The sequence below is a fragment of the Brassica napus genome, chromosome C2 (assembly GCF_020379485.1).
Source record: "Brassica napus cultivar Da-Ae chromosome C2, Da-Ae, whole genome shotgun sequence".
In the NCBI taxonomy this organism is placed as follows: Eukaryota; Viridiplantae; Streptophyta; class Magnoliopsida; order Brassicales; family Brassicaceae; genus Brassica; species Brassica napus.
In genome coordinates, this window is record NC_063445.1 from 9,085,670 (window position 1) to 9,205,246 (window position 119,577).

At 33.1% G+C, this 119,577-nt stretch overlaps 12 protein-coding genes, 1 non-coding gene and 2 pseudogenes across 24 annotated transcripts; 5 read left to right on the top strand and 10 right to left on the bottom strand.

Annotated features, from left to right (window-relative positions):
- Nucleotides 1-4,281: 4,281 nt before the first annotated feature.
- Nucleotides 4,282-6,030, top strand: LOC106429197 (putative 4-hydroxy-4-methyl-2-oxoglutarate aldolase 3). 3 transcript variants are annotated; one of them, XM_013869936.3, is made up of 2 exons: nucleotides 4,282-4,523; nucleotides 5,351-6,030. In XM_013869936.3, exon 2 carries the CDS (start codon nucleotides 5,368-5,370, stop codon nucleotides 5,866-5,868), a length of 501 nt encoding a protein of 166 aa, XP_013725390.1. In that variant the 5' UTR covers nucleotides 4,282-4,523; nucleotides 5,351-5,367; the 3' UTR covers nucleotides 5,869-6,030. The 3 variants fall into 3 exon arrangements, with proteins under 3 accessions (XP_013725390.1, XP_013725391.1, XP_022551666.1); XM_013869937.3 differs by having other exon boundaries at nucleotides 4,315-4,522; nucleotides 5,348-6,030; XM_022695945.2 differs by lacking the exon at nucleotides 4,282-4,523 and adding an exon at nucleotides 4,758-5,080.
- A 7,819-nt stretch (nucleotides 6,031-13,849) lies between these two features.
- On the top strand, nucleotides 13,850-17,889 carry LOC106429165. 3 transcript variants are annotated; one of them, XM_013869902.3, is made up of 3 exons: nucleotides 13,850-13,969; nucleotides 14,859-15,066; nucleotides 15,501-17,889. In XM_013869902.3, the coding sequence occupies exons 2-3, from the start codon at nucleotides 14,945-14,947 to the stop codon at nucleotides 17,464-17,466; spliced, it is 2,088 nt and encodes a 695-aa protein (XP_013725356.1). In that variant the 5' UTR covers nucleotides 13,850-13,969; nucleotides 14,859-14,944; the 3' UTR covers nucleotides 17,467-17,889. The 3 variants fall into 3 exon arrangements, with proteins under 3 accessions (XP_013725356.1, XP_013725357.1, XP_048603093.1); XM_013869903.3 differs by having other exon boundaries at nucleotides 13,893-14,086; XM_048747136.1 differs by lacking the exon at nucleotides 13,850-13,969 and adding an exon at nucleotides 14,192-14,275.
- A 29,802-nt stretch (nucleotides 17,890-47,691) lies between these two features.
- Nucleotides 47,692-52,244, top strand: LOC106429192. 4 transcript variants are annotated; one of them, XM_022695946.2, is made up of 5 exons: nucleotides 47,843-47,913; nucleotides 48,021-48,047; nucleotides 48,781-49,014; nucleotides 49,206-50,226; nucleotides 50,313-52,244. In XM_022695946.2, the coding sequence occupies exons 3-5, from the start codon at nucleotides 48,887-48,889 to the stop codon at nucleotides 52,005-52,007; spliced, it is 2,844 nt and encodes a 947-aa protein (XP_022551667.2). In that variant the 5' UTR covers nucleotides 47,843-47,913; nucleotides 48,021-48,047; nucleotides 48,781-48,886; the 3' UTR covers nucleotides 52,008-52,244. The 4 variants fall into 4 exon arrangements, with proteins under 4 accessions (XP_013725381.2, XP_013725383.2, XP_013725382.2 ...); XM_013869927.3 differs by lacking the exon at nucleotides 48,021-48,047 and having other exon boundaries at nucleotides 47,692-47,913; nucleotides 48,784-49,014; XM_013869929.3 differs by lacking the exon at nucleotides 48,021-48,047 and having other exon boundaries at nucleotides 47,692-47,913; nucleotides 48,784-49,014; nucleotides 50,316-52,244.
- Nucleotides 52,245-53,654: 1,410 nt separating this feature from the next.
- Nucleotides 53,655-55,490, bottom strand: LOC106429172 (zinc finger protein ZAT4). Its single transcript, XM_022695947.2, has one exon. It carries the CDS (start codon nucleotides 55,194-55,196, stop codon nucleotides 53,967-53,969), a length of 1,230 nt encoding a protein of 409 aa, XP_022551668.1. The 5' UTR covers nucleotides 55,197-55,490; the 3' UTR covers nucleotides 53,655-53,966.
- A 2,728-nt stretch (nucleotides 55,491-58,218) lies between these two features.
- Nucleotides 58,219-61,081, bottom strand: LOC106429194 (uncharacterized WD repeat-containing protein C2A9.03-like). 3 transcript variants are annotated; one of them, XM_013869931.3, is made up of 11 exons: nucleotides 60,935-61,081; nucleotides 60,504-60,548; nucleotides 60,304-60,419; nucleotides 60,043-60,207; nucleotides 59,881-59,967; nucleotides 59,634-59,768; nucleotides 59,429-59,539; nucleotides 59,255-59,346; nucleotides 59,054-59,159; nucleotides 58,873-58,959; nucleotides 58,219-58,787 (listed from the first exon to the last, which is right to left on the bottom strand). In XM_013869931.3, the coding sequence occupies exons 2-11, from the start codon at nucleotides 60,514-60,516 to the stop codon at nucleotides 58,374-58,376; spliced, it is 1,326 nt and encodes a 441-aa protein (XP_013725385.1). In that variant the 5' UTR covers nucleotides 60,517-60,548; nucleotides 60,935-61,081; the 3' UTR covers nucleotides 58,219-58,373. The 3 variants fall into 3 exon arrangements, with proteins under 3 accessions (XP_013725385.1, XP_048603094.1, XP_013725384.1); XM_048747137.1 differs by having other exon boundaries at nucleotides 59,881-60,207; XM_013869930.3 differs by lacking the exons at nucleotides 60,504-60,548; nucleotides 60,935-61,081 and having other exon boundaries at nucleotides 60,304-60,444.
- A 497-nt stretch (nucleotides 61,082-61,578) lies between these two features.
- On the top strand, nucleotides 61,579-65,279 carry LOC106429195 (actin-related protein 8). Its single transcript, XM_013869933.3, has 12 exons — nucleotides 61,579-62,002; nucleotides 62,213-62,298; nucleotides 62,370-62,440; nucleotides 62,553-62,620; nucleotides 62,719-62,780; nucleotides 62,859-62,956; nucleotides 63,214-63,295; nucleotides 63,510-63,652; nucleotides 63,876-64,024; nucleotides 64,322-64,455; nucleotides 64,622-64,740; nucleotides 64,942-65,279. The coding sequence occupies exons 1-12, from the start codon at nucleotides 61,677-61,679 to the stop codon at nucleotides 65,011-65,013; spliced, it is 1,410 nt and encodes a 469-aa protein (XP_013725387.1). The 5' UTR covers nucleotides 61,579-61,676; the 3' UTR covers nucleotides 65,014-65,279.
- A 5-nt stretch (nucleotides 65,280-65,284) lies between these two features.
- LOC106429146 (GPI-anchored protein LLG1-like) lies at nucleotides 65,285-66,481 on the bottom strand. The gene is made up of 3 exons (XM_013869887.3): nucleotides 66,242-66,481; nucleotides 66,082-66,141; nucleotides 65,285-65,796 (listed from the first exon to the last, which is right to left on the bottom strand). Exons 1-3 carry the CDS (start codon nucleotides 66,327-66,329, stop codon nucleotides 65,417-65,419), a joined length of 528 nt encoding a protein of 175 aa, XP_013725341.1. The 5' UTR covers nucleotides 66,330-66,481; the 3' UTR covers nucleotides 65,285-65,416.
- A 1,541-nt stretch (nucleotides 66,482-68,022) lies between these two features.
- Nucleotides 68,023-68,853, bottom strand: LOC106429179 (ubiquitin-conjugating enzyme E2-17 kDa-like). Its single transcript, XM_048748692.1, has 3 exons — nucleotides 68,767-68,853; nucleotides 68,538-68,655; nucleotides 68,023-68,135 (listed from the first exon to the last, which is right to left on the bottom strand). The coding sequence occupies exons 1-3, from the start codon at nucleotides 68,851-68,853 to the stop codon at nucleotides 68,023-68,025; spliced, it is 318 nt and encodes a 105-aa protein (XP_048604649.1).
- Nucleotides 68,854-69,304: 451 nt separating this feature from the next.
- On the bottom strand, nucleotides 69,305-71,161 carry LOC106429143 (ubiquitin-conjugating enzyme E2-17 kDa). Of its 3 annotated transcripts, none has more exons than XM_013869881.3 (5): nucleotides 71,019-71,161; nucleotides 70,615-70,704; nucleotides 70,301-70,428; nucleotides 70,098-70,202; nucleotides 69,305-69,742 (listed from the first exon to the last, which is right to left on the bottom strand). In XM_013869881.3, the coding sequence occupies exons 3-5, from the start codon at nucleotides 70,409-70,411 to the stop codon at nucleotides 69,599-69,601; spliced, it is 360 nt and encodes a 119-aa protein (XP_013725335.1). In that variant the 5' UTR covers nucleotides 70,412-70,428; nucleotides 70,615-70,704; nucleotides 71,019-71,161; the 3' UTR covers nucleotides 69,305-69,598. The 3 variants fall into 3 exon arrangements, with proteins under 3 accessions (XP_013725335.1, XP_013725336.1, XP_013725337.1); XM_013869882.3 differs by having other exon boundaries at nucleotides 70,502-70,704; nucleotides 71,019-71,136; XM_013869883.3 differs by having other exon boundaries at nucleotides 70,615-70,701; nucleotides 71,019-71,125.
- Nucleotides 71,162-72,378: 1,217 nt separating this feature from the next.
- On the bottom strand, nucleotides 72,379-74,136 carry LOC111203026 (annotated as a pseudogene).
- Nucleotides 74,137-76,650: 2,514 nt separating this feature from the next.
- Nucleotides 76,651-82,259, bottom strand: LOC106429181 (transcription factor MYB80). The gene is made up of 3 exons (XM_013869919.3): nucleotides 81,747-82,259; nucleotides 81,437-81,566; nucleotides 76,651-77,547 (listed from the first exon to the last, which is right to left on the bottom strand). The coding sequence occupies exons 1-3, from the start codon at nucleotides 81,877-81,879 to the stop codon at nucleotides 76,836-76,838; spliced, it is 975 nt and encodes a 324-aa protein (XP_013725373.1). The 5' UTR covers nucleotides 81,880-82,259; the 3' UTR covers nucleotides 76,651-76,835.
- A 507-nt stretch (nucleotides 82,260-82,766) lies between these two features.
- Nucleotides 82,767-83,465, bottom strand: LOC106429171 (major oleosin NAP-II-like). Its single transcript, XM_013869909.3, has one exon. It carries the CDS (start codon nucleotides 83,434-83,436, stop codon nucleotides 83,044-83,046), a length of 393 nt encoding a protein of 130 aa, XP_013725363.3. The 5' UTR covers nucleotides 83,437-83,465; the 3' UTR covers nucleotides 82,767-83,043.
- Nucleotides 83,466-92,504: 9,039 nt separating this feature from the next.
- Nucleotides 92,505-94,306, top strand: LOC106379260 (nicotianamine synthase 2). Its single transcript, XM_013819267.3, has one exon. It carries the CDS (start codon nucleotides 93,158-93,160, stop codon nucleotides 94,118-94,120), a length of 963 nt encoding a protein of 320 aa, XP_013674721.1. The 5' UTR covers nucleotides 92,505-93,157; the 3' UTR covers nucleotides 94,121-94,306.
- Nucleotides 94,307-100,829: 6,523 nt separating this feature from the next.
- LOC106408417 lies at nucleotides 100,830-101,434 on the bottom strand (annotated as a pseudogene).
- Nucleotides 101,435-102,566: 1,132 nt separating this feature from the next.
- On the bottom strand, nucleotides 102,567-103,652 carry BNAC02G12530D. The gene is made up of 2 exons (XR_007319981.1): nucleotides 103,502-103,652; nucleotides 102,567-103,351 (listed from the first exon to the last, which is right to left on the bottom strand). It is a non-coding gene; the product is annotated as an uncharacterized protein At4g26485 (transcript).
- Between the last annotated feature and the right edge of the window lie 15,925 nt (nucleotides 103,653-119,577).

Sequence of the window (119,577 nt, forward strand, 5' to 3'; positions counted from 1 at the left end):
GGGTGGAAAGGACGTGGCCATGGCCACTATAACACATTTGGCCGTGGGAATCACTATGGCAGAGGCCGTGGGTATCAACCCACTATGGCAGAGGCCGTGGGTATCAACCCAATTTGAGTCATGGTCAAGGCAGTGGCCGTGGTATATCTTTTAAACCACAAACCTCGACCAAATCAGTGTGTCATAGATGTGGAATGGGGAACCATTGGGCTAAGATATGAAGAACTCCCAAAGAGAGTCTGAAAGGGAAGAATCCTGAAACCCACTTGGTCTATAAAGATGGTGAAAATAATTTCGAACATGATCAAGATGATCTTATGGAATATGAGACTTATTATTGCCTAAAAGAATCAAGTTGATCATCTGATTTCGACATCAAACTTGTGTGATTGCTTTGCTTGTATGTTTTCTCTGATTTTTATCTCCTTGAATTTATTTCTATTACATTGTCTGCTTAGATTAAATGAATGAATGATTTTTCTATATGAGTACACTGAAAAACGCCAATATAAGTACTAAAGCATGTATCGTCAGTCTGAAAGAAGACTATGGCTAGGCTAATATATTATTACCTAAGGGTATGCATCTAGAAATCAGTGATGCCTTATATTCACCCAGCTCTAAGAGCAAGAGCAGCCTATTGAGTTTTAAAGATATAAGAATGAATGGTTTCCATATTGAAACAATGAGCGAAGAAAACAAAGAGTTCCTTCAGATATATGTATAAAATCGTCCAAGGCCATAATAAGTCCTAAAGACTTTACCTGCATTCTCTACTGACCTAGACTATGCATAGATCAGTATGATAGAGGCTAAAAGCCAGCGAAAATATACACTTTATGGCACGACCGGATTGGCCATCCTGGTCCAAATATGATGCGAAAATTGATATTCAAAAGGCACACATTAAGAGATAAGAAGAGTTATCCCAAAGAATCTCACGTGTGTAGCATGTACACAAGAGAAACTCATTAGGCCATCACCAGTAAAACGGCTATGAGCCCCTTTTTCATAATAAAGACTATATGTCTAGATAATACTGGTGAATATAGGTCCCAAGCGTTTAAATGATTATGGTATGTCTATGGGGGTAAGTGTGGACAATTATGTGATACATGTCCATACCAAGAACGGCTTGGCCGAAATATTTTAAAACGCAAATAGCTGATTGATAGACCATAACTTATGAGGTCAAAACTCCCATTCACAGCTTGGACCACACGAAATTTACATGCACCTAAGTTAATACGCATCAGGCCATTTAGTGAGCATAGATATCCCATATCACAATTATTAACGGGTCAAGAGCCAGACATACCCCATCATAAGACATTTGGATGTGTTATCTATGTACTAATTGCTCCACCACAGAGAACTAAGATGGGACCTCAAAAGAAGGATGGGGATATATGTTGGATATGATTCTCCCATAATAATAAAGTACTTTGAGCCAACTATGGGTGATTATATTTGAGGCCAGGTACACGGATTATTTTAAGACCAGGAGGAGAAAAATAATAAAGCTGGTAAAAGAATGGTAAAAGAAATAAAATGGAATAAACCATCAATGTCTTGGCAAGATCCTCGGACTAAAGAATGTGAAATAGACGTCCAAAGATTATACATTTACAAAGCTAGCTAATCAACTACCAGACACATTTACTGATCCGAAAAAGAATGACTAATTCATATATAAACCAGCTTGTAAAGAACCAACGAATTTGATGTCCAAGAAGAGACACAGTCAAGTTGCTACAGTGTCTAGACAACGTATGAAACGTGGTAGACCAATAGGTTCCAAAAGATAAGAATCCTCGGAAACAAAAGAAAGGTGCAGAGAATGATAATCAAAATCCAAATCCGAGGTTACTAAGGAAACCATCCCAGACATGGAGATAAGGCCGGCCGGCTCTAAGGTACAGGTACCAAACAATGTAGCTTGGGACACCAAGCTGCAAAGTATTAAAGGTCCTGATAATAATGAATCTCAATCGATTATATCATGTCTGGAACATAATGGAACCAATAAGGAATGTTGACATAAGATGATTTATTTGCATACAAGGTAGCACTTGAATTTATGAATATAAGCGAGGATCATGAACCCACGTCAATATAAGAGTGCGCACTCGTAGAACAGATTGGATTGAATGGAAACGTGGGGTTAAATAGTTTAAAGAAGAATGGCGTATTTGACCATATGATTAAGACGCCATATGATGTTAAAACCAGTGGATATAAATGTGTCTTGTGAGGAATAGAAATCGTGAGATATGAAGCTGATGTTGCACAAAGATTCTCACAAAGACCAGTAATAGATTATGAGGAGACATACTCCCATGTGGTGGATGCAACTACTTTTAGATTTCTCATAAGTCTGGCTATATAAGAGAGAAAATTAGACTTGCAGCAAATTGATGTAGTGACTGCATATTTTTATGGTCCACTGGATAATGAAAGTACTAGAGGGTATTGAGCTGAAAGAACAGCAAGTTCTCGAGAACAATATTGATAATCATCAAAGTATATGATCTGAATATCCTAGGAACCTCTGGATACAATTTCACAAACAGTTGAATATTTCAAGAAAGAGTTTGAGATGAAAGATCTTGGAAAACAAAGTTTTGTTTGGGATTACAGCTTGAGTACATTAACAATGAAATCCTTGTGCATCAAATAGTATATAGAGAAAAAGGTACTCAAGAGATTTAATATGGACCAGTCTCACCCATTATCTAGTACATGGGCGTGAGATCACTTGTTTTGGACACTGATCCATTCAGTCCAAAGGTGGACGATAAAGAAATCCATTTAGTCCTGAGATGGACGATGCAGAAGTCTTGTTTTTGATACTGATCTGTTTGGTCCATAAGAAGGACGATGGAGAAGCCTTTAATTTTGGTTTATTTAATACTAACCAGTCCAAAGAGGGGTTATTTGGTTTTGTTGATTTGTTTTTCAGACAGGTTATGTTTTACGCATGGTGGTACACGCATATCACAGCAACATCATCCAAGATTTCGTGTGTGTATTTTAGGTCGATGACTCAATATGTTCGATCAGATTGTGGCATGGCCGATGGTAAAAAAAAACCAACTATCATGTTCGAGGACGAAGCATATTCTGTCCAAGATCTTCATAACTCACGGATTGCAGAAAATTGGAGAGGTCCAAGGGACTTTCAGTAATGTCCAAATCAGGGGGAGTAATGTGTGTTGTACTTTTTTTCTTTCACCATGGTTTTGTCCTAATTGGGTTTTCCTGGTAAGGTTTTAATGAGGCAACATTAAAGCATTACAAGCTCTAATGGTTATGCCATCCAAGGAGAGTGTTATGAACCAGATTGTGGATGGCTCTTAACCAAGAGATTATACCATCAGCGGCCCAAGAAAGAGAGAGTCGGCCAGCTTTTCCTTTTCCTTATGTCTTTTTTCCTAGTTGGATTATGATTTGTACTCTTTCCATTTATCTATGACGGTGTAATCTCCTATATAAGGAGCCTCTATGTTATGAATAAAGATAGATTTTTCTATTACTTTCACAACGAAGCTGACATAGTTTCATTGTAACCAAATAGTAGGCCTGAGATTTTTCGGCCTAAACGTTAGGTTCTTATGCGATAAATGATTTTTTGACCTAAAATATTTTTAAAAATAGAATCATCAAACAAATTATGTAACAAAAAAAAGTTTGTTTAAGAGTCAAAAATATTAATTTGATCATGAATATAAATTTTATTTTTTATACGATATTTTTTAAATAACTTTTGTATAAATTTACTATACGCAAGGCGCAAGTCTTATCCTAATTATTGTATTATCCCCACCACACACATTTTTAGGCTCACCAACACTTTTATTTTAATTATGTGTACAAGACAAAGAAAAATACAATCTATTTGTTTTCTGTTTTGAAAACTGAAAATTTTGTGAGTAATGAAAACTGTAAAATGGAACTTTTATTTTTTAATATTTTTACTTTTATTTTTAAATGAAAAAGGTATATTATTGAATTTATCCTCGCTGTTTTCTAGAATTTACAATCTATTACTAAACTATTTACCAGCTGAATTTTTTTTTTCCTTTTCACCTCAAATCATTTCTTCAATTTTCATCTTCTTCATCTTATAATATTTCTGAAAATATGATTGATCAAAAAAAGGAGAAGAAAAATAGCGATCTAACGAAAATGGATTATTAGGCCCCCATTAAAATCATTTTTTTATATAAAATATATGAGATTGACCCAACGAACTTCGTTATGACAATCGGAACAAAAAGTCAATTTATTGAAAAATGTCCATGACCCGACCCGATTGAAAATAGCCGCACCGACAAGTTCACGATAAAGACCCAAGTGGCTCTGCGGGCACAAGCTTCTATGAGGATTTTCAGTGAACCAGATAGCCTGACACGAGTAAGCTGACGTTATCCTTTGCTTGTATTATATACATCGTCGTTAAAGAATCACTGATCCGTAGCAGAAAGTCGAAAGCTTTGGACCTCTTTCTCTCTCTCTCTCTGGTAATTTTTTTTACTTCTTCTTCTTCTTCTTCTTCTCCCTTCGCTTGTTTAAGTGAGTTTTCAAGTAAAGATCGTTTGGATTTTGCTCTTGTATAGTGAAATCTAATTATATTCCTGCCGTATATGTTAACTTGGAGCTTTGTCCTTCCGACAAAAACAGAAACAGTTCTTTTTTTTGTCCAAAAACAGAAACAGTTCATGTTTTTTTTTTAAACAGTTCATGTTATAAGATCCAAACGGGTTTGACATTTTAGATTTCATTGTTTACTTTCCTAAGTGAAGTTATCTACATATCTTCTACTTTTAGTATCTAGTTACATAGCTTCTGGCTCACCTCGTAAACAATCCGCAAAGCATGTGTTATTAACCTAGATTAGACTTACGAGTCAAGCAAACTGTCATCAGTTCATGAAATGCAATTAATTCTAGAAGTCTCAGTTGTTAGTAGTCTTCAGAGCATCGTACTTCTTTAATTGTTTGCAGTTGGAGTCTTGATGTTTGCAATTAGAATCTTGCTCTGTTTTCTTGAGCATGAGGATTTGATATGCCCCTTCCAGGTCTGCCTTTAATACCACTTATGTGCAAAAAGTTTCGCATACTTTGTTTATAAACCATTTATTCTGATTATTGAACGCTTCTCTTGAACTTGTATGATTGTTTGTGGTTAATTATTGTCATATGTTTTCTAGTAACAAAATGATACCTTTGAATCATTTGAATTGTTCATGTTGAAAAAGGAATATCCCTTGTCTAGGCTTTATTTGTTCTGTTATTGTCTCATTCTTCTTTCAGTTACTAACTCTATCCCCTTGTGTTTCCAAATGCAGAACACACACAATCTCCCATGGCTGCATTTCCAACAGCAGAAGCGTGTGACAGCAACGCAGAGCTAATAGCAAACGGAGACCTACGCGCTCTCCACCCAATCTTCAACATCTACGGCCAAAGAAGATGCTTCTCAGGACCAATCGTGACACTCAAGGTATTTGAAGACAATGTCCTTGTCAGAAACCAACTAGAGACCAAAGGAGAAGGTCAAGTCTTAGTTATAGACGGTGGTGGAAGCAAGAGATGCGCGCTTGTTGGAGGAAACCTCGGACAGTTAGCTCAGAACAACGGGTGGGCAGGGATTGTGGTGAATGGATGCGTTAGAGATGTGGATGAGATCAATGACTGTGATGTCGGGGTTAGGGCATTGGGTTCTAACCCACTGAAGTCTAGTAAGAAAGGTCATGGTGAGAAGAATGTGCCGGTTTATATTGGAGGAACTTTGATTAGAGATGGAGAGTGGCTTTATGCTGATAGTGATGGTATCTTGATCTCCAAGACCGAACTCTCCGTTTGATTCAGAATGTTTTCATGATAGTGCTAAGAGAAAGAGAGTACTACTACAGCGGTTTCTTGGGACATGCTGGTTTATTTCAAATTTTTAATAATCGGTTTCATATTCTTAAAATTAAATCGTGTAACGCGCTTTGTGAACTTTGTAATACTGAAGATTTTTTTTTTTAAAATAATTTCTTATATTCGAAACGAGCTGAAACCTTCATTTATTTTGATACTTCTCTGTTTTTTGTATTTCTTTAATTTTGAAAAGACGTGAATCATGTCGTGGAAATGGTAAAGGAAAAGTTTATACAGAGGATCATTGGTTCGATAGTTTTTTTCTGATGTCTTGAAAATGATAAAACATGCTTTTAGACTAATAAAAAAGATTTGAAATATTTTTTTTCTGGACCATTTATCTTTACGAGACGGAGGGAACATATTCATAAAACTTATACTACCTACGTTTCCGAAAGTAAGATTTTGTAGAGATTTCACGCTTATTAAGAACATAATAAATGTTTACAGTTTAATTTATTATATATTTTTCTATAAATTTTCTAATTACTATCTACCAATTAAGTCTAATCAATTCAAATTTTTGTAATTAATGTTTCTCAAAAATATACAAAAATATTTTAAAATATAAAAAATCTATCTTTGTGAAACAAGAATAAAATCTAAAAAATCTTAATTTCGGGAACGGAGAGAGTATTTAGTAAAAATTAAGAGCTACACTCTAACGGAGCAAAAAATGTTGATTTAGAAAATTATGAATCTAGAGACAAAATAATGAAAATAAATTTACTTAGGCTGTGAGGGAAAAAGAAACGAAAAGATGAAGCTTATTGGTTCAGATTATATGATTTAGATTAACTGTATAAATCATTGTACTGGTTTTTGCTTATAGTGAGTTAGACAAACAGGTATGAATTAGACCGTGCCATTTGAATTTTAATCTAAAATTTGTAGAAATTTTGATATTTTGAAATTTCAATAGAAAATGGAATTTGAATGAATACATATCGTGGTGGACAACGACATTGTTGGAACTAAAAATCTTTTCCATTACCTAACCAAAATAAGATCAGATTTATTTGTCACGTTAATTTCGGTTTACTCATTTTTTTTCTCGACCAACACAAGTTGTACGGAATATTGGATGGAAAAACAACATATAAAATCGGTGTTTCCCAAGGCCAAGAGCCATGTAAATAGTAGTTATTTCAATATATGAAATTATGAATATACTAATACATTCAAGGCTAAGGCAAAAAAAAATTATTTATATTCGAATTTATATTCCGTCACAATAAATAAAAAAGGTGTATTTATGTTTTTTCACTATAAATAAAAGCAACATAAAAATTAGACAGACCACGGCACAAAAGTACCGTTTTTTTTCCGCAGCAAATGACTATTTTATTAATTCAAACTTGAGATGGTCTGAGAATAGAACAAAACAACGGTGCCGTTTAATTTGACTTTAATTTGACGTCTACGGACATTTCATATTTTCCTCTTGTATTGTTCTTTTCTCATTTACATGGTATCTATAATAGTCTATCGTCATATTAAATATATTTACTTTAAGCTAATTTTGTATCTATTGAATATTCAAAATGAAACGCTAACTATGTTTTACTGTTTGCTAAAAAACGTTACTCTATTGTCGTATCACACATGCATGTCGATGATGATAATTAGGTTTTTATTTTACAAGTTGAATGTTTAAATTTTAGGGAAATTGGAATAAATATAAGAAAAATAAAGCGTAGAGTTCAATATATATGTACATTCATGCGGGTATTTTACAATTTATAAATGTATTTTTGATATTACCATAAACATTTCAAATATCTGATTTACATTTTAATGTTATATATTGTGTAATTCTATAATCTTATTATTAAAATTTTTTATTCGACATTATTAATATATAACTATTTTTATATTTTTTGATTATTATTACATACTAATATATTCGAATTCATAATTCATAATATGACTTCAAAATAAAGTTTATCTAAACTATTACAATATATACTATTCTTGATATCTATTTAGTGAAAGATCAAATATATTCTTATTCAGTTACCAACTATTATGCCACTTTTTCATGATTATCATTGCCTCCTTATCAACCATAATTTTTCCGGTTACCTCTTATTCTGTAATCACAATTATCTCTTCCGTAAACACCATCAACTTCTCTATAACTACATTCATAACCGGAGTACTATCACTGTAGTCACCACGATCACCACCTAATTCGTAACCTCCGCTACATCTCTCGTTTCCACCATCACCAAATTTTCTGCAACTATCACAATCTAATGTGGTGATTGAAAATTTTGTGTCTATATTATTTGCTAATTCTAGACATACATAATTTGATAATTTTGTTAATATATACTAAGATGGAAGAGTTATGTTCACATGAACTAGTTATAATTTTGTTTTTACGTTGTTTGATAATATATTAGATACATATGATTGCCGGAAGAAACCTTATAGATGTCAAGTTAATAGACACAAATACATTTTCTAATATATAATTTTATTTGATAACTTGATGCTATTTACTTTGGTCCATTCCATTTATATTTTTAGAGTTTTTTTCATGACATTGTATTTTTTCCAAAACCACATTCATTATGTTGACAACTACCACGACCACCACTATAGCTATAGGAACCTTTGCTACAAGACCATCACTTATTTTGTACTTTTTCCATTTACCAGACGAAAAGCTATAAACCTCTATTTAAATGATAAAAATAAAAAATGAAAAGGCTGTTGTTTCATCTACTCTGTTGCATTCTATTTAATTGTATTTGATTTAGTTCTTCTTCCATAACATTGTCCATTTTTCCAAAATCATAGTCGCTATATCCGTCACCACCAACATCACCACTACACCATGTTAAATTATTCACCGTTTCTTTTGTATATACGACTTCCGCTTCTTCTGTAACACCACTACTATAGTAACCACGGTAGTCACCACCATCGCCATTGCGATAACCACTGCGATGATCACCACTGTCGTTTCTTTTCGTAACCACTCTCATTCTACCACATTAGTTTCCACTGTTGTTGTGGTCATTAGCACCACCATATATTTCTCTATCGCTATTTATTCTTTTCTAAAATTATCAGTCAGGTTAAAAAGAGACTAAACCAAGAAAAAAATAAATGCTATGACACTTTTTTGGCCAACAAATGTTCTTTTTTACGTCGAAAAGTCATTCTATTACTCAAATTTGAAGTGGTCTGGATAACCAAACCGGAATAGAACAACCAACAAAATGTAATTCCCTATGGAAAAATATAGCAGTCTTAGCTAAAAAGTCTAAAATTTGATTGCGCGCTCGTAGAACATAAATGATGTTATTGACACCTTTTTTATTATAAACTAGGCATGACACTTTACGCGCGGATTATCCGTCTATTTTTCTAATTTTCATTTCAAAATTATGTTGTATATATATATATATTTTTTAGTTGTAATGTATATGTAATTCAGGGTGGAACGGAATGATCAATTGATAAAAGAGAAGGTATGTAGATGACTTGATTTTTTTTGTGTGGATGAAGCTATATGTGGAATTGTGAAGCATTTTTATTGATCAATGCTGATGATATGTCTATTAGGTTTAGCAGTGAAGATATATTACAAGGAAATGTTGAATTGTATATTGAAATCTGAAGTTTAAATTTAGATATTTAGCTTTATTATACTCTCATCGTTTCATATTAAGTATCATTTTAGTTTTTTTTAATTTAGTTTCATTATAAATGTTGTTTTATATTTTCAAGAAAAATATTAAATGTTTTTTTTTCCAGTTTTTACCTTTACTTTTAGATCATTGATTAATAAAATCAAACAAAATAATGTATTAGATAGGGGTAGAAGGGAAATTTTAGTTATTTTCTTAGTTCGTGTGCAAAAACTTTAAATGAAACTTATAATGAAAAAGATGGAGTATTATATTTATTTTAGGTTATTATTTGGTGGTTGTATATATATATATCCGTATAAGATTATATGTTCTTAGATAATTGTGTCATATATGTTCTAATGTTTAATTCATATTTGTTTTAGGGGTTTTTCGGTGCTTCTTGCTGATTTGTACTAATATTGCTATTTTATTTTAGTCATGATATATATTTTGATGAGATTTTATAAATCTAAAATGACATTGCAACCATAGGTATTTATAGTGTAGAAAGTATATTGAGATAAATTTAATTTTAATAGTTCTCTTACATCTATTTTTCTTTTATTTATTTTAAATGTTTTTGTTTTTAGTTGGCAAGAAAAAAATAAATATGTTATTTTGATTCATAATTTTTTAAAGAACAGATAACTATTCTTCAAAGTAGTTTCATTCATGTTCTTCAAAATGGGTTCAATCTATACTATTTGCGAATTAATTTTTCGCATTCGAACTCTCATGTTAAAAGTTTGATTGGTTAATGTCGTTGTTAACCTTAATAAATTTTATTTATAATTTATTATATGATTTAAAACGAACTTTATATTAATAATTTTAGATTTATATGTTATATTAGATTATTTATTATAAATTAATATGATAAAATATCTAAATAAAAAATATTATTAAAAAGATAATTCTTATATATATATTGTGTTGTTATCTGAAAATAATATTTTTTGAATGTAAAAGTTAAAAATTAAAATTTTAAATAATTTTAAATTAAATATTTGTCAACAAAAAAAATTTTGTAAAGATATTTTCTATAATACTCTTCCAATATGTGAGTGTTGATAAGATTTTAACACAATATATATATTTTGATGAAAACTTTTGTCATATGCAAATAATTTAATATTTGATTTAAAATTTTTGTGAACCCAAATAATAATTTATCATGTTGGTTTTTGAATTATTAAAACATAAACTAATAAATATTCATAAACTGTATTTTTGTAACCCCCAACCGTTAATGGATGCATTGCCTAGTTTACCGAGAGTGTCTATCATTGGAATGGATACGCATCAAGCTCACCCGTCTAAACTGCAGTCATCACAATGTCTCCGACTAAAAGTAGAAGGTAATGAGACACTGCCGTCTCAGCTGCTTTCCTCCATTGCTCACACTAATCCTTCACTCTTGTTAGCTTAGCTTCCGTGTCTTTTGTGTTTGTTGTTTCTACTTTCTTCTCAATCTCACTTCTCAGGCTCTATCTATCCATCAAACTCCCTCACGTCTATTAAATCTGTATTAAGCTTCTTTAAATTGCCCATATTTTTCATTTTCTTGTGTCTTATTCATTACCCCTTTGTGCAAAATCTATGCTTCAACTTTCCTCATCTTAATAGCTTGTTTCTGCATACTCCAACCTCAGAATTCAATTGCCTTATCTCTTGCCACGCAAGAATTCATATGTTATTTCCAGAGTTTCCACTTCCACTGCTGATAATAAGTCATTTATGTTTATTCTTTCTTCCTCCAGCTATCTAACACGTTTCTCTAAGCGTTTAGAGTTTTGTATCACATAGTCAGTCTCAAAAATCATAACTTTCTTATGTATATATAGAACCAAAATTTTAGAGATTTTAGCCACATTACAACGTGATCGTGTGTAGAAGCTAACTTCAACCTCTACCAAGTTCTCTGTCCAAGAGCAACTAAAAAGGTAAGATATTTCAAAACTTTAAGTTGAAAACTTAGCCAGATACAATAGAGACAAACAGTAGTGCGTTACTGAAATTTAAACGTATATAATTATGGAGAAAAAGCTAAGACAGAGGTAAGTCAACTTCATGTGGTAGAGACATATAAAACCATGGGAAAGGAACACAAAGTAGACAGTTTCGCTTTTTTTTTACGAGGAAAGACATGAAATATGAGTTATGAGGAAGTTGATGTTTGACTAAAATCCTCATTTGTTTCGCCCTTTACGTTTCCACATAATGGCACCTCATCTTTTAGTGTTTTTCTTTCTCATCTTTTAGTTTTTATTCATTTTCTTAATTTCACTAATGATGTGACGATAAAAGGTAAATCTGTCTGCTAAGTGCGATAACTAAAAAATCACATAACAAAGAACAATCTTTAAGGTATCTCCTAGTTTATATTTTATAACAATTGTCGTCATGATTTACTTACTTATAGATCCAGCTATTGAGGTCACGCAAGATCAGTACTCTGTATAGATATTCTATCATTTCCAATCCTATATACTATCTACTGTAGAAAATAAATAAATGTTTCTGTCCTTTTTAGAACACAACCCAGCATCTGTCAAGCTTTTGAAGCATTGGATCCCTTTTTCTCAAGCTTCTGGTTTGCTCTCATTTTCAGATTTGGAAGCACACTGGACAACATATAGAGTCGTTGATTGTCATTTAGTTAGAATCAGAGCCAACTTTTTTATCTCTTTGAGTCAAAATTCTTGGAGTAGTTATATAATCTTGTTATGACTTGAGCGTCGGACAATCTTCTATGTTATCTTGAAAAATATTATGACCATTCGTTTGTTCTACATGTCATGTTGTTCCACCTTGCCACCTTGGTATACTTCGTTTATGCGCTTTGGGCCTACGGTCATAGCTAGCTCCCATATCATTTCTTGGCGATAGCCATCACCTTGATCATTTGTTCCTAAACGGTGTCGCCTGCTTCCTTTATAATCTGATAAACTTCCAAAGACCGTCCCAAAACTGATGTTAGTCAACCTACATCTTTAGCCATAATCTCATTTGCTCTCTAATAGTCAGAGTCATCGTCTTAAAAAAATTAGTGTTTTATTTTTTTTTTGAAAAATTCGAGTAGACCGTCTATTAGGCTTGAGCATTCGGGTATCTGATAGGGTTCGGATAGAATATTTTGGATTTCAGATATTTTGGATATAGGAAAATTGGTACCGTTCGGGTAATTATAAATATTGGTTCGGATCCGGTTCGATACTTGCTGGATTCAAATATTTTCGGATATATCCGAATGAACCAAAAAATCGGTTCTGGTTTGGATTGTCTTGATTTTATCCGATCATAACCGAAAAAAACTTGTTTCTGATCCGAGTTACCCGAACCATTTAGAATAAGACACAAATAAGAGAACTATGAAACCAAATAAAATAAATTTTAAATAAACTCCAAACAAACAACAAATCTAACATTCCCAAAAAAAAAACAATCCATCATTCCAACAAGCAAAGAAACTTAAAGAAAAGTTGAAGATTGAAACAAAATCCATGAGAAAATGCATAAAAAGAAGATCAACAATATCTGGTTTCTAATATCATCCTTTCTTCCATGTTGCTAAACACATTTCACCTACTTTATGTAACAGTAGTAAAATCACAGAAATTTTAAACATTGTCAAGGGGAATACATGTGAACCTATGTTTAATGCCTCAATGACATAAGAATGGAGTACTTTCGGTAGTTGTTCGGATCCCGGGTAACGTATGATCCGACCCGGTACCTGAAACATAAATAAAAGCATTCTCAATTGGATATTTCACCATATCTTGATCCGATCCAAAACCCGATATTGGATCGGTACCGATTCGGATCTTCGGATCCGGGAAATACGCCTAGACCTATAGTCTATGTCACCAAAACAATAATCTATCGTAAAATTTTAGTAACTTTAATGAAAAGTAGCATTATTAATTATAGATTGAATCCTTAGAGATAAGTACATATTTGTATAAATACAATGATAGAAACCACTAAATATAAGACACAATAATATAAATAAGATAAATAACAGCCTCTAGTGTTTCGTCCAGTTCAGGTTCAAAAGTGGAAGATTTTTTCTTTTTAATAGTTAGTAGGTCCAATGCATTTAAAATTCAAAACAGTTTAGGAATTCACACTGCACACTGCTCACTTACAGACAGCGACGAGGGAAAAAAAAATTTCCTTTTCCTATTTTAACATTTTTATTTTTACTTTGACAAAACATTTTATTATTTTTACTTTACCTTATTATATTAAATAATTCGTGTATTTATTACTTAGGGAACCTGATGCCACTTTGATTTGTTGGTGCGTGGTTCTTGTTCATCTCTTTCTCTCTCTAAGAAAATCTTTACTTCTGTCAAGATAACCATTTTTGAGATAATCAATCTTCTAAAGGTTTGTGTGTATTTTATTGATATTACTTTCTGTGTTTATTTGTTCATCTCTCTCCCTCTAAGAAAATCTTTTCTTCGGCCAAGAAAACCATTTTTGAGATAATCAAATCCTCTAAAGGTTTGTGTGTATCTTAATGATATTATTTTCTGTGTTTATTTCTTTTCACTTTTCTTCTATGTTTTTTGTATTGTATCAACGATTTACAACTTCTCCTTCTTACTTTCCTTTAAATCTTTCTTGATTTTCTTTCAAAGATCTAACCTTATATTCTTTAACAGGTTTGCATGTCTTTGTATATAAACCTCTGTAAGTTTTGGTATTGTATGATTCAAACAATCTTATGCTCATAGCATTATAGAAACCCTTTTGGTTTTTGTGTTGGTTCTTGGACTCTTAATTTTTCTTCCCAGATTCATTGTTAGATCTCATGTTTTAGTTATCTTTACATGTCTTTTCCATTCAAAAGTTTCTAGAAAAAAATCTCAATGATCTTTTGGTCTATGATAACAAGATGCTTGTTCAAATTCCTGTGTGGATTTTCTACTATCTTGATCTATCAGTCTCTTGTTATGTTATCTTGAGTTTCATCTGATTCCTTGCATACAATAACACTCAAACTGATGTCCTGGGAGAAAATTGAAAATTTCCAGAATAAAAAAATAACTCTTTGAACTGTTCATGCTTGTTATTTCCTTCACCAATATTTCAAAAAATTCACCCATTAATTCCTAATCTTCATTCTCTGTTTTCTGTCCTTCACATAAAATTATAATAATTTTCTTTTTCTAGTTAGATTATTCTCAAGTTTCTGGGTTTTACACTTTCCTCTTATGTGGTTTTCTACAAATTCAAAGAATTAAAAAAAAAACATTCCTTTTAACTCTTGCAGGTTTCATATGTTCTCACAAGTAACATTATAAGATCTGGTGTTATGTGGAATAGCAGGGAGGTGAATAGTAACACTGGAAGATTCAAATGTTCTTATCATCCACTGATGAAGGCTCTCCTAATAATCCATCATCTTCTTCCAGTTTCTTACATCTGACCAACTCTAGTCATGAGTTAGGTCAATCACATCTTTCCAGTTTCTCCATCAGGTAATCTTAAAGCTTCTTCCTCTTTTTTTTTTCTTAGATTTTGTTTAATGAAGAAGAAGTCAAAAAATAATTATTCACCATTGTTTTAGACCAATCTTAAGCTTTCTTGATGAGTCTGATCTTTTCTTCCCATCCATTCAATTTTTTAATGGGTCATATTCAAAACAATAAATTTTTTTTTTATCTTTCACCTTCTAGGATTTTGTGGAGCTTAAATGGTTTTGAGTGTTGACTATTTCTTTATTTTTCTCATATATTGGTTTTCTATGATCTTTTGGTCCATACCAAGTTGGTCTGAACGAGGCTGAGTATCATCATTGACACAAACTTTTCTTTGTTGTGTCTTGTCTCTCAGAAGTTTTTCTTCATAAAGTTTGTACGTTCTTTTGTCTGGTTGTTATACTGATAGAGAGTTGATAATTTGGTTTTTGCAGAGACTATGCATTTAGTTACCGGACCAAGAACATTCAGAAAAGCTGGCCTTTTTCCTCAACAAGTTTGCAACTTTGTTTGAAACATGGCGTAACTGATCCATTGCCACCAATGCAGCCTCTTGGCTCTGAAGCTAAGCCAAACGTAATCCCTGCTGAAGAGAGAAGCTGCAAGAGAAAGTTAAAAAAACTTGGCTCCAATCATGTATTAGCAGAGACTGAACAAGTCTTTTTGGCGAGTAGTTTGAAATGCAAAGTAGAAGTAGCTGTCGTCAACAAGAATCATAGATCAACAAAAGAAGCTGATGATTGTCTCTATGCACTTTCTGAATCCATGCCTTTGAGAACTTGTCCCATCTGCAAAACCTTCTCGTCTGCTTCCAACACCACTTTGAATGCACACATGGATCAGTGTCTGTCTGTTGACTCTGGCCAGCACCCAATGAGTAAGCCTAGGACTAAGCCACGGTTGAAAGTTAAAACGTTGGTTGATATTTACGCTACTGCAAAAGGGTGCACATTAGAAGATCTTGACAAGAGAAATGGAACAAAGTGGTCTGTGGTTTCGAGCTACTCTAGCCAGGTTGTCTCTGATAATACGCTCAAAGGGAAGAAGCGTGTTGGAAATGAAGACGATGCTGGCATTGGACCTGTTTACATCGATGCTAAGGGCCAAAAACTGCGGATTTTATCTGATTCACCAAGAAAGCATGTAGAAGATGTCAGTGAGAAGAAGCCTTCTAACGAATGTCAAGGGAAAAGACTTGGGGGAAAGAAACATTACAAGCATTGTAAAGTAGCTCCTCAAAGCAGAAAACTCACTGATCGTCAAGGCAATGCTTCTGAAGAATGTAGAGGCATGGAGAGATCAGAAACTCCAGGTCCAAGACAGCGGATCGTAACAAGAAGTTGTCTTTCAAGGAATGAAAATAAGAAAGGGAGGAGCATTTGTGATCAGGCATCTGAGAATGGGCATTCACTGTCAGGAGAGCCTCTTGTGTTAAGAGGTTCAAGTCATGCGAGTGTTGATTTATCCGAGACAGTTTCTAGCCCCTTGAGATGTTCAATGCATGTGGATAAGGTGTTTGCATCTTCTCCAAAGGGATTTTTGAAGTTAAAGAAAGCTCGGTTGGATCTCTCTGAGAATAAAGATGAAGATTCAGGGAGATGGGAGTCTGAAATGACTCAAGAACGTGAGCTGACACATTCTGATGATAATGAAGAAGCATATAAGGTGTTTCTAAGCTCGGATCCTTCAGTTAGTAGTGGTGAAGAGGATGATAATGAAGGCTGGGAAGTGACTGGTAATAACAAAGTAGATGATGATGATATGTTTTACAAAACGGATGGTGCAGATGCTGTGTTTGAAAGCTCATTCATGGAGGTTGATATCATTCCCATTCCAGGACCACCAGGTTCATTTCTACCGAGTCCTTGGGATATGGAAATTGATGCAACTGAAAATCATGTAAACTCTTCAGTTATCACAAGCCAGTTCCAATCTTCCCATGACCAGCTTGATCTCACTGACAGAAATTCGTCTGAATCACCTCTTTCAGCATTTTTAAACTTTGCAGCTCCTGAAACACAGACATTCAGAGACAATGAACAGTCATGCTGTTGCCAAAGGAAGGATAATGTTTTTGAAGATACAACATTTGGGAGACCAGCACCACAAATGAACCAGCAAGATTTGGATCTATTGAGTAAGTCTGTGTCCAAGACTCCTTCAGTTTCCAACCCGGTGTTGCGGCTAATGGGAAAGGATTTGATGGTTATTAACCAAAGAGAAGAGGCCTCACATGGAGATCCAAGTCTAATACCAACCTCACAGTTTCATGATCTCTCACAGTTTCATGATCTCTCTAAGACCAAACAAGTGTTTCCTCCTGTCCATCTTTTTCATGGTCCTTATGGTGCAAATAGTTTGCATTTGGACAGCACCACAAGCTCTCACAACATTCCATGAAAAATTATATCAAGACCTCTACTTATCTTTCCAAGCATCTACATTCCATGACAATTCTGTTCCTCTCCAGCAAACTTCATATGTTTGAAAGATTTTAAGAAGTTTTTTTATCAACCATTCAACCTCAAGATTTTGTGATGCTCTTATAATTAAAGATGTTGAGAAGAATGTCAAGAGGCTGCTCTGAAGAAAAGGTGATATAAAATCTCTATGAATCTACCTAGTACTACCTACATTCATTGGATACTCCACTAAGGTAAAGGAGACCCCACTTTTGTTCAAACTAGTTTATAAGGGGTGAAATATAAATTTGAAAGTTATCTTAATGTTATGTATACTGATTTTAAATAAAGTATGTATGAGTTAACATCATGAATCTTATTTCTATATAGATAGATATATTTATATATATGGTTGAAATCATGTGAGGTAGTCAAGATCATAGCCACCGTCATGACATACATTATGTATACGCAATTCATTTTCTTTATTATACACCTAATAAACTTCTGTTGAGTATAAAAAATGTCAACAAAAATTAGATGGAGAAATATTTTATGTACAACAACTAAAAAGCGAGTTGCTATTGGAAATTCATACCGGTTTATAATAGTTTATAAATCAACTTATGCATTTATATGCCTAGAATCTCATGTCAATACTGAAATAAACTTAGATCTTAGAGTTTCGAATATACTTGGTTATTCTGCAGCGGAAAGATAAACAAATCAAGTCGAGATTTAGAGCACTCCAAACGTTGTACCTCAACCGGTATCCACACGCACACAAACTAGATCGGAACGGGATGCTAGTGCCGTCGAGATCAAATCTCAAAACCTTGACAAACCTTTTGTCTTTTAGTATTAGGGTTTTATACGGTGGCTTCACCTTTTAAATAATAATCAATCCCCTAAAGCATATATATGCATACACGAGACACACCAACCCTAATAACAATTATTATGGGCAATGGGCTTTAAGCCTTACGTGTTATTCCAAATCCAATTTGGATTAAAGTATTATTATTTTATATTTATCTTATAAATATAAAACCACCAAAACCTTAATAATTTAATCTAATTAAACTCAATTATTCATCTAGTTTGTTTAGGTGTGTGATCCTATAGGATCATATAATATTAATAATGAATTCTCAATTCATAGATTATAAGCAATTTCTAGCAAAACATTATAACCACCTAATATTATATGATTGTCTAACTTTGACGTTACGATTTTAACAAGAGTAAGTCCAAATGATTTTAGTACATTCCCAACAATCTCCCACTTGTACTAGAATCATCTATTCTTATAACCCTTTTGTCTCTATATCTCGATCTCAGCATAAGACAAGAACTAGTGTCATCCTTATTAAGCTAGATCATGTTTATCGAACTTTGATTTATACTGATAAAAACAAACGACTGACATTCACCTCGTTTGAGCACGGCCATGCATTTCCCAGTATCAAATCTTCGATAGGCCAAGAGATATTTATCTCCCGTTATATGGGAGGGACAAATCCCATCTTGTTCCATCCATGCTCCTTACAAACTTCATAGAACACCTAATCAATGCCTTTATAATCACCAGCTTCGGCTGACGTTTGACAAGGTCAAAGTGAACTAATCCACAAGTAAAGAATCATGATGAACTCAGGTCTAAGGACTATACTCTATAGTCGTAATGAGAAACTCTTATGACACTCATATAACAATCTTGTAGAGTTCTCATAGCGGGTCAGTCCGATCATGTGTTCTCTAACACATATCCAGTGATTGGCTTCAATACCACATATTGAATGACTCCATGAAACTTAGTCATCAATCACCTCACATACTAGCCATTCATGGTTATTAATGTCTCACGTTAACAACCTTGACTAGGGACCTCAGTAATTTATAGCATCTTTCACTTATAGTTTCATGATCAAGTCACATACTTGATGACCTATAAGAATGTTATAAATTATTTTTGGAACATTTATTTAATCATCCAATAATCAAATAAATCTCAAACAATTTCATTAATTTGAAAACATAACCAATATATGTTAGTATGAACATTATATCATAAACATAAAGTCTCCCACTAAAATCAAGATCACATCTTAATATACTTAATACCTATGGCTGCAGTATGACTCTCATACTTAGGCCATGGAAGAGGCTTGGTCAATGGATCAACAACATATGCATCCATTGAGACTATGCTATGATGCTTTGCTTGGAACTCTTCCAACCCACCATTATCTATTAAGACGATTAAACCAACTTGTGATCAAAAATCATCTTTCTCAGTCTGAAAATTAGCATTTGTGTAACGACTTACAACAATCTCATCTATTCCTCCATAGACCAAGAATTTATCTTTAGTATTTCTCAAATACTTGAGGATATTCTTGACGATTGTCCAGTGACTTTCACATGGATCAGATTGGTATCGACTCGTCATGCTCAAAACATATGCAACATCTGGGCGAGTACAGATCATAGCATACATGATAGATCCTATAGAAGAAGCATATGGGATTTTACTCATGCGCTCTCGCTCATCTTGTATCGAAGGACATTGAATCTTGGTGAGAGTTATGCCATGAGACATTGGTAAGAAGCCTTTCATGGAATCGCGCATCTTGAATCTATGTAAGACCTTATCGATATAAACATCTTAACATAATCCAATAGTCTTATTTAATCTATCTCTATAGATCTTATTCCAATAATATATGCAGCTTCTCCCATGTCTTTCATTGAGAAACAACCTCCAAGCCAAGTCTTTACAGAATTAAGCATAGGATCGTCATTTCCAATGAGAAGTATGTCATCTACATACAACACTAAGAAGACAACTGCGCTCCCACTAGTCTTCTTGTAAACACAAGGTTCTTCTTCATTTCTAATGAAATCAAACTCTTTGATTACCTCATTAAAACGAAGATTCCAGCTCCGAGATGCTTGCTTCAAACCATAAATGGAACGTTGAATCTTGCATACTTTCCCAGCACTTCCAGGGACTGTGAAACCTTCAGGTTGTGTCATGTACACATCCTCTTCGAGATTTCCATTAAGGAAAACTGTTTTCACATCCATTTGCCAAATCTCATAATCATAATGAGCAGCAATTGCTAGGAGTATCCGAACAGACTTAAGCATTGCAACTGGTGAATAGGTTTCATCATATTCAATACCATGAATTTGTTTGTAACCTTTAGCCACCAATCTATCTTTGTATATCTGTATATTACCATCCATGTTAGTTTTCTTCTTGAAAAGCCATTCACACTCAATGGTTTTAACACCATCAGGTAAATCAACCAAAGTCCACACTTTGTTTACTGACATGGAGTCCATTTCGGATTTTGCGGCTTCTCGCCATTTATCGGAGTCTGGGCCCATCATAGCTTCCCCAAAGGACGTAGGTTCATCACTCTCTATTATCAATAGATCATGATGATCTGTCACCCAAACCCCATATCTAACAGGTTCGTGACGTGTCCTTTCGGACATACGTACCTCAGGTTCCACAGATGTAGATTCTACGACTCTTCGTAAATCTAATTGATCATCTTCCTGAGAGGATGAAACATTTTCTTGTGTTTCTCGAACTTCTTCGAGTTGTACTTTACTCCCACTGTTCTTCTTAAAAAGAAACTCTCTCTCAAGAAAAACACCACTACGAGCAACAAACACTTTCTTCTCAGTGGAGTTGTAAAAGTAATAACCTTTGGTTTCTTTGGGATAACCAACGAAGGAGCATTTATCAGATTTTGGTCCAAGCTTATCTGTAAACATATGTTTGACATAAGCATCAGAACCCTAATTTTTTCAGAAAAGACAAATTTGGAACATTTCTAGTCCACATCTTATATGGTGTCTTCTCAACTGATTTTGACGGACATCTATTTAGCGTAAACGCAGACATTTCTAGAGCATATCCCCAAAAGGATGGTGGAAGATCTGCATGACTCAATATAGACCGAACCATATCTAATAAAGTTCGATTCCTCCTTTCGGACACACCATTCCACTGTGGTGTTCCTGGAGGAGTGAGTTGTGAAACAATTCCACATTCTCTCAGATGATCATTAAATGATTGAATCAAATATTCTCCACCTCGATCAGATCGAAGGGCTTTTATTTTCTTGTCAAGCTGATTTTGTACTTCATTTTAAAATTCTTTGAACTTTTCAAAAGATTCAGACTTATGTTTCATTAGATAAACATAACCATATCTACTGAAGTCGTCAGTAAATGTAATGATGTACTGATAGTTTCCTCTAGCATTTATACTCATTGGTCCACATACATCAGTATGTATAAGTTCCAACAAGTCTTTGGCTCTTTCACCGTGTCCAGTAAAAGGAGCCTTAGCCATTTTACCCAACAAACAAGATTCACATTTTTCATATGATTCATAATCAAATGAGCTCAAAAGTCCATCACTATGAAGCTTTTGAATGTGTTTCTCATTTATATGGCCCAAATGACAATGCCAAAGAAAATTCTGATTCGTGTCGTTAGACTTGAATCTTTTGGTACTAATGTTATAGACAGACACGCTTTGGTCTAGAATATAAAGTTCATTCTCTAATGGACCGCTACCATAAAATATTTCATTACGATCAAAAGAACAACATTTGTTCTTAATCGAAAATTGAAATTCTTCCAAATCCAAACAAGGAATGGAAATAATATTCCTACTTATAGCAGGTACATAGTAGCAATTCTTAAGCTCTAAAACCAAGCCTGAAGGTAAGGCCAAGTGAAATGTTCCTACGGTTAATGCAGCAACTCTTGCTCCATTTCCCACACGTAGGTCCACTTGTCCCTTCTCCAAAATTCTACTGCTGCTTAGGCCATTCATATTCGTACAAATATGAGCACCGCAACCAGTATCCAATACCCAAAAAGTAGAACCAGAAGTAGTAACATTTACTTCTATAACATAAATACCCCTAGACGATGTATCAAAAGTCTTTTTCTTTTTCAGATCTTCCAAGAAGGGTTTAAACTTTTGCTTGACAACAATTCTTGGGTTTCGATACCATTGGAGGAAATTTGATCCATTCAATTTGTCCTTCTTAAAGGCATATTGAAATGAAAATGGGTCGTGAGAAGTTAACATTGCTGGAATAGAAAAATAACAAATATTAATATGATGTTCAAGAATTAGAAAAATCTCAACAGTTAAGAAAACTCATATTATATTCAAAACATTTCCCTCAAATGAATATAATAATCCAAGATCCACATTTCACTAAAATCCGAGTGAGCTTTGGCTCATCTCACAAATTTATAGCTATTTAGGTAAGCAACACTTTGCTAATTATATCCAATATAATTCTTGGTTGTCATACGACATCTTATGTCTTATCCAACCTATGTCTCAAAGCCCAAAACCATTTTGATATCTTAGTCAAGTAAACCAATCTTGTTTCACATGGTAACCGTTACCATCCACCTCTCTCATGTAATTGTAGACACCTTGCTTTGGCAAGCCCATCTTACAACGAAACGAGGCTTGATGGTTGATAAGATTGGATAGACATCAAAAGTACTTGATATTGATTGAGGAACAAATTTTAATTCAATTTTAGTTTATATTTAAAATTTATATCAAATATAAAAGATAAACACAACTAATACATATCTAATATGTAATTTAATTGAATTTTAAATAATTAAATTAAGTTTAATCTAATTAAAATAATTAATTATTTATATATTTGATTTTAGAATTTAATCTAATTAAATTCAATCAAACAACCAAACCAATTGGACTGACCGGTTGAACCAATATTGAATCAACCGGGTTTCATAATTTGCTAATGCGAATTATGTCAGTTCGCGAATCACATTCATGTATTACAATAACACGTGTTAACCTTTAACAACTAAATATGCATGAACACATTATAATATGTACACGTTAAGCGACAAACAACACATGCAGTTCACAGATCTCTAGCTGGTGTAATTCAAACACTAATCAACCATACGAACAATTATGGGTTACCAGTAAACAAATTGACCAAATCAATATTCTTACAAGACTCATTAATTTCACATGTACAAACTAAAGATATCTACGGGGTCAATTCAATACAATAGATTTCAAACAATTTCAAAATGAACCATTATAATCAGATCAATAAACAATTTAACAAGATCGATCGTTACAAAATTATTTATCTATAACAATATAAAACTAAACAAGATTCAATTTCAGTATTAAACAACTAGGTTCTGATACCATTGTTGGAAATTCATACCGGTTTATAACAGTTTATAAATCAACCTATGAATTTATATGCCTAAAATCTCATGTCAATACTGGAATAAACTTAGATCTTAGAGTTTCGAATATACTTAGTTATTCTGCAGCGGAAAGGTAAACAAATCTAGTCGAGATTTAGAGCACTCTAAACGTTGTGTCTCTACCTGTATCCATATGCACACAAACTAAATCGGAACGGGATGCTAGTGCCGTCGAGATCAAATTTCAAAACCTTGACAAACCTTTTGTCTTTTAGTATTAGGGTTTTATACGGTGGCTTCACCTTCTAAATAATAATCAATCCCCTAAAGCATATATATGCATGCACGAGACACGCCAACCCTAATAACAATTATTATGGGCAATGGGCTTTAAGCCTTACGTGTTATTCCAAATCCAATTTGGATTAAAGTATTATTATTTTATATTAATCTTATAAATATAAAACCACCAAAACCTTAATAGTTTAATCTAATTAAACTCAATTATTGATCTAGTTTGTTTAGGTGTGTGACCTTATAGAATCATATAATATGAATTCTCAATTCATAGATTATAAGCGGTTTCTAATAAAACATTATAACCACCTAATATTATATGATTATCTAACTTTGATGTTACGACTTTAACAAGAGTAAATACAAATGATTTTAGGACATTCTCAACCGTTGCATTTGGCCTTGATGAGCTGTTTTCTTGTTACAAGCAATTTTAAATAAAAATAGGGAGAATATATCAGTGAAAAATGAATCATATGTATATATGAGTACAACCACAACGGCTCTATAGCTTGCTACGCATTTTCAAATCATTTGCTCATTATCATATGCTTCTGATCACATATTACATGTGTGTATTATGTATTCACAGAATCACACATTTACAAATATATATTATATATGCATATATATATATTTATATATATATATATACAGTGGCGGAGGTAGAGAGGTGGGAAGGGGCCAGTTGCTCCACATGAATAATTGGAAAAACAAATATTTCCATTGATTTTTTGAATTTTTTTTTTGAATAAATGTTAAAATTCTTTCTAATGCTCCTCCCCGATGATTTATAAGTTCAAACTTAATATTGCCCATGGTGAACTTTCTGACAGGCTCCGCCACTGTACATACTAGGCAAGGAACCCGTGCGATATCACACGGGAACTTATTTTATAAAAAAATATGTTACATTTTATGTAATTGGTTTTAGAGAAATATTGTGTTACAAATTATCTTGCATACATCTATATTTTGTTTATAGATTGATTGTGATAAAATTACAAATACCAGTTAGTAAAGACACACACATTAGAATATTAATGCATGTTTTAAATTATTATCAGAAACTTTTTTATTAAAAAAAAATACCACTTTGTAGAAATTACACTTTTATATAAAATATCTTATTGTGCTATCAAAGAAGTTCGTATGTCATCAAAGTAAGCTAAATTGAGGAGAAAATACATATATTTTAATTTCTATAAACTTTAAAAATTTATAATATAAGTAAAATGAGAATAACCACAAACCATATCAATAAAAAAAATTCAAAATGAAAAGTAGTTTACATATATTGTTTTACTGAAAAATATTTTTGCCAAATACCTTGTTAGTAACTATATCTTATTTGTTTCAATTATTGTTATTCCAGCTAGATTATAACTAAAGTTATATGATTTATTTATATAGTAAAAATAAATTCTTGACCAACAAAATTTTCACTCGAAATTGACATTAGGACATTATCTCCAGCCTCATTGTCAATTTTATTTCATGTATACTATATTTAATATCATAGTTTTATTTAAATATCATTTTATGTATTCAGAATAACTTATAATATGTTCAACTAATTCGGTAGGCAATTTATTTAAAACCTCTGAAACATCTTTGTTAACATTATAAAGGACGATATATATAAACTAATTTCAATTATTTTTGCATGATATTTAAATATTTTTTGTTAACATTTAAAAAAAAATATATGGAGAGCTATTAAAATAATTTTTATATCAAGGATTGTCTTCAGAATACATATTTTAAATGTTTTTGCATAACTTATTGATAGTAATTTTTGTTACTAATAGTAATCCATTTAAAATATGCTCTCCAACAAAATTTTCACTCGAAATTTACATTAGGACATATTTATAGAGTATTTATATCTCAATACCACAATCTCCATATTTATAAGTGTTTGTTCAAAGATCTTTGAACAATAACATGTTACTAACATTGTCTTCAGAATACTTTTTTTTTTTGAAACACAACTATCTTCAGAATACTTATTAGGCTGAATACATATTTTAAATGTTTTTGCATAACTTACTGCGAGAGCTATTAATATTTTTTTGCATAACTTATTTTATTTAAAAAATATACCACTTTGTAGAAATTATACTTTTATAAAAATATCTTATTGTGCAAACAAAGAAGTTTGTGTGTAATCAAAGTAAACTAAAATGAGAAAAAAATATATACAAAAAATATGGAGAGCTATTAAAATATGATTTACAAAGTATTTAAATATATACACAATTTTTTTAAATAATGAAAAAAAACACAACTATTAAAACTAACAATGGTTAGCTAATTGTTACAATGGTTAACACCAAAAATTAAAATGATTCATCACCAAAGACTACAACTACCAACAACTACAATGGTTTATTACCAAAGTTGCAAACACTAAAAGTTGCAATGTTTCATTTGATCAGTTGTAGTTGTTCATATAGAAAATTGTAGTAATATACTTAGGGAGGTGTATTCAACTAAGAGTTTGAAATATTTATATTAAAATGACAAATCTACTGTTATTCAAACGTGGATTTAAAAAATACTTTAAAGTCGAGTGTTATTGAACTTATCATTTCATAAAACACTCTGAAATCAACTGTTATTGAACAAAATTTAAGTTATAGATTTTAGAGTACTTTAAGTGTTTCTAGAGTGTTTGAGGAGAGTTCCTTAGTTATAAAAATAAAAATCCAAATCTCATTGTTTTAGATGAGATTCTAGAGTGTTTTAACAAAAATCACACCAAATTCTCTAATTCCCGTACAATCATCTACAAACTCATTAAAATCCAAATCAATTCAAATTACAGATTCAATACACCCCCCTTAGACGGTCTTAAAGATTCACTTATTTATTTATTTTTTTTTTTGACAGCAAGAAATTTACAGACTCATGTTGACTCTGTAAACCATATTGGTAACTCCGCATCCATGTGAACGACAAAGGACAGTTGCTTGCGTGCACTACGTGCTAAGCTATCCGCCCGAAGGTTCGCCGTCCGAGGTACATGGACGATGTCTGAGTTGAGGAAGTTTCCTTTGAGGAGTTTGATATCTTCCAAGTAGCTTCCAAATGCTGGCCATTCTTCTGGTTCCGAAACCATCTTCACCAATTGAGAACAATCCGTTGCAAACGTAACCTGGACCTGTCTTAAATTCCTCATACATTTCATTGCCCAAATCAAAGCCTCTATCTCCGAATGCAGGGGAGAGAGGCATGCCCTTACATTCCTTGCCCCCAGTAGACCCTCGAACCCCGGTAAAGTACTATGCCAGCCTTGCCCTGACATTAATTCTTTATCCTTCCATGATCCATCAATAAAACACCATCGACCTGATGTCTCTAAAGGAGGAATGGTTTGTACCGAAAGCCCCCTCCTTGGTTCATTTCTCACTTGTGCGTCTGCCCAGAGTGATGATTCCACTTCAGCCAATTTAAGAGTATCCCGCGGATCAATATCCAAATTACTATAAACTTTGTTATTTCGGGCTTTCCATATATACCATAAAATCCATGCAAAATGGTGGTCATCCATTTGCGGTTGTACTCTCCAAAAAAGATGATCCATATTAACAAATAAAGAGCTGATAGGGAAGATATTATGCGGTGAAGGAATCTTGGATAGTGCCCACACTTGACGTGCAGGAGGACATTCAAAAATACATGATTTATTGATTCTTCCGGATCTCCACAACATATATCTCCTCTGATCCCTCGTGCCTTTAAATTTTTCATCACCGATATACATCCTGATACCATTTGCCACAAGAAATGCCGTATCTTTGGTGGACACCGCACTTTCCAGCAGAAAGCTTTAAGTATATCCACTGTGGGGCCATTAAAAACAGGAGGTTTTAACCTATCAGGGTAAATACGTTCAACCTGATAACCTGATTGGACCGAATATTTTCCATTATTAGTAAAATGCCATCCATCCTTATCCTCCATCTGAATCCTACTTAAAGGGATACTTTCAATAATTCTTACATCCTTCGGATCCACTAGAGCCCTGATTGCCTGTATATTCCATGAACGAGATTCCTGATTGATGAGGGAATCCACTGTGAGTTCCGGATAAAAGTTGTGAAATTTTTTATTTGCTGGTCTCGGGCGAGTGGCTGGGATCCAAGGATCATTCCATACAGAGATAGATGATCCTGTTCCCACCCTTTTAATTAGTCCTTTACAAACCAGAGATCTAGCAGAAGTAATACTCTTCCAGCCATATGACGGGGAGTAAGATCGGATCGGTTCCAGGGGTGAAGCATTCCTGTAATACCGTCCTTTGAAAACTCTTGAAAAAAGAGTATTTGGTTTCTCAATTAGCCTCCATAGTTGCTTACCAAGCATTGCTGTATTAAAATCCATAAGATCCTTAAAGCCCAAACCACCATTATCTTTGGTTTCACACACTTTATCCCATGATTTCCAATGCATACCTCTTGCACTACCCCCTGGACTCCACCAAAATTGTGCTACAGCACCCGTCAGCTTCTTAACTGTAGCTTTTGGTAACCTATACACAGACATCACATGGTTTGGTAAGGCCGTAATCACCGATTTAATAATCACCTCCTTTCCACCTTTTGTAAAAAAACGAAAGGTCCATCCATTAACCCTTTTATTCAACCGCTCTTGAACAAATCCAAACACTTGTACCTTAGAGCCACCCAGACTTTCCGGCAAGCCTAAATAAGATCCCATTCCCCCTAGATTTTGGATTCCCAAAATATCTCTCAACTCTTGCCGAGTAGCTTCCTCAATCTTGTGTCCAAATTGAATTGACGATTTCTGGAAATTAATCTGTTGCCCTGAAGCAGTCTCATAATCCTTTAGAATCCTAAGAATAGTTTGACACTCTTCCTTGTTTGCCTTACAGAAAAACAAACTATCATCTGCAAATAGTAGATGAGAAATTGCAGGACAAGCCCTTGCCACTTTCATCCCGGTTAAAAGTTTGACCCTTTCCGCCTTTTTAATATTCGAAATCAGAGCCTCCGTGCACATAATAAACAAATAAGGAGATAAAGGATCTCCTTGCCGTAGTCCTCTCTGAGGAATTATATGTCCCCGAGGCTGTCCATTTAGAAGAACTCTATACTGGACTGAGGAAACACACTCTCTCACTTAGGCTGTCTTAAAGATTCACTTAAATTTCCAACAATCTTTCTCTATTTAAGTTTAATTAGAATTAATAAATAACACATATATCAAACTCTTGCATAAAGTATTTGTTCTTTTTAACTTTTAATACTTATTTATTAAATAAAATTGTCTGAATAGGTCTACACATTTTATTAGAAACATGAATAAACGAAACTGAATTAGAAAAACACACCAAACATGAAATCTATTTGAAAACAATATATTTAATTTTAAAATATATAAATATTATAAAACAATTAAATTACCCATAACCCCGAATTACCTGAATATGTTTAAAATAATTTTTAAGATTTTTAAAGAACTCAATAAAACTAAGCAATTATTTAAATTCATGTTTATACATTTTTGATAATATCGTAAAAATCTATGCAATGTTTTAGAACAAAAAGATACATATCCCTTGATCAAAAGATAACTGATTAAAAATATGTGCATTTTTAGAATGAAAGAATACATTATTATGAAAAAACCATCCTTAGACATTTTGACAATCACTTACAAAAACAGTTCGGTTTCAAGATGAAAATGCACATCTTTAAATGTTTTTGGATTACTAAAGAAAAAAAAACATTTTTTAAATCGCATAAAAATCCTCAAAGTGTCACTTACTATCATTTTAAACCTTGAAGTTTTTTCACTAACACTTTTAACCTTCAAACTGACATTTGTATCACAAGAACCTCCAAAGTGAAAAAAATGACCAGTAGTATAGATAAAATGATGATGTGTTATTTTTTTTATTTTTAAAAAAAATATTTAATTAATAAAATAAACGAAAAACTAAATAAAATTCAGAATTTTTTTACTTTTTTTTTTAAATTTAAATAGAAGTAAATAAACATTCATATTTTAAAAAAGGTTCAAAAAAATAAATAAAGATTTACAAAAAAAATTTAAAAAATAAGACCAAATTAAAATACAGAAAACTAAAAAAATACATAAATTTCAAAAAAATAATTGAAAATTCAAAAGTTTGAAATAGTTGTTTTGCAATAGTTGTTTTGCCATTTTCAACGATGATGTCGGAAACTATCATTGGAGATATACCAAAAACCGTCATTGTTAATGCTTAAGTGAAAAACTACCATTGTTACTGTAAATGATGATATGATATTTTTTAAAAAAAATTTTTGCCATTTATAATGATAATATTTTGATTTTTAAATTTTAAAAAATTTAAATGTATGAAATTTTATTTATTTTTCTGTATTTCAATTTAATTTAATTTATTTATTGAATTTTAAGTTATTTTTTAATTTTATTCAATTTTATAAATATTTATTTAATTTTAAAAATCTTTATTTAATTTTAGGAACATTTAAAAAAATTTAATGATTAATTTCATGAGTTTTTATTAATTTTGTGATTATTATTTAATTTTTAGAATTTTATTTATTTTTGTTTATTTTATTAATTAGATAATTATTAAAGATTTACCTGTAATAAAATTACTAAAAGATTAAAAATGTAAAACAAGAAAATATAATAAAAATATATATCTTATCTAAGAAAAAACGTAACAATAAATCTTTAGATAATTTTTATTATATTTTATGGGTTTTTACATTTTCAATTTATACATATATACTGTTGATGTTAAAAACACATCAAACTCATATATTTACAAAAAAATTAAAAATGCTAATTCTGAAAATTTCAGTTACTAATTTTTAGTTAATATTATAAAATTTTGAATTTTATTTTATATTTAATAATAAAACACATCAACTATGTTTATTTAATGTAGAAACCCCTACACCAAAGATTTACCGGCAGTAATGGTAATTATGATCTGATAGTGTTTAATTAATTAAATAATGTTAGTCTGAGGGTTTTTTCATTAAATATTTAGTTTGTGGGTTTTTACCCAAAACAAACTTAGTTGATGGGTTTTAACGTTAAAATCCTTATATTAAAGACAACTTGTTTTGTGGAAGCCCCAATGGTCCAATGGTTTGACCAAATGTTCATTAATGCTTCTACACTATCATGTATATGTTTCAATTCCCGGAAAAGACGAATTACACAAAATATTGGAGAAAAGACTTACAAGAGATCATCAGCATTCAGCATGGTGCATGTAGAATTGTCGGCTGTAATATCATCTATGTAATGTTTCTCATAGTTTGTAGTAGCATAATTAACAAGTGTTAAAAAAAAAGACAACTTGTTTTAGAATATCTCCAAAAATACTCTCTATTTTGAAGTTTACAAAACTCTATATTTAAAGTTTTAAAGTGTTTTTCTCCAAAAGTAAAACTTCAAACTTAGTCCTTTTATTTATCATAATTAATGTAAATCTATATTTTTTAATAAATAACTAGCATATATATAAATTCTACAACAATATTAATTAGTAAAATCTACACTAAAATATAAAATTATAAATAGAAATACATAGTAAATATTAAACTATATACAACCAAAATACCACATTATTACCGTAATGCTCTATATCTTCGGTTACACAAAATTTGTTCGAACAATATTGTCATGAAAGTCTCTTTTTATTAAATGAAAAAATTTGAAAGACTAGTTGAAAATTTTGCATGTCAACATTTAAGAGCATTTGTATTTAATGAAAAAATCATGTATGCCTCATTGATAGATTTATGTTTTGTAAGACCGAATGTATATATGTAACATTACATATATGCATGAATTTTCTGGAAAAATTTATCAGATTTTAATTTTGTATATACTTCAATAAGGCGGCAACAAAATAACTGAATATTAGGTTGTTATTTTTTTTTTTTGTCAACTATTAGGTTGTTATCTAACTTCTGTTGAAAGAATTTGTGATCTTCAGTGTGAAAAGAGTAAAATATATTTTTTTTTAAATGTAAGAAATTAAAAAAAATGCTATTTAATTTTTAATAATTGAAAAATAGTAATCTTTATTTTAAGCAAAAATAGAGATAAATTGAATTATAAGCAAAAACCTTAAATTAATACATGATAATAGAGTATGCGTCAGAAACTATTATTTAACAATTTTATGCAAAGTTGAATAAACACCATCTATTTATTTTGTAGAAAAAACTTGCAACCCATATATAGATATATGCATCTAAACATATCTAAAATATTTTTATCAAAAAAAAAAAAGAGTATTTGCATCTCCTACCAAAGAAAAACTCAATAATTAGGTGAATCCCAAAACCTCTTATTTTCAACTGTTCGCATAAATCCAATGACCTTTCTACCTTTACCACCATTTTGCATCACTTATCCTATAATCTTTTTTGAAAGCTATTTTGTTTTTGGTGCACCAGCCGGGAAATTTATCTTATGATTTTGAAAAAATATTTTGTGATATTCCATCACATATAATTATCCTCCACACTATCTTTTAAAATCTTTTTGTTGTTAGAAACAAAATCTTTCGAGACGGACTACCGATGTTGTGATGTTATATTTTTTTCAAATTTCAAAATTTGCTTTCCAAATTCAAACTTAATTCACTTGTTTTTTTCCCCACTTATCTCTTACAGCTAAATCTGAAACTAAATAGACTCAAATGAAGAAATCAACCCACTTACTATCCCACAGAGAGGATCTTTTCGTTTGGCGAAAAACCTGTTGGGATTCGCGTTACTCCGTATCACAAACCGTCTGCTATCCGGCATATCCTTAACGCGCTGGAAGTTGATGAAATAGAAGCTTTGCGTACGTCTCCTGAGACAAGCTGGCTAGACCACAGGCAATAAAGAAACAAAACCATACCACATAACCCATCCCAATCAGATTCCACAAAACCCATTCTTATTTTTGTATTATGTCACGAGTCACGACATAATTGATTTTATTTCCTATATAAAACTTAGACGGATATTATTTTATTTGTCTTGTGTAAAATTTGTTCTAAACCATAACAATCACCATCAGAAATACAAATTTTTATATCTGGCTATAAATTCCTCGATAAATCTAAGTAATTAAATAGCTTGATAATTCTTCGTTCAAGGCCTGCTATAAATTCCTATATCAATAAAAGCAAATAATTAATTTTTCTATAGTATATATATTAAAATTTTGTGCTATAGAATATATACATGTTAGTCGGCTACATACATTAATAGATGGCCTATACAAGTCGACAAAAAAAAATATGGCCTATACAAAATTAAGCCGGTTATTATTCTATTTGTCTTGGATAAAATTTGCTCTAACCATATCAGTTACCATCGATAAAAATATATTAATTTTTCATGCAAATCTATTAAATGCTTTTAGCCGGCTAACATATATATTATAATCTCCTGCATTTCTCCCGTCTCTCACCTGCATCACATTCACACCCTATATGTGAATCGAAAAGCTAAACGATAAAAATAATGTAGTTATGTAGTTACACGTAGGTACAGTAGCGGCCCTGAGCACAAGCGGGGGAAGCACATGCTTGCGGCCTTGCGAATAATATACAAAATATCGGCTTTTTTGTTCAACGAATCTTCGGTAGTGTAGTTGGTTTATTGGCAGATTTGTTATGTCATAGGTGCAAGGTTCGAATAGCACCGGCCTCATTTTCTTCTATTTATTTTTCTCTCTTTAAAAGTTACTTAGTAACAGGCCCCAAAAAATATTTACTGCTTCCAGCCTACAAAATTACCGGGCCGGGCCTGCGTAGGTTCGGAAGTGGTCGACTTCCCTTGTAAAGCACGTGTTCATTACCTATAGTCCCTTTTTCCCAAATTGAAACTGTAACCCTACTTTTTCTCTATTTTCTTCTTCCTCCGATCCCCTTGAAGACCCTATATGACCTATCAACAATCCTACAACATAATCTCTTATGTTTCACACATGTTTCAAATTCTCTCATAAATCATTTCCCATTTATCTGTTTAAATATGTAATTTTTCTCTTGGTTGTTTATCAAAAAAATTTTTTCTCTTTTTTCAGTACGGAGATTATATTGGTTGTACACTTTTACCCTGATGGAGTTTATCTGGAAATGGTATCCAGAATAAAAAAAAAAAAACTTCTGCTAGCAACGAGAGATTTAGTAAGGTAAAATACACGACGAATAGTTTGTCAATTCCCAAAAACACTGTATTTGTTATAAATCAATTGATGGATGTTCATAACCGGTCCGGTCCATAACCGGTCCATACACTTAGAGAGAGAGACGGCCCAACCCTAGAGAGAGAGAGAGAGGCGGCCGTGACCTTAGGAGAGAGAGAGAGAGGCGGCTTATGCTTTGGAGAAAATGAAACTCTATTTCCTTTTCCTTGTAATTGTTATCTTTCCATTATTATGTATTATTAGTTTTCCTAATCCTAGTTGGTTTAGGTTTTGGATACTTTCCTTTCTCTATTACTTGTAATCTTTATATAAAGGAACCCATGTTATGATTAATAATACACAGAAACATTCAGTCTCTAAACCGTGTGTTTTATAGCACGTTATCAGCACGAGTCTCTAAACTCCCTAAGCAAATCAAAAACCCCTTAAACCCTAACCTAGCCGGCGACTTTAAACCTAAACCGACGAACCCTAATCTGCTCCAGCTCACGTTCCAGCTTGCATCCATCCGATCAGCTCCAGCCCTAAGGCGTTCCTGATCCTAGACGTCCTCAGCTTCCCGTTCGCATCAGAACAGCTCGCATCTGACGTCCAGCCAGCTCGCGTTCCCCGATCAGCCAGCTCGCGACCCGATAGGAAGCAACCTGCTCGTGTTCCCGATCAGACGCGTCCCATTCCCGATCAGACACGTCCCGTTCCAGCTCACGCTTCAGCACGCGTCCGTCCCAGCTCGTTCCAGCTCGCGTTCCAGCTTGTTCCAGCTCGCGTCCGTTCGAGTTTCTCTTGGTGGACCGGTTTCTACAATCTGTAAACAAAAGGTAACCCTAATTCTAAGAACATGAGAATTGAATTTGGATTGTTTGTAAAGATTGAAACCCTAAAAACTAATCTCTAAGATAAAACCCTAGGATAATAGATCAAACCCTAAAAGAGTAAATCAGAGCTCGAATAAATCCGATCCCCTAAACCCTAAATCGAGATTGATCCATTGATCAATTAAAATCATAACCTTAAAGGTCTTGAATCTCAAATCAAATCTCTTTGATCAAAGATCAAAGTTTCGAAATCCCTAAAGACTTAAATTTGAAAATCGGTTTTAATTTTGATTTGAAATTTAATTGTTTGTTTGATCACCTAGAAAATATTGATTAGGATTGTTTAAACCTGAATCTGAATTGCTTGACTTGGTTAAAACTCTAATGATCCAGTCTTTATCACTTTGAAATCGAATTAGATTGTGGCCATGTGGCCTTAATACATTCTAGAGTTAATTGTTCTAGATCATCATCTGTGGCCGTGTGGCCTTGTTGCATTCATATCTGAACCTGATCACTACTGATTGATTGCAATTGAACTTAGATTTAATTCTAGGGATGATATTGAATTTAACTAAATAGCTGTGTGGCTTGTTCTATTACTTGGCCGATTGGTTTGTTTGTTTGTTTTGATTGAATCATGAACTGATAGAAACCAACCGCTTTAGGATTGCAATTACATGTAAACTATATGCATTAACCCTAAATTGAATCTTGGCCGTGTGGCTTCTACTTGGCCGTGTGGCTTTTTCTTGGTCGTAAGGCATATACTTTGGCCATTAGGCTTTACTTAAATGTTTAAAACCCTAAATCTCGTTTTAAATTCCTAAAGGCCTTGAAACCTTAAATCTCATATTGCTTAAAATTTGAATGATTGATTTGAGGTTTAGGATTGATTACATATTGCATGAGAGTTAGGTTGCTAGATTACTCTGATTCTGAAACCCTAAAATCTAGCCGCATATTACCAACCTTGAAATTGGTAAACCCTAATTGATATGCAACTAAATGATAAGATTGAATGCATCTAAATTGATTATCCTTGTTTGCATTATATTCTGTTGTGGCCGTGTGATTTTGCTATGAACCATACCGAACGGCCGTGTGGCCTAACCATTCCGATGCATTGTTCATACTCGCGGCCTTGTGCCCTTGATCACATTGTTTGCATCATGTGATTGAAAGCCGTGTGGCTTAATGCATCATAGCTTGGTCGTGTGGCTTAATGCATCATAGCTTGGCCGTGTGGCCTAGAGAGACACCATATTTGAATGGTCGTGTGACCTTGCTTGCATATCTCATGAACCGATCTCTAGGATCGTTGTATCACATTACATGGCCGTGTGGCCTAAGCATCACATATAGACCTAGCATTCTCGACTTGTCTCGCACCATGGTCGAGTAGTAAATTGCTTTGATTAAGAGACTTATGAAATCATATGCACTGATTATTTGAATTGGTTGCATGAATTCTAAATCATGAATTGATTGATAATATGATTTCAGATGCCGAGATTTGAACCTTTGGATTATACCATTCTAAATCCCTCTGGAGAAAATTATCTAGAATGAGCAATGAACACTTCAGTTGTCCTGAAATCAAGAGGACTCAGAAGGAGTATCATTCAGGGTAATTATGCAACTGAAAGTGAAAAGTTAAGAGCCATAACAATTATGCGCCATCATCTCACTGAGGATCTAAGAAATCAGTACCTAAATATTGAGAATCCTCGTGACCTTTGGACAAAATTAAAATCCAGATACACAATGGTGTTATTACCAAAGGTCTGACATGAATGGATGAGTCTCAGATTCCAGGACTTTGAGTATGTGGATGAATATCATTTTGCTTTGTCCAAAATCGTTTACAAACTGAGACTATGTGGTGAAGTGGTAACAGAGGAGGATTTACTGGAAAAGACCTTCCTCACAGCCGATCCAAGAGATCTATTGTTACAACATATCTATAGAGAAAAAGGTTTCACCACCTATAATGATCTGCTCTCATGCCTAACTGAGCAGAGTAATCAGTTGCTAAAAAGAAATAGTGAGATGAGATATCCTGAAGCAAATAAGACTGATATGGATCAGTATGAATCCAAGACAGCTGTGTCCAATGTAACTGATGGTGTGGCCGGCATGTCTATTGACTAAAGAAAGATCTCGACATGCTAATTGTGTTTTAAGTCTTTGATTTGTGTTTTTCTTTAAACCTAATTGTCATTCACGATTTTATATACAATAATAGAATTGATTTTAGTTCATTACTATTATATTTTGCCTAATCTTACTTGATAATGTGAATGATTGATAAAGAAATCGCCTAAAAGGCATTATGGTACGGTATAGTAGCCTAGTAAGAAATCTATGGCTAAGGCATTGCCTAAAGGGCATTATATACACCCAAGAATATATAACCCATTGAGTTAATATGGTTTTCCAAATAGAAACAATGGGCAAAAGGAAACAAGTTCCATCAGATTTAAGAAAGAAAGATAACGCCTAAGACCCTTTTAAGAAAGTAGTCAAGACTATACCTATGTAATCTATTGATCAAAACTATGCTACAGATCAGTATGATAAGAGGCAAGAGCCGTGGTGATCATACTGATATATCCCACGAAAATTATACACTTTATGGCAAGACCGGATTAGCCATCCTAGTCTAAACTTGATGCAAAGATTGATATTGAGAAGGCACAAAGAGTTATCCCATAAGATCTCACGTTGTGAAACATGTACACAAAGGGAAACTCATTAGGCTTTATTGTCCTAAGCATCACGAAATTATAGTATGTTCATGAGGGGGAGAGAGGATAAACCCGTTACACATGATCAATACTACAAATTCGTGAACCATGGTCTATGACCATGATGTAAACGGCTTGGCCGTGCAGTCCATTACCTATAAGGATCAGACATCCATCCTAAAGCTTAGGGACATCATGGATTTACATGTATATAAAGTAAAAATATATCAGGCTATATAAGTGAGCATAGATATTCCCATATCATATTGAATATGGGTCATAAACCAGACATACACCATCTTAAGAGACTTTGAATAAACCACCACAGACATATGTGCCGTCTAAGATGGAACCTCAGAAGAGGATTGAGAATATATGTTGGATAAGAGTATGACTTTCTCCCACGACTTCTAAGAGAACTTGAGCCAAATATCGGTGATCAGAAAGTGGCCAGGTACACGGATTGTATGATCAATGAATCCGACTATCCAACATTAAAAGGAGAAAACTATAAGCTTGTAAAGAGTAAAGAATGATAAGAAACAGAATAGTATCAACCATCATTTTCTTGGCAAAGATCCTCGGATTAAAATTATAGACGTCCAAAGAAAGAAAAGATTATACATAGCTAGCTAATCGAGATGCCAGACACTGACCCGAAAAGAAAAGAAAAGAATGACTAAGTCATAACCAGCTTAGCACCAAACGAAATCTGATGTCCTAGAAAGAGACACAGTCAAGTTGCTACAGAGTCTATACAAGATAGACCAAAGTGTTCCATAAGATAAGGAACCTCGGAAAGAAAAAGAGAAAGGTGCATAGAATACAAATCCGAGGTCATAAGGAAACCAGACCAAACATTGAGAAAAGGCTGCGCAGCTAAACATCTAAGGTACCAAACCATGTAGTTTGGGACGCCAAGCTACTAGGTAACAAAGGTCCTGGATAATGAAATCTCAAATCGATTAGATCATGTCTGGAACACAATGGAACCATATATAAGTGTCGACACATAAAGATATATTTGTACATAAGAGAGTAGCACTTGAACATAAAGATATAAAGGAGGATCAGAACCCACGAAAGAGTACTCATAAAGATTAAAGATTGAAAAGATAAATGTGGGGTTTAAAGTATCTAAAGAAGAGATAGGCGTATTGGCCATACATACATATACAGAAACGCCACCTGATATAAACCAGTGAAATAGATGGGTCTTGTGAGAGAAAAGAAACCGTGAGATATGGTACATGATCACGAGGTCTAAAGGTGTTCATGTTTCCTACTAACAACATTCGATCATAGCTTGTTACACAAGGATGCTCACAGAGACCATAAAACAGATTAGAAGGAGATAAACTCCTATGTGGTAGATGCTGCTACACAATTTCGAAATTGACAAAGGTCTGTCATAAGAAAGAAATTAGATTGACATATAAATATGTAGTAAGCAGCATATGGATCACTGGATAAAGGACAACATTGTTCCTAAGTTGTTCATGGACTGAAACAAAGCAGCTGCATATAGTATGTAATACTAGTAAAGAAGTTCTATAAGAACGATCAAATTCAATCCATATGTAAACTAATAAAGAAATTTGAATTCCTTGTGTTTATACTAAACCAACATAAAGAGAGGTTAAAAGGTTTATACAGATCCGTGACACTAGAATGGACCGACTAGATTGTAGTACGGGTTAGTGGAAAAGAAAGATCAGCTATCATATGGCAGTCCATAAGCACGTGTGGTCGAGGTCCATGACCTAATATATATTCAAGTGTGTGGTATGATCCACGGCAAGAAAGGTCATGGGACGCCATCAAGATATAAATATAGGACTGCAATATCTAATGTATGTGGCATTGCCGAAGGCAAGAAGAATCGATAGCCATGTGTGAGGTCCATGAGTGTATTTGGCCGCAGAGCCATAGTTTGATGAGATTGTAAAATTCATTACAACAATAATCATTGATCAAGTCATGATCTTGGACACTCATGAGACAAGTTATGAACATGTATAAAAGAAGTCTATGACTCAACATGGATCGATCATATTAGTGCATAGTCGATGGTAGTATAGAGAAAACTCATACAATCTGTTACCTATCAATCAGCATTTTAACATCGTCATAGGCGGCTAATAGCCAAAGAGAGTATCCGTGAGGATTTTTTTGGTCGAGGACCATAGTCCTACATGTCTGACCAAAGTATAGAGTGGTCGACAACAAAGGTTCACTTCTTGACCATGTACACACGATGTCAGAAGACATGAGAAAAGACCGGAAAGATCAAAATGGTCCAATTACGGTTCAGTAATAAACTTGGCCGATTTGATTACTCCCTTCCCGCACGTCCAGGAAAGATCACACATCAGATGCGTAGACTAAAGAACCTACACTGAGGTTCACATCAGGGGGAGCAGTACATGTTGTACTCTTTTTCCTTCATCATGGTTTTGTCCCACTGGATTTTCCTGATAAGGTTTTAATAAGGCAACATTAAGCGTATTACAATCCCTGAATGGTTATGGCATCCAAGGGGGAGTGTTATAAATCAATTGATGGATGTCCATAACCGGTCCGGTCCATAACCGGTCCATACACTTAGAGAGAGAGAGACGGTCCAACCCTAGAGAGAGAGAGGCGGCTTATGCTTTGGAGAAAAAAAAACTCTATTTTATTTTCCTTGTAATTGTTATCTTTCCATTATTATGTATTAGTAGTTTTCCTAATCCTAGTTGGTTTAGGTTTTGAATACTTTCTTTTGTCTATGACTTGTAATCCTTATATAAAAGAACTCATGTTATGATTAATAATACACAGAAACATTCGGTCTCTAAACCGTGTGTTTTATAACAGTATTGAGTATTTCCTTAATTTCACATACTTTTTGTGGTTTTTGAGCTAATTGACTCAAAAAAAAAACATATCTAAAATATAAATTGTGACTTTCGGGATGTGTATCAACCATCGGGTTGTGCTTCGGGATAATCTTCGGCTTTGTAACTCCTCTTAGTTTTTTGTTAACAAAAATATAAAATGAAAAAAAAGAAGAAAACTAGCAATCTTGTAAAATAAAATGTTATTCGTTTTACAGTTATACTAGGTTAAAATCCGCGCCTTACGCGGGATCAACATTATATATATAAATTATTTTATGTATTAAATATTTTTACATATTATGAAATAATTAATATATAATAAATAATTAAAGTTCAGTAGCTATTAAATATATAATTAAATTGGTGCGAACATATAAAATAATTTTATTAATCCAAAAAATATTTTTTTTATATTTGATAGGATATGTAATTAAATTTAAATGATACTAACATAGATAATATATTTTTATATCTTTTATAGAAAAAAAATTAAATTACTGATAACAAAATTTTCATTGTGGGATTAATAGTTTTAGTAATTTATAATTTAAAGAAAAAATAAGTTGTCAATGATCGTTCAAAACTTTTATCAAAAAAATTGTTCAAAGTAAATTTTGAAACTAAAATATTGTATTTTATATGGTTTATAGTTTAATTTAAAACGATATATATATTAATCTTAATAATTAATTAAATTATACTTTTTATTTATATAATTTTTGTAATCATTTGTATTTTGTCATAACAAATTTTTTAAACCATGTATCATAAAATTTGAATTTGAGACTCTTAACAGTTTTAGTAATTTATAGCCCTTTGTAAAAATTCAAAATATAACATATACATAAAAATCTAAATTTTTATTATATGGTTATTGTGATTGTTTAATTTATTTAATAGTTTAAAATTAAACAAATATGATAGAATATACACTATTTTTTTTATCAAATCTTTATTATTCAAAATCATTAATTGTCATATATACTTTAGCCACATTAGACAATTCTGTATATTTTATTTAAGAAAATAATAAATTACATTAATGATGAATTTATTGTTAGTTTAATAAAAAACTTATTATATAATTAGATGAACCACATATTTCTCTAATGATTTTAAGAATCATCGTAATGATGATATGTGACTACAAAAAGAAGTTGTAATGTTTTTTAATTAATATACAGGGATTCATTATTTTGTTTTGTTTGTGTATCATTTCTAGGGAATATGTTGATATTATTCAAACCGGGCCCACTTAGCGGGATTTTTGTTATTTTGGCGTGAAGATCGCAAATTAAACAAGAGACGAAATGTTGGTTTTGGTCCTCAATTAGTAGCTTTACACAATTAAAAATATTTATTGTTCTACGCATTTTTTAAATAAAGCACCCACATGATACACGACTTACTATACTTTTAATTTGGTGCAGAACTGTTGCCATTAAGTTAGTTTTGTCTGCAAGCAATTAAGTGAATACTCAACATGTTAAACTAATTTGTCCCTGACATAAGAAATAATTTAGTGATTAGCCGTCAAAGGGAAGTAGTAACTTAGGAAAAGAGTAGCAAGTACCTTTTCTTCTGTCATGAGTTACAACTATCTAAATTTTTTTAACTTGATAGTCCATACTATATAAATTGGATTTTTATCCAATTGCTCATGAGGAATATTCAAATAATTATTGAATTATTTAGCTCCGTTGAAGTAATGTAACTTTTGCGTATCTGCTGTTGAAAGTTAGCCTTGGAAAATTCCGACTGCGAGTATTAATGGCAGCTACGAAGAGAGAGAGAGAGAGAGAGAGTTGGTCATATGGATATAAAACGCGTAAGTCGTCGCAATCGATCGGTGCTAAATTGCTAATAAATAATAAACTTAGAACCAAACTCCTACATATTTACAGTTGATATAATTAGTTTGATGAATATTTTTACATTTTAATTTGTCGAGTTTGTTTCTAAGTCGCGGATTTATATATATATATATATATATTTTTTGGGTTAAAATGTTAAGATTTATAACCAGATTTTAAATTTTTCAGAGTTTGTGGATGCCCGCTTATTACAAGAATAAAGATAGAAACATTAGATAGGAGAGAATGAAAAAAAGAAGAAGAGCTGCAACATGGAAGGAGCTGGAGGTGGCCGCGGAGGAATGGAGAGCAGGCGATCGCGAATCATCCTGTCTACACGAGAGATGGAGGCTTACTGAGATGAGGCAGTGTCCCTGAAGATTCTGAAGTTCCTTTCCCTCCACAAAACATACGTGATGACTTGTAAGAGAAGCTTCAGAACAGACGATGGACCTGGGGAAGAATGCCATAGTGCCTGACTCAGCAGGGTAGAGCACACAAGGATAGATACCGGAGGAGCCGCCACATATAATGCACAAAAATGAGTCCAGATCGCGACCGCGTATGGGCATTGGAAGAATAGATGAGCATGAGACTCTACTCCTTATGTGCATAAAACACAGTTCACTGGTACTGATAAACCCCATGAGGAGAGGCGATCCCTAGTTGGTAGTCGTCCAAGAATCGCTAACCAGGCAATGAAAGAGCATCTTGGAATTTCTTCTTTGAACCAAACAAGCTTGTGCCAAGAGACAGTGGGAGCTGCGACCCGAATTCTATTCCAAATAGCTCTACTAGAGAACGTTGGAACATAGTGATCTGCATCATTCCTCCAAAAATACTTATTAGGACCTCGCTGTGGTAGGGGGGGGGGGGGGGGGGGTCCATCGTGGAGAGTACAATCTGTAGAGTTACTGCTTCTTCTGATCTAGCCGCTAGAAGGGACCACTCCCCATTTGTAACAACCTCAGACACATTTCACTGCGATTGGAATACGAAGATCTCTCGGACCTGATTCCCCCAGATCACTAATCAGAGGACCTAGATCAGTCCACCAATCAAACCAACAAGTTGCAGCTCTTCCATCACCAACTGAGCATCGCAAGAACTCCACTACGGGCATTGCGGATTTATATATTAGGTCGTTTTCATCTATTCGGAGAGCTAGATTAATAATCGAGATATACAAAATAGTGATATATATATAATACATTAATCATAAAGTTACATCGATGGCATTACACACGCCCATATATTTTGAGAATGTCAGAATGCGTTTTCTTCCATGTGTGATGATTAACTGATGAAAATAGGTAAAATATCTTGTTTTGGTACCATATATGGCCTAGACACCCGAATATATACATAAGGATATTTGGTTCGGTTTGGTCAGAATTGAATTTTAGACTAATAAGTCTTCTAACACACATGGACTCGATGAATCCATCTTCTGCCGCATTTAATATTGTAACATTTTATCGTACATGAGGGTCGCCACATAAAGATATGTATCGTATCATAGTATTATATATCTATATATATGTACAAGTGAGACGTTCTTACCAAAAAAAAGTGAGACATCGTGTACCGTATGAAAGAAATAGTTTAAAAGATTGTGCACATGCATGCATACATGACGCTACGATTTGGGCTAAATCCCTTCCGTCCACGTCGAATGGACATATCAACTATTTTGTAGACACCACTTTCGCATATTCATGTATACTTGTTTAGTATATTTCTATACTTTTTTTTGGTCAAAGTATATTTCTATACTTGTTTAGTACTTATATTTCTGCGTTCATGGCATATGCTTTTTCCCCATGTTTGCTTTACTTTATCGAGTTTATTAAAATTCATAGCTTCTATGAAAATCTTCAAAAGAAAAAATATAATTGATCAACTTCATAATATCCAATCGTGTGTTCGAGTTTTCGAGATATAATTACGATCGCTAGAGTTTAACTAAAAGAAATTGAGAAAAAAGAACTAAAAGGAAGAAAAAAGATATAGGGTGTAACTGGTAACAACTAAAAGGAATATATGGAATGATATGAATTATAATTTCTGGAATTTAATGTAATGAAATCAGCATTCCACTTATTCCAAAAAGTTTTTGATTTGGAATGATTTTTCAAATGATAGTTATTTTTTTTTTTGGAATGTTATGGAATGATATGGAATACACATTACATTTTTTAGTTGTAACTGGTGAATTTTTTTTGGAATGCAGATGAATCAAGCATTTTGGAAGTTTTTATTCCAAAAAACTGCATTCCAGTTGTAGCCATAATAACTTCCTTTCTGTTGCCAAAAAAAAAAAACTTCATTTCTCAGAAAGAAGAAGGAATAATAACAATGAGTTTAACGCAGAGAAATTCACTTAAATAGCATTTTTTAGTTTACTTTTATAAAAATAGACCTCAAAAAAGAAAATAACCAAAATAAGTTTTATTAAAAGGTAAATATGTATTTATACCCAAGTGTTAACTAATATAGACTTAAGGTTTAGAGTCAAGGGGTTGGATTTTGGAGATATGGTTTCAAATTTTAAAAAATAAAAAAATTAAAATTAAAATTTTTAAAACAAAAAAGTGTTATTTTGGTTATTTTATTTTTTGAGTGTTATTTTTGTGACAAAAACTTAAAAAAAATTTGTGAGTTTTGATCCAAATATATCAAATCTAACATATCCATGTGATCTAAAACTTCAAAAATAATGATTTTTTTCTTATTTTCTGATTTCTTTGGCCGAGTACCACCATTCCGCCACAACTCTAGCCCGAATCAAGTTTTTCTGACGATAAACCGGTTGTTTATAATACTGTGTTACTACCATACAATAAAAATAAATAAGTAATGAATAAATTATGAATAAAGCTTATGTAGTAAAATTATCAATTTATTATACTTGAGTGGAGGAACAACGGCCCCAGGATTTTATTTTATTTTAAGATTGACGTGATTGGGACGTGTCGCTTGCTTGTCTGCTTGTGGTGGGTCTAGATCCAAGTTGCTCCTTGTAAAACGAGTTTTAATTTTTTATTTAAGTTGTAGCAAGTTTACATATAGCCCCTGCTGGACGAATTATAGAATATATTATTATTTTATTTTTTTAATTAAAAGTCTTAAGAGTATCAGTTGAGGTTTCTATCTCTTTCAATTTGTTTTCACCAATCAAGTGAAAATTGAAAAAAAAAATTGTTAAAAGCAAAAGAAAAATGTAATACATCCCCCTATCGAAATGATATATCAATAATAAATTATATTATATTATCTTTTTGGTGTACCTCTTATTTTCACCTATGTTACATGGAAACGGAAGCGGATACGTGGAAGCGAAAGCGTATGGAAGCGCAGAAGCGAAATTTTTTGAAAAATTAGGAAGCGGGTACGTATTGGAAGCGTATATGTATGTATATATATGTGTATATATATATTAAAATATAATATTTTTAAAAAAAAATTAGGACTAAAAATTATATGTTATAAATTTAAATAAATTATTTATTCATTTGTAATAATTTTGTAATGATTTCATATTAAAACTGTGAAAATAGACATAAATTAAGTTTAAAAGAAATTATTATATTAATTATTGTTAATGCTTGATAAATAAGTGACACAATATATTTGAATATATGATATATGTTTAATAAAAACTTCAATACATAAAGATAATTTATAGTATTAATTTTAATATTTATATATTTATATCCTCTCTATTCATTACTATTAAAATTTTGATTTTACAGAAATTAATAACTACGATTATATTTTTATTGATATTCAATCTTGTATTTTTTTTTAAAGAACGGAAGCGTAATTCCAAAACGGAATCATAAGCTTCCAACGTGTTTTTAAAATGAATATTTTGGAAGCGTTTTGGAAGCGAGATTCCGTAAGCTTCCACAAGGTTCCGATTCCGATTCCGGTTCCGAAGCGGGAAGCGGACGTCCGATGAAGCTTCCGTGCAACGTAGATTTTCACACAATTACTCTATTTTTTACCAATCGTTTAATATTTACAAGGGTTTATTTGTGAAATAACCAAAAAAAAAATCAGTTTTATAATAAATGTAGGATTGGGCAAATAAACCAAACCCGAAATCCGAACCGAATCCGATCCGATAAAAATAAATCCGAACCGATCCGAACTCGGCATAAATACCAAATGGATCGTGTTTTATGGTATTTCGGATTATGATTATTATCCGAACCAAAACCGGATTTAAATGGATATCCGATAGAACCCAAAACATTCAAAATTTCCAAAAAGAACTTGTACCAAACATGATCTCAATTCCTAATATGTATTCAAAATATATTGAACAACTAAAATAATTATCTATTATACGAAGATTGATGGTTGAAGGTAGCGGTTGAAGTTTTTAGATTTTTGTTTTGTTTTCATTGAATAATGTTTTTCATTTCATGAGAACTTGGTTTTCGTTTTATGCTTTCATTTATTTGGTTTTTTCGATCAATAACTAATCAAGAATGATCACATTTGATGTTCCTTTCTTTTTTTTGAACCGATTTTATTTATGTTTTGGTTACAAAATAGGTACAAATAAAGTATTTTAAAACCGAAAAACCGATTTTACTTACTTGTTGGTTACAAAGTAGATATAAATCATGTACATTTAAACCGAAGAACCGATTGGGATCAGAACCCGAAAGTACATCAGGTTGTACCGGTTCTTTGAAGATTTACTAATCCCGATCCGAATCCGATAGAACCCGCACCGGTCCCGAACCAAATTTTCATATAACCCGAATGGGGCTGATTTTGATAAACCCGAAAAACCAAAACCTGATTGGACCACGAATGCTTTTGCCTAAACAAATGGTAGAGAGAGATAGAAAGAGAGACGAACGGATAGAATTTTTGATATTTTGTGAATAATAGTTTTTTAAGTTATTGGACCTAATTTCCCTATTTACAATTGATAAGAATTCCTTAGTTGAATAAAAATAATAACAAATTTTATATGGAAAAACCAAATATACCAAAATCTACATTTCTGGGAACGAGAGAATGTAGCATCAAGAGACTTAAAATTTAGCTATACCAACTCTATAGAATAGAAATTAATAAAAGGGGGTAAAATGAAGATGGTGGAGTGTGATAAATAATTGAAGTTAGTGTGGACACTTTCGATATTTTCTCCTCTTGCACTCATTTGTTTTTCTTTTTTCTTTATTTTATTCACATGTAGTGATAATACATATGTGGACTTATATGGAACACTAAAAATTCATTAATAGAGTGTTTGCTTGATTCATCTCTCTCTCCATCTTTTTTCCTTTCTCCAGTGCTCTCTTTCTCTCTCTAAGGAACCATTTTCTTTCTCTTGCCAAGAAAACCCATCTAAGGTTTGTCTACACTTTTACTTTCATTCTTGCTCTTCATTTTGGTTTAGAGTTTGTGAATCTTATTTATTTTCTTCTTTTTCTTTTTGATCTTCTATACTTCCATCCAGTGGCAAGATCTCAAATCTTGAAGATGGGTATGTGTGTATAGATTTATAAGTAAAGATCACAGTTTTCAAATTCTTTTTTTTCTTCTTCTGATATTGACTTCCAAGTAGTTTAGGTTGGGTTCTGATTTCATGTTTTTCAGATTTTTTTTTCTGTATGTGTGTATGTAAATCTCATCTTACTGTTGATCTGTTTTTTTGTTAAAAAAAAAATTCATTCATATTATTTCTCTTACTTACTCATTCAATTTGTTAATCACATCTTTTTGTCTAACTAATCAAGAATCTACCCCATGTCTTAAATTTTCTTTGGGGTCACATAATAATTATTGCTCATATAATCGCCAGTTTATGAAACTTTTGTTTATAATCCTCTTAACTGTGATCTAACTTATAATCTAATTAGTTGCTTTTTATTTTGGGATCAAATCTAATTTGTAGCTTCTTCATCTTATGAGATGACTTTAGTTCACCTTTTTGTGTTCCTTATAATCCCATCAACAATAAATTAAGCTCTGGAATCAGATTAACTAGATTTTTAGGACAAAAAAATCACTGTCTTTTGCGTGAGAATTACTGTTTTGTCTTTGTAGTTTTCATTCCATCAAATCACACATATAAACACTGCAAACAAAAATCTTACTTTGTATGACATCCTTTCACATGAAATAATGTTACTTTTTTCCTCTTTCTGGGTTTCATCAAACCACAAATCTCAAGAATATATAGTTTCTTAAATCATAATAACATGTTGTGTTATTAGCAGGAGGAGATCAGATTTAACAGGTGATGATATAAAGAAGATCTGGTGATATGCACAAGTATTTGGGAAGCGAAGAGGCAAATAGTAACAGTGGAAGAAGATTCAAATGTTCTTATCCACTGAGAACCCACCACGTGACCCACTTTCATCTTCTTCTTCTTCTCCTTCCTCCAATCTCTTACGTCTCACCACTTCTTCTTCCAATGAGTTAGGTCAATCCAGTTTCTCCATCAGGTAACCAGAAGTCTCTGAATTTTTCATGATGGGTCAGTCTCAAATGATCTCATCCTCGTAGCTAGATCATAAAGTCTTGACCTTTCTTCCTTCTGATTGATATGGGTTGCATAAAGTTTTCACCTTTTTGAGTTTCAGCTCTTATTGAAAGTAGTTAACTTTGTTCTTTGTATGTGGTTTTATGTTTGCAGAGATTACGCGTACAGTAACAGGAAGAACAACATCAAGAACAGCTGGCCGTTTTCTCCCAAAAGTCTCCAGCTTTGTTCATCTCATGGATTGACTGATCCTTTGCCACCGTTTCAGAAACTTTCCAGGCTTAGTAACCAGTTTGAGACTTCATCGTCAGGGAAGCAAATCGTATCCCATGTGCATCAGACAATAGCAGAGACTAGTAAAAGAGTTTGCAGCCAATCAAGGATCATTGAGAATGGTTTGGTTACTAGCAGAAGCGTTTCCAAGTCTAAGGCAGAGATAGTAGTAGCGGCTACAAGTAATAACAAGAGTAAAAAGTGTGGACGAGGAGGAGGAATGGTGAAGTCCAAAGAAGATAGTTGTGGGACGACTACTGAATCAGTCATGGCTTCAAAGACATGTCCTATTTGCAAAACTTTCTCATCAGCTTCTAACACTACTTTGAATGCTCATATCGACCAGTGTCTGTCTGTGGATTCATCAGTCCCACCGGTTAGTATTAAGCCAAACAAGCCTAGAGTTAAACCTGTTGACTCAGCAGTGCCACCGGTTAGTAGTAAGCCAAACAAGCCTAGAGTTACTTCTGTTGATTCAGCAGTGCTACCGGCTAGTAGTAAGCCTAGAGTTAAGCCACAGGTGAAAGTTAAAACGCTGGTTGATATCTACGCTACTGCCAAAGAATGCACATTAGAAGATCTTGACAGGAGAAATGGAACACAGTGGGCGTCTGTTTTGAGCTGTACAAACCGGGTTGCTGCTGATAAATGTGAAGTGTCTAAGAAGCGGAAAGCTTCTCCTGTGGGAGTTGGTCCTGTTTATATCGATGCCAAGGGCCAAAAACTGCGGATTTTAACAGAGTTTAGCCAGAAGAAGATTCTGTCAAGAGAGCAGCACGAGGATGGTAGTAGTGAAAAGAAAAGTTCAAGCCAAGGTAGTAAAGAAAACAAGAAGAGAGGTCGAAGAAAGAAACATGGCAAGTGTATCAAAGTAACCAGTCACAAAGCCAATGCTTCAGAGGTAATGCCATAACTTGCTGTCATTAGTTTTTTATATATTTTGTGTAGCCAATGTTCATGAAATAACAAGTATACTGCTTTGTACAGAAGGTACTTGAGTATCAAAGAGAGGGTAGCAGCAAGGGTCGTCGTAGAATCTATAATCAGCGGATGTTAGCAAAACGTGGTCTGGTTTCAAAGAAGCTAAACGAGAAAGAACATAAATTATGTGCTTTGAGGGATCAGCCATCTGATGATGATGATGAGGATGAGTGGTCAGGAGAAGATCGTCTTGTGTTGAGAGGCAATTTGTCTGCCACTGGTTCTTCTCCTTTAAATAAACAGAAGCTGCGGAGCCAAGTCTCTGGAAGGTGCAAGACTATGTTTGAGAGTAAAAGAGCTCACAGTCGTTCATCTAGAGCTCAAATAGAGGAGAAATCACTTACAGGAGCTTATTCAAACACTGTCCACTCGAAAAAGAGCTTTGCTTCGATTCAAGAAGACAAGCATCCACCTGGAAAGAATGTCAGAGATGCATCTCCTCGTGCAACTAGCATGAGAAACTTGTCCCCACCATTTGTAGCTAATGGCTGGAGACGATTATCACCGCCTGTGCAAGAGCTAAAGAAATCTCGGTTTGATTTGTCAGATGAAGAAGAAGAAGAAACTGGGAAATGGGAGTCTGAAATGACACAAGAACGTGAACTATCAGATGATGATGATTATGTTTCAGGTGATGATAATCCTTCATTTAGTAGACACTATGATTATGATGATGATGACGAAGAAAGTAGTGATGAGGAGGAGGAAGATGATAGCAACAGTAGAGCCAATGTGTTGGACAAAAGCAATGATCCTAATGAAATCATACCTAGCGGGAGAGCAATGTATTACTCTGAAGATATGATTTATGGGCAAACCGGTTGCGATGAAGAGGATGTGAGGTTTGGTTCTGAGGTGAGAGGAAAAGGAAGCTTGTTTGTAGAGGTTGATACCATTCCCATTCCAGGCCCTCCAGGTTCATTTCTACCGAGTCCACGTGGTATGGGGTTTGATGGAAACTCGTCTGTTATCACAAGCCAGTTCCAATCTTCTATGGACCAGCTAGACAGAAACTCATCTGAATCACCTGTTTCCGCGGTTTCGAACTTTGCAGCTGGTAGATTGAATTTTCCCGCAGAGTTTCCTTCTTCTTTGGACATTCCAATGAGCTTTGGTGTTCCATCTCATCATGGGACTATCCCTGAGGCTGAGCCGAAGAGTGTTGACAAGGCAACAACACCTTTGAGTTTTAGAAACAATGGTCATGAGTCCTGTTGTTGCCAAAGAAAAGAGAGAGTCTCCTTGAATCATGAAGCGTCTCATCTACTGCAGCGAAGAGCTGCTTCTTCTTCATCAATAGCCATGAGCTTAACCAAGTCTCCCACACGCTTGGATCCAAATCATCCGTTTGAGCAGTCACAGTACGTTCATAGTACATTCTCCAACAGAGCTGTTGTGCCTCCGAGTCCTTCTAACTCGGTTTTGCGGTTAATGGGGAAAGACTTGATGGTCATGAACCAAGGAGAAGCAGACAATAAGGAAGAAGCATCTCGGACTAGCATAAAACCAATCCCTCAGTTTCATGATTCTCAACCTTGTGATGGAAACGGATTATACTTCAACGCAGGTTTCTATTTAAGACACAGTTTCGAGCCAGAGTATGAACATCAGACACCAAAAGCACAGCAACAAACACAAGCACACCAAGCTTCAGCATTCAGAAACAATTTTGATCACCTGAGGTACTTCCCTCCGAGCTAGTCAACGTAAAGTTTGTGGACCTTTTAAGAGACACCGAGAAGTGGGTTCTCATCGAGCATTGGGTGCATTGGGGTTTTAAGGTTGTACTTGTATGTTCTACGGCATTTTCCATGCTTTTTCTCTCTTTCTGCAGAGACTGTTGTGTAGTTACGGTTTACAAAGAAAAAAACAAACACTTGAAAATAACAAACGTTCTGTAGAAGACAAAGTAACTTTACTAATCGCGTTTCATTGCCATCAAAGTTGTCTACAAGCTCAAAAGTTATACTCTTAGTTTCTCTTTAAGATTTGGCTATGGTGGTAAGAGAATACATGATTCTACCACTAACTTAGTCAATTGCAGAACATCGTATTTAAGCAGAAAGCAGGGCTGAGAATCTAAATAATCAAGCTCAAGATTTCCAAAACTATTGGTGTAGAGATTCAAGTAGTGAAAGAGTTCAAGAAGAGAGTAGCAAAGACCACATCATGTCTTCTTCTACAGAGTTTCCACTTGATGCCAGAGTCAGATATTGTTGTACCCACATGATAAATTTTATTGTAACGTATTTGGCTTCAACTGACCAATTCCTCTTTGCTGCTTCTGTGTTTAGTGTGCTGCTATGGCATGACGTCAGTGTGTGTGTTTTTTCTGTACTAAACTCTTAGCTCTTAAGAATTTATAGGAAGAAAAGTTCAATTTATTAGTTGGGTGAATATTATGTGGTGTTTATGATGATGCCTACAGAATTGGTCTTATGTCATTAGCGGCAAGTGGAGACTCTTGACATTTGACTACAAAGAGCCATCTTAACGTTTGGTTTGTTGTATTTGTTCCAACACATACGTAGAAAGTTAATAATGCCCACGTCTTGAAGAGTTTTAGACCAAACCAATAATTAATAAACAGTATACTCTTTTTATATAACAAAATGATTCATTTAGACTCATAGATGTCTTGTTGATGAGCTTTAGATTTGTAAACCTCCAAACCTACAAAATTATTGGGAAAACTAGATTATCTTGGGGTCTTCTCTTAATGTAAGAATATTTTACATAAATATCGAGAAGTGATTCTTTCTTTCAGTCTAGCTCAGCTGTTGGGAAGTTTCAAAACTAGAATTTTCCGTTTGTTAAGATAGTGCAAAGAAAACAAAATGATATACCATAGTAAGTGTTGAAAGTTTTCCAATGTGTAACTTGAACTGTAGATCATAGCATTTTGTTTTAGTGGAAATGTGTTTATGGCCTTACTTTGAGATCCACTTTCTATATAAAATGGGTTATGATATTTTTTGTCTATAAGAAAGTTCTACTATCAAGCTTCTATTCATCACCAAAAATATCCAAACATATATTTATGGAGAGACCATAAATTTGAAAAGAAGAAAAAAGAAAGATAAGATGGTGAGATGAATAAGATGGGTTCACTTTTTGAAACTTTGGTCGATTTAAACCATCATGCTTTGTGTGAATCCAAAAGCATAAAAGATAGAAGAAAAGTCAGAGCTTGAGAGAAGAATACAAAGGATCATATATCCTTTATATAAAAAGTCATATCAAAATGCCATGATCAATTCCTCTTTGCTGCTTCTTTGTTTTGTGTGCTGCTATGGCATGACGTCAGTGTGTGTGTGTTTTTTATATTAAGCTCTTAAGAATTTATAGGAAGAAAAATTCAACTTATTAGTTGGGTGAATATTAGGTGGTGTTTATGATGATGCTTGAGAGAGGAATACAAAGGATCATATATCCTTTGTATAAAAAAAAATAACGAAAGACCCCATCAAATTAGATTAAAAGCCAAACACCATGAACCTCAATAATAACCAAAAACCAAAAGCATATTTATCTCTTTTCTAAAACTACCATGTCAACAACTCTTTATACCATCATTACTCCCTAGTTTCACTGTCTTTTGTCTTTTTGGATTTTTAAATTAAAGTTTACTTGCCTGCTGCATATATACGTTTCTAAGAGTCATTCTTCGTTAGGTGGCAACTCATTCAAGTCAAACTCCAAAAGCTTTCTTTTCTTCACCTCTTGCACTGTCTCTGTTACCTGACTAGAAGATGCTCCACCTGGAGCAGTCGCAGCCGATGGAACAGCGGTTGCAGCCTCACTAGAAACTGGTCCAGTCCAATGGCGTCTCTTGTGACCACCAAGAGCTTGACCTGTTGGGAAACTTTTATGACATTTGTTGCAAACATGATCTCCATTACTGCTTAATGATGTGTTTGGTCCTTGAGCACTAGCCAAACCGGTTATCGTTACTTTGGTACCAAGTAACAAAGCTTCACCGTTTGCCCTAGCGTGATGATTCTCCAAAACCTTGACCTTGTTGTGACTTGCTCTATGACCTCCTAAAGCTTGATAAGAAGTAAACGACTTGTTGCAAGTCACACACACGTGCTTCTCATGTGCACCAGCACCTTCCTCATCAGCTCCACCAACAACCACCTCAAGTTGATGATGATCATGAGACAATCTTTTCTTCTTCTTCTTGGTCATCATCTCTTCGCCGGAATGAGAATCAGAAGTCCCTGCAACATCGAGATCAACAGCTTCTGCAGTAGTAGCTAAGAACAGTAGATTCCTAGCATCAATATCTGACTCATCAATCTTCAAAGCACTTCTCCTTGCTCTCTTCCCTGTCGTCCACGATCCTTTGACCGATTCCTTTAGGTCAACCACGTTTCCCAATTCCCAATGATCATCATCATCATCATCGTCATCATCATCAGTAGAGATTGTAGAAGAAGACAAATTACCAAGGGGATGATGAGGAGGCAAAACTCCTTTCCATCCTCTGTCTGGATGAAACCTCATGTGTCCATATAAAGCCTTCATTGATGTGAACTTCTTATGACAAACAAAACAATCAACTTCGAATTCACCCCTCTCATCACCAGCAGACACCATCTTTGGTCTCTCCATCGAAATTTTCCGAGTTTGGAGCATGTGAAGCCTTTTATGACCACCTAAAGCCTTACCTGACGTAAAGCTTTTGCCACATGCACAACATATATGCTTCTTCTCTTCTAGATCTGCACTTGTAGCTCCATCATCATCGTCATCATCTTCTTCCCTGAGATCGATGCTTTTAGCTTGTTTTTCAACGTCTTCAGCTTGTTCTTCTTGTGTAGATCCAAATCTAGGACTCCCGAGTGAGAATCCACAGTTGGATTTGTTACCACTTAATTGATCCATTAGCTTACGAAGCTTGAATCCACACAAAAGTCAAGCTCGGATATATAGAAGATGAAAACAGATCTCACCAGCTGATAATTACAAAATAGGGTTTCTTTCTGTATATACCTAACGTACTGAAGAAGATATTCTCCCACAGCTCTTATAAACTCAAGATAAATCTCAAATATATGAAAATCAAAGAAAGACAAAATAGAATCGAATAGGACTTAGGGAGGTGAAGAAGATGTAGACAATAGAGAGAAAATAGTGAAGAAGAGTCTACTCAAGTTTTGGGATGAATAGTCTTTATTTATCTAATTGATATATATATAAATATATAGATTTTTGTTATTTAAGTTTTAATTAAATGATATGTATCATATCTAGATATGACTTTTAACATTTAAGGTCGTGTTTGACTGTTTATACAAAACACAAATTGCTTTTCTTTCTTTTACTAGTAAAACAGTGTTTTATATTTATATATTGTGTAAGTTTTATTTCAATTTTACCTCTTTGATTTTTTTTTATAATTTACCATAATTTCTTTTTGATATACACAAAGAATATATCTATGATTGATTGAAGATCCTAGTCTACCAAACATGATTTTGTGTGTACATAAAGTTGAGTTCACGTTTTGTGTTTGGAACCAACCACGTCGTAATCGATCGTGCAATTAGGGAATAGTAATAGATGATTAATTTCCATTTATTTTTTCGTGGGCATTGCAATTTATGGTAATTAAATCAAGATTTTATTTGGATTTTCATTTATTTTATTTTTAATTGGAAATATCCCTTGCATCAAAAAAAAAAAAATTGATTGGGATTCCAAAGGTTTTAACTTCTTATCAAAGAGAGGAGAAAAAAAAAAGAAACATACAGTATACCGGTATTTATACACATCTCTTACATTTTCATTAGTAATTAATTATCTACTTAGTAATTAAGTCTTCAAAAATTGAATTTAATATTTTTAGTCCCACGCATTTCTGCAGTCAACTCACTTCCTCAAAAATCCAGGTTTGGTTCAGTTTCTTGAACCATTTTTCCTTGTTTTGATTTCAGTTTTTCAATAAAACAATCAACTTTAAAATATGCTTTGACTTTTGAGTCTTTGTGGTTTATCCAAACCAAACACTTTTAAAAATTAAGCTCAAACTCATGCAATTTAATTTAAATTATATATTTTATATACAACTAATCTGACTTATTTTATTAAATATAATCTTATATTTAAGTCCATATTTTACCCAAAAAATATATATTTAAGTCCATATTCTGTTATACAAGTTTTAAGAATTGTACAACTTTCTTGTCAAAGATATACAACCAATATCAAACTATGTTATATGCAAAATATAAAAAGTTCAAGTTACAAAAAAAATGAAGAGTTCTCTTTTCAAAAAAAAAAAAAAAGTGAAAAGTACGTAGTGTAGAATTTCTATGGACACATATTAGTTTTTTTAGTCACATATATTGACACATATTAGTTAAACATTTTTACACTACCAAAAAATTTCATAAACAGAATCCAAACACTTCCAAATCTTAAAGATCTAATAAACATGTCACTAAAGAAAAAATCTTCATTTAAGAATTTTCTTATTTGTCTCTTTTAATCAAAGCTAACTTAACCTGGCTCCTTTTTATGTTTTCACCCTTTCTAAACCTATTCAATAATTCTACTTTTCCTTTTTTTCCATCTTTGTCCAGTATTTTAATAAATAAAAAATAATTGTAAGACACATATTGAAATAAAATCTAAACAATTATAAACTAACATTAGAAGGTAAAGCCTTTGGTATTCTTATCTAGGAAGTGGATCACTCTTAATTCATAGTTACGTATTTATCTAGTAAAAAAATTAATGTTATCTAGTTTTTAAATATTTTTGACAAGTATATTTCTATTTACCACTATTTATACTATTATTTATTTTAAAAAGCGGATATGTTTACATTACTTGTGTGGATTACAGAGTATATAAGAGCATCATTAACGTAAGGGGAGAGCGTGAGTTCTATTTTTTTTTAATTATTTTTCTTTTGTTAAAAAAAAAATTAAAAACAGACTAATCGCGGACCGCCACAAGTCAGTGGAACTCGCGAACAGTACAAAAACTCTACCGGACTCGTCTCTTGCAAAAGAGAAAAAAGAGGTAGATTTTATGATTTTTGTGGACCCTATACCTCTTAAAACTCCTTGAGAGTCATAGTTAAATGTGCTCTAAGAGTGCATAGCCGTAGAAGCTACTGGGTCAGCTACAGCTAGTAATTTTTTATATTAACCCCATAAATATACTAACAATAGCTTATAGATTACGTACATTAGATTTCGTACAAAACTCAGTGGCCAATAGATTAGTGGTGGAGGGCTTCTCCTACTAAGTCATTCAAGTTGCAATTAAAAATTAGTAGACAAACAAAACAAAAGTAAAAACAATTATATACAGCAATGCTTAACAACATGTTGAATCCATTTTTATATTTTAAAGAAAACCACAAAAATTGAATCCAAACATTTCAAACCAAAATAATATGTAAGAAACCATGGAAAACATTTTCACCGAAATATCAAACAAAGATGATGTAAAATTTAAAGCAAACCAGATACTTTTTTATCATTCCATAATTTAGAAAATACTCCCTCTGTATCATTTTAGTTGTTGTTTAAAGTTTTTACACAAATATTAAAAAAATACAAAATTTTATGTAATTTATTTTGGTTATATAAAAGTAACATTAAATAAAATTAGTTTAACTAATAAGAAAAAGATACAATATTTTATAATTGGTCACAACTTTTTAATGACATTAAATTTTATCTAGAATAATGAGAACATCACATGATATGAAACAAAATTAAAATCCATAAACAATGATATGGAGGGAATATGTTATACGTTTACAATCGGTGCTCAACTTATCCCATAAATATAGCAAACGGTTTTAGGATATAAAATCTTCTAAGAATATCTTCAAACCAAACCTAAAATATCTTTCTAAGAGGTTTTTATGATCCCAAGACATCCCAACTTTCTGGAAATGTACATTTTAAAAGTACACAGTAAAGTTACACAACAGAACAGCTTCGAAGTCTCTCTTTTCTTGTCGGTATGAAATCTAACCAAATACATATAGCAGATTATTTTATGCAAGTTTCTTTTTATTTTGAAATTTTATTTTTTTTATCAAAGCAATGAATCTAGATAAGAGTACTCTCTGGTTCGACCATACTCCAAGAGACTTCCATAAGTCCGGTCCCAAACACCGATGAAGAGAGACTCAGTGTCTGGACTAAACGATATCCCCGAAATCTCTCCAAAGAAATCAATCTCTTGCTCCTTCTTGTAACCTGTTTTTGTATCATACACATGGACAAAATCTGCTGGCTCTGCCATCGCAATGCACCGTCCGTCCGATGTGAACCTAATGGACCGGATCGCTCCAAGGTTACCTTTTAGTACAGCGACCGACTCCGAGGTTTTCCTTGTGTCCCAAATGCGACAGGTCTTGTCTTGGTTTCCTGTTGCAAATGTCACACCGTTGGGATGCCAAGCTGATGCAAATGAATAATCCAAGTGACCTTTTAGCGTCCCAATCGTCTGCAAACAGAAAATCAAAACCAGTAAGGCTCCACGGCCTAACCGGAGTAAAATAGACGGTACTGGGAAGAAGAATGTCAAGTACCTGTCCGTTGCTTGAGTCTACCAATAGACCATTTGGGTCATCTCCAACGACTGCTACTAGTTTTCCATCAGGACTTAGGGAACTATGCTGTTTAAATTTCCCAAAATCATAAATTTGTAAGGTTGAGTTTTAATAATCCGCACAAGAGCCAGAAAAAAAAAGAGAGGTTAAGTGAGCTTACGTTGACGGGCCAAAGATAACGGAAGAGTTGGACAAGCTGATACCTCTCCATGTCAAAGTCTCTGACTCCACAGTCATTATTTGAGGCCATGAAGTGAAGCGCGCCGCTGGCAAGACCATATTTGTTTCAGTTTCTCTTTGTCCTATTCTCTAAAATTGTAAGGCTAATACCAGACAATTTATATGAAAGGCGAAGACTTACCTGGAGTTTCTATATATATCTACTGCGTTTGTGATAGCGTTTTCCGTGTAAGTTGTGCGCGAGCAGAAACTCACACCAGGTCTATCAAGATGCTGGTTGCAGGGGAAACAATAATTAGAAACACCATGGAGTTGCTATTAACCTTAATATTCCATTAAACGCCTCTAAACTAACCTTGCAAATGAGCTCTCCTTGAAACCCACCAGCAACTAGCAGCCTTTCTTTTACTGCAAGAGTGCTAACTTGAGTTTCTGTAAATCCTTCTAACAAACTCTCCGGATGTTTCTGAAAAACATAGAATATCGGCTAAAGATAAACCCAACAGAGACGAAAGGAGATCCCGAGTCAAATTAATAACATGGAGGCTTGAGAGACGAACCTCAGAAGGAGCTACATGACCTTTAACGTTGAGAATTTCATTCCTGGAACCTGTCAAAGAAGACCAGTGGCTGATAGAGTAGTTGGACAAGAGGTAAACATCATGTTTTGATGTAGCCCAGACCAAATTCCTCAACTGCAACAACAAAAAGAAAATAGTTCAGCTTAACTATTCCATCAGTAATACCAGAACAGGGAATACCCTATTGGAAGCATAACAGAGTGTAATGGTGTGACAGTTGACAAACCTGAAAATGAAGAATGGTTGATCTCACTGATCTAGAATTGCTCCTAAACGTATAGAAAGAGCTCCCCTTCTCCGTATCCGTGCAATGCTGGTTCCAATAAAGCAAGACTAGAATGAGATAACGATCTCCTAAAGAGATAAGCATGAAATGTAAGTAAGTCACCTTCCCAGCTTCTTCTCCGGAATGAGGGACATTCTCATAGTTCTTATACTGTTCAAGCCTAGTTTTCCTGTAGTCTTTTCTAGTAACGCTAAGTCTCTCCCACGGTATACCCTGAATGTCCTTCCCATTCCGAGCTTGAGCTGCAGAAGTATCCGCAGCCTTGTTCTGAAACATTCCATATGTACAAATAGTTTGAGTGTTGTTGTCAATCAAAACACCAAGAAACAAACAAATAATAATAATAATAATAATAAGACAAACCAATTGTTCAAAATCTTCGACTTCTGAATCAGATGCATCGATATCTCTAGCATCAAACTCAGCATTCATCTCATCCTCCAAATCATCCATGTCGTATTCATCAGCCATATATTCATCTTCAGTTTCATTATAATCACACATGGTGAGATTCAATTTGAAAAAAAAATCTCAATCATCAAATAAGGGAAACAGAAACAAACCAAAGTCAGCCATGTTAGACCTCGATCACGAATCTAACTCCCACCCTGCAACAACAGTCGATACAATCTCTGAGACGAAGATCATTTCTCGAAATATCAATCAAACACGACGAATTAGGAATTTTTCAAAACTCTGTAACCATATTAATAATTCGGATTAGAATTCTAAATTAAGAATAGTACCTTTTTCCAGAAATCTAAATCATTCGAAAATTCAATTGAAATTCACGAATATAAACCCTAGCAAGCCGGGAACCAATAAATTCTTCGATTTCATGCTCTAAATCTATATAATATACACGGATTGGATTGGATTGGATCGTCATCAACGCAGAAAGAAAACCTCTAAATTCGAAAAGAGAGGTTTCGTTTCACCAGATACATAATAATCAGAGAATTTAATTAAATAAATGAGAAGAAAATCGGATTACCCAATCTGAAGGAGAAACTGGTTGAGAATTAGGTAATCACCGCCGGATCTGAGCATCCATTTTTATACACCGCGTCTCCAAATCTTTACTCTCTTCCCTTATTAAAAAAAGTTGCTTCATTATTTTGCATCCACAAAGCAATTTTACATCCAATGATAAAGAGCCACGTGTCCCACATCATCGTAGTTTTGAACCAGTATTTTTTTTTTTTAATTGCTTCTTATAGTATAAGTTTAAATTAACAATTTTCGATGACATATGATGATTAAACAAGTTATTAATTAATCCACAAATTTTGTTAATTTCTCCACAAAATCTGCAAAACATAAAACAAACCATATTCTTTAGTATTTAATGTGTTTTCTTAATTTTTTTTTTTTGTTGTAAATAATGTGTTTTCTTAATTATATTAGTAGACAAAATTAAATAAAAAATAAACTGAAGCACGTGGTCCTGACCACTTCGATACTTTCTTCATTGGGTTCACAAAATATCGTTATGTGATGATTGACATTTGAGTCGGTGAGTGAGAGACCACTTTCATCTAAACTTCGCGCGTGAGAGTAACAAAATCCTGGCGCTCGATTTGGACACGTGTCATTTTCTTAAAATTCCACGTCGGTCAGTCTCATCCAAACTACCGAGATAAAGTTTTCTCCATCGTTTATCCAAATTTTCCCTGATTAGTTTTCTCGGGAAATTTTTTCTGGCAGAGGCGCGCGCGCGACGGGGAAACTCGACCATGATTCTGAGGAAAGTATGGGGATCGGTGTGGAGCCGATCGAGTAGCGGCAAGGATTCGGCGAGCCATAGCGCGATTCAGGTTCCTCTGTCGCCGTCGTCCTCTTCTTCTCTTGGCGCGTTCGATCATCTACCGATGGATATTCTAATCCAGATTCTGATGCTGGTGGAGCCGAGAGACGCGGTGAAATTGAGCTTAACTTGCAAAGCGTGGAGATGTTTGGGTGGTGATAATCGTCTCTGGATATTCTATCTCCAGTGTTCGCAGGAGTCGTGGGACTCCATCTTCTTCGCGGAGACTAGTTTGCGCTCTGGTTATCCTCTCCGGTGAGATTACGAAATCGCTATCGAGGATTGTTATCGGTTACTAGCTAGTGATGATCTCTTTGTTTTTGATTAGTCAATAGATGAATCAATGTGTGTTTGGCGATGAGTATAAGACGATTTCTAGGTTTAGTAGCTATTTTTGCAGAATCAATGTATGTGTTTGGGGATGAGTATAAGAAAATTCAAGGTTTAGTTGCTATTTTTTTGCAGAATGCTTTCTAGTCAATCAGGAGAGTTGTCTTTCATGCGCATTTATGGTCAGAGGGCACGAGTTCCTGGCTCTATAATTATCGATGGTATGCTTTCTTCTTTGTTGTGAGTACGATTGTATTTGTATACTAGTTTCAAGTTATTCATTTTCATTTAGGTGGTTCTGGATATTGCAAGTTTGGATGGAGCAAGTATGCTTCACCTTCTGGACGTTCTGCGACTTTTCTGGTGAGATAATCGTTGGTACTGAAGCACTCCATTATTTGCTTGTTTACAGAGTTAGTAAGCATTGCCTCTTCTCTCTTGCACACAAGATAGTTCTTACTAGTTTGATCGCCAGGAATTTGGCAACATTGAGTCACCCATATACGCTAGGCTTCAACAGTTCTTTGCAACCATTTTCACCAGGTTTGGTTTGCCTCTTTGTTAAAGTAACACCTGGCTTTGTATTTCTTGACTATGTAACATGTGGATATATAGTTTCTTATGTGATAATTTTCTTACAGGATGCAGGTTAAGCCCTCTATGCAGCCAATAGTGGTGTCACTGCCCCTCTGTCATTTTGATGGTTAGCTAATAGTTCTACAACTTCAAGATTACATCTTTGCGGTTCCGGTTTTAAGGTTTTCTTCATTTTTGTTCTCAGATACTGAATCAGCCAAGGCATCAAGGCGGCAACTTAAGACTGCTATCCTAAATGTCTTGTTTGACATGAATGTTCCTGCAGTGTGCGCAGTTAATCAGGCGAGCCTTTCTTCACTCTTAAGTGCTTTCTGCTGATTCAAAGCGGTGTTTTCCTCAGAGAGATTCATTCACCTTTTTTATAGCCTCATTCCCCACGGTTTTACCCAGAAGAAATGATATTATGTGTTTTCTTTTTATATTTCTGAATTTGATACGTCACCAACTGGAGATAGTATTATGCCTTCCTTGTAACATGATTAGTTTTATTACTATTACAGTCTTATGCAAATTATAAATGATCTGTGCTATATTTTCAGGCTGTTTTAGCCCTGTATGCTGCACGGCGGACTTCAGGAATTGTTGTTAACATTGGTTTCCAAGTCATAACCATTCTTCCGAGTAGGCTGTTTTCTATCTCTATCATTCAATTCTTTTTGTATCCTCTCAGTTAGTTTTAGAGACTTGGTAATGAATTTGATTAATTGTGTCAAAAAGATGAATGAATATGTGAACATTTCAAATTGTTATTAAAAAGTCCGTTGTGTATCCATCTGATTCTCTCTGCACCATTCACTTGTGTCTAAGCAAGTTACTTTTGCTGGGTGTTCTTCAGTTTTGCATGGCAAGGTGATGCGCCAGATAGGTGTAGAAATCATTGGTTTTGGAGCGTTGAAACTCACGGGATTCCTTAAGGAGAAGATGCAAGAGAACAACATTACCTTCCAATCGCTCTACACTGTTCGTACTTTAAAAGAGGTATTACCATTGACCAACCTGTTCCTAGTAGCAAATCATTACGTAGATTTCCATCGTAAATGGCTCTTTTGTAAATCAACGTATCCCTGTGCGAGGCTGTAAGATAGACATGATGTACAATGTCTCCTAAACTATTTATTAAAAGTTAAACATAAGAAGTAACTGAGTATAGCTCTTTCTTGTAAGTTGGTTTACATGATGATTTTTTGTTATTCGAACGTAGAACCTGTGTTATGTGGCGCTTGATTATAAAGCTGAACTTTCAAGGGACACACAAGCTTCAATGAAAATTGCGGGTGAAGGGTGGTTTACTTTGTCAAAGGAGCGTTTTCAGACAGGGGAGATATTATTCCAACCACGTCTTGCTGGACTGTAAGGCCTACCTTACCCTACTTATTAGCATCAGTGATTAAGAAAAATAAATCCTTGAAGCCTTTCTAGGATATGGAATCTAAACTAGTTCTGAATCTAGAAATTATATCATCTGATCATAGTCCAAAAATTTGTTAATAGGTTCCACCATTTTCATCGTGACTAATATTTTCTCAGATTACATCATTGTAGAGTGATAAAACTGCATACATCTCATGCCCGGGTTGTGTGTTGTTGTGAACATTGACCATTTTTAAATTTTTTTTTTTTGATTGGTATATGTCATTGCAAAAACAGACGGGCAATGAGTTTGCATCAGGCAGTGGCGCTCTGTATGGACCATTGTGATGCAGCAGGAGTTACAGGTGATGATAGCTGGTTCAAAACTGTAGTATTGGCTGGAGGAAGCGCATGTTTGCCAGGACTTGCAGGTACGATAATATTACCTCTTTTGTAATGCCATGAATTTACTCTGAAGTGAATAATTAGTAGTTCTTTCATACAAGTTGAAACATCTTTGAAACTCGATCTAAAAGAATAGAGCACTTAACTGACATGCCTATGCGGTTTTTTTTTGTCTTTGTGAGCTGTATCCAGAAAGGCTAGAGAAAGAACTGCATGACCACCTTCCTTCTTATATATGCAATGGAGTCAGAGTAATCCCTCCTCCTTGCGGCGTGGACTCAGCATGGCATGGAGCAAAGCTTATCAGTAACGTAAGTCGATATTATATTGATGATATTCATTGAGTTTACAATTAAGCGACGCATCTCTCTTTCTCAGTCTCCTTAGCGGTTTTAATACCAACAGATTATTTCTCAAGTGCTACTGTCTGAAACATACCTTAGATGGTGCTATATTTAACATACCACGCCTGAGGCTCACGCAATTGCATGTTAATTAATTACTATGTGCAGTTAAGCACGTTTCCTGGTCCTTGGTGTATCACAAGGAAGCAGTTCCGTCGCAAATCAAGACTAATGTGGTGAATCTCTCAGGTTTTTACTTCTTACATATACTGATATACAAGACCAAGCTATTCGATTCGTAAGTGAGAGGCATGTTGACTGCATAATAGTTCCAAGGTACTTTACATGTCTGGATGTATAGTGTAATAGTGTTCCATTATTGTTTGCCCTCCAAAGCCTAGAAAACATTATGAAGAATCAAGTTACTTGCTTATACACACTGTGTTTTAAATATAGCTTGTTGAAACCTTTTGTTGATTTATATACTTAAATCCTTTCACAATCTTCTTTATAATATTTACTAGGCCAATTTATAGAAGAGACAATGATACATATACATAAGTCAATCATACAAATTATCATTTAGAAGTTTTTGAAGTTCCCTTAATCATAGATATACAGAGACTTGTAACAAGTAGCAGCATTACATATGGCTTTGTCGGCCTCGAAATAATAAAACAGTCACGAATAAAGCTACGGTCATCCAAATACGAGAAGAAGCGGTGGTGGTGGTGGTGGCTGTGTTTACGTCTGCTACTGAATTGGGAGGCATATCGGGGCACTCGAGGCCTTCTTTATCTCCTTTACACTGGCTAGAGAACAGTCCAGCCGGGTATTTCCCATAGATATTGATGTAACTGAACATCGTGCTTGCACAATCTGTGGACAGGTCGTTGAGCTGTTCGGCGTAAGGACACGCAAACTCTAAAAAGGAAGAGCAACACTCCTTTACTGGGAATTTGGGACCTTTACACTGGCTCGTTATGACAGTGTAGTTCATAAACTCTAAGTTCAGGGAACATTCTGTTACCATGGATTGGCCAAGAAAGTAAGGAATTTTATAAGCATAATAAACACACAGAAAAACCTCCAGGATAAAGAAACCAGAATCAAAATTATGAATATGGATCAACATAGAGGTAGCTCCATCTGGATCGGTTTGTATTTGTGCTTTCACACATTGGGAAACAAAAAATGGAACTCTTAACTAAGATTCTAATACATGCGAAGAGATTCAGTTTTAAATGATCAGAAGAAGATAAACAAGTTGGGGAAAGCAAGATTTTATGAGATTGCGAAGTGACTTACTTTTCTTGGCCTGAAGTAGGTTTCTTCCAATAACCAAATCCTGAGATTCGAGCACACCATCTGCATTTTTTTCAAAAAAATAAATAAATAAATAAAAAACAAATTGACTGAGAACATTCAAACAGTTATTTGGGGAAGAAAAGAATCAAGAAAGTGTTACCGGAGATAACAGTAGAGGATGAGAAAGATGAAACTATTGCGAGTAGAAGAGAGACGAGAAGAGCTCTAGAGAGGAAGTTGAGCTCCATGGCTCTTTGATTACACACAGAGTGACTAAAGAGAACTGATAAAAATAAAGACAACAGCTATCACGAAACACCAAGTTAGGTAGAGAGAGAGAGAGACTAAAAATTAAGTTCCTTAAAAAGAGAGAGGTTGATGACAATATTTTTAACATTGGATTACAGCCTTGCAAGGACGCGGAAACGTGCGAGCCTTTAATGCAACGTTCTCAAACAATGACGTTTCATTGCCGTGGCATTTTATTTGTTGCTACTGTATATATCAATCAGTACAGTGTGCCAAATTGTCGATGATGTATATTTAACTTAATTTTCCTATAGGTTACAACAAAAACGCTGATAAACAAATTAACATAGGATAGTTTGGTGATGAATGGTATTTTTTTTTTAAATTTGAACGTTGTGTTCCAAGACAAGAATGGTATACTAATTTTAATGTTCATTTTTATGAATATAATGTAAGATAATTCTCTACCATTCTGTTTTGAACATACAAAATCCTATTCTGCTTGGGCTTGCTACTGCTCCTTTCTGTAACATCTAATGTCTAGGGGAGGGATACCCCTTATCTGTTATTTCCTCTATTTGAGCGTTTATTCACATGCGGTGAGAGTTTGCTCGATGTTGAAGTCCATTATTTACAGAAACCTAGTGGAAAGAAATGAACATTTTAGAGGCAAGAAGAAAAAATCATTCAAATCTACAAATAGCAAATGCAACTTGAGTCCTACTTTTACCTTATCAACATATATATAGGTAATATTGACAATGAAACCTAACCCAACATAAACTCTCAAACAAAATATCTCATACATAAAATAGTATTCATTTTAATATAATTTAATTAATAATTAAATTTTAAACCATAAGATTAAAGTGAAGAAATTACCATGCAACACATCATATCAAAGTATCTCCTTTTTTGTTGTTGAGTTTTTTTCAGATGAGAACCTCCTGTGCTTCTCTTACAACATTTTACAATTTTTTATGTTTCTTTAAAAGTTTTACTGTCTTCGAATTACCATATTCTGTAATGAAATCTAATTTAGATTTAATTCAGTTCGAAAAAGACAAACAAGTAGCCAGCTAACTTCTTGAATACTTAAGTACCTTTTTTTTTTGAATACTTAAGTACCATGTTGATTTTTTTCCAGAGAAAACCATGCATATTGTCAAAATTGTAGAACAAGTCTTATTCACTATATTCTATTCTCAGGACTTTTCTGTTGGACAAACCATAAGGGCCAATAGGAATCAAACACCGTACAATCCTTTTTGGATCATCTAAATGTGTTGGTCCAAAATAATTTCACTGTTAGTATTTTATGTTGATCACAAATGCAAAGAATTATAATCCTTTTTGGATGATCTAAATACGTTGGTCCAAAATAATTTCACTGTTAGTATTTTATGTTGATCACAAAGGCAAAGAATATATAATTTGCAAAGTTTGTATCTTCTCCATTCACATAGCAAGAGACTTGACTCATCTTAATCATATAACAGCCTCAAAGCATTCCAATATCTTAACAAGGCATAGTAAAAAGCTCATGTACACACCCACAACACATGCCTTATGATATTAAAAACTATTAAAGTAAAAGCTACACACACTCAGTTTTTTTTTCCTTTTACTTCTTCTCTTCTTAGACGTCTAAGGCGCAATGTAATGTCGCAGATCATTATTGCCAATCACCGCTCAGTCCATTGCATACATCTGGGTCCAGAAACGGGCAGTGGTCTCGTACTTGGCTCGGTCTGTCTTGTATATGTGAGCTATTTCTGGAACCAGAGCTTCATCAGGGTTTGGATCTGTCAACAGTTAGCATATCGACAGAAGAACCTGTGAAAAATGTAACACCCAACTCTTTTTAGCACTTAAGCTGAATATGCAAAATTCAAGAATATCATCATATAATCAACCAGAGTATTTTCAAGCAATTCACTAATGTAAACATATAAGATGAGAATCCACATGTCATGTCATCAATATTGATCAATGAAGGCCCTGACCAACTAACTCCTAATGAAAGAGATGGGCCCTTCGAGAATTACTAGACTAATACCATATCACGAGTACTTAGACGACCCAAATCCTTAGTCAAAAGGAATAATTACAAACAGAGAAGAACGGACAAAGGCATGACCATAACATAACAGAGCAACAAGAAGTGGTGGTGGAAGCAGAGTCATGAGTATGAAAGTGAAACAGACTGATGATCACCTTGGATAAAGTAAGTGCAGGGCTCCAATTCTGTCTCAGAATGTCAATCCAGATGCTCCCATCATCGCTGTTGATGTTCGGGTGATAAACCTTAGTGAGGAGAGAAACCTTGCATCACAAACAACCACTGATGATTACCAAAGGAAGAAAAAAAAAGGCCCTATTTGATGATAAACAAAATTCAATAAGCTCCACATGCAAAAAAAACAAATTTGTTACCTCTGGTGGACGAGAGGGGTAATTTGGTGGGAAGTGAACGGAAAGAAAAAAAACACCTCCTTCAAATGGGCTATCAGCTGGACCCATAATAGTTGCTTGCCAGTGGAATAAATCATCATCTTCCACAGGACCTAATAGCATGCATCATTAATTTCATTAGAGTCTAAATAACTTTTTTAAACTGATGCTGAGTTTGCTAAACTCTCTGTACAAAAGATCCCCAACTTCAAAAGCAGTTATTCACAACCAAGTGTGGTGCGTTGCGAGAGCTGGGTTTTATATGGGCCCATTATAAGGCCCGATATTATAGCGGCTGATTTATTTGATTGATATCGGATCCCTTTTAAAACTGATTGTCGACTGATGGACCGACTAATCGTCTAGTCTATCAATTTTTGAAAATAAGAGTGTTGACATGTAACAAAAAATGTAATAAAGAGTTGAAATTAGTCGAGAACATAACATTATAGTGATAACAAACTTCGACGTTTATGCATGTATCCCAAATCATTTCACTGCTACTCTGATAGTAAAATAGTTAACCCACCAAGCAATGAATATTATTTGAGAAGTTTGTATGTTCTTCATACACATTAGCAAGAGTCTGACACATCTTAATCATATATAATAGCCAATTTATTCACTCAAAGCATTGCAATATCTCAACTAGACATAGTAAAAAAAAGCTCATGTACACCCCAACACACGGCTTAAGATAATAAAAGTAATAAAGCAAAAGCCACACTCTAGTGTTTTTTTTTTCCTTTCTTATTTCTCCTCTTCTTAGACAATGTGCAATGCACTTGTGCAGATAATTATTGCCAATCCCCGCTCATCCCATTGCATACTTCTGGGTCCAGGAACGGGCAGTGGTCTCGTACTTGACTCGGTCTGTCTTGTACATGTGAGCTATTTCTGGAACCAGAGGATCATCAGGGTTTGGATCTGTCAGTAATGAGCAGATCGACAGAAGAACCTGCAGAAAATGCAACCACCCAACTCTTATGCAAATTATTGAATATCATTATTTGTATCAACCGAAGTATCTTCAAGAAGATGTAAAACATTTAAAAATGGAAATCCAGATGTGATGTCATCAATTTGATAATGAAGGCCTTGAGGTAAGGAAACTAACGAACTCCTAATAAAAGAGATGGCCCTTCCACAATCACTAGACTAATACCATATCACGAGTACTTAGACCTGACCAGAATCTAAAGCTTAATCTTTAGTCAAAAAAAGAACAATCACAACAGAGAGAATGTACAAAGGCATGGCCATAAAAGAGACTGAGCGAACAAGTATGGAAGTGGGAACAGACTGATGATCACCTTGGATACGGTAAGCGCAGGGCTCCACTGCTCTTTCAGAATGTCAAGACAGATGCTGCCATTGCTGTTGATATTCGGGTGATAAACCTTTGTGCGGAAAGAAACCTGCATCGTAAACAACCATCCATGATCACCACAGAAGTGGATGAATTGATGAAAAACAAAGTCAAATAAGCTCCACCACACGAAACTGCTGTTAGTACCTTTGGTGGCTTGAAGGGGTAATCTGGCGGGAAGTGAATGGAAACAAGAAACACACCTCCGGCGAACGGGCTATCGGATGGACCCATGATAGTTGCTTGCCAATGGAACATATCATCTCCCACAGGACCTAATAACATCACCAATATCATTACAATCTAAATAACTCATCAGAAACGAATCATTATCCTAAAATCTGATACCGAGTTTGCTAAAAGCAGCTATTGAGTCTCTCTAGGTGCGTCTTAGTAAGTAGAAAAAGATCCCAACTTTTAAGTTAAAGGTGGTGTTTTAAAGTCCATAAAAGATAGTTCACCGGCACTGCATGAGACAGGAGGATCCCTTTGCAGGTCCCTAAGCTCCTTGTTAATCCTTTTCGAGGCTATAGCTTGGACAGTCCTAACTGCTGCTTGGCAAATCATGAAACGCAGATAATTAATTAAGAATCTAAATCAAAAGCCCGATCAGAGTGATTATTAACTAAAGATTACACTTTTTTTGATCAAACAGAGGCAAATCATCGAACAATTCAGAAACTTTATATCAAGAGATAGAACAAACACACATGGATCGACGCAAAAGATTCCGAGAGAGAATCAAAGTGAATGAAAACATAAAAAAGAGATCAACGACGAAGATCGGGAGCTGGGAAACGAGTAAACGCTACAAGAAATGATGATCCAAATCGAATCGAATCGAGATAACTAATTGTAACCTAACCTTTCTTAGGGTTTTGAATCGATCTTCGGAAATCTCAAAGGGTTTTTAGGTTGTGTCGAAGTTGAAGGGTTGCAGTCGATACGCTTTAAATAGATTCTTCTCTTCATTCGAGCGGTCAAGTTTTGCCACGTACCGACAGATAGGTTCCTTAATGGGCCCCTTACACGGCCCAACATTTGAGCGGCTCTTTTATTTGACTGATTGATGAGCCAATTTACCGCTCGCTATATTCCTTTTCCGCGCTACACGCGGATAATATCTTATAAATTTTAATTTCTTTTTTTTTATAAATATTTAAAGTTTTATTTACATTATTTTATACCAAAAATCACAAATATGGATAAGAATTGGTTGATTTTATTTGTGATTTTTTGACAATATTAAATTGATTGATTTATTGTTTATGGTTAACAAATTTGTTTGATTGGTTTCTAGTTCATAGTAATGTATAGTATTATATTTGGTGAGTGTATATATGTTGTGTTGTTCCAATATTTGAGTTTTCATGTTAAAAATACTATTCAAATTCATTACTTTTAACGATTAAATGTATGTTTTGTTGTTTTCTCTTGTACACGTACAAATTTTAATATTTTTTATCGAAAGTTTTGTTTATTGATCATAGGCATATTAATATAAAATTTTTTATCTCGGAATTTTACAGCATTTGTTTTTGTATGCTGGCATTTTTTTCATATTTTCAGTATCTAATTATATAAATAATACGTACGTGTGTTTTTTAGAAGTTTTGATCCCGCAAACTTGAGCAAAACTCTTCATCATGTCAACTAGGCCTGGACAAAATAACCGGAACTGAAGAACCGAACCGAAACCAAACCGAAAGACCCGAAACCGGACCAATACCCTCAAATACCCGAACGATTCCTATATTTTTATATTTGAATTAACCGAACCGAACCGGAACCGAACCGAGAACCGAACGGATACCCGAATATATAAAAATATTAATTATATATACATATAACATAACTAAATATATATTTTCAATTTAAAATTCTATTTAAAGTATTTGAAAATAGTTGAAGATAACTAAATTATTATAAAGTATCTGAACTACCCGAAAGTATCCGAAACTATCAGGATAGTTTTATCTGAAATATCCAAAGTTATCCGAAATATCTGAAATTTTTTATCTAAATCATCCAAATTATTTGATATTTTACCCTAAATAACCGATATTTTATCCAAATTATCCGAACTACCCGAACCCGAACCGGATCCAAATGAGAACCAAACTTTTTCCGGATATTTTATCGTTCCTACATTTACTATCCGAACCGAACCGAACCCGAAATTATTCGAACCGGACCGAACCGAAAATAGGTCAAGTACTAAATGAATACTTTAGCCCCTATCCGAACTACCCGAAACGCGAAATACCCGAACCGATCCAAACCGATACCCAAAATGCCCATGCCTAATGTCAGCTCATCCATGTTTTCCTATGACATTAGATTCATTAGATGCCTCGTTAGAACCCTTTACGTATACACAGATGGTTTTGCCTATTAATTATATAAAAGAGATTACATTGGACTGAAAATGGTGACTGATAATAAACCAGCTAACATATATGTTTATTTGTGTACGTGCAAATCTTATCTAAAAAGTAAGGTGCAATTTTATTGGTTGTATACAAATTATGTCTTGAAATCGTAACAGAACTATCTTGTCTATCAAAATCAAAACAAAAGTGTAAAGCTTCAATTCTTCAATACACACAACCTAATTACATATCTGATTGATGCCTTGAGGTAGACTCATACGAAGAAACACCATGTCATAAATATGCGTAGAAGCTTGATTTGCTTTGACGGGGATTTGTCAGTGAACATAAGTCCAAGTGTAATTACTTGCTTAATTTTCCCCAACGTTCTCTCTTCAATCTTCATATTCTCATCAACCACTCTCTCTCTAAGTTATCCGACCATAAACTCTTATTTACTCAACATACCTCATTTCTGGATCTTCTTGTTCCTCACCAGGTTTTAGATTTGTAATCCTTTCCAAGATAAACAATCCAAAGTTAAATATATCTGTAGATGATAACACAAACAAAAACACACGTAACTTGAAATTTTCGTATTTTATATTCTTGAAGAAAGAGCCATTACTTGATGAGTAGGTTTCATCTCCAATCTTGAATTGAGAAATCAATGGTTCTTGATCATCATCGATAACAAAACAATACTTGCATTCAGATCAAATATAATCTCAGGCCGTTGTTCGAATAGATAAAACATACCTTCTACAACTCCTATAACCACTCCTAATCTTCTTCTCTATGACGAAGCCATTGAAGAATTTAGCGTAAGTCTCTAATATTTTCTCCACCGGTCGATTCTGTAACCAAAGCGATCAAGTTACTGCTAAAAATCTTACCAAATTCTTGTGTCTTAGCTTAAAAACACACGCCTTTTCTCTTTCGAAACCATCTTTATATAAACCTAACCTGTCCCGTTTCTTAACTTTCCTCTGTAGTCTGTAGATATCCGCTCCATTGCTCTTCCTCACAATTTTCTGTTCCCAGAACTCATTTGACACTGCATCGAGCATAGGCGGATGTGAATTTGAGGCTTCTCCGGCATGTTCGTGGTAAGCAATCATGTCTTTTTGAGAGATAACCATTCTAAGCAACATCAAAACGTAGTTGTCATAAGAAGATTAGAAACTTACGAACCTTTGATTCTTATCAGTTTTAGAGACTCCATCTATCTTTAAATCAAGCTTAAGTATGTGTCTTTATCTATTTAAGAAATGAGAATCTGAACGTAGAGTTAATCATGGTTTAAATGAAGGAAAAAAGATAAGTGAGTACCTACTACACGTTTCACTAAATTTTCGGCAGAACTCGCCAGCAGAGAACTCTAAGAATGTAGTGGGTAAAGGGAACATGATAGAGCCGATGTGGATGATGATCATTAAAGAAATCGACTGTCACGTACTTGGTTCCGATAAGGATGCCTCCTTTGGAATTATTGCAAGCTTCCCAGAAATGGATTAGCCTAAACATCAACTTGGAATCTCCTGGTCCTGCTGAAACAAAAGTGGAGAATGGCTTGTATTGCACGGTAGCGACTGCCGTTTGATTTGCCATAGTGCTGGGATGCGTTTGCTGAGGAAGAGATTGTTGGGTTGGGATATATATATAGTCTCAATAGGGAAAGGAGAGAGATGAGATGCGTTTCATTTAAGTGATTAATTAAGGGATCTTCAAGAGGCATTGATATCATTGAGTAAGAGGAGGGATATGGAGAGTTACACGCCGATTTGTCTGGAGGATAGCTTTGATTCATCATTGTTGCCGTCGTAGGCGTTATACAGAGGAAGATGGGAAGACGATGAGTTTTGGAGGGTCTGTAGATGCTGTGACAACTTAGGTTAGAGGAAGAGGAAAGTAAAACAAACTGGTCATTAAAATTAATGGGGCTATTACGTAGCACAGATTCGTGGCCCAACAACTTAACATCTTTGATGACATGGACAAATGATTGGTTATGAATATTTTGTCTTATGTGGCACACCTAGAATTGCTTCAATTTAATTCCTTTTATATAGTAGAGAATATAGATTAATCGACTAGGCTAGCCAGTCATTTGGTTTTCAGTTCAGTTCTGATTTGGCTTTTTCAGTTTTTTTTTTCTCTTCTTCGGTTCTAAAATTTTAGGATCTGATTGGACACTCAGAAAAAAAATTCGGTTTCGGTTTGGTTATTCAGTTTCTGGTTAAGTTCGGGTAACAAATTTGGAAACCGGCTAATATCCGACGTAACTTCATATCTTATTTGATTCTGGTTTTGCGGTTAATTAGAATTAAAAATAAGAAAATTCAGATTTTTCATATTAAATATCAGATTTTTTGAGTTTTCGGATAAAAATATTTGGATGATTCACATATAGTTTTAAATATATTGGATAAAAAATATTATGATGCTTCGGTTTTTTGTATTTTGGTTTACAAATAATATTTATAATTAATTAATTATCTTAAACTAAATATAGTCAATATTTATATGTATATTAATTATATTATAGAAATCCGGTTCTCGATTCAATTCCGGTTCGATTTCAGTTTTTTAGTTCTAGAGATATACGATTTGTTAGGGTAATTGATAGAATCAAACCTTGTTTTCAGCTCGGTTCCGAATAGATGTGCCTAGACTAGGCTATCAATTTTGAAAATAGAAAATTGACATGTAACTGAACATGTAATAAACAACAGAACATTATATTGTAACAAACTTTACTTTGACGTTTATGCATCCCAATAAATATTATCATTACCATACATATGATATGTTTTTTTCCTTTAGGTGTTTGCTACTAGTGTAGTTTCGGTGGACCTTTTGATGCAAATTGAGTTATCATCTTTTTTATTATCACTTCGAGTTATGTACTCTTTGTAATTTGATTATTTATGAATGTGAGGTTATATAGTAAGGTTAAAGACCTTGAACTCAAGGGCCGTGCTGCTAGTGTGGATCAGCTTTGTTGTGACCCAAAGCAACCTGATCTGGTTGCTACTGCTTCTCGTGATAAAAGCTTTCGTCTCTGGGAAGAAAATAAAAGTCAGCAATTGTTAAAAAGATGCTGATGGTGTTTTTTTCTGGAAACATTGGGGTTTGTCCTGTGATATGTAAGAATATGTACTTCTATGGTTCTGTATTTTGTCTCTATAATCACTCTTTTAAATTAATGGAAACTAGAGGCACGGATGTTTATGTAATGATTTATGTATATCATATATTTTGCTACTGTATCGTGTATATATATATATATATATATATATATATATATATATATATATATATTTATTAAATGTGTGTTGGAGCAGTTATGTAACTATAGAAAAAGATTGGATGTATATATATTAATATACTATGTTAGATCAAATTTATATTGACATTTTTTTCATATTTAAGTGTAGATTGAAATATATTATTAGTATATTATGTGTTTGGGTTAAACTAAAAATGAATTACAATTATTCTAAAAACCCAATTGGGCGGGATATAAATTGACCCGCCTATTTTAACTAAAATCATGGGAATAAAGTTAATTTATATTCAAAATATGAAGCTGATATTGCTGGAATATTTTTTTTTATTAAAAAAGATGAAGATAATATTCTAAAAAGTTTATAATAAAAAGGTTAAAACATAAGTGAATCACGTCTTATATATATGCAACATATTTGATTGGTAGGTTATAGTAATAAACATTAATTTTCTTTATATATGGTAATGTATACGTATTATAAGACCAAAAATGTGGAAGCTATCTTTTAAATTGTTTTTTCGTAGTTTAGGTTATTTCAATAATTTGTTAATATTTGTTTCAATAGTTTGTTAATATAGGTGCATTTTAAAGTTCATTTAATTACATTTAACTCGAATTTATTTAAAAAAAAAACACATTAATCTAACCGAAAAAGACAAGCATTAAAATAGGAAATTCAATTTAATTCTTAGTGGCATGGAAGTGTAATTAACTTTAAAATCTAAGGAGTATTTCTAACGTGTACTTCTGTTTTAATAGACTACCATATATTTGCAGAAAAAGTGACGTATTTGAAATTTCGTAAGTATGCTATTTCTATAGGCACAAGCCAATTATTATAAGCTTTCGTTTAAAACGTATTTATTTACATTTATTTATTGTCATAAAAAGAGTAAACCTTATTAGTATCTGTAAACAACCAGGAAAAAAGTTTCCTACCGACTCATAAGTCATAACCATAAGTTAACTACCAACGGGATCCAAAATGAAAATGTAAACAGTAAATCTATTAAAAAGATCAAACCATATGATTAATGAGATCATCAGCCTGTAAATCCCACAAGTCGTTATCCACATTAAACGCATGTTGCTGATGTTGATCATGTTGCCTCCTCATCATCATCATCATTCCATCTCCTCTTCCTCCTTCAGATCCAATCTCCTCTTGTTCCATCACTTCTCCCTTCAGCTTCCTCCTCTCTTCCTCCTCCGCTGCCGCCGTTTCAGCCACTGATGTACGTATTCCACCGTGACCCCTCCACGCCGCAACCGCAGGTGAAGCGGATCCCTCGTTCCTTTCATCATTCCCAAAGGACGAGGAAGACGATCCATACGAAAATCCATTACCCATGTCCCATAGCTTCATTATCCCATTACTATCATTGTCCAGTTTCATCTTTCCAGCTGCGTTATCAACAGTTTGGTTAAAGTTGTTAGGGTTATTATGGTTAAGGTTAGGGCTTGAGAAGTTGATTTGGTTTAGGTCAACACGTTTCTTGGTGAGCAAGTGAAGCATCTCGTCCTTGAAACAACCGAGTGCAGCTTCAGCGAGGTGAGAGACCTGAGGAGGGTTGAGTGTAGTGGTGATCTCTGCCATTAGGTGTGAGAAAGGCTTGTGAGTCACTGGATCTATTCCCATTCCCGACAACTTCTTCTTCAGCTTCGTGTTCCAATAGTTTTTCACATCGTTGTCTGTTCTACCAAGAAGCTGCGCCGCAATCAAAGACCACCTGAACCGGAAAGTATTCTTATATGCCCTAGTTAGAAAATTTATATTCTTACTGTCCCACTTTTTTTCTAACTACCCCACCTTTTTGCATTTTTCCCCCTTTCTTTTCTTACCCTTTCTTTCTTTATTATTTTTGTTTTTCTTTTCAAACATCACGGGACCCACCATTATTCTCTCTTTTTTCCTTAATTTTTTTTTTCCAAGTGGGTCCCATATAACTTTCTCTACCGACCAGATTTTTTTCTAGTTTCTTTTAATCTTTTTCAGCTGGGTCACAGATTTTATTTTCCAGATCCTTTTTTTAAGATTTTTTTTCTAAATTGTTAAATGATTATATAGCTGAAATTTTATGGAAAATAAAAACTTTATGTTTATCTTGAAATAATATTTTCATAAACAATAAAATAACAAAATAAATTATTAAAATAATATTTTAATCCACAATTATTTTTCAAAAATAAATTTGGTAATATTTATATAAATTAATTTTCTTTAATTAAAATTTTATTTCTCTTATATAAAAGCAATCAAATTTAAAATAAGAAATTTCATATTTAAATCAAATATTAATTTTAAAAAATAAAAAATATTTCAATAATATTTCAAAAATACAAAAAGTTTAAAACAAATATTTAAAAATATTTTTATAAAGAGTTAATTTTAAAATTAAATTTAATAAAAAAAAATATAAAATTTTTATAAACAATTAATTTTAAAATTAAATTTAATAAAAAAATATATAATTGTTTTTACATAAAAATGTTTTAAAACTATAAATTTAATAAAAAATATATTTCAATAATATTTTAATCAAAAATTAATTCCAAATTTCTTTAATTTAAGCTTTTATATATTTTATATGGCCTTCAAATTGAAAAATAATATATTTCATATTTTTACTGTTTATATTTGTAACTAAATTAACAACCTATATAAATAATAAATAATATTCTCTGTTTTATAAAAAGTAAGTTTGACATTTTTTCTTGTTATTTAAGGAGTATCATTTAAGATTCCAATTCAGTTATAGCTATTTTAACTTTAATATTATTTACAAAATACTTTGATTTTATAAATAATTTATCCATCTTAAAATCTTTTGATTAAATAGATATATTTATTAAGAGCATGAATGCATTCAAAACATTTTTAATCTTTGTGAAAAATATCAAAATTACATTCTTCTTGAAACAGAAGATATATATTATTTTATATAAATTTGAAGATTTGATATTATATTTTTATTTATATAAATGTGTGTGTGGACTACTAGCACTACTAAAACTACTTTGTACTACTTTGTATTACCTTGGACTACTATGTATTATACGTATTTCTAATAACTTTATATTTTTGGGTTATTATATATTTTCAGCTGATATAACTTATATATTTTGAATTATATGTCCTCATATGTGTTAAGGTATCAAATTAGTCATGAAATCTTTAATATTTCTTAAGTCGTTAGAAAAATTATCACTTCCACCAAAAACTTCCTTATACTTCCATATCTAATGTTTCGATAGTGATGTTATAATAAGGTAAATCACACAAATTACATATTTTCCAAATTTTGTTTCTACAAAAATGTTATATACAATCTAAAACTATCTAAATGCATTGGTTCTACTAGCAATATTTTACTTTTCACGTGGTATTACTTATAAATGTTGAAATTGACAAAAGTATTACTATGAACAAGATAATATTACTACTACCTTGAGTACTACTGAGTGTAAATATAATACTAGTGCTTTTTAAATATATGGCATAAACACATTTTAAATGAGTACGTTTTTAATTATATTTTAATAACATGTGTTAAATATGTTATACACGTTTTAGACATATTTGAATTTTTTTTATTTAGCTTAGTAATACCTAGCAAAACTAATAGTTCAAAAAATTTCTTGCACTTAGTGTTTTATTTTTATTCTTACTTCACTAAGTTGTAAATATAATATTATTTGATGGTATGCATGTTTTAAATGTATGATTTAATAATTTTGTAAATATATGTTATATACAAATTTTTGAAGAAATAGATTCCCGAGCTACGACCAACAAAATTTTTTTTTGCTTTGTTACAAAATTTTCTAGTCATTACACGTACGTTTGAGTTGGGTCTATAATTTTTAGAAAGAGATCCCTGATCTGATTTGATACGACTAGGGCTGGGTAAAATATCCAGAACCGAAGAACCTACCCGAAACCGATAAAATATGATAGTTTGGTAGAAATATTCAAACAAAACCGTATTTAATGAGAACTTTTGATTATTTTTATTACATTTGGGTACTTTGAATACAAAATACCTGAACCAAATCGGGTAATAAGGTTACTTTAGGTACTATTATCTGAACTTATTTCAGATATATTCGTTATTTGGTTATTTTCAAGTTTCTTTACATCAAAATTGAACCCACCAGGACCGAACCCGAATCGAACCCGATCTAAAATTTTATAATGCCGAACATCGCTAATTTCTAAACCGGATAACCCGGTACCCGAAAGAACCGACCCGTATCATACGACCAACGAAAACAATTTTATTTTACCGGGAATAACATAAGATTTTATTTTATAATACAAAATTATGTACAAAATGAACTTATGAAAAAAATATACACAATGATAACTCCTAGTTTTGTGTTATATTGCTTGATTGTTAACTAGACAGTCCCTGGATCAATACTCAGCTTCGTTAATTTTTAAAAAGACATTTATATTCAAAATTTAGTTGATGTGATGATACGTAAAAGTAACTTACGGTCTGGTGGTATGCTCCTGGTTTCTTAACTTTACGGCTCCGGATTTGTTATCTTTTTTATTTATTTTTTTAATTAGTGGAATGGCAGTTTCGTAATTATTTCATCTTCCTATTAGGGTTTTCCTGATTCAGCAAATTATTTTTCACGGCCGCCATGGAATTTCTTCAAAGAATCTCCATATTTATGGGTTATAGTTGTTGTTTACACATCAAAAATATAAATTTATCCATATTCATCAATTTGAACTTAAAATTGGCGGAAACAAACATAACTTTTTCTTTATCCTCACCATTGATATGGTTTAGAATCGCGAAACAGAATATTAAATGACATTGAGCTCACCAGGCTTATTCAAAACGCAGGCTACCATTGATATTCATCAACAGGGAGAAACACGTGTGTGTGGGGGAGGGGGAGAAGGAAACCTTTGGACTAGTTTAGAGGGTTTAATTTAGGTTGAGTTGTAGTTTAGATAATTCATTAAGGCTATTTTAGTACTTAGCCATATTTCTGTAATTAAAAGAAAATAAATAATAAATAATTTATTAAGAGGGACAAAATAGCATAAACATAAGAGTTACTAGGCCAAATTAGAATAAAGTCCACCTGAACCATACACATACGTCAAAAGAAAACTTCAGCAAGGTTTATGTCTTTCTTATTCACTTTCTTGTTCCTCAGAAATTTTGCTAACTATTGCTCTTTTGGAAATAAAAACATATAATATCATCAGCAATCTTTCAACCTTTAGTTTTTTTTTTCTTTTTGAAACTTTGATTACAACCTTTAATTTCTGAGTCAAATAGGTGTTAAGAAAAGCAATTCATTTTAAGAACATCAAACTTCTCAAAAGATTAAAACTCTGTTAGTTAAGTATATATAACAAGGCAATTCCTGCTATAGCTAGATCTGATATTCAGTTTCTTGTTTCCCAAGAAACTTGTGGACAAATTCATTCAGTTTTTTTTTCAACAGCCTCAAGCATCAATATTCCATAATAATTTTATTTATTTAAAAACACGCCATTTTTAGTCTATCATTAATTTTCTACATCCAAGAAAATGGAATGTACAGAAAATATTATGACCATAAGAGAGATGGTATATAAAGAAGTCATACCGGTTACCAAGAACAGAGTGAAACTTGACAATGATATGTTCTTCAGCGTCAGAAAACTGTCCATGTTTCAAGTCAGGACGCAAATAGTTCGTCCATCTTAGTCTACAACTCTTCCCACATCTCTGCAATCCTAGAAAAACAAATTTTCACCAGCCCATTATATGTATGTACATTATAAAACCAAATCTTTACCTTAACAAACATTTGTTTGTTTTTAAAAGTTTGTCTTGAAATATTCAGCAGAGTGATGGATAATCAGATCTTTATAAGACTATTCCTACTTGATTAAAGAAGTGCAAACTAATTTTACCAGCGTTTTTAGGGATGAGACGCCAATTACGAGTACCGTGTTGAGCAATGTAAGAAGCCAATTTGTTGTCTTCTTCAGGAGTCCATTGTCCTCTTTTCACATTCTCCTTTTCACAACATGGAATCCGACCCATTCTTTTCTTTTCTTTTCTAGTTTTTATCTCTAAAACAAATAGATTTTTCTTTAGTTAATTCAGCCACAAGAAACAAAAGAAAATTTGGTGAAGATATGAAAAAGAGATAAATCAAAGATTGCCCAAAAGAATTAAAACTACCAAACTTTAGTTTCTTTGGCTTCTTGTAATCGAGACTATTAAATTGAAACTGAAGAAAGAAAATGTATGCATACTTATAAAAGAATTAAAACGATGAAATTAGCATCAAATGTGCATGAAGTGATTAAACTCTTTAAAGAATTCAACGCTACAGAGCGTGTGATTCCCTTTGGCAGGTAGGTCACCCACTCTACGCTTGGTCAACTCCTTGTATATCCCATTTTCATCACTTTTTAAAATCGTATTATCGAATTTCACCCAAAAAAATTACTTACATTTAAAAATAAAATTACTCCAATTAAAAAAAACATGAATATTGATTTATATAATTGTGACACTAAAGTTTGACAATACCTTTTTTCCTTTTTTTTTTGTAAGACAATGTCTTCGTGATGTACGGAGAATATTTTGAGAATCGAGGGCGTACTTGTGGTGCAATAATGAGCATTCGTGGAAACACAAAAAAAATCATAAGACATGTACCGTTTCCTTTCGACTCTCCTCCGTACGAACGTATTCCTTATGTTTTAGTCCGTTTAGGACCCCACTTATGTTAAGATATTCGTAAATATGTTACCTAAATACCAAAAAAAAAAAACATTGATCAAATGTTTCATCTGAAATATATCTTTTTGTGCGTGTCAAAGTGCTAAATCAAATGTGTTGCGGTTGATGAGCTAGAGCATCTGTGGCAGTATTAGCTGATCGTTGGTTATACATAAAACTCATCATTCCCTTGCATGTTGGATTTTGCAATTCGAACACTTAACAAAAGATACATAGGCATAGTCATCTCTTTGTTTGTAACAAAAATTGCTCAAACTTTAACAAAAGATGACCCAAAAGAAAACACTTAACAAAATAGATCAAAAATTATAGTTATCATAGACATCTTTTTGTTTTTTCTTTATTCACTTCTTTGTTTTCAACTTTCTTTATTCACTTCAAATCTCATGAATCATGAGACGGCCGCTTTTTCCAAGATTGAAAAAGAAAGAAACGTAAGCCTGAAGAACCATCATCTCACTTGTCTTGGAAGTAACGACTCCGACCATAACCTAATTCTCTCACCACCGATTCAACCATCCTCTCAGCAACTCCGGTTCCAACACCAATCTCTCGTCCACAACAAACCAAAGCGGCAATCCCCACTAACCACATGACTGCAGCCACCCCAACACCCACCACAGCTGCCACAAGAATCGCCACCGTTGCCATCAACACCGGAGCAAATATCAGCATCAACGGAGAAACGATAAGAAACAGAGTCATGGTCGCTACGAGGCTGAAACTCATCAGACCCACAAGCGGTCCAACTATTGCCACGGCTGCTACGGTTATAAACACAACCGAAGAACTGGTCGTGTTCTCTCCATCGGTTCTGGCTACATCTCTTCTTCCTTCAGGAATCTCCATATCAATGGTCTCAAGTTGTGACTTCAAAGAATTTTTGTAGCATAGCTATATAGAAAGGAAGGTGGTGGGCTATTGACACGTGGATGCTGATAAGCTACAGCTTCATGACACGTCTAATTCTTCTAAAACCAAATCGCCAAAACGTTATCCACCAGGCTTACGGATTTGAACCGGACTGAAGTTACCGAATCATGTCTAAACCAAAACCGAACTCCAATGTAGCTTCGAACCGGTTTAGTATATGAAAAGATTTAGACTGAATTTACTGATTCAAAACACTGATAAACCCACTTAGGACTCTAGGATTCATATGAAAGTTTTGCTAATCGTTTTTGTACTTTATGTTTCGAATCAAGGACTGCTAATACAACATAATTAACCAAAGATTCGATGAACACTTGATGGTATAATTATAATGTAAGCAATAGTTTTGTTTGTTTTAGTAAAAGAAAAATAAATTAATTTGGTGAAGAGAGCTTAGCTAAAATTTGAGTTAGCGACTTGTGGAAGAGATCTGAGAAGAGAAGGTGATGGCTTCCTGAGAGTGTGATTAAGAAGCAGCATCAAAGTAAGAAGTGTTAAAAGCTCCTGCTTGGTACGCACTAACTAGTGAAACCGGAACATAACTAAGAAGCGTTGATACACCTAATGTCACCTGCAATAACAAAAACAAATAAACCACCAATGATTTTGATTCTATTTTCCATGAAAATGCAGAGCTTTTGTTGAGGACCGGACCAAAGTGCAACGATTTTTTTTTTCTACACTTGTTGCCACACTATCTTATTCTATAAGCATTTTATAGAACACTTTAGCCATCTCCAAAAGTGTAATCTATTTTTTACTATAAAATAGAGTAACTCTATAATATAGTTTGAGTTTGCTCCAGTGATATTTTATTTTAAAGTAGAAAATAGAGTGATGAACAAAAAAAAACAAATTACTCTATCTTTGGAGTAAACGTATTTTTCACTCTATTATAGAGTGAGAAGTAGAATACCATTAGAGCATTTTTCCTCTAAACTCTATTTTAGAGTGAAAAATAGAGTGGGGTTGAAAATGCCCTTAGGGGACCAGAAATAAATAACATCAAAGCGGTGTAACCATATAAGTTAAAGCCAATATGAACCTCTCTAACGGCCCATTTTGTTAGTGCAAAGATGACACCACAATAGTATTGCAGAAGATAATTCAAGAGACAATATAGAATACAAACAACCAACTATTGCTTTATTAGAAATCGCCTAAACAATCTATTACAAGACTTGCTTATCAGCTTTACATAACTTGTTAACACCCTAACAACTGCTACTGAAAGACTCCTAATCTACCCAAACTTGTCTCTCTGTCGTCAGTACTTCAGCACGACCCAAGAACACCCCTACGAGATTTTCACCCTTCCTCTATAATAATAGCCAGTGTCTTCTGAAATACACACGACTCCATAGCTCTTTTATAGTGATCCTCACGTTCCTAAAACCCTAGTCTCCAAGGAACATGGATATGGACAACTTCCATATCAATAAGTACACTTTCCTTTTCTAGAAATGCACTTATTCCTCAAGGCATCAACTTGCTCCCAAAGTTTATCTCTTGCCTTTTCTCTACGGTATAAACTTGCTCCTCAAGTTTGTCCCACGCCAGCTCAGCATCTTGCGTCCACATGGTCTCTACCACTCCGCATGCCTCCTGGTTAACTCTCTGATGCACACTGCCTCAGCAACTACTTCAACGACTACGTCAAGACATAAACCCTCAGTTTATCCTTCTCTATCTCAGCATATCTTGCATCCACATGGTAATCCACCACTCCGCATGCCTTATGTAGTAACGACTAATGCATCTAGCATCAGTGATTTCATCGTCTAGTTAGTCATGGAACACTATTGACATCTACAATCTCCACTTGCATCTTCACATGTGTAAAATTTTGGGCTTGGATTCTTGTGAGTGTTTGACGTGAGAATCAAACAGAAGTCAACCCCACAGGGATAGCAGTAGCGATTCTAGGGAGTTTCGCAACCCCCGCTTCAGCTTCTGCTTCGATTGCAGCGAGTTCAAGAAAGAAATCATCGGGATCTTCGACCTGAATCGTGTATATCGTGAAAAACTGTTTCAGTGCTATGGGATTTTCGCGGTTTTTATTTTGATTTCTTGATTTACAATGAAACGTATAGAAGCAAAACAATTGGGTTCAAGCCCATCGAGATTAAGCCTAATACTTTTTCTATATTTTTTTTTCAAAAACTTATGAATATAAAAATATACCTCAGTCTTTCATGATATATTTTTTCTTTTGTTTTAACCAACCATTTAATGGGATTTCATTGTTAAAACTTTACAAAAGATGACCACCAGATGAGATATATAAATCGTCTAAAAGCATTTCCAAAATCAACTTCATTTTAAGATTCGACAAAACCTTGAATTTAAGGTTTTATATAATGGTGTTTATCTCCAAAACTAAAATTTTATACTGAACTTTAAAAAAATTATAATTTATAATTTACATTTTTACTATTGATTAAAATTAGTTAAAATCATATATACAACTTTTAAAATTAATAAATATAAATTATATAATTATTATTTATAATACTATTATGAATTTATTCAATCTAAAAATAAAATAATAATATATTGAAATTCATTAACAACAAAGCCTTTCGATTAAGCCAAATTATATAGATAAAGAGATTTTATAGATTATAGTATTGTTTAGACTTTATATATGATATTTAGATTATAAAATATATGTAAAGTTTTTTAAAATATGAATTATAAGGATTCACTATTAAAGTTGATAAAATTCTTTGGAAGAAACATAAGTGTAATGATTTAAAAATATTCAAATATAAGGTTTTAAACTGTAAAAATTTATTTAGATTTTTTTTTTTTTGATAATCCAGGTAATCCGGACACCCCGGAGGGAACCCGACTAGCGCCTAAATACGCCTCCGCAGAAGACATCCTAGAGGACCGCATTTTTATCTTATTTTAATCGACGGTGGCCAGCGGGATTCAAAAATCTTATAATTTAAGGTTTTAAAGTTGTTTAGAATGCACAAAACTTTATATCTGAAGTTATAAGGTTGTTTTTGGAGATATGTTCTAAGTGTATATGAATTGGTTTTATTATGTTTTTTGTTTGACTATACCATGTTTCTGATATTAATACAAACTAATTCTGCACAGGGTGGAAACTAGGACCACGATCCACAGTCCTCTTAATCAACAACAAAAGAAAAATTTGCAAACCACCTAATTACAAACACAAGAAAATAGAACAAATCATCTGGCGTGGTAGGTTAGTGGTTTAAACACATGTCATATAGTTAACCTTCCTATGTTGTAGTGTCTCATTTTTTCCCTTAGCTTTGTAATAAGTTGCTGATGCTGGTATAAATTTTAACATTTGCACCCAAATTTTTTTTTTACAAAAAATAACAATAATAATGATTAACTTCATGTTACTAATATTAACAAAAAGCTGATTCCAAACCAAGAAGAGATTATGACTGAAACCTCAAACTCCTCTGAGAGCATCTCCAACAAGGAATTTCATTTTAAGGGCCACTGACTCTCAAAATGAGGGTTTGAGGATGGATTACTCCAAGAAGGATCCTCAAATTTATCTTTATTTTTTTTTTGTAATTTGCATTTCAGTCCTCAACTTTAATATAAGTTAACTATCATCATTATATTTTTCATAGATAGATAGTCACTACAAGAAAACAGCTCCTACGGACGGTTTCGTCGAAAATCCGTCGGAATAAGCTATTTCCGACAAATTTCCGACGAAAACAGTCGTCGGTTATAACTCGTCGGAAATAAAAATTTCGTCAGAATTTCGTCGAAATTTCTGAAGAATTTCCGACGAAATCCGACGGATATATTTCTGACAAAATTCCGACGGAAAAAATTCCGACGGATAGATTTCCGACGAAATTTCGACGGACAGATTTCCGACGAAATTTCGACAGACAGATTTCCGACGAACATATTTCCGACGAAATTCCGACGGAATTAATAAATTATTTAAAAAAAAAAATAAAACAGATTTTAATAAATATTTTTAATTCATTAAATATATATAAAATTTTAAAATTAGAAAAACGTTTTTTAAGATAATTATTTTTTTTAAATCATTTATAATAAATATTTTTAATTCTTTATATATATATAATTAAAATTAGAAAAACGTTTTTGTAGTATAATTTTTTTAAATCCTTTATAATAAATGTTTTAATAAAATTTTAAAAATATAAAAGGGTTTATAAATTGAAAATATTTTAAAACAAAGAGAAAACGTTTTTAAAAATTTTTAAAAATTTTTTGTAATTGAAACCTTTTTCTACTAACTGAAAAACGTTTTAATTAAATCTAAAAAAAAAACACAAAAACATTTTATTGATTGAAAAGGTTTTTAAAAAGGTGAAAAAGGTTTTGATAAATTTTAGAAACCAGAAAACGATTTATAAATTATAACAAACTTAAATTTTTTTTATAGAAACTTAAAATGTTTTATAAAAAGCTTAAAACGTTATATAAAATTATAAAAATGTTTTGAAACAGTAAAAGATAATAAAAACTTGAAAGCATTATATATATATATATTTTAAATAAAACTTTTCAATAATTATAAATACACAAAAAATGTTCTTATAAAAATATTTAACATATAATTTCTAAAATCTTAATATCTAAAAGTTTCAATCTACATACAAAACAAAAACCTAAAACAAAATCTAACAGCATATAACTCCTAAAACTATCAATTATATCCTAAATCTTCAGATTCAAAACCTAAAATCCACAATTCTAATATTCCAACCTAAAAAAATGTAATCTAAAGAAGGGTTTAGATGACTTACATGATTGGGGAAGAGATTTGGAGGATTTGGGGTCGGAGTCACAGATTTGTGAGAGAGAGAGAGAGGAGTAAGACCGCAAAGATTGCAGAGGAGAAGAGAAAAAATGAGGAAGAAGAAGAAGGGTCGGCTTATGTATTAAAAATAAACTGACGGACAATTTCCATCAGAATTCGGTCGGTTCTATTTTAAGCGGTTAATCAAATAAATTTCGCAAATTTTCTTTCCGGGTAAAGTGAAAAAGTCCGACGAAATCTGTTCGTCACATTTATTTCGTCGGAATTCCGTCGGAATGTTTCGAGAATATCGCCAAATGAAGCCTCGAGAAACTATGAGTTTCTGCATGTCTTTTGATTGGTCGGGGTTAGAGTCCGTCGGAATTTCGTTGGTATTTTCCGTCGGAATTTTTGACGGATTTCCGACGGAATTTAGAGAAATAAGAATTTGGGGTTTCAAAACAACAGTCTTATGATCACTTAGAAATCTTTGATAGTATGTAAATGATTTATAAGAGGTTTGACTAAAATAGTTACTTGTTTCACTCGATATTATACAAAATCAAAATCTACTCTTATATTACCGTAATATGTTTGTATAAGTATATAAGTGTTATTGGAGGATGTTACGAATACGTTGATATGTATACATAAATAATTTTTTTATATAAAAAACTTTAACGGTGTGAACTAATTTCATATTATAAATTTATATATGTGTTATTTGGATATTTTAAGTATCAATACATTTATAATAACTTTGCAAATCTAAAATCTGTTTCGTCTTGAAAATTCCGACGAAAGTCAAAAACCCGTCGGATTTCCGTCGGAATATTTCGATGGAATTCCGACGAACTTCAAATCCCTATCGAAACCCCAAAATTATAATATTCTGTCGGAATTTTGTTGGATATTTCCGACGACCTGACTTTCGTCGGTATTTCGTCGGAGTTTTCCGACGAAATACCGACGAAATACCGACGAACATGAAATTAAATGTTTCGTAGGTATCTCGTCGGTTTATCTCGTCGGAATGTTGTCAAAGAAAACCGACGAAAATATTGTCCGTCGGAATGTCCGTCAGAATGTTGCGTGTTTTCTTGTAGTGAGTACATACACATTGAAATTATTAAACACAATATTTATGAATACAATTTTGTATAATAAAAATTACATAAAATAATAATAAAACACACATTAATTCATAAAAATATATAAAATAAAAATTACTCATTATTTTCATTTCCGTAGTATTCCCATATATGATCAATCAACGCATTTCGAAGTAAGAAATGAGCCTCTTGATTTTTTATCAGAAGATTACGAATTAAAAATTGTTGGAAACGAGCATTTTCATTTATCGCCATTTCAACGGTTGCTTGTGGTGCCGGTCTTGCAATTTTCATTTATCGCCATTTATCAGTGTATGGATTATAATTTGTGTAATATATGTGTGTAATATTTATTGTTAAATATTTAATCTTGCAATTTTGATCTTTAATTTGTAATATATTGTTCAATGTAATAAAATAGTTCTGTGAAATAATAAATATATTTTATGTAATATTATTTTTTATTAATTATTTTAGTTTTAACATATTTATATATTTTATGTATTAATAATATATATATATGTATATATAAGATATGTTTGAAAATTTAAGTGAAATATAGTTATAAGGATTAAAGTGATAAGAAAATTAATACTAGTACAAATATATGTAAATTACAAATTTATAAGGACTAAAATTCAAAGTAAATAGTGTTTTGAGGACCTGAATAGTAGAACCTCAAATTTGAGGTTTATCTATTCAAGCCCTCAAAATTTGAAGGTTTAAAAGTCTGTTGGAGAGCTAAAAACCTCAAAATTTGAGGGTTTGAAGGTCTATTGGAGATGTTCTTAGTAAAAAAAAAGCAGAACAAGATGCTTTAAAAGACCGAGGAAGTGATTGGTATTTACACATTTGGGCTTTGAAGACTTAAATTTGGATATGACAAGTGAATGACGCATCAAGCGTTGGTGTAGGTTGACAAGTGACCATATTCACCGAAAACCAGAAAAATAGTGCACGGGCCCTTGCGCTCAAGCTGGCCGAAGCAGTTCAGTTGGTTAGATTATTAGTACAATGCCGCCTCATCCAATACCAATAGCTTAGAGACAATGTACCACTTTCTTGTCCGGGTCCCGAGATATTCAGTTTGAAGCGAATGTGGTGATGTAAAGTACTTTTAGATAAATTTTATATTAATTAGTTAAATTTCAAAATGTTTAACCGGTCTACATTTTCTTGTAAAGGACCGACATGACATGCAATAAGGCTAAACACCTTAATAAAGCTTAAATGCAGCCAGCAATCCTCTAGACTATATCAGCGAAGTTATTTTACCACATGTTCTTTTTACAATCAATTTCACAAAACAAATATGACATGGCTACTGAAATTGATGACATGGCTTCCGAAAAAATATGATATGGATAATTTCATTTAATGTTGATTTATATTTTTGGCAAACTTATTAGAATATGGTAATAATTCATATATTACATTTAATATTGATATTTTTTTTTTGGTAAACTTTTTTAAAATATGGTAATAGCTCATACATCATCTATAAAATAAATATATTCATATATAACATTTCAAATTTCGAAATATTATTATTTTGTATACTTATACAATTTGTATTACTAAAGCTTTCAAAAAAAAATTTACAATTTTTTTAAAAATTTAAATATCTAATCGTAAGATCATTAGTCTTATATATCTACAAATTTTATAAATATTGTTTAGGTTAAATATTTGATAATTATACAATTTTATATTATTTTTATTAGTTTTATACAAATTGATTTAATATATATCAAATCTATATTAAATATTAGTAAGAAAATAGTAAAATCTATAAAATTTAATAAAATTTATTTTTAAATATACGTTAGATTAAAAAAAAAAAATTACTGCACATGGTGCAGAAAAAAACATAGTATATTTCCTTATATCTTAAGTTTTTCAAATTCATACATCTCCTGAAATTTTGATACCATATATATCAGATGATTTGGTATTTTTTGTCAAATCATTACGTCGCACTCAAACTCATCACGCACTCAAACTCATCAACAAGACCATATACGCACTTAAATATATTCAGCACAGTCACCATATCTTCTTTTTTTTTTAAGTCAGAACTTTAGTCTATAGATGCATACAAGAAAACAAATCTTACTATAGTATTAGATGGGTTGATTTTGAATATGAATACAAAATCACTTCTTTCTTTCTTTTAAAGGATCGTTTATGTAGAGCGTTGCGTATATTAGCCACTCATTTAGGGCCCTTCGTTTTATGCAAGAGGCACTAACATTAATAAATGTATAAGTACCATCAATCAATTGTAAACCCTAATTTCTAGCTACATATTCAAAAGAGATTTGTCATAATTTTTTTGCATATGCATTTACATTATGTTCAGAACAATTAAGTGCTAAAACATGTTTCGAAATCATTTTTCTATTCCGTTAATTATCCTAATTGGAATTTGTGATTTTACCTGTTTTAAACAATCACAAAGTTCACCAGAATTACAAAATTGTATATATGTTCTGTCATGACACGATTCTGCAAGTTCAATTACAAAAAAAAAGGAAACTGAATTGTTTTTTTATAATATAATTTAGATAAAAAAATTTGATTGGTAGTGATGGAGAATCATAGAATATTGAAAAATACAAAAAAGCAAAATAAAGTAATAATAGAAAATAATAAACTTAATTACGAAAATAGAAATTCTACTTTAGAATGGTAATTCTTTCCTTTTCCAATGACTTTATTCTTACAGATTGTTTTTCATATATATCAAGTCTGAACCTAACCCTTAGGCTTCAACTAAATGATATGTTGTATATTAGTTAATTTTATTAATAATCGGCGTCCATATATTACTATTTGAATTCACTATATTCCAGTTCAAGGCAATTTGTTGTTGAAAAAACATATATAAGTATATTGAATTGGCTGAGTGAACCCCAAAAGGATTGAGATTTATTCCCAAGAAAGCAGATGAGTGAACGGAATCTAATACTCCGATGACTGTATAATTCAACGATATATAAAATGAAATCCAACTAGATCATATTAGTTTATATATAATATACAAACTATATGGTACATATTCGTAGCGACTTAAAAATGCTATGAGACATGCCTAATTTACCAACTCTAACCATACGACGGATACATCGACACGCATTAATGCTAAATCGTAATATTTTCCTTTTGATTCCATTCATGTTTAACAGTGAGATTAAATTATATACAATCACAAGCATATAGACATATACGTAAACGCACACATCACTGATGCAATTTGTAACACTTTAGTGCAAGTATGTAACCCAACGTTTAATTATTACTTCTTCTTTTTGCGTTGTGCTTATTCATTAAAGTAATATCAAAATGTTTAATTTACTGAAAAGCATGGATTTTTAGGGTTCATGACTTCATGTATTTTCTTATTTGTCTATAAATTTATGTATTAACTGGAAAAACTTTTGGTATAATGCATATTCATAATTTGAGTAATTAAACTCATCTGGTATTATCTTTTGTGTATTTTAAGTTTTTAATAGAACCTACTGAGCTATAGTTTGATATATTTCTAAAGGAAATTAACATTTACAACGTATATGAATCGAATCAAATAAATAAACAACAACATTTAGCTGAGAATGGACCCTACAAGTTTCAATAAATAACGACCCCTTGTGAGGGTTAAGGCCACAACACCAGCTTTTCTAAGTCTTGAAAGCATTACTTTACTAAACCTAGCTCTATCTCTCTTCATAGTGTCGACATGGCTTGCGAAAACAACCTCGTTGTGAAGCAAATCATCGACTTATATACCCAAATCTCGAACCTCGAGAGTTTAAAACCATCCAAGAATGTCGACACTTTGTTCGGACAACTCGTCTCCACGTGCTTGCCAACGGACACAGATATCGATGTCACAAAAATACACGATGAAAAAGTCAAAGACATGAGATCTCATCTCATCAAGCTTTGTGGTGAAGCCGAAGGATACTTGGAACAACACTTCTCCACAATCATAGGCTCTTTTGAAGACAACCCACTCAACCATTTACACATCTTTCCTTATTACAACAACTACCTCAAACTAAGCAAACTGGAATTCGATCTCCTAGCTCAACACACAAGCCATGTCCCTACGAAAATCGCTTTTATCGGTTCGGGTCCGATGCCACTTACATCCATCGTCTTGGCCAAGTTTCACCTTCCCAACACAACGATCCACAACTTCGACATCGACTCAGAAGCTAACACACTAGCTTCAAACCTCGTGTCTCGCGATCCGGACCTCTCGGAACGCATGATCTTCCACACGACTGATGTGTTAAACGCAAAGGAAGGGTTAGACCAGTACGATGTCGTTTTCTTGGCGGCTCTTGTTGGGATGGATAAAGAGTCAAAAGTCAAGGCTATTGAGCATTTGGAGAAGCATATGGCTCCTGGAGCTGTGCTGATGCTAAGGAGTGCTCATGGTCTTAGAGCTTTCTTGTATCCAATCGTTGACTCTTGTGATCTTAAAGGGTTTGAAGTGTTGACCATTTATCATCCGTCGGATGATGTGGTTAACTCGGTGGTGATCGCACGTAAGCTCGGTGGTTTGGGTGAAGTTCGTAGCAGCCAGATCGAAAGGTGTGTGGTTATGCCTTGTAATTGTTCCAAGATCCATGCCATCATGAACAGTCGTGGTATTAAGAAGAATATGATCGAGGAGTTTACTGCCATTGAGTAAATACAAAAACACAACTCTCTCTCTATAGAGGTATGTATTTATGTTTTGCTCTTTTCAATTTTTGTATATCTGTTTGTGATGTGAGGGATATGTTTGTTAAGCCTAATAATTTTGTGAGTTCTTTGGTCGTCATCGGCGTGAAGTCACAGAAACCTGGTTGTATGTACTTTTAATTATTTGGATCAATAAAACATAAATTTGAAAATTCCTATTCATATATGAATCATGAAGGTCTCATTTGTGATTGAAATGAATCAAATGATAGTAGTGCCTACAAATGTAATAACGAAAAATAAATTGTTATCGTCGCTAACCAAACATATAATATACACTTATAAATGAATGTATAACGGTTGAAGAGATTCGTTACACTGATCAATATGATTGTCGAGCAACAACAATATGGAAAGGGTCTAGTTTTTAGCCAACCATATACTTTTTACTTCAAGTTTGTATTTGAAAAAAATCATAAACCAGGTTTTGGAAAAATAGAAAAATGTTGGTACGTTGGTTGAAGAATATAAAACATAGTTAGGGCACATCTTGAGATTTTTAATTTTAACGACTCAAAATCTCACAAGATTTAAACATATTAATGTGTTTTGTATTACTATTCTTTAGTCCAGATTCTATCTTAACACAAGGACACTGACGAGGATGATTATGTTATAAATATCCTCTACAGTTATATAATTGTTTTCAAATCTAAGAAAACCTGCAAACTGATAACTCTAATTGGGTGAAAATAAATACTAAACAACTTGTGGAAAGCATCAAACACCACAATGCCAATAAGGAATAACAACTGATAAGAATTTTTTTTGATAAAAGAACTGTTTCTGAAACATGAAAGTAGAAACAGTTGAAAGTTGGTTCACTCTTACCCTAAATTTCTAGAACACATTAAATTTTAAAATTGGATGTATTAATTTAAATATAAAAAGTAATTTATAAATTTTAATTATTTTGAATTGAAAATGTAATATTTATCTTGTGTTTTCTTATAATAAGAATATAGAAATCAGAAATTATTGATCGGACCGATTAACTCGATAACCCACCCTAGCACAACCCAAAAGTCTTTCCCTTTATGCTTTACAAGAAAATGAATAAATAAACAAACAAGAGAGATACAATGCAAGTGGTATAAATACATACATAAATGTTTTGATTTCCTGTTCTGATAGAGTTTGCAACTCGATTATTCACTCTATTTCTCTCGATCTCACTCTCGGTAGCTGAATAATACTTTTATTGAATAATACTGTTGAGAAACGGTTACAGCTTTTGTTCAACGATATTAAAGTTAAACTTGATTTTGGGTTATGCTTAATTATAGGTTCCAATAATCTTATTGGACTAAACCTAAAATTAAGCTCAAGTTCTAGAATCTTTCAAGAATTATCATCACCTCTTCAAGATGAAAAAATCTAGATATTGTATTAGAAAAATCTAGAGAATAAGAAAATATCTAGCAAATAAGGAGGCGATGGTGGAATAATCTAGATATTTGTAAGATAGTTTAGGAGGCTATAAACACCTCATCATCCTTTCATTTGTAATAACACAAAAAGTTGAACAAGTGTAATAATAAGAAAATTTTTTAAAGAAAGAAAGAGCGTTCTACTCAAAGTTCTTTAAATCTTTTTGAGAGTTCTTCCATATTATTCTTCATACTTAGAAATTCTCTTGGTTCTTTCGGGTTCTCAGGTATTACAGTCTTGGGCTAGTGTTAAGCACTATCAAGGGTGGTTTCTTTACATGGTATCAGAGCCAAGCTAATCTTGTGCTCATCAAGATCGGGTTTTTAAAGAGAGCTCGGGTATATTCTAAGTATGGAATCAACGGGTCGTGTTGTTGGATTGGGAATGGAAATCCTAAACCAATCTAACTACCGGTTATGGAAGTCATGCATGGAGTCATACCTGGTGATTGAGGACTTATGGGATGTCGTCGGTGGTAACAACACAACACCACCAAGGGAAAATGCTGCAACCCCAGAAGTGACAAAGGAGTGGACACGGAAAAATGCCAAGGCAGAGTTTGCTTTGAAGAGATCCATATCTTCAAGCATATTTGAGCATATCTCAAGATGTACTTCCGCTAGTTCCATTCGACAAGCTTTAGATCAACTGTTCAACAAAAAGAATGAGGCCAAGCTACAATTATTGGAGAATGAGCTTGCGAATGCGAAGCAGGGGGAGTCTTCAATATCGGAGTTTTTTTATCAAGGTAAAGAACCTATGCTCTGAGATTAATACTCTAAATCTGGAAGAGTCAATTTCTGAAGCACAGTTGAAGCGGTCTATCATTCGAGGTCTACGGCCTAAGTATACACCGTTTGTGACTTCGGTTCAAGGATGGGCTACACAGCCTTCCTTGGAAGAGTTTGAAAATTTGCTATCTTCGCAAGAGTCATTAGCCATGCAAATGTCAGGAGTCAAAATTAATGATGACTCGGGAAGCGCCTTTGTAGCTCGGAGACAACAAAGCTTCAAGGCGAAAAACAAAGATGGAGGTTCAAGACACAATGATGGAAGTGAAAGATCTTCTATGGATAAGAAAAAATTCAAGTGCTACCGGTGTGGAAAGTTTGGGCATTTCAAAAGGGATTGTCGAGTCAAGTTGAAGGAAACAAATATGGTGGAGTCAAAAAGTCATACGAAAGACGAAGAATGGGGGAAATGTTTCACGGTGGAGGCTACACATCCAGGTACACCCACAACTAAGAACTTGAGAAATGATTGGATTGTAGACTCGGGTTGTAGCCATCATATTACCGGAGATGAGAAGTTATTTTCTAGTCTTCAACATCATGACGGGAAAGAAGCCATTATTACCGCTGATAATTCAATCCATCGAGTTGAGAAGGAAGGGACTGTTGTCATTAAAGGAGATGATGAAGAACCGATCACCCTCAAGAATGTGTACCATGTCCCTGGAGTAAAGAAGAATCTTCTTTCGGTGGTGAACGCGGTCGACTCAGGTAACTATGTTCTATTTGGCCCAAGAGACGTTAAGTTCTTAAGGAATATTAAAGAATTAAAGGCAGATGTTGTTCACACTGGAGCACGCATCAAAGATTTATATGTTTTATCGGCCTCACACACCTATGTGGAGAAGATGAGCACGAATGACAATGCTTCCATCTGGCATGCTAGACTTGGCCATATAAATATGACCAAGCTTAAGGTCATGGTGAATAAAGATTTGGTTCATGGGCTTCCAAAATTGAAGATTCGAGATGGAGAAAAAATTTGTGAAGGTTGTCAATATGGAAAGTCACATAGACTTCCATTTGATCATTCAACCTCAAGGTGCAGCGGTCCATTGGAGAAGGTCCATATTGATTTGATGGGTCCAACAAGAACATCTTCATATTTCGGGTTTCGCTACATGTTGCTGTTCGTAGATGATTTCTCATGGTAGACTTGGGTATACTTTGTGAAGGAAAAATCAGAAGTATTTCAAAGATTTCAAGAATTCAAGGTTACCGTGGAAGAAGAGTTTGGTCGGAAGCTAAAGACTCTAAGGACAGATAATGGAGGAGAATTTATGTCAAAGGAGTTTCTCTTTTGCCAAAAGAATGGTATTAAGAGAGAATATACATGCCCGTATACACCTCAACAAAATGGAGTAGCAGAAAGAAAGATTAGACATCTAACCGAGACGTGCAGAAGCTGGCTACATGACAAGAATTTGCCTAAGGCTTTATGGGAAGAAGGCATGAGATGTGCAACTTATGTCATCAACCGGATGCTACTCAGTCCAAACAACATGAAGTCTCCTTACGAGATGATTCACGGGAAGAAGCCAACGGTGAAGCATCTCAGAATATTTGGATCAGTCTGTTACGTCCATGTGTTCGACTCTCAAAGAACAAAGTTGGAAGCAAAGGCAAGGAAGTGTATCTTTGTCGGTTACGATGAACAACGGAAGGGCTGGAGGTGTATAGATCCAGAGACACATAAATACACAATATCTCGTGATGTTGTCTTTGACGAAGTTTCATCCTACTATGGACCACATCAAGTCTTAGATGAGCTAGATGGTTCATGTTCCTCCAAGACTGATGAACAAATTATTCAAGTTCCAAGTAATAATGAAAGCTTTGAAAAGGAGACTCAAGGTGAAAGGGGGAGCGTTGACCAAGCTGAAGAAGAAGAGCATGATCATGGTTCTGTCGCTAATGAACGACCAAAAAAGAACATTGTCAAACCCGCTCGGTTTAGAGATGAAAGGTTCGTCACCACTTACTCTTGTTACTTTGCAGCTCCTCTAGATGAAGATGAGCCATCATCTTATGAAGAAGCAAAAGAAGTTGAGGAGTGGGTGACCGCAATGAAGAAGGAGATTGATGCTCTCATGAAAAATGAAACATGGAATTTGGTTCGGAAACCAAAGGATGCTAAACATGTTTCTTGTAAATGGGTGTATCGACTAAAGAGAAAGGCGGATGGAGCATTGATAGATACAAAGCAAGGTTGGTTGCTCGAGGATTCTCTCAGAAGTACAGAGAAGATTATGATGAGACCTTCAGTCCAGTAGCAAAGATGACTACGGTACGCTCACTCTTATCACTAGCTGCAAGCTTTAGATGGAAATTATGGCAGTTAGATATGAAGAATGATTTTCTCTATGGTGAGCTTGATGAGGAAATTTTTATGGAGCAACCACCTAGTTTTGAGTCACAAGAGTAACCTAACCATGTGTGCAAGCTAAAGAAAGCCTTGTATGGATTAAAACAAGCTCCACGAGCTTGATATGGAAAGCTTGCTCAATTTCTTCAGTTTTGCGGGTATATGGCATCAAATGCTGATCCAAGCCTATTCTTCAAGAGAAGTGGAAGAGTTCATGTAGTAGTTCTCCTCTACGTGGATGATACGATCATTACTGGAAATGACGATGCTGAAATTGCTCGTCTACAAGAGGATATGTCGGTGAGGTTTGAGATGAAGAAGTTAGGCGAGCTGAATCACTTTCTTGGTCTAGAGGTTGAGAGGTTAAAGGATGGAATATTCATTGGCCAACAAGGTTATGCAAAAATGATTGTTGACAAGTTTGGAGTACACCAAGGAAAGGTACGTTCTACTCCACTGGATACTAACATAAGGCTCAAACGCGATGAAGGATTCTTGTTAGCCAATCCTCGACCTTATCGCTCTCTTGTTGGAAGTCTTCTATACTTAACCATTGTAAGACCAGATATTGCTTTTGCGGTTGGTCTTGTAAGCCGGTTTATGCAGGAACCAAGGAAGCCACATCTAGAATCGGCAAAGAAGATATTAAAGTATGTGAAGAACACTCTTGGCATGGGACTGATGTACAAGTATAATGTCAAGGTTTCTCTTCATGGTTTCACAGATGCTGACTTTGGTGGAGATTTAGATGATCGAAAATTAACTTCGGGGTTTGTGTTCTTGTGTGGAGACACAAGCATTTCATGGTGCAGCAAGAAACAAGCAACAATGTCTTTGTCTACTACCGAAGCAGAGTATAAAGCTTCAACACTCGCAGCCCAAGAATGTATATGGCTTCGAAGACTCCTTGAAGACTTGTTTGAGTCAATAAATAAATCGGTTACCATCTATGGAGATAATCAAAGTGCCATCAAGCTGGCCAATAATCCAGTGTTCCATGGAAGGACGAAGCACATTGAATTGGAACATCATTTCATAAGAGAGAAGGTGCTTGATGGAACAATTGAAGCATTGGAGGTTCGAAGCGAGGACAACATTGCTGATATCTTCACCAAGGCATTACCAAAAGGTCAGTTCGAGATACTCCGCTCAAAGCTCGGAATGATGGACAAAATCATGTTTAAGGGGGAGTATTAAAGTTAAACTTGATTTTGGGTTATGCTTAATTATGGGTTCCAATAATCTTATTGGACTAAACCCAAAATCAAGCTCAAGTTCTAGAATCTTTCTAGAATTATCATCACCTGCTCAAGAAGAAAAAATCTAGATATTGTATTAGAAAAATCTAGAGAATAAAAAAATATCTAGGAAGTAAGGAGGTGATGGTGGAATAATCTTGATTTTTGTAAGATAGTTTAGGAGGCTATAAATACCTCATCATTCTTTCATTTGTAATAACACAAAAAATTAAACAAGTGTAATAATAAGAAAAATTCTTAAAGAAAGAAAGAGTGTTCTACTCAAAATTCTCTAAATCTTTTTGAGAATTCTTCCATATTATTTTTCATACTTAGAAATTCTCTTGGTTCTTTCGGGTTCTCGGGTATTACGGTCTTGGGTTAGTGTTAAGCACTATCAGGGTGGTTTCTTTACAAACGAAACCCTAAGTACAATTGGCTTAACCCAAATGGAACTCCCAAGACTAAAGTCTCTAATCTCAATTAATCAAAAGCTAACTGACTACAACAGTCAAATCTCTTATTTATAGTCAACTAGTATTATGAGCTAAACCAATAAGATTTGCTCATGCGTCCAGCTCATCATTCTTCTCCTCATCATGACTCGGTTTACCTTTCCTCTTGCGATAATAGCATTGATGGAGCTTATCATGTTCCCGGTGACTACCAAACGGTCCAAACCATTTGAAAATTATAGCAATAATTTTTAGTTGAGCTTTTGAGGTTAATCAAAACATACGTCGATATTGAATAGCCAAAATCTAAGACTCGCTTGAAATTTAATATGCTGAGCATAAGAGTTCTTAGACGGTCATGCAAAGGATCTTGTGATTATCTAATTAACCGTTTCTTAAAAATGAAAGTAGAAGATTTTCCCACAGGGAAGCTAGAGTTACAGCGAGGTCTAGATCCCTTCTTATTTGAGTAACCAGGAAAATACCATTTGCTAAATTCCATCTCTTGAGTCAAACACAAACCATTTTCTTCAGCCAGAGTCACTATCTTCCACTCGCTAAATGGATGAGCCGTCTTGTGAGTAATGTGAATCTCTCCATCTTTGTCTTTCACCATCTTCTTTGAGCTCTTCAAAAATTCTCTCACAAGTTCTTGGTGTAACCTGTGATTACCCACCACATTTTCAATACATCAAAATAATCCCCCAAGAAAAAAATACAGAAACGAAGCAGAAGGGATACATTACATGATGTACTGTCTATGGTGCTCACTACCAAAACCAAACCCTGAATGAGGAAAATTAAAGATTATTCTATTATAACGCTCTGATCTTGGAGCAAGCCTCATGGAGTGCACGTTAAATCATGGATCTCGGTGCAGCCGAGTCTCGTCAATTCTTCTATGTTAGCTTTCCCATTCGCATAGTTAAGCTCTATTTCCTCTGCAATATTTTTGTTACAAATATTTATTACCAAAATCATATGACATATATATATGGTTCCTTAATAAATGTATACAAAGTAATATGAGTTGATTGGTTTACCTCGAGTATCGAGAGAGGTTGCAGTGAGATTTGTTGCAGAACCAAAGGCTCTAGCTAAAGATAGAGAAAAGGTGAAGTCTCCTTCTCCGACCAGAAGTATCCTTTGCTTATTGCTGTATTGTCTTAACCTTTTGGTTTTCATTTCGTCGTTATATTTTTTTCTTTTCAATTTTCACACATTGACGATATATAGAGTTTTTGAGTTTTTTCCGACGAAATTAGAATTTTATGACGATATATAGAGTTATAGACACATGTATGATGTATTAAGAGACTACCGTTAAATGTTTGGTTCTGGAATCCGTCTCTTCGGACTCTGCGATAATTTATTTGCTTCAAAGAGCACTTAATTTTTATATACATGCACCATTTTGCCGGCCCTCTTTCGTTTTCGATTGGTTGCTACCAATGTACCCAGTCATGACATTTACGAGCCGTTTATAGCATTTCACATTTTTCTTTAAAAAAAAAAAAAATTTTAACCAGTAAAATTTGTAACATATAGTATTATTCATAATATTTATGTATCTCAAACATTCAATGCAGTATTAATTCATGCACCATTTTGAATGCTATTTGACGATAAGAATTAGACCCCTCTTGTTTCCAACTCGCTATAATATGCTAAATTGTTCCAATAGCAATTTAGGATAATGGTTGTACTGATTTGTTCCTAAACTGTCTATTTTTTTTGTCAGCATACATTATAAGCTCAAATGGTAGTCATGTTTGTATCGCTTTTCTAAGAAACACTAGGTCCGGGCCTTATCTACATTTGAGTCAATTTACTTTTCTGAATTCTGACTTATAAAGAAGAAGGAACAGGGGACACCTAATCATAATAAAAATGAAATAGAAATTCTTCCATAATTTTTGTTAAAAACTGTAAATCTATTAACTTGAATATAAAATAATATTTCAAGTGTAATTTTGTCTTTCATAATTTTCAAGTAAAGTTACAAAAAGTATTTTATCATATTATTTAAAATTTACATACGTTCTAAAATTCATAAATGCATATTAAAATACTAAAAGCTTGCAAAAATATTTTATAGAAAAAAAAATATGAAATAAACATATAGGGATGACTAGGAAGGAAACTCATCAATTTTAGTTGTTTGATAGATTCCCACGATTAAATAATCAATCAACAATTCGTTAATATGATTTTTTATTGAAATTGCAGAAAATTTAAAGAGATGCAGAAGCCTTCTTAGGCTCGGCTTCGTTTCTAGCCCACACATATGAATAAAACTCAAATGAACCTGCCCAAGAACACACTTTCATACCAGGGCTTCTTCTTAAACATGAAAGTCGAAGATAATCCAACAGGGAAGCTAGAGTCACAGTCAATTCCACTTCCCCTCTTGTTGGAGTAACCTGGATATTGAAACGTATAAAATTCTTTTTCTCTGACACAATTCAAACCCTTTTCTTCACCAAGAGTCTTGATATTCCAACTGGTAAATGGATGTGCTATCTTATGGGTCACATGAATCTCTCCACTGGCATCAACCAACTCTTTGGCACTTAGGAAAAAGCCTTTCACCACTTCTTGGTGTTGCCTACGTCCGCATAAACTTGTTTAATAAACCAAAAATGGAACACCAACAAATCAAAATATATACCAAAGAAACAAGATTTACATACAAGATGGTGTAGCTATCAGTCTCGCGACCAAAATGAAACCCTGCATGAGGGAAATTGAATATGATTCTATCATACACAATCGACCGGACTACGCGATGATCTTTATCCATGGAGTGAACATTAACACCATGAATCACGGTGCACCCACGTCGCTCCAACTCTTCTACGTTATTCTTGGCATCCTTGTACTTCTGCTCTAACTCCTCTACAACAAGTAAATTATTTTTTTTTCACAGCAATTATACATGCTTATGATACCCTAATCATAATTTGACATATTTAAAACTGAACTAAAAAAAACAATGCTGGCCTGTAGCCTCTAAAACGATACGTACACACTTTGACTATTACTTACCTCGAGTATCAAGAGAAGTTGCAGTGATGTTAGTAGCCGAACCAAAAGCCTTGGCTAGACATAAAGAAAAGGAGAAGTCTCCTTCTCCAACTAGAAGTATTTTCTGCTTATTGTTGTAATGACTACAGGTTATAGTATTTGAAAACTCCATTTCGTCTACATGCTTTATCCCCTCGCACTATGCATATATTTATATGTAGCTATACTGGATATGAATTGAATGGATCAAAGAGTTATTTTTCTTTGTTAATTTGACTCTTCGAATGTTGTGAGTAGTAATTATTTACTTTTGACCAGCATTGATCATTTATTCTCATTCAGCCATACATAGTAGTGCATCTTTAAGAAGACAACGGGCACAAAATACTACTCCCTACTAGTACTACTATTTGAATCCAACATAGTGTTATCCTTATTTAAAAAAATAAAATATTCGAATAATAATCACCACTATTAGTTTTTCTTTTGCCAAATCTATTTGCTCTTCTTGAATTTATCAACAGTTTTATTATTATTTTTCGTCAACAACCGTTTTACTCAAATAAAGATAGTGTAAACTAAAAATTGAAACCGTGCTCAGCTGTTTCGGTTATGAAAAAATATTTTAAATAACTTATTTATAAAAAAAATTATTAATATTATTATAAAAATAATGGAAAAGTCTATCTTTATTCATAATATAGAGGTTCTTTATATAGAAGATTACACCGTCATAGATAAATGGAAAGATTACGAATCATAATCTCTTGGTTATGAGTCATCCACAATCTGGTTCATAACACTCCCCCTTGGATGCCATAACCATTTAGAGCTTGTAATGTTCTTTAATGTTGCCTCATTAAAACCTTACCAGGAAAATCAAATTGGGACAAAACCATGGTGAAGGAAAAAGAGTACAACACACATTACTCCCCCTGATTTGGACATTACTGAAGGTCCCTTGGACCTCTCCAATTTTCTGCAATCCGTGGGTGATGAAGATCTTGAGCAGAATATGATCCGTCCTCGAACATGATAGTTGGTTCTTCTTTACCATCGGCCATGCCACAATCTGATCGAACATATTGAGTCATCGACCTCAAATACACACACGAAATCTTGGATGATGTTGCTGTGATATGCGTGTACCACCATGTGTAAAACATAACCTGTCTGAAAACAAATCAACAAAACCAAATAACCCCTCTTTGGACTGGTTAGTATAAAATAAACCAAAATCAAAGGTTTCTTCATCATCCTTCTTATGGACCAATCAGATCAGTGTCTAAAACAAGACTTCTGCATCGTCCATCTCAGGACTAAATGGACTTCTTTATCGTCCACCTTTGGACTGAATGGATCATTGTCCAAAACAAGTGATCTCACGCCCATGTACTAGATAATGGGTGAGACTGGTCCATATTAAATCTCTTGAGTACCCTTTTCTGTATATACTATTTGATGCACGAGGATTTCATTGTTAATGTACTCAAGCTGTAATCCCAAACAAAACTTTGTTTTCCAATATCTTTCATCTCAAACTCTTTCTTGAGATATTCAATTGTTTGGGAAATTGTATCCAGAGGTTCCTAGGATATTCAGATCATATACTTTGATGATTATCAATATTTTTCTCGAGAACTTGATGTACTTTCAGCTCAATACTCTCTAGTACTTTCATTATCCAGTGAACCATATAATTATGCAGTCATTACATCAACTTGCTGCAAGTCTAATTTTCTCTCTTATATAGCCAGACTTATGAGAAATCTAAAAGTAGTTGCATCCACCACATGGGAGTATGTCTCCTCATAATCTACTACTGGTCTTTGTGAGAATCCTTGTGCAACATCAGCTTTATATCTCACGATTTCTATTCCTCACAAGACTCATTTATATCTACTGGTTTTAACATCATATGGCGTATTAATCATATGGCCAAATACGTCTTTCTTCCTTAAACTATTTAACCTCACGTTTCCATTCAATCCAATCTGTTCTACGAGTGCGCACTCTTATATTGACGTGGGTTCATGATCCTCGCCTATATTCATAAATTCAAGTGCTACCTTTTATTCAAATAAATCATCTTATGTCGACATTCCTTATTGGTTCCATTATGTTCCAGACATGATATAATCGATTGAGATTCATTATTATCAGGACCTTTAATACTTTGCAGCTTGGCGTCCCAAGCTACATTGTTTGGTACCTGTACCTTAGAGCCGACCGGCTTTATCTCCATGTCTGGGATGGTTTCCTTAGTAACCTCGGATTTGGATTTTGATTATCATTCTTTGCACCTTTCTTTTGTTTCCGAGGATTCTTATCTTTTGGAACCTATTGGTCTACCACGTTTCGTACGTTGTCTAGACTCTGTAGCAACTTGACTGTGTCTCTTATTGGACATCAAATTCGTGGGTGCTTTACAAGCTGGTTTATATATGACTTAGTCATTCTTTTTCGGGTCAGCAAATGTGTCTGGCATTTGATTAGCTAGCTTTGTAAATGTATAATCTTTGGACGTCTATTTCACATTCTTTAGTCCGAGGATCTTGCCAAGACATTGATGGTTGATTCTATTTTATTTCTTTTACCATTTTTTACCAGATTTATTATTTTTCTTCTCCTGGTCTTAAAATAATATGTGTATCTGGCCTCAAATATAATAACACATAGTTGGCTCAAGGTACTTTATTATTGTGGGAGAATCATATCCAACATATATCCCCATCCTCCTTTTGAGGTCCCATCTTAGTTCTCTGTGGTAGAGCAATTAGTACATAAACATCACATCCAAATGTCTTATGATGGGGTATGTCGGGCTCTTGACCCGTTAATAATTGTGATAGGGGATATCTATGCTCACTAAATGGCCTGATGCGTATTAACTTAGGTGCATGTAAATTTCGTATGACCCAAGCTGTGAATGAGAGTTTTGACCTCATAAGTTATGGTCTATCAATCAGCTATTTGTGTTTTAAAAGATTTCGGCCAAGCCGTTCTTGGTATGGACATGTATCAAAGAATTGTCCACACTTACCCCCATGGACATACCATAATCATTTAAACGCTTGGGACATGTATTCACCAGTATTATCTAGACATATAGTCTTTATTTATGAAAAAATGGCTCGTAGCCGTTTTACTGGTGATGGTCTAATGAGTTTCCCTTGTGTACATGCTACATACGTGAGATTCTTTGGGATAACTATTCTTATCTTTTAATGTGTGCTTTTTGAATATCAATTTTCGCATCATGTTTGGACCAGGATGGCCAATCCGGTCGTGCCATAAAGTGTATATTTTCGCAGGCTTTTAGCTCTATCATACTAATCTATGCATAGTCTAGGTCAGTAGAGAATGCAAGTATAGTCTTTAGAACTTATTATGGCCTTGGACGATTTTATACATATATATGAAGGAACTCTTCGTTTCCTTCGCCCATTGTTTCAATATGGAAACCATTCATTCTTATATCTTTAAAACTCAATAGGCTGCTCTAACTCTTAGAGCTTGGTGAATGTAATGCATCACTGATTTCTAGATGCATACCCTTAGTCAATAATATATTAGCCTAGTTATAGTCTTTTTTCAGACTGGCGATACCTGCTTTAGTACTTATATTGGCGTTTTTCAGTGTACTCATATAGAAAAATCATTCATTCATTTAATCTAAGCAGACAATGTAATAGAAATAAATTCAAGGAGATAATAATCAGAGAAAGCATACAAGCAAAGTAATCACACAAGTTTGATGTCGAAATCAGATTATCAACTTGATTCTTTTAGGCAATCATAAGTCTCATATTCCATAAGATCATCTTGATCATGTTCAAAATTATTTTCACCATCTTTATAGACCAAGTGGGTTTCAGGATTCTTCCCTTTCAGACTCTCTTTGATAGAAGTCACAAAAATGTTTGAGAGTCCTTCATATCTTAGCCCAATGGTTCCCCATTCCATCTATGGCACACTGATTTGGTTGAGCTTTGTGGTTTAAAGGATATACCACGGCCACTGCCTTGACCATGGCTCAAATTGGGTTGATACCCACGGTCTCTGCCATAGTGATTCCCACAGCCAAATGTGTTATAGTGGCCATGGCCACATCCTTTCCACCCTCTACGGCTATGACCGTGTGGTATATCATTCTGGACGTGGTTACCTTTTTTTTCTTCTGCGGCCTTATTGGTATCAGGTAATGTGGTTAATCCAGAAGGTCTCAATTCACTGTTTCTCATCAGTAAGCCATTATTTTTTCCCAGCTACCAATAGACTCATCCACGGACTTATAGTCCTGGATTCTGGGATTCCTCCAATCAAATCGGGTCTTTGGTAATAACAGCCGTTCTTTGGTGATCATATCTCGGTTTTTTAACTCTATCCAAAGGTCTAGAGGATTCTCTATAGTCAGATACTGATCTTTGAGACTCTTAATAAGATGATGGCTAATAATTAATATTGCGATGTATCAATCTTTCTCATTTGGCATTATCGCCTTTTGTGATTCATTCACCAAGTCTTTTTGACTTTAGGATAATCTTTGTATCCAATGCCCACCATAAATAATTATCTCCAGAGAGATTTAGGGCAGCAAAATCTAGGTTGATTTTCGACATCTCAAATCTTATATCACTCAATATTTAGGTATAATTTTTATGCGGCCTTACTTTTAAAAACAATCAATTCCGTTTTCAATCTTGTGAGGACAATGAGACTATCAATCTTAAAGGCATTTAATCAATTAGTCAATTTCAAGCAAGTCTCAGCAATACTATTTCTATGTGTTCATAATATTATGGTTTATCAAGACTAGCAAAAACAGATTCAATTAATCATGTAATTAGAGTTTAACAATCAATGAATTTTAGCAAGACTAGTAAAAAGATTTATTAATCACTCAATCAGTTTCAAGGCTGATTTTAGCAATACTAGAATATAGATTTCAAGCATGAATTTCAATGAATCAGTTTCAAGGCTGATTGGTAATTAGCATAAACCGTGTGTAAATAATTTATCTAGTATCCGAATTTATCAAACCTCAAAAACATATAATCAGATCAATCAATTTAATCGAACTTAGCATACAATCTTAAACCTCAAAACATTAGATTTTATCATGAATCTATCAACCTAGCATACAGATTCTCAATTCTCAAAGACATCCAAATCAGATCAATATAACCTATCATACAGATTATTTAGGGTTTCTATTTAAAACAGATCAGATTATAAAACTATCAATCCTAGCAGATGATATTAAACCTCAAGAATCATGCAATCAGATCATTCGGATTTTAAACAAGTAAACCTCAATCAATCTATCAACCTATCGGATTATATAAGCAAAGCAAGCTAGCAACCTATCGGATTCAATCAATATTTTAACAGGCTGGTCGGTTTAAACAATTTTAAATCAGATGAACAATTAACCAAGCATGATGAGAAAATAAATCTGTGAATTTAACGGTCAAACAATTCTAGCAACATAGCATCAGATTCAATCAGATTTAAAACCTCAATGATCAAAACCGAAAACAGTTTTGATTTCAAAATATTCGATTAGGGTTTTAATATGTGATTTGATAATTATAGTATAATTAATTCTGATACTTATATTATTTAGAGTTTATAGATATACGGTTAGGGTTTATCGGATTTTAACTTGTAAAAACCGATTTGGGGTTTTAATCATGTAGGAACATGATTTAGGGTTTGGGGTATCAAAATTTTAGAGCTACGATTTACTCAATTAGAATTTTTGATCTATTACCCTATGGTTTTGATTCATAAAGATTAGGGTTTTAGGGTTTCATTTATCAATCAATCCATGTTCGATTATGGGTTCTTAGGTGTTGAATTACCTTTTAACCTTAGATGATTGTTGAATCGGACCACCAAAGGAGTTGAGCCGCGAGCTGGACACGAACGGGAGGCGAGCTGGAATGGATCGAGTCGCTTATATCGGGTCGCGGACGTTCTTTGTTGCTTGATCGGGAACGCCTTGATCGTCGGACCCGAGCTGTCTGATGTTGTTGTGAACGAGGAAGAGGTCGCGTGCTGGAGCTGCTCTCGGGTCGCGAACGTCTGAGCTAGGATTATGAACACCTTGAGCTGAAGCTGATCGGGGACGCGAACTGGAACAGATGCGGGAACAAGAGACGCGATCGGGGTTTAGGGTTCGTCGGATCGCCGGCTAGGGTTAAGGTTTTAGGGTTTTTTGATTTGGGTATTAGCTTAGGGATTTAGAGTTTCGTGCTGATAACGTGTTATAAAAGTAATGGAAAAGTCTATATTTATTCATAAGTCATAACATAGAGGTTTTTTATATAAGAGATTACACCGTCATAGATAAATGGAAAGATTACAAATCATAATCTCTTGGTTATGAGCCGTCCACAATCTGGTTCATAACAAATATGTGATTATGGTTTAGTTTGTCACTGTTAAAATATTTTAAATAACTTATTTATAAAAAAAATATTAATTCATATTATTTTATAACATCATATGATAACAAAAAATATCATTGTTAAATCAAAATGTTTTATATACTAATAAACCATAATATTTTGGAGACAGATACTTCGGCACAGACGATGATTAGAAGTTGGTGATGCATTTATCACCAAATCAGCTTTTAAATCTTCTGGTTTCCACCATATGAAGGAGTAAGGACCCTTCAAGCTCTGGGAACAGTTTTGATTTACTTAAGAATACCCCTCATTGAGAGGTTTGATTGATCGAACTCAGAACTCGGAACTCATGTACCATACATACATATGTATGTATCCTTAAAACTCCTGATAGGACTTTTAATTCATGATTTGAGTGTACTGCATGTATATGCAACTCTATGCACACAAGAGTACTGTTTTTGACTCCATAATGTCCCAATACTTTTGGGGATGAAAGCAAGAGTTGCTTACTTTAGCGCCACTCAAATTACGTTTGCGTGTGTTCTTAAGACTGTCTTTGTGGCGCGCTCTCCACAGAACAAAAAGGAATTCGAATCAAGCAAATTAAATTCATTCCGTTATCATATACGGTTAAAGACTAACCAAATCAATTGTGGGGGAAACTCATTCATTGAAGTGGTAAAAACCATGAGATGAAGATGTGATGAATTAAATTAAACACCTTTTTACCGAAAATAGTATGAATTATTCTCTTAAGTTTCTAGAGCAGCATTATCGGCTAAAACCTGTAAGGATTTCTAAAAGAAAAAAGATTAATATTTCAATTTTTTTAGTTTTTCAAAGCATGTCGAAAGTTGTCTGAGTGACAACTGTCTTTTAAAGTTTTTAACTATTTTGAAAAGTTGTTATTTTATCTCATAATTTTGCGTTATTCTCTCTCATAATTTTATTAATTTTCATTCATTTTAAATGTGTAGAACCCTTTTAGACCTTTTTATGATAATATTTTTTTCACCAATATACAAAAGTTATTTAAGATGAAAACAATTGTATATGAATAGCCATGGTCGGATAAGAGATTTCATGTGAGATTTCGGATGTCATAAGCATTTACTAAGAATATTAGTGAAAAAAATTATTTTCCATGATTTAGGTATTTATGTTTGTAGATATAACTTGTAAAAAATTTGGAGGCTAATATAATTGTTTCACTTGGCTCAAATCCGACCATGCCAATAGATGATGGAGCATGGAATATCATTTAAACTAGATTAGCATGTGCATTTGCATGAAAGGGTATATATTACACCTTAAAAGCAGACGTATGTGCTTAGCCTATTGCTAACTTGAGTTACATTAGCTACTAGTTGGTCAAGTGGAAAATTATCAAGCGTCGTAACCAACCAAACTAGCTGGTCAAGTGGGGAATTATCTAGTGTCTATATACACTCATTTCCCTGATTAATCCTAATTGAGCAACAATGTTGATGTCGGACCCGCATCGGTTCCTTGCAGCTTGGATGTGTGTCTTATGAATTCAAGTTGAGTAGTTATATATAATATCACTTCTAATATTTTGGTTTCAAATCCCCTATATATTATTTGAGAAACATTACAACTTCTTTTTGTAGCCACGTGTCATCACTAGAATGATTCTTAGAATCATTAGAGAAATATGTTGGTCCATCTAATTATATAATAAGCTTTTTATTAAACTAACAATAAATTCATCATTAATGTATTTTATTATTTCCTTAAATAAAATTTACGGAATTTCCTAATGTGGCTAAAGTATATATGGCAATTAATAATTTTGAATAATAAAGATTTGATAAAAAATAGTGTATCTTCTATCATATTTGTTTAATTTTAAGCTATTAAATAAATTAAATAACCACAATAACCATATAATAAAAATATAGATTTTTATGTATATGTTATATTTTGAATTTTTACAAACGGGTATAAATTACTAAAACTGTTAAAAGTCTTACATTCAAATTTTATGATCCATGGTTTAAAATTTTTGTTATGACAAAATACAAACGATTACAAAAATTATATAAGTAAAAAGTCTAATTTAATTAATTAATAAGATTAATATATATATCATTTTAAATTAAACTATAAACCTTATAAAATACAATATTTTAGTTTCAAAATTTGCTTTGAACAATTTTTTTGAACGATCATTGACAACTTATTTTTTTTTAATTATAAATTACTAAAACTATTAATCCCACAATAAAAATTTTGTTATCAGTAATTTAAATTTTTTACTATAAAAGATACAAATGATTAAAAAACTATATGAGTATAAATTAGTATTTAATAGACATTAATATTAAAAATATACTAAAATATATTATCTATGTTAGTATCATTTAAATTTAATAACATATCCTATCAAATAAAAAAAAATTTGGATTAATACAATTGATTTATATGTTTGCACCAATTTAATTATATTTTTAACAGTTACTGACTTTTAATTATTTAATATATATTTATTATTTTATAATATGTAAAAATATTTAATACATAAAATAATTTATATATATAATGTTGATTTCGCGCAAGGCGCGGATCTTAACCTAGTTATGTAGTATATAATAGCCACAAATAACATTTTTTTAAAGAAATGATCAACAACAAAACGCACAAGCTTTGACCAATACAACAGAAACAAATAAAATTCTATAAATTATTTGCATCTCCTCATTCTCTGCATACCATACATCTTAACAACGATTCAAAAAAATTTCAAATTTTCTATTTGGTTCAGATATATTTGGTCAGTGACAAATATATATAATTGTTTCTCTTTGATTTTAATGCGAGCGTACCGTATAACCTTCTGCCTAGTCTTATGTACAACATCATAGAAAATATCGTCTGCGAAGTCGACATACCAGATAACAATTGTCGGAGACACATTGTCATTGATAGCAGCAGCAAAATGAGTAAATATTCTAAATTGTCTTATTCTATGCTTTTTCTCTAAATTGTCTTATTCTATGTTTTTTTCTTATCAGAAAGAGTAATGAGGAATACCGACACGACAAATGTGATGGTTGTGATGGAAGTGTTCAAGAACATCATTCAACAGAATGTGAGGAATGTGATGCTCTCTTACCCCAAGAATGTGAATAGAGACATCATGCATTTAGGACGTCATGCTTGGCTTTGGACTTCTGATGAACCTGAGGATGCTGACTTGTTGCTGATCAATGGAGGACGACAACACTATTAGAATATGGGTGTTTCAGTTGAGCATCAAACTTTAAACGCACTGTATGCAACTTTAAACGCCGTGTATGCATCTGTACCTTCTCTTTGATCATACTGTTGATTATGAAAACTTATGACAGTTCAAAAGGTGGTCTAGTCCCATATTCATTAGATAATTAATGATACAAAAATGAATCCATCTTTGGGATTGACCAAGTTAGGATTCTCAAGTTCCAAGTGTCCCAAAGACCGACTGTGACAAGTGTTTTTACTTTATTCTTTTTAGAATTAGAAAAAGGCACACCATTACGTTTCAAAGAATGTGGACATTCTCCGCAACCTAATCATCATCCAGTGACCACTAATCCAATCATATCTACTCTCTAGTGGGTGACCATTGACCAATATTGCAAATCATTTGATTCAGAAACTTAAGAGCTATCAGTTACAGAGTCATTTACTTAAATCCCTGTTCTATATGCAATTCATCAAGAATCGCTGTCTTTCTACAAACTGAGTCAATCATGAAATGGCTAATCGTAGGTTCAATGGCCATGAGAGGTTCGGTTCATCAATGTTCAAACAAAAAAACTTTAAGCCACTAAACAAAACAAACCATAATCCAGACGCGAAAAATGATGCTAAGAGGAGGCATACACACTAACTGATTATTACCATAAGCTACTTACCTACTTACTTCCTCAAGAGACATCATATTGAGGAGTTTCATTCTTGTTTAAATGTTGGTTCCTTCTAACAGAGAAGAAGAAGAAGGACCAAGAGAGGTGAAAGTAAGGATTTTCGTGAGTCAATCAATGTCTTGAACTTAAAGATTTATAGACACTCGCATGACTATACACAACAATGAGAAGCAACACACATAGAACTGCAACTATCATTCTTCCATGTGCTGATGTGCATTGTTATTATTCTCTGTACGCACAAAGTTTTTTTGCTTAAAAAATGTTATTTGAGCTTAGTCATCTACTCCTCTTCGATCTTATACTATATTACCAAAATATAATGTTAATAAAACATATATTCCTAGATGATAAAACTGGTGGTGATTGTTAGCTTGAAAATCATTTATACTATTAAAGGAGAATCTTAGGATTCTGTCCTTAGTTTTTGAAATTATTTACAAACTTATGCCATTTCTTTTTTAAAAATAATTTTATTATTAATTTTATGGTAATTATTTGATGAACACAAACAAATATTTCTTATTTACCTTAAATGAAATTCTACCACTTAATTACTTGGAGTTTTCGAAAACAATATCTTTTATATTTTGAGAATCTACAACCTCTTATCGGTGTCGTCATTCTGGTCTTTTATTGTTCTTACGAAAATCTAAACACTTATTATTAATAGTGTGCTTTACAATATCCCCTATATATTAATTCAGAAACATTTGAAAATATGTAACATCAATTTTGTAATAATTAAAAAAAAAACTTCTTGCTTATGTGTCAATCAATTAGGTAGTTAATTAATCCTACGTGTCAGTCTCACATTGAAATTGAAAAACATGTTGGTCCAATTTGATTTTGATATCTCACAAGAAACATTTAATACCAACTATATGATATCATATGATATTAACTAAAGCAAGGTGGCTATTTATTATATATTATTTTCTTAAATAAAACCTACGGAATTATCTAATGTGATTATGATATATATTGTAATTAATGATTTTAAATAATGAAGATTTGCTAATAATTGTATGCTTTCTATCATTTTTTTTAATTCTTTACTATTAATATAAATTGCACAATTACATTAATCATATATTAAAAATTTAGATTTTTTTGTATATGTTGTATTTTGAAAATTTCAAAAAGAGTATAAATTACTAAAACTGTTAAAAGTCTCACATAAACTTTTATGATCAATGTTTAAATTTTTTTCTATAATACGATACAATGATAATAAAATCATATAAATAAATAATTTTATTTTAATAGGTGCTTATGTTAATATATATATATATATATATATATACTTCATATCGTTTAAATTTAATTATATATCATATACGATAGATAAGATTGATTGTTTTGATTTATTTATTCTAAAATGGTTGCGAATAAACAAGAGCGGTCATTTGATTTATATGTGCAAGCCAATTTATTACATAATAGTAATTGATTTCTTAGTTATTTAATATATAATTATTATTTTATTATTTCATATTATGCAGAAAAATATAAAATAAGTATTTATTCTGCACTAGGCGCAGATCTTAACCTAAGTATGTATCTCTTTAATAATTTTGAATCTTAAACATTTTCTAAATATCAGACCAAAATAAAGGAAAAAAATGAGAATAAACTCAAAAATCAATATTTATATCGAGGAATAACTAAAATGACACAAAAAAAAAAGAAAAATATCGAAGATAGATAGGATTGACACGTGAACGTAAACTTCTCATAACCATAATTAGTTTTTAAATTGCTAAATCATGATATAAAACCGAGCTGACATAGTTTCATTGTAACCAAATAGTACGCATGAGATTCTTCGACCTAAACGTTAGGTTTTTATGCGATAAATAATTTTTTGACCTAAAATATTTTTAAAAATGAGATCAGTTCATTAGTAAACAAATTATGTAATTAACAAAAAAGTTTTTAAAAAATTGTTTAAGGGCCAAATATATTAATTCGATTAATAATATATATTTTTTTTCTATACGATATTTTTTAAATAATTTTCATATAAATTTACCATGCGCAAGATGCAAATCTTATCCTAGTTATTGTTGTTATACTGTTTTCGCTAGATATCGTCATCGAAAGACATGCAACATAGGAGTCTACACGGTCAAACGACAAAAATGTTGAGGCCTATGTAGAAAATGGATATAGCTATGATACTAAGTTGTTTTGATCAAACAAAAATTAGTTATTCTTGGATTCACCCATAGGTGAACCCGTAGATTCATGGATCAATAGAAATTAGTTATTTTATATTCAGTATCATTTAAAAAAGCAAACAAAATATTGTTAATTTATATCATGATTTTAAAATAAATAAAAAAAATAAAAAAAATAAAAAATAGTACTAGTTGCAGAAAAAGAATTTTTTAAAATATTTTTAAAATATTTTTAAAGTTGTCTGCAAAACACTAAACCCTAAATCCTAGACCCTAAACCATTGGGTAAATCATAAACCATTGGATAAATCCTAAACCCTAAATCAAAAACAATAAACACTAAATGTTAAAACACTAAACCTTTAATCCTAACCCTTAAACCCTTGGGTTTATTGTTTTTAAGATTTAGTCTTTAGTGTTTTTTTATTTAGGGTTTAGGATTTATCCAAGAGTTTATGTATGGTTTACCCAAGGGTTTACAGTTTGCCCAAGGATTTAGAATTTACGGTTTAGTGTTTTGCTGACGGCGTTAAAAATATTTTTAAAAAATTCTTGTCTTTTTTTTTGCAACTAGTACTACTTTTTATTTATTTTTATTTTAAAATCATGATATAAATTGACAGTATTTTATTTTATTTTTAAAAAATACTGAATATGAAATAACGAATTTCTATTGGTTGGTGAACCCAAGAATAACTCAACAAAAATTATAAACTACGGGGAGTTTATGACATGTCATTAAATATGTGAATATTACGTAGGCTCTTTTTTTTTTTTTTTCTTTGCAACATTACTTTTCTGAATTTCTTTTGCGGGAGAATACAAACGGTTCTAATGAAAAGAAGACAAGATTGACTAACTATGTTTTAGTTTGCACAACATTTTGAGTCCAACTTCATATTCCACTAAATCTAAATTGACTAAATGGTGGATAGCTTTTAGCAAGCCTATTTAGAACTTTAAATTAGATTCAAATAATTTAACTCCACTGATAAAATCCAATAAATTAAAATTATTTAATGTATAATCAGAAATTTAAACAGTATAAATATAGATATAGTAGGGTACAAATGTGAAACTCATCATTTTAAAACTATAAAGTATTTATAAATATATTTCAAAGTATGTTTATGAAACTAATCATATATTTTTTAAATGTGGGTTAAAGTAAAACTTAAAATATTACAAAATGGTTCAGCTAAACATATTATTCTTTTATTTATTTTATTATAATTAATATATGAACATATGTTATTTTAAAATTATATAAATTTTATAAATTAATGAAATACATATTAAATTTAAAATAATTCCGTTCAAAATTAAGATCATACATTATAATACGGATTAAACCTATATATTTCAGTTTGTTTTGGAAATTATTCTTCATAAGCGCAGTCGACTAATATATTGACATAAAAAAAGAAAAGCGCATATACATAAAATGTAAAAAAGAAAAGTTAAACTTTTACATATGATAAATGATGGTTCTAACAAAATCGATGTCATCTATAAAAAGTTGTGTTTTTCAATTAGAAAATAATCATATGCTTTAAAGAGCGGATGGTAATCTAGTTGTTATTAAAACAACACATGATCATGTGATAGATGTCGCATGCCTCCACGTGATCCGACGTTGAAAGCCTCTCTTCTCAATTTCGCAAAATTAGCAAACATCCAAAACTTTACACAATTAGATACTAACTGAATACATTTCTTTTAGAAGAAAGGACGAATCCTTCCTCCGTGTGTAGCTCCAAATACTCCCAGCCTTTTCCCCCAAAAAATTATATACTGAATTTTCCAATAACTACCCCCAAAATACCTTAAAATCTTATACTCCCCTCGTTTCTATAACTAGTTTTAGCAAAAAAAAATTGTTTCATATAAGTAGTTTACATATTTCAATGCATCTTTTTCATTTATTGGATATTGTGTGACCAATAAAATAATGTTAGGTTTTTAATAATTGGTTGAATTAATTGGTTAAATGACATATTCTTTTAAATAATAATTTTTTAAGTATTCTGTTTTTAAGCAAAAGTACTTACAATTAGAAACGGAGGGAGTATAAATAATCATTTTACATTTATATATTTTGGAGAACATAATTGTGGATTCACACTAATCTATGCGCTATTAGTACGCATACATATACGAATTTATTTCGGCAATGATCATATATATGATCAAATATATTCAGTTATATCGTTGTCAAATATATGTGATAAAAAATTCACGTTTCATATTTCGGGTTTATGCTATCGTATGTAAAAGGGTTTTCTGGCAAAAAAAACCTTAATGTGGTTTTGTTTTGCAAATTAATCCGCGAACTCAAAAATCCACGGGTCAACTCTCTAAGTACCAGTCAAATCGTAATATAACCCTCGATCGTATATATGTGTATTTGACTGTGTATAATTTTAACATTTTTTAATACTACGTCGTTTTGACACTAATTTTTTAATAAAAAAAATTTGTTGAACACGGGGTTCAAACCTTTAACCTTGAACACTATGTGCATGCAATATAACCATCTCGGCCAACAAATATATTTGTTTATTTAACAAACGCAATCATATAGATTTCTAAATTCATTTCGAAATGACCATGTTTCTTCTTCTTCCCTTGGACATGTTAGCTTGGGTAAATGCTTAATGAAGGTGGGGTGATCCTAGGCCTGGGCAAAATAACCGAAACCGAACCGGAACCGAACCGAAATACCCGGAACCGGAACCGGACCAATACCTGCAAATACTTGAACGGTTCCTATATTTTTATGTCCGAAATAACCAAATCGAACCGGAACCGAACCGAGAACCGAACGGATACTCAAATATATAAAAATATTAATTATATATACACATAACATCACTAAATATATATTTTTAATTTAAAACTCTATTAAAAGTACTTGGAAATAGTTGAGGATAACTAAATTATTATAAAGTATCCAAACTACCCGAAAGTATCTGAAACTATCCGGATAGTTTTATCCGAAATATCCAAAGTAATCTGAAATATCCAAAATTTTTATCTAAATCATCCTAATTATTTGACATTTTACCCTAAATAACCGATATTTTATCCAAATTATCCGAACTACCCGAATTATCCGAACCCGAACCGGATCCAAATGAGAACCGAACTTTTTTCGGATATCTTCCGGTTCCTACATTTACTATCCGAACCGAACCGAACCCGAAACTATCCGAACCAAACCGAACCGAAAATAGGTCAAGTACTAAATGGATCCTCTAGCCCCTATCCAAACTACCTGAAACCCGAAATATCCTAACTGAACCGATACCCGAAATGCCCAGGCCTAGATGATCCTTTTATTGTTACTCAAGCATTTATTTATTTTTCGATTTTCTTTACTTATAGTTATTATCTCACATGTTTTGAACAACAATCTGAATTTTTGCTTTTTGTTTTACAAAATTAACCCAAAATACCTTTGTTCTCATCTACTCGCTCAATAACTCCAGTTATGTTGTTTATATTCCTTGAAATTGAGAAAAGAAAATAAATCACTTCAATCTATTACACTTATAATA

Coding starts and splice junctions, on each gene's coding strand:
- LOC106429194 (XM_048747137.1), bottom strand. Junction 59,769..59,880: donor CAACCATTCTTCATTTTCAG/GTTTGTCAACTG, acceptor TTGTTGTTGCAG/TTGAGGAATTTGGTCTGGGC. Junction 59,540..59,633: donor GTCATGTAGCTCCTTCTGAG/GTTCGTCTCTCA, acceptor TATGTTTTTCAG/AAACATCCGGAGAGTTTGTT.
- LOC106379260 (XM_013819267.3), top strand. CDS start 93,158: ATGGCTTGCGAAAACAACCTCGTTGTGAAGCAAATCATCGACTTATAT.
- LOC106429179 (XM_048748692.1), bottom strand. CDS start 68,853: ATGGGTCCAGCTGATAGCCCATTTGAAGGAGGTGTTTTTTTTCTTTCC. Junction 68,656..68,766: donor ACCCCTCTCGTCCACCAGAG/GTAACAAATTTG, acceptor TTGTGATGCAAG/GTTTCTCTCCTCACTAAGGT. Junction 68,136..68,537: donor TTTATCCAAGGTGATCATCA/GTCTGTTTCACT, acceptor AACTGTTGACAG/ATCCAAACCCTGATGAAGCT.
- LOC106429172 (XM_022695947.2), bottom strand. CDS start 55,196: ATGGATCAATTAAGTGGTAACAAATCCAACTGTGGATTCTCACTCGGG.
- LOC106429181 (XM_013869919.3), bottom strand. CDS start 81,879: ATGGGTCGGATTCCATGTTGTGAAAAGGAGAATGTGAAAAGAGGACAA. Junction 81,567..81,746: donor TCTCATCCCTAAAAACGCTG/GTAAAATTAGTT, acceptor TTGTTTTTCTAG/GATTGCAGAGATGTGGGAAG. Junction 77,548..81,436: donor CACTCTGTTCTTGGTAACCG/GTATGACTTCTT, acceptor TTTCCGGTTCAG/GTGGTCTTTGATTGCGGCGC.
- LOC106429146 (XM_013869887.3), bottom strand. CDS start 66,329: ATGGAGCTCAACTTCCTCTCTAGAGCTCTTCTCGTCTCTCTTCTACTC. Junction 66,142..66,241: donor ATCCTCTACTGTTATCTCCG/GTAACACTTTCT, acceptor AAAAAAATGCAG/ATGGTGTGCTCGAATCTCAG. Junction 65,797..66,081: donor CCTACTTCAGGCCAAGAAAA/GTAAGTCACTTC, acceptor CCATGGTAACAG/AATGTTCCCTGAACTTAGAG.
- LOC106429171 (XM_013869909.3), bottom strand. CDS start 83,436: ATGGAGATTCCTGAAGGAAGAAGAGATGTAGCCAGAACCGATGGAGAG.
- LOC106429165 (XM_013869902.3), top strand. CDS start 14,945: ATGTTCTTATCATCCACTGATGAAGGCTCTCCTAATAATCCATCATCT. Junction 15,067..15,500: donor CTTTCCAGTTTCTCCATCAG/GTAATCTTAAAG, acceptor TGGTTTTTGCAG/AGACTATGCATTTAGTTACC.
- LOC106429195 (XM_013869933.3), top strand. CDS start 61,677: ATGATTCTGAGGAAAGTATGGGGATCGGTGTGGAGCCGATCGAGTAGC. Junction 62,003..62,212: donor CGCTCTGGTTATCCTCTCCG/GTGAGATTACGA, acceptor ATTTTTTTGCAG/AATGCTTTCTAGTCAATCAG. Junction 63,296..63,509: donor AGTCATAACCATTCTTCCGA/GTAGGCTGTTTT, acceptor GGTGTTCTTCAG/TTTTGCATGGCAAGGTGATG.
- LOC106429192 (XM_013869927.3), top strand. CDS start 48,887: ATGTTCTTATCCACTGAGAACCCACCACGTGACCCACTTTCATCTTCT. Junction 49,015..49,205: donor CAATCCAGTTTCTCCATCAG/GTAACCAGAAGT, acceptor TTATGTTTGCAG/AGATTACGCGTACAGTAACA. Junction 50,227..50,312: donor ACAAAGCCAATGCTTCAGAG/GTAATGCCATAA, acceptor TGCTTTGTACAG/AAGGTACTTGAGTATCAAAG.
- LOC106429143 (XM_013869881.3), bottom strand. CDS start 70,411: ATGTTCCATTGGCAAGCAACTATCATGGGTCCATCCGATAGCCCGTTC. Junction 70,203..70,300: donor ACCCCTTCAAGCCACCAAAG/GTACTAACAGCA, acceptor TTTACGATGCAG/GTTTCTTTCCGCACAAAGGT. Junction 69,743..70,097: donor CTGCGCTTACCGTATCCAAG/GTGATCATCAGT, acceptor CATTTTCTGCAG/GTTCTTCTGTCGATCTGCTC.